This window comes from Medicago truncatula, chromosome 3, assembly GCF_003473485.1.
Source record: "Medicago truncatula cultivar Jemalong A17 chromosome 3, MtrunA17r5.0-ANR, whole genome shotgun sequence".
NCBI classification, from domain to species: Eukaryota; Viridiplantae; Streptophyta; class Magnoliopsida; order Fabales; family Fabaceae; genus Medicago; species Medicago truncatula.
The window spans coordinates 31574581-31718253 of NC_053044.1; the positions used below are offsets into that span (position 1 = coordinate 31574581).

The following is a 143673-nucleotide window of genomic DNA, read 5'->3' on the forward strand; positions in this document are numbered from 1 at the left end:
ATATAAGGACTACTAATTTATGTGTCCCATTTAATGTGAGACTTTCACTTTTTTCAATTCACACAACATTGGTTCTACCCAACATAAAATTTTGTGTTTAATCTTTTAACTCAATTTTCACACATGTTTCAACAATGTGCCACCAAATATTTTCTTGACCCACCACACTTTAGCTAGCTAAATCATTGCAAACGTGAAAGTGAGACCAATAATGACTAGCTAGCTGTAAATATTCTCAATTCTCAATATTCTTATGATGCTAGCGACTGCAAATTGGAAAACCAATAAATAACAATATCATTTTACTTGATCAAGTTTGGTTGATTCCTGCACACTTCAAAGATAAAGTAAGTTTTCTAAAATTGTTGGAAAGATTGTCTAGTTGTTGAACCAAAATTAAGCCTCCTATGTATATTTCTACAGCAGAGTTGCTCAGACGGCTTGAACATTTGCTGAAAGTGTGCTGGAGTTATGGTAACCAACAAACAATCATGTTTTAACAATTTTCAGTCGATATCAATTGGTCTCAGGTAAATTGCTGAAAGTGTACTTGAGTATGCGCTGAATGTGCCGAAAATACTGTGTTGGAAAGATCAGGTAAATATCAATTTCATTTTGCTTCATCATTCATTCAAATATAAAGTAGGTTTTCTGAAATTGTTGGAAAGATTGTCTAGTTGTTGAACCAAAGTATATTTCTACAGCAGAGTTTCAATGAACGCTTGAACATTTGCTGAAAGTGCTGGAGATAAGGTAACCAACAAACAATCATACTTTAACAATTTTCAGTCAATATTTTAATTAATTGTTTACAAAGGTTTATAAATCAACTAGAGAAACCAACTCGAGTTGATAAGGTAGAATCAAACATAGTCTATAAGGAATTTTTTGCAGTGAATATTACTCCTAATTCTCTAAATTCTAGCTGCTGCCTGCTGTCGAGAAAGAAAAATATTGTTAAAAAGTACGTCCTTACAACAGTAACACAATTGAGGTAGAAAATAATCTCATGGTTGTTTTTCTTTTATCACTTCCTCAGATTTTCTATTTGTATATGATTTCCAATTTTGGTCTTCACTCTACTTTTCTACATGGTCCTTTTTTCATGACTTGTTTATCATTTTCAAAGATAAATTGGGTATTCAGAGATTGGCTTAAAGGATCTTAAACTTTAATATTGGATGAACTCCCATTTGAACTTTCTCAAATATTTGTTTGAACAAGCTAAGAAAATTCTTTGATGAAAAGTGTGTCATCAACTATCATTTTTCAAATTAACAGACCCTGAATGAAGAAAATCTTCTTACAATAAAAGAACATGAATGATATGCTATGAGAATGAGATTCATTATCAACCATTGTATTTTTCAACATACACAAACATATGTCTAACTTTGATGTATTGAAATTCATTTAGATGGCGAGTTTTCTAACTGATTTGGCGAAGACCTATGTGGAGAAATTGATAAATGGGGTGATCGCAGAGTCAAGTTATATATGTTGCTTCACGTGCATTGCTAATGATTTTGAAGAAGAAAGATCTAGATTGGAAATAGAAAGCACAACAGTTAAGCAACGTGTTCATGTGGCAACCAGTAGAGGAGAAGTTATTCAAGCTAATGCTCTTTTTTGGGAAAAAGAAGCTGATGAGCTCATTCAAGAAGACACCAAAACAAAACAAAAATGTCTTTTTGGATTTTGTCCTCATATCATATGGCGATATAAAAAGGGAAAGGAACTGACAAATAAGAAGGAGCAAATTAAAAGATTGATTGAAAATGGAAAGGATCTTGTAATTGGACTCCCTGCTCCTCTTCCAGATGTTGAACGTTATTCATCCAGAGACTATATTTCTTTTGAAAGTAGAAAATCCAAATACAAAGAGCTTTTTGATGCTCTGAAAGATGACAACAGTTATATAACCGGGTTGCAAGGGATGGGGGGCACAGGAAAAACTACAATGGCCAAAGAAGTGGGGAAGGAACTTAAGCAATTCAAACAATTTACTTACGTCATCGATACAACAGTGTCATTGTCTCCTGATATCAGAAAGATTCAAGATGATATCGCTGGACCCTTGGGATTGAAATTTGACGACTGTGGTGAATCAGACCGACCCAAAAAACTATGGAGCAGATTAACCAATAGAGGTAAGATTGATCAGAACGAGGAAAAGAAGATTCTTCTAATATTGGATGATGTGTGGGATGTTATCGATTTTGATAAAATAGGGATTCCTGACAATCACAAAGACTGTAGAATTCTTGTAACCACGCGCAATCTCTATGTCTGCAACAGATTAGGATGCAATAAGACAATCCAACTGGAGGTCTTATCTGATGAAGAAGCATGGACCATGTTCCAAAGGCATGCTGGTCTAAAAGAAATGTCACCTGCAAGTTTGCTCGACAAGGGCCGCAAAATTGCAAATGAATGCAAAGGATTACCGGTTGCAATTGTTGTTATCGCCAGTAGTTTGAAGGGCATACAAAATCCGAAAGTGTGGGATGGAGCCTTAAAATCCTTGCAAAAACCCATGCACGGTGTTGATGAGGAAGTTGTTAAAATTTATAAATGCTTGCATGTTAGCTATGATAATATGAAGAATGAGAATGCCATGAGACTATTCCTCTTGTGTTCTGTATTTCGAGAAGATGAAAAAATTTATACCAAAAGGTTAACCAGACTTGGCATCGGAGGAGGCCTTTTTGGGGACGATTTTGACAGCTATGATGATGCTCGAAACCAAGTTGTTATATCCACAAATAAACTCCTAGAATTTTGTTTATTGTTGGAGGCCGGTCGAGATCAAAGCATCCTGAGAATGCATGACTTGGTTCGTGATGCTGCCCAATGGACGAGCAGAGAGTTTCAAAGAGTAAAGTTATATGATAAATATCAAAAAGCAAGGGTTGAAAGGGAGATGAATATTAAATATTTATTATGTGAAGGCAAGCCTAAGGATGTGTTTTCCTTTAAGCTTGATGGTTCCAAGCTTGAGATTCTAATTGTCATTATGCATAAGGATGAAGATTGTCAGAATGTGAAAATCGAAGTCCCGAACTCATTCTTTGAAAATATTACGGGCCTTCGAGTTTTTCATCTAATATATGACCATTATCCTAATATATCTCTATCATTACCTCACTCAGTTCAGTCGATGAAAAATATTCGATCTCTTCTCTTTGAGCGTGTCAATTTGGGTGACATCTCTATTTTGGGAAACCTGCAAAGCCTTGAGACTCTTGATTTGGATGATTGTAAAATTGATGAATTGCCTCATGGAATCGCAAAACTAGAGAAACTGAAATTATTGAACTTGAATAATTGAAGAATTGCAAGGAATAATCCTTTTGAAGTGATTGAAGGATGCTCATCACTTGAAGAGTTGTATTTCACAGGTAGCTTTAATGATTTTTGCAAAGAAATAACTTTCCCTAAACTACGAAGGTTTAATATTGATGAATATTCAAGTTCAGTGGACGAATCATCATCAAAGTGTGTGTCTGTTTTATTCAAAGATAAGTTTTTCCTAACTGAAAGAACACTCAAGTATTGTATGCAAGAAGCAGAGGTTCTTGCACTAAGAAGAATCGAGGGGGAATGGAAAAACATCATACCTGAGATTGTTCCCATGGATCAAGGTATGAATGATATAGTTGAGCTTCGTTTGGGATCCATTTCACAATTACAGTGCCTCATTGACACTAAGCACACTGAATCTCAAGTGTCAAAAGTCTTCTCCAAGTTGGTTGTACTAGAACTTTGGAACCAAGATAATTTGGAAGAATTGTTCAATGGTCCTCTTTCCTTTGACTCTCTGAAAAGTTTAAAGGAGTTGTCCATCAGTGATTGTAAACATTTGAAAAGCTTATTTAAGTGCAACCTAAACCTATTCAATCTAAAGAGTGTGTTATTGAAAGGATGCCCGATGTTGATCTCCCTATTACAACTGTCAACTGCTGTTAGCCTAGTGTTGTTGGAGACGCTGGAAATAATTGACTGTGAGCTTCTTGAAAACATAATAATAGATGAAAGAAAAGGGCAGGAATCGAGAGGTGAAATAGTCGATGATAATGATAACACAAGTCATGGCTCAATGTTTCAGAAATTGAAAGTTCTTAGTATTAAGAAGTGTCCAAGAATCGAATTAATACTTCCGTTTCACTCTCCTCATGATCTTCCAACACTAGAATCCATCACAATTAAAAGTTGTGATAAGCTGCAGTACATATTTGGCAAAGATGTCAAACTTGGTTCCCTCAAAAAAATGATGCTTGATGGCATACCGAATTTGATCCATATTTTCCCAGAATGTAACCGTACCATGGCTTCGCCCATTAAGAAGACATCTTCCAAGCCAGAAGATCAATCAAAGTCAATCAAATGCAATATGTTTTCATGGACTGATATATATTGTTGTGGTAAAAAATATGGTAACACAAGTACTAAAATCCCATTGGTTTCTGAGTCTAAGGATCAACAACAGGACAACTTAATGGTAACCCTCTCACTTTATATTCCATGATATTTTTTATATTTTTTTTTATAGGAAACTGTTGGTACATTTTATTATTTGAAAAAACTATTTTTTTAAGGAAAACAAAACTACTAATATAATAGCAAATTACTAAATACCAAAAAGTGTTCACTTTTTTTTGTGGTGTCCGGGATTCAAACCCCAGACCTTGCATATATTATGCATTGTCCTTACCATTTGAACTAAGCTCACGAGGACCAAAAAAGTGTTCACTAATACAATATAATAATGTACCCATTTTTTCGTATCAATTAATAGTATAACAAGTATAATATTATTTCAAGTATTTAAGAGCATCTCCAATGGGAGGTTCTTACTTAACAAGGATCACTCCCTATTAAAGACCCCCCATTGGAGGAAGAAAAAATGAGTTCTTATTAAGGAACGGGTCACTATATAAAGACTCTTTCTCTCCTAAGCAACTAATGGGTTCCACGTTTAAAATAAATAATAATATATGTATTACTTGGTCCCACTTGCAAAAGAAATAATATTTTAAGAATTGGTCCCACTTGCAATATAAATAATTTTTTTCTTTTAATGATGTAAAGTTAGTGAGACTTATTTAAGTAATTTTTATGGGAGTCCTTGTTAGTGTATTACCATTGGAGTCATCGGGTCTTTAATAGATACTTTTATTAAAAAAATTATAAATAAGTGATGTGTACATGCGGGATCCATTTAAGGAGTCCCTATTAAAGATTACCATTGTAGATGCTCTAATAGCTTTGGTGCATTAAGTTAATTATAGATAAATGTAAGTCGGTCTGTAAATTAAATATCAATGTTAATTTAATTAAATAATGTAGTACTTTCTTTTGGTTACATTCTAATATAATAATTTATAATCCATAGCCATTTGTTGCAGGAATTGAGTGGGAATGTGGACCATTTTCTCTCTTTGGAGAGACTCATAGTAAAGAATAACTCCAAAGTAGAAAGTATCATTTGTATAAATGAAATAAATGAACAGCAAATGAACTTAGCTTTGAAAGACATTGATTTGGATGTTTTGCCTGCGATGACATGCCTTTTTGTGGGTCCAAAAAATTTGTTTTTCCTCCAAAACCTTACCCATTTAAAGATCATGCGATGTGAAAAATTGAAAATTGTTTTCTCCACTTCTATAATAAGGTATCTACCACAGTTGCTTATCTTGAGAATTGAAGAATGCAAAGAATTGAAGCATATAATTGAAGATGATTTGGAGAATAAAAAATCCTCAAATTTTATGTCCACAACAAAGACATGCTTCCCAAAGTTAAAAATGGTTGTTGTAGTAAAGTGCAACAAGTTGAAATATGTCTTTCCAATCTCCGTATGTAAAGAGCTTCCTGAGCTATATTATCTGATCATAAGAGAAGCAGACGAGTTAGAGGAAATATTTGTAAGTGAAGGTGATGATCACAAAGTGGAGATTCCAAATCTGAAAGTTGTAATATTTGAAAATCTACCAAGCCTCAATCATGCCCAGGGAATTCAATTTCAAGATGTAAAACATCGTTTCATACAGAATTGTCAAAAACTCTCTCTGACTTCAGCAATAACCGCAGACTTTAAAAAGGATCTTTCCGGTTTATATATTAACATCTACGGTAACATCTACGGTACACACTTCTTCAAAAAAAACATCTACAGTACACATTCTATCCAATATTTTTTTAAATTATTACATGTTGGCAGGGCCGTCCCTGTGAAATAGGAGGCTCGGCTCTCTTTTTAAAATAGGCCCCTAGTAAAATAAAATATAATTTTTTTTTGTGTAGCTAAATTTCATTAAAAGAAATCAAAATCAGAAGAACTTCTAAACATGAAAGGAATTAAAAAAAATTAAGTGAAAGAGGTGAAATTTATCTAACGGCGTCGTTTGAACTTGTCACTCCTCTGTTGTGGAAAATGGTAAAACGAATGGTTTATGCGAAGAAAAAATGATTGTTGTGATTCTTTCAATGAAATAGCTTTCCAAATTGACTGATTAAGTGATTATACAAATTAAGGGTGATTTGATAGGATCTGATTTATGTACAAAAAGGAGAACTAGAGTCTAGAAAAAATCTCAAATGTGTACTAAAGAAAGAAAATGATATAACATATATATTTTTTAGTTAAATGGGGGGTGGGTATTATATTTAATTTTTCGTTAAAGGCCCGTAACATTTGAAGGCCCGATCTGGTTGAGCACCTTGCACACCCTCAAAGCCTGGCCTACATGTTGGTTGTAAAATATTACATACCATTTGTTTAAAGGATATATAAACAACTGAATCTTCTAAAGTAGCGATATAAGGTATGCTGTGTGCATGCATAAGTATTTCTAAAATGTAAGGGCTCATGTAGTGACCTATCTAATATAAGCTTTAATTTTATGTAAAATTTAATTATTATATAGATAGATAAACAATGGGCTTAAATGCACTTTTCATCGCCTAATTGTTTACAAAAATAGCGATTTTGACCCTTTTTAAAAAAATGGCAAAAGTGATCCATGTTTACCCCTTTTGCAAACCTCAATTCTGACTTTGTCAACCGTAGGTGGCCTGTGTATTTTTTTTTTTATTTTTTTTTATTTTTTTTAATTGGCAATTCCACGCGTTTATTAAATGAAATTAAAAAAAAACAGATTGGAAGAAAAATAGAGAAGGCACGTGCAAGCTCTCATCAATTATTTCTCTTCATCAATTTTTCATGTGTTCTTCCCCAAAACTTTGATCTTCATGTTTATGTGTTCTTCCCCGAAATCCAAATCTAAAAAACAACTTACCATCATCAATTGTTTGGTCCTAAAAAAAATCATTCTCGTTAATATTAGAATATAGTGAGAATAAACTAGAGTTACTTAGTGGTAACTATAGTAGAAAGTTAGTTAGAGAGTTAGTTACTCCAAGTCACTATAAATAAGCTACACCTATGTACTATTTCACCATCTTTTATTCAATTGCATCTTTGTGATGACTCCTAGAGAGAACTACACAATTTACCTTTCCATTGCATTTGATCTAGAACCATGGAATCCTTTGATTCATAACAATTAACACTCAAATATTCAAACTCGTGACTTTCATCACAAATTTATTAACTTGCCAACAACCTTGAGAAAAACTACCATAGTCTCCGAGGTTCATCTACGAACATGAGAACGAAATTTGGAAAAACAACCATCTCCAACCCAAACCCAACATACAAACACATATCTGTTCCCAAAACCTTGAAATACAACCTTCAATTGAAACTCATAAAATTAAATAGATAAAAAACTGGGAAAAAAAAAAAGTGGAATCAATTTGATGGGTTGAAGTTTTGTGTTTGAAACTAGAAGATGATTCATAATGGATCTGCGAAAAAAATTAAATTAGAACAAGGAGAGTGGAATTTTTATGTTTGAATTCATTTGGTTTGATTATCATTGGGTGATGCTTCAGCTTCTGTGGATTGTCGTGGTGCTAATGGTGGTGGTGATGGTGATGAGAAGAAAAAGAAGAAGGTTGTTGGATAGTTCTTCGTGCAAAAGGGGGTAAACATGGGGTTACTTTTGCCATTTTTTTGAAAAGGAGTCAAAATTGTTATTTTTGCAAACTTACGGGTTAAATAGTGCGTTTAAGCCTAAACAATATTGTGCATCTTTAAACATAAAAATGATGATTTTATTATTCTCTATATAATGATGTTAATCTCTATATTATTTCGCTGTAGATCCTGAATTGTGTAAGTATTTCGTGTTTCTGTTTGTACAACAATTAAAAAAAAAGACCAAAGGCAACAATAGTCGTAATGAAAATCCAGAAACCTCAAAAAAAATTGCCGTTGGGGTTGAAGTTAAAGCATCATCAGAACATGGGCTGACTTCTCCAAAGGTCAATACCAATCTATTGATTCAAGCTTACCACACCAGAATTTTAATGGATGTAATTACTAATTAATAGCTTAAGATCATTAATGCTTATGTTCTTGTTACAGGAGTTGATGAATGAACAATCAATGGACCAACAACGTTCACTTGGAGAAACTGATACTTCCGTCAAACCTTCTCAGGTAAATCGTGTAAAAACCAAGATTACAAAAGAATGAGCCACCTATACAATTAATTACACCTATTGGACCCACCACCATTTATATCCGTAAATTACTCTTTAGCACTATCACAATCACTCTTTTATGCAAGTGTCATTGGTTGAGCAACACTTAAGTGTTGTTCTCCTACCCATCGGCAATTAAATGTTGTTAGATCGGTTCAATCACTTTTTAAATCGGTTAAAAAGTATCTGAATGACAGTTAACTACCGTTAGGGGGTAAATGAATAATTTTGGAGCCTGATAGCAATTTTAGAAGCCTAAAGAGCAATTGTCTTTATATCCTTGCACCAAGTCCAACATTTTATGAATTTGTTTTAGGTCCAACCAAGATTTTAAAAAAGCTAAAAGTGAAATACTAAAAGAAAAAGATTTTATTTCAAGTGCTTCTTATAAATATATGGATTGTGGAACTAACTAATTTACATTTTTATGATATGCAATTAGTTGGAGGGTTCTACTACATCAGAAAAAAAATGTAGCAAAAACGTGTTCCACCAATTCACCAACAAAAAATGAGCCACCTATACAAGTAGTTACTCCTTCTTAGTATTCATTTTGACACTTTGTCAATGCAGGAGTTGAATTATACTACAATCTTAAAAATCTTTTAAATTTTAAGCAGGTTAGTGAAATAAGTGTTGAAGAAGGAACTACATCAGCTAATGCCAAGAGAACAACAGCATCATCACAAGTGAGTTTATTTTATTTAACATAGCCTTCATATTAACTTGGTCTTTTTATTATTATTATTATTATTATTATTATTCAATTTTCATGGAATTGGATTTGTAAGAATCAAGCTCGAAGCTAATTTCGATATATCGAGAAGAAAAAAAATTGGAATCTATTTGTTGTCAAAATTCCGATTTAAATCGTAAAATTCAGGATTTTGCGACTTTATTCACTTTCAGTGACTCAAATCCATAGCAAAATTCTCAAATAGGCAAAATTCTAGTAAAATCACATCAAAATCGTAAAATCCATACAAAATCGAAGGATTTTAAAGGGTTTGAAGGATTTTATCCATTTTTGTATAAGTATTTTGTGGACAATTTATAACATATGTTTAACATTATTTTTGTTTTGGTAAAATATATTGATTTTGATTCCTATTTTACAATTTCTTATATCAATTTTACAAAAGTAGTTGAGTAAAATCCTTCGATTTTGATAGCGATTTTACGATTCTCGATTTTACTCTACCATTTTAACTTGAAGTAAAATCCTAATTTTGACAACCTTGAATCCACAGCTTTTGAATTTTGGAAAAGTTTTATTTAAGAAAGTATAATGTTAGACAAGTTTAGACCATTTTATCCTTGATTCATTTACAAAAAATTAATTCATTGAATGCATGCTTTGGGTTTTTGTAAGGGTACAAAAGAAAAAATATCATTAATCCAAAAAAATATTAAGACTTGATGATGATATCATTTGTTTATTTGAATTTGTGTAGGAATGTGGTGACTGCCAAATAGTCATACCTTCTCAGGATGTTGATATTAACATCAATGATGATCAAGGTGATGAAGACTCTTTAGATCAATTATATTTTCTTTAGTTACCTCATCACTCACCCTTTTCATTTTGAACTTTAACTCTCTTCTCTCACACCATTTGTTCAGTTTCTGTAAATGATGATGCTGTCATAAAAGTAAAGGAACAATTATCTAAGGATGTTGAATTTAAAGTTCCAGAATCTATCATTCCTTTGCCTCAAGAATTTCAAACTCCTTCAATGCTATCCGGAGGTATAGATTTTCTCCCTTATCTTAAAAACTTAATTTTGTGCTAAAAATAGGATTAATTATTCTTTCCTTTACTTTCAGGAGACCCTTCTCAAAATGTAGAAGATTTAAGTTCTTCTTTGTTTGTCAAGAGTGAGCTTGAGCAACTAGTCTCCAAGAATCATTTGGATTATGAGAACTTATCTCTATTGACAGGTTTCCTTGTTAAAAATCCTTCTGTTCGTTTAAAAGACAATTCACTGCGTAATAGATTCAAGGGTTGTGCTTACAACTTATTGGCAGAGCTATTGAAATTCCTTGAAACTCATAGTGTCTTGGATGTATTAGGCTCATGCCACTCTGAATTTGTGGATCTACTACTAGATGCGCGCAACTTTGGTTTTGATAAGGATTGGTTGGATAGTGTCGAAAGGCGGGCTATGTTTCCTGATATACAAATATCTCAAGACGCCATGCAAAAATTATTGGATTCCAAGCAACAAATTACCAAGGAAGTTGAAGTGTTGCATTTAAAGATAGAGATTTTAAGTCAACATGTGGAAGATCTTAAGCATCAATTGACATCCTCTAAAGCTGTTTTGAAGAATATAATTCAACAAGAGGCGGTTTTAAGTGCACCTATTGGTTATTAGACTATATTTTCAAGTACTTTTATTTCATCATTGCTGCTTTGTTATGCTTTTCATTGTGGGAACCTTTGTTCTTCAATATTTTTTAATAAGGTTTTGATTGGATGGTGTCAAAAAGTGCGCTTTGTTTCTTGATTTCCAGGTTTTGACTCTACAGGTGAGGAGTCTTCCGCCTAATTCTACCCAAAGCCCCAATCTCTTCCCGTAACCAAGAGACTTCATCCTAATAGTGTTTCCCAAGGTGAATCAATCCTCAAACCCTAGTGTTTGTTCCCAAGAGACAAACTCTAGTTTTGTTGTTGCCTTTCTAAACCCTTGTTTCAGCCCCCTCTATCTCAAGGTTTACTCTGATACAACGCATATATTTATAGTAAAAGAATCCTCAATAAAACTGGAACAAATCTAGGCCCGAAAATACGTTTCTGTTTTATTTTCTGCTGTCAAAATCGGCCACCGAATGCTCCAAATCGGTCGCTGATTTTTGCCGAACCAATAAACAAAAAACCAGAGTGCAAAATCGGCCACCGATTTTCTACTTCCAGAATTCCAATTTCTTCAATTTTGAGGCACTTTCACAACAATCTCCACCTTGACTTTAAATTAATGATGATGCCAAACCATCAACCACCATGCTGCTCTTTCCCTTGCTTCCCACTACACCAAGTAGCTCCACAAGTTTACACCTTAATCCCTTCAGCCATCGGAATGTCTTCCTCCTTCTCAAAGGTCCTTGCAGTCCAACTACACTAGAAATTTTAGGTAGTTCCACAAGCATTCACCTTAACCTCTTCAGCCATCGGAACGTCTTCCGTCTTCTCGAAGAATCCTTGCAGTCCAACTACATTAGGTGTTTTAGGTAGTTTCACAAGCATTCACCATAACCTCTTCAACACATGACATCTTCCGCTTCCTTGAAAGTCTCCTTGCTTCCAATCACCCTTGGCCTTTTTTTAGGGTAATCCCGCAAGTTGCGCTATACATTCTTCAACCTCCGGAATGCCTTTCGTCTTCATGAAGAAATCCCTTGCTCGCCATAGAGCATAGCACCCAAGGTCATCCATAGTCGTACCATTACCGGTGTGTTCAACTCCACCTCAAGCTGAGCGTACTCTACCTCAACTAGCAAATGCGTACATCCCACTATGTCTTCAACCTTGAAACTCCACCTCAACAGGTAGATCATGAGTATTATAGATTTGTCATGACCCACCTCAATTTAGTAACAAGGGTCTTCAAACTAAATCATGACCGTCGGTGGGTTTTCTTTAGACTTGGAATTATATTACAAATGTGAAAGTGAGACCAATAATTGAATTGCTTTATATCAACAATGATGACTAGCTAGCTGTAAAGATTGTCAATAATGGAAACATCACTTTATACTAAAGTGTTGAACAAGATTAAAACAAGATATTGAAATTATTGTTTAGATGTGTCTAGAAAGCGACCTGAATCTTGCAACTCAATGCAGTCGATCAGATCAGTGCAAGCTTGAGGAATTACAATTGTGGAAACTCAGCTCACCTCGACTAATTTCAGTTTCCATAATCCACTCACCCATTAACAAAAAAGATTTATCCTTAGCCAATAAAATTGTGCAATTGAACGATTCGTGGAAAATTATTCATCAACGCATCATATTTTGAGTGATGAAAGGTGGATTTCTCGGATCTCATCATAAGATCCCTCATCATAATACCCCCACAAAAAATTATAAGAAAAATTATTCATCGACACATCATATTGAGAAATTACAAAAACTTGTGTGTTTCATTCCATTGGATATATCTAAAATTGAGGGAATGAAAAAAAATAAATGGTATTAGATGGAACGGATTTCATCATGCTCCATTTTATTTCTGTCATTTCTTTTACAAAATCAATCAATGGAATATGATTTTACCCCGCTCCGCTCCACCATTTTCCATTGATACAAGTCTTAGGTTTTATTATGAGTTTAAAGGGGAAAAGAGAGCTTTGAAAAAAATTATAAGTTGTTTTAAGAAAGAAAAAAATTGTCATAAATTATAAATCACTTTACAATATCAATAAAATATGGGAAATGCTAACTGGTGCCCCCAAGACACTGGTTAAGGATATGAAAAAAGAAATTAAATAGTAGTTAATGCATTGAAATTGTATAATTAATTTATAATAAAGTCAAAAGCAGATTCCTTTTATGGTAATAATTCCCTTTTATGGTATACTTAAACAGTGCTCTGAAGACACCGGTTAGCCCATAAAATATTAAAAGTCATTTTGAGAAAGAAAAGATTTAATTTGCATACACGACAATGTAAGTTCCTAAAATATCTTTGGAAATACGTTTTATGATTTGATTTGTTGAACATCCTACCTTAGATGACTAAATCTATATGTTGATCTTATATTTATATTTTAAAAAGATTAAAAGATAAACATGATATATCATGTTGTAATTGTACAGACCTTCCGGATATGTAAATTTAGGGTGCGTTTGTTTCAAGTTATATTCGTATATTCTTAGGAATAAAAAGATAGAAATATACATGCTTATGTTTGTTACAAGATTAGTAAATTTTATTTTCGGATATAAAACGTTCTTGGGAATAGAAATATATTATCAAAATATAGATTTGTCATGACCCACCACAATTTAGTAACAAGAGTCTTCAAACTAAATCATGACCGTCGGTGGGTTTTCTTTAGACTTGGAATTATATTACAAATGTGAAAGTGAGACCAATAATTGAATTGCTTTATATCAACAATGATGACTAGCTAGCTGTAAAGATTGTCAATAATGGAAACATCACTTTATACTACAGTGTTGAACAAGATACAAACAAAATATTGAAATTCTTGTTCTCATCGTGGGTTATTGTTTAGATGTGTCTAGAAAGCGACCTGAATCTTGCTTGCAACTCAATGCAGTCGATCAGATCAGTCCAAGCTTTCATAGTTGAGGTTTTCAGTTTCCATAATCCACTCACCCATTAACAAAAAAGATTTATCCACCACACTTTAGCTAGCTACCACACTTTTAACTCAAGTTTTCTAAAATTGTTGGAAAGATTGTCTAGTTGTTGAACCAAAATTAAGCCTCCAAAGTATATTTCTACAGCAGAGTTGCTCATACGGCTTGAACATTTGCTGAAAGTGTGCTGGAGTTAAGGTAACCAACAAACAATCATGCTTTAACAATTTTCAGTCGATATTTTAATTAATTGTTTACAGTGACCAAGTTCTAGATTTCATACGATTATTACAAGGGTTTATAAATCAACTTGAGTTTTATGCTTTCTATTATCTTTTAGACAAACTCTAAAACAAAACTCTAACACTTATATTAATATTTAACCATCGTAAACAAAAAAATAATTCAATAAACCAAAGTATTCAAAATTGTCTTTAATGAGAATCTTTTACAAATGAATTGTTTGCACTATCTTTAAAGATTCTTGTGATTCTAGGTACTGCAGACCGGAGAAGGATGAGGAAGATTGTTCATGAGACTTGAGTATGCGTTGAATGTGCCGAAAATACTGTGTTGGAAAGATCAGGTAAATATCAATTTCATTTTGCTTCATCATTCATTCAAATATAAAGTAGGTTTTCTGAAATTGTTGGAAAGATTGTCTAGTTGTTGAACCAAAGTATATTTCTACAGCAGAGTTTCAATGAACGCTTGAACATTTGCTGAAAGTGCTGGAGATAAGGTAACCAACAAACAATCATACTTTAACAATTTTCAGTCTATTTTAATTAATTGTTTACAAAGGTTTATAAATCAACTAGAGAAACCAACTCGAGTTGATAAGGTAGAATCAAACATAGTCTATAAGGAATTTTTTGCAGTGAATATTACTCCTAATTCTCTAAATTCTAGCTGCTGCCTGCTGTCGAGAAAGAAAAATATTGTTAAAAAGTACGTCCTTACAACAGTAACACAATTGAGGTAGAAAATAATCTCATGGTTGTTTTTCTTTTATCACTTCCTCAGATTTTCTATTTGTATATGATTTCCAATTTTGGTCTTCACTCTACTTTTCTACATGGTCCTTTTTTCATGACTTGTTTATCATTTTCAAAGATAAATTGGGTATTCAGAGATTGGCTTAAAGGATCTTAAACTTTAATATTGGATGAACTCCCATTTGAACTTTCTCAAATATTTGTTTGAACAAGCTAAGAAAATTCTTTGATGAAAAGTGTGTCATCAACTATCATTTTTCAAATTAACAGACCCTGAATGAAGAAAATCTTCTTACAATAAAAGAACATGAATGATATGCTATGAGAATGAGATTCATTATCAACCATTGTATTTTTCAACATACACAAACATATGTCTAACTTTGATGTATTGAAATTCATTTAGATGGCGAGTTTTCTAACTGATTTGGCGAAGACCTATGTGGAGAAATTGATAAATGGGGTGATCGCAGAGTCAAGTTATATATGTTGCTTCACGTGCATTGCTAATGATTTTGAAGAAGAAAGATCTAGATTGGAAACAGAAAACACAACTGTCAAGCAACGTGTTGATGTGGCAACCAGTAGAGGAGAAGTTATTCAAGCTAATGCTCTTTTTTGGGAAAAAGAAGCTGATGAGCTCATTCAAGAAGACACCAAAACAAAACAAAAATGTCTTTTTGGATTTTGTCCTCATATCATATGGCGATATAAAAAGGGAAAGGAACTGACAAATAAGAAGGAGCAAATTAAAAGATTGATTGAAAATGGAAAGGATCTTGTAATTGGACTCCCTGCTCCTCTTCCAGATGTTGAACGTTATTCATCCAGAGACTATATTTCTTTTGAAAGTAGAAAATCCAAATACAAAGAGCTTTTTGATGCTCTGAAAGATGACAACAGTTATATAACCGGGTTGCAAGGGATGGGGGGCACAGGAAAAACTACATTGGCCAAAAAAGTGGGGAAGGAACTTAAGCAATGCAAACAATTTACTAACGTCATCGATACAACAGTGTCATTGTCTCCTGATATCAGAAAGATTCAAGATGATATCGCTGGACCCTTGGGATTGAAATTTGACGACTGTAGTGAATCAGACCGACCCAAAAAACTATGGAGCAGATTAACCAATGAAGGTAAGATTGATCAGAACGAGGAAAAGAAGATTCTTCTAATATTTGATGATGTGTGGGATGATATCGATTTTGATAAAATAGGGATTCCTGACAATCACAAAGACTGTAGAATTCTTGTAACCACACGCAGTCTCTCTGTCTGCCACAGATTAGGATGCAATAAGAAAATCCAACTGGAGGTCTTATCTGATGAAGAAGCATGGACCATGTTCCAAACGCATGCTGGTCTAAAAGAAATGTCACCTACAAGTTTGCTCGACAAGGGCCGTAAAATTGCAAATGAATGCAAAGGATTACCAGTTGCAATTGCTGTTATCGCCAGTAGTTTGAAGGGCATACAAAATCCGAAAGTGTGGGATGGGGCCTTAAAATCCTTGCAGAAACCCATGCCCGGTGATGAGGAAGTTGTTAAAATTTATAAATGCTTGGATGTTAGCTATGATAATATGAAGAATGAGAATGCCATGAGACTATTCCTCTTGTGTTCTGTATTTCGAGAAGATGAAAAAATTTCTATCGAAAGGTTAACCAGACTTGGCATCGGAGGAGGCCTTTTTGGGGACGATTTTGACAGCTATGATGATGCTCGAAACCAAGTTGTTATATCCACAACTAAACTCGTAGAATTTTCTTTATTGTTGGAGGCCGATCGAGATCAAAGCATCCTGATAATGCATGACTTGGTTCGTGATGCAGCCCAATGGACGAGCAGAGAGTTTCAAAGAGTAAAGTTATATCATAAATATCAAAAAGCAAGTGTTGAAAAGAAGATGAATATTAAATATTTGTTATGTGAAGGCAAGCCTAAGGATGTGTTTTCATTTAAGCTTGATGGTTCCAAGCTTGAGATTCTAATTGTCATTATGCATAAGGATGAAGATTGTCAGAATGTGAAAATCGAAGTCCCGAACTCATTTTTTGAAAATATTACGGGCCTTCGAGTTTTTCATCTAATATATGACCAGTATCCTACTATACCTCTATCATTACCTCACTCAGTTCAATCGATGAAAAATATTCGATCTCTTCTCTTTGAGCGTGTCAATTTGGGTGACATCTCTATTTTGGGAAACCTGCAAAGCCTTGAGACTCTTGATTTGGATGATTGTAAAATTGATGAATTGCCTCATGGAATTGCAAAACTAGAGAAATTTCGATTGTTGAAATTGGAAAGTTGTGAAATTGCAAGGAATAATCCTTTTGAAGTGATTGAAGGATGCTCATCACTTGAAGAGTTGTATTTCACAGATAGCTTTAATGATTGTTGCAAAGAAATAACTTTCCCTAAACTACGAAGGTTTAATATTGATGAATATTCGAGTTCAGAGGACGAATCATCATCAAAGTGTGTGTCTATTGTATTCGAAGATAAGTTTTTCCTAACTGAAACAACACTCAAGTATTGCATGCAAGAAGCAGAGGTTCTTAGACTAAGAAGAATCGAGGGGGAATGGAAAAACATCATACCTGAGATTGTTCCCATGGATCAAGGTATGAATGATATAGTTGAGCTTCGTTTGGGATCCATTTCACAATTACAGTGCCTCATTGATACTAAGCACACTGAATCTCAAGTGTCAAAAGTCTTCTCCAAGTTGGTTGTACTAAAACTTTGGAACCAACATAATTTGGAAGAATTGTTCAATGGTCCTCTTTCCTTTGACTCTCTGAACTTTTTAGAGAAGTTGTCCATCCAAGATTGTAAACATTTGAAAAGCTTATTTAAGTGCAAACTAAACCTATTCAATCTAAAGAGATTGTCATTGAAAGGATGCCCGATGTTGATCTCCCTATTTCAACTGTCAACTGTTGTTAGCCTAGTGTTGTTGGAGAGATTGAAAATAAAGGATTGTGAGGGTCTTGAAAACATAATAATAGGTGAAAGAAAAGGGAAGGAATCAAGAGGTGAAATTATTAATGATAATGAAAGCACAAGTCAAGGCTCAATATTTCAGAAACTGGAGGTTCTTAGTATTGAGAAATGTCCGGCACTTGAATTTGTACTTCCGTTTCTCTATGCTCATGATTTTCCAGCACTAGAATCCATCACAATTGAAAGTTGTGATAATCTGAAATACATATTTGGCAAAGATGTCCAGCTTGGTTCCCTCAAAACAATGGAGCTTCATGACATACCAAATTTCATCGACATTTTCCCAAAATGTAATCGTACCATGACTTCATCCATTAAGAGGTCATCTTCCATTTCTGGAGATGCTTCCAAGCCACAAGAACAATCAGAGCCAATCAAATGCAATATGTTTTCATGGACTGATATATATTGTTGTGGTAAAATATATGGGCACAGATTAAGGAGTACCACATTGGTTTCTAAGGATCAACCGCAGGACAATTTAATGGTAACCCTCTTACCTTCTATTTCTTCTGTGATGTTATTTTTTGTAATTTTTTTAATACGATACTATTGATCTCTGAAGCATGGGTACATTTAAAACGGGGGTACGCGTACGGTGCTTATGGTACTTCATTTTAGTTCATTATTCTATTGTGATTTTTTTTTTTTGAGGTATTATTCTATTGTGATTGAAAATTGTGACTTTCTCTTATTTATTAATATGATAATATAGTATTATATTTGCATAGGAGTTTTTTGTGGTTGTAAACAGCTAAATTTTCTTACTATTTAAACTTTTTATTGTGATGTTTTTATAATAAATTGAAGAATTTAGCCCTCTCATGTTATATTATATAGCAAAACTCATGATTTTATTGACGTACCCGTTCTTTAGTTTTTTTAAAAATAAACATCTTCTTGTACCAGTACCCGTATCATATTTGTACTCATACCTATGCAACATAGTTATTGATACAATTTATTTTTTGGAAAAAAAAAACTATTTTTAAATTCATTTTATTAGACATCGTATGCTTGAAGATTACTATTAATGTACAGTTTTTATTTGGGTAGAAATAAGAGATATTTAACTTCTATTTTTATTTGGATGACATGATTGCAGAAATCAACATTTCCACCTTTGAAAGAACTTGAACTCAATAACTGCGGGGACGGTAAAATCATCAAGGTATCTCTATTTTGTATATCTTTGTTATTTGTGAATCTAAACTTCATAATTTTAAGTCATCATATATTTTTAAATGATTTTTTTTTTTTTTATAAAAAGTTCCCCCACATAAATTTCTCTATTTTTGTTACTTATTATATTTTGATGTTTAAAAAGTTTATATTTCATTCATCTTATGCTAAACAAAAATTGTGGAGCAACATTGAATAATGTTCAAACCATGCCTGTAATTAGGATTTTAAAAGACAATTTTTGTATAAAAAAAGTCTTGTGGATTTTAAAAGACTTTGAAAAATCAATCCTTTATATGCTTGGTAACATATAGTGATGAAATTCAAAAAGAAATTCAATTTTGATTGCAATGTTTTTTGAAGCATGACAGACATTGTGATGATAGTTTGATACTGTATTTCATTCCATAAATAATTGGCATGGATGAGAAAGTATTATAAAAATGTCAGGAAGTTATTGTGTGGGAGTTTGGCTATCACATTTTATGGTATAACAGACTGTGAAAATGGAAGGGATGAAGCTACATAAAAAACATATTTGATAGAAGGACATGAGAGAAAGGGGAAGGAGATAAGGGAGATGTAAAAACAAAAAAGAAATAAAAAAATGAGAATCCATAGAAATCTCATGATGTTGGTAAAGACTTTTTAAAGCTAAAAAATCCCTAAAATTAAAAGTCCATCAAAATCCATAGAAATCCCATTTTTTTAACAATCCATCGAAATCAGAATTTTTTTTAATACCACAAGACTTTTTGAAAGTTGTAAAAAGTTTTGATTGAATATCACAAGATTTCTAGACTTTGTTTTAAAAGTCTAGAAAATCCTAATCGAATACCACTAAACTTTTTTAATTTAAACAAAAGTCTTGATTGAATACCCCATGACTTTTTCATCATAAAAAAGTCTTTTAAAATCCTTCCAAATCCCAATTGAATACACCCCATAAAAAAATTAAAATTCAAAGGATAATTAAACATGTTTGGTTTCATCATAAACTGTCAATGATAGAAAATAATTATTTTTTCTTCAAAAAACAATCAATTTAATTATTATAATTAAATTTTATTTCATCGACGCTTGTGGTAAATAAGATTTAATTATTATAATTGTCAATGATAGAAAATAATTATTTTTTCTTCAAAAAACAATTAATTTAATTATTATAAGTAAATTTTATTTCATCGACGCTTTTGGTAAATAAGATTTAATTATTATAATTGTCAATGATAGAAAATAATTATTTTTTCTTCAAAAAACAATCAATTTAATATTTGGTGTACTGGTACACTCAAAATGTTGGATGTACCATAGAATTTGCCAAATTTTAAACTTCTATACTTTAATTTAATGAAATGACAAGGAAGAAAATAAAAGCTAACAATAGTTATCTATAAAATTTGAGTTCTATATGAAGTTTTCAGAAGTCAAAGTTATCCATAATTGACACTAAACTAATTAGAATATCAATATTTTTTTAAGAGCATCTCTCTTTGAACCAAACAAAATTGTTTGGCGTAATCAAACAATATATTAATGAACTAGCTACTTGTAAAAACTATGTTAATTATTCAAGATATGTTTTTCTTTTGAGGTGGCCAATGATACCCATTGTTATGAAGCCCTTCGTCCTTGTCTACAACTTATATGAAAATGTGAATGTGGGGGTTGATTCAATGGAGGAAGGGTAGCAGATTGAAAAACAAAAAGGTTGGAGTGTTGAAAATTAAATAACAATATTAATTTAATTAAATACTGTAGTGCTTTCTTTTTGTTACATTATATTGTAATAATTTATTCCAGAGCCTTTTATCATCTCTATTGTACTTATATGACTTTGTTATTCTTATTTTATGCATTGTGTTTATTTCCCATTCATTTATTACAGGAATTGAGTGGGAATGTGGATAATTTTCTCGCTTTGGAGAGACTCATGGTAACGAATAACTCCAAAGTAGAAAGTATCTTTTGTCTGAATGAAATAAATGAACAGCAAATGAACTTAGCTTTGGAAGACATTGATTTGGATGTTCTGCCTATGATGACATGCCTTTTTGTGGGTCCCAACAATTCGTTCTCCCTCCAAAACCTTACAAGAATAAAAATCAAGGGATGTGAAAAGTTGAAAATTGTTTTCACCACTTCTGTAATAAGGTGTCTACCACAGTTGTATTATATGAGAATTGAAGAGTGCAATGAGTTGAAGCATATTATTGAAGATGATTTGGAGAATACAACAAAGACATGCTTCCCAAATCTAAAAAGAATTGTTGTAATAAAGTGCAACAAGTTGAAATATGTCTTTTCAATTTCCATATATAAAGACCTTCCTGCGCTATATCATATGAGAATTGAAGAATGCAATGAGTTGAGGCATATTATTGAAGATGATTTGGAGAATAAAAAATCCTCAAATTTTATGTCCACAACAAAGACATGCTTCCCAAAGCTAAGAATACTTGTTGTGGAAAAGTGCAACAAGTTGAAATATGTGTTTCCAATCTCCATATCTAAAGAGCTTCCTGAGCTAAAGGTTCTGATCATAAGAGAAGCAGATGAGTTAGAGGAAATATTTGTAAGTGAATTTGATGATCACAAAGTGGAGATTCCAAATCTAAAACTTGTAATATTTGAAAATCTACCAAGCCTCTATCATGCTCAGGGAATTCAATTTCAAGTTGTAAAACATCGTTTCATACTGAATTGTCAAAAACTATCTCTGGCTTCAGAGTCAACACCAGACTTCGAAAATGATATTTCTGCTTCAGATTTTGGCTACGGTACAGACTCTATCCAATATATTTTTAAAAACTATTACATGTTGGCCGTAAATAATTACATATCATGCATTAGTATTGTTAAAGGATAAAAACAATTGAATCTTCAAAAGTAGCGATATCACGTATGCATGCATAAGTAGTGACCTATCGAATAGGAGCTTTAATTTTATGTAAAATTTAATTATTATGTAGATAGATAACCAATATTGTGCATGTTTAAACTTAAAAATGATGATATACAATTGAAAGCGGAAGTTTTTATTTTTATTTTATTTTTTGTGGTGTCTAGGGTTTGAACCTTGAACCTTGCATATTTTATACATTATTCTTACCAACTGAGCTAAGCTCAGAAGGATGTTAATCACTATTATGCTTGAGTTACTATATAAGGATGTTAATCTCTATTATACTTTGCCTGTAGATTTTGAATTGTTTGACTATTGGAAGACTCTGTTTCAACAATTACAAAGAGAGACCAAAGGCCACGATAGTGGTAATGAAAATCCTAGTCCACAAACCACGAAAGATTTTGTGGTTGGGATTGAAGTTCAAACAGCATCGGAACACAAGTTGACTTCTCCACAGGTAAATACTAATAAATAGTTTGAGGTTAGGATTGAAGTCCAGAAATCCTGTGCTTACCACTTCTGAATCCAATCACCATGACAATATATTTGAATCAAGGATGCTATTCTTTTGTGCAGATAAAAATGAAAGAAACACCACAGACGGAGAATGAACTTATTGAAAATGCTCCTGATTTAGAAATACCAACAAACTTAAAAGTGATTTCTAGTCCATGTTTGAATTGAGTTAGATATTTAATTGATGCAATTAATAGCTGAAGATCATTAATGCCTATGTTCTTGTTACAGGAGTTGATGAATGAACGATCAATGGACCAACAACGTTCACTTGGAGAAACTGATACTGCCGTCAAACCTTCTCAGGTAAATCATGTAATATCGTACCACCGCATTGTGCATATAAAGCTAAACAAAAGGCATTTCCCTCATTTTGCTAGTATTCTTTTGAACACTTTGTCAATGCAGGAATTGAATTATACTACAATCTTAAACATCCATTTAATTTTAAGCAGGGTATCGAAATAAGTGCTGAAGAAGGAACCACGTCAGCTAATGCCAAGACAATAACAACATCATTAGGTCCATTATCTACTTCTAAGCATAAAACATCTTCACAGGTGAGTTTATTATATATAACAAAGCCTTCAAATTAACATAGTCTTCTGTTTGTAGGTATTGCTGTCATATTTTTCTTTTTGTTATTATTTAATTGCAATGGAATTGGATTTGTAAGAATCAAGCTTTAAACTAATTTTGATATATAAAGAGGAAAAAAAATTGGAATCTACAGCTTTTAAATTTTGGAAAAGTTATGTTGCTGTCATATTTTGGAAAACTAATTTTGATATATCAAAATGATTTGTCCACTTGAGAAACATGAGGGAAAACTAACAGACGCAATCCATTCCATTCCCTACTCTCTCGTTCCGAACCTTTCGTCCTTTTTAGTTTGGCTACAGATATTAAGAAAGTACAAAATTAGACAGGTTTAGTCCATTGTGTCTTGCTTTCCTAATAGAACCAAAGTTTTGGGACAAAAATAAAAAGCTGAAAGAACCAAAGATCAAGAACCGGCGGAGTAATATGTATTGAGGCTAATCCTAAAAAACATATCAAGACTTCATGATGATATCATTTGTATGTTTGAACTTGAATTTTTGTAGGAATATGGTGGCGGCGAAATGGCCATATCTTCTCCAATTTCCATAACAAGGCCTCTTACCACTCAAGAAGTTCATGTTAATAACTTGCAGGAAACTAGTAACACTAATGATGATCAAGGTGAAGAGTCTTAGGATCAATTTTATTTTCTTAAGTTATCTCATCACCCTTTTCATTTTGAAGTTTAAATCTCTTCTCTCACACCTTTTGTTCAGTTTCTCTAAATGAGGATGCTGTCGTAAAAGTAACCTCAATTGTTGAGGAACAATTTTCTAAGGATGTTGAATTTGAAGTTCTAGAATCGAAGCCTGCCCTTATCATTCCTTCGCCTCAAGCATTTCAATCTCCTTCGATGCTATCCGGAGGTATAGATTTTCTCCCTTCATTTTATTTTTAAGAACATTATTTGGTACTCGGAGAGGACTAATTATCATTTTCTATACTTTCAGGGGACCCTTCTCAACTAGATGAAGAATTAGTAAGTTCATCATCAGGTCCATTGTTTCATTAATAATTGCCATTCGATAGGTTTCCTATGAAACAAGATTTAAACTAATTCTTATATAAAGATTTTTTTTTTAAGTCTATTGCTTCCGAATCTTACATTCAAACTTAAGGGAATTGTTGCTCAATATTTGTAGATGCTTAACACTGAAATTCTTGTTTTCTATTTTTAATTTTATCTGTAGTGGAATCAGACTCTTGCAAAATATAATATATGGTGTAAAATATAGTGAGGTTGATCCATTATAAGATATGATATATCATTTAGTGATTTAAATCTGTGTAGGAAGATCTTGAACCCCGGGGTTTGCATATTTTACGCATTGTCCGTACCAACTGAGCTAAGCTTACGAGGACATTCTATTTATTCAAGTTAACCACATATGAATACAATCATCAATGCAATGTATTTGAATCAAACATTTATTTTTGATGCAGGAAGAAATGGAACAAACACTAGAGACAAAGCATGAATTTGTTGAAAATGTTCCTCAACAAGAGATGCCATCAGTAGCAATAATACCAACAAATTCAAAAGTAATTTGAAGGCCATGTGAAAATCACTTGGATATTCCTCTCCAAATATATACATATTCAATATTAGTCTAGTAATGAAATAATTCATATGTTCTTACTACAGGAGTTGATGAATGAACAAGAAATGGAGCAAAAACGTCTACGTGGAGAAATTGATGCTACCGTCAAACCTTCTCAAGAAAATAATGTAATATAGTACCACCTCATTGTGCATATAAATCTAAAAAAGAAACGTTAAAAATATGTTGCAACTAATTTACATTTTCATGTTATGCAATCAGTTGGAAGCATCAACTTTGTCGACCATTTTCTTGTATTCTTTTTCACACTTTGTCAGTACAGAAATTGAATTATACTACAATATTGACAGGTTAGCGAAATAAGTGTTGAAGAAGGAACTACATCAGCTAATGCCAAGACAAAAACATCTTCACAGGTCTTCTTCTTACAAGTATTATTGTTCATTTTTTATATATTTCATTGCGTTGGGAGCCTACTGCTTTTGACATTTTGATTCTTTTGTTTTATATTTTTTTCTATAATGAAGTAAGCCTATTTCAGACGAAAATATCTATAGCGTGGCTGATCCTATAAATATTAAGAATTCATAATGATATCATTCTTTTATTTGAATTTTGTAGGAAGAAGGTGACAACCAAAGAGCAATAGCTTATACTCCAATTGACATAACAAAGCCTGTAACCACTCAAGATGTTGATGTTGAAATCTGGCAGGAAACTAGTAACACTAATGATGATCAAGGTGAAGAATCTTTGGATCGCTTTTATTTTCTTAAGTTACCTCATCGCCCTTTTTATTTTGAAGTTTAGCTCTCTTGTTTCCCATCTTTTGTCAGTTTCTCTAAATGATGATAATGTCATGAAAGCAAGCTCAAATACTGAGGATCAGTTTTCAAAGGATGATAACATATTAGTTTCCAAATCAAGACCCTCTTCTATTGCATCTCAGTTTCCTTCAAAGCCTTCTGAAGGTATTTTATTTCTTTGTTTTATTTTTAATTAATTTACTTGTGCTTAAATATGCATAATTATTCTTTCCTATACTTTCAGGGGACCCTTCTCAAATAGATGAAGATTTAAGTTCTTCTTTTGTTGTCACCGGGGAGCTTGAGAATCTAGTCTCCAATAATCATTTGGCTATTGAGAAATTGTCTTTGTTGACTGACTTCCTTGTTAAGCATCCTTCAGTTCTTCTAAGGGACACTTCATTGAGTAGCAGATACAAGGGTTATGCCTACAACAGCCTAGCAGAGCTATTGAAATTCCTTCAAACTCATAGTGTGTTGGATGTGTTAGGTTCAAGCAACTCTGAATTTGTTGAGTTATTACAAGATGTGCGTAGATTTCCGTTTGATAAGGAGTGGTTGGATGATGTTGAAATGCGCGCTTTGTTTCCTGATTTACAATTCTCTCAAAATGCATTGCAAAAACTATTGGATTCCGAGCAGCGTGTCACGAAAGAAGTTGAAGAGATGCGTTTAAAGATAAACATTTTTAATCAACATCTTGAAGATCTTAAGCATCAATTGACATCCTCTGAAGCTGATTTGGAGACTATCATTCAACAGAAAGCAAAAATTTTAGAAACTAAGGCTGCTTTAAGTGCCCCTCTCGGCTATTAAACTATCGTTTGTTCTTGGATTGGAGCTTTTTATCATTAAATATTGTTTATTTCTTTGCTATTTTCTGCTTTTCTCATTTGAAATGAGCTACTATGCGTATTTTTAAATTGTTATCGATTATTATTGTTGTATCAAACAAAGGAAACACCAAATTAAGAATATTGGAATCGCATAATGTTGAAGTGGAGCTATGATTCTTAATTACAACAACCATTAATATACTTACAACAAGCTACCATAACTTTTGTTTACATTGCGTTGTTGCTATAAGATATATCTGTTTCTAAATTGTCACAACTACTCTGTAATTAAATCACCTCTGTTCGAACCCTGAGAATGTAGGGCTTGAAACGTAACAAGGGAGAGCTTTATCGTTAATATGTAGTCATATTCGATTAAAGGATTGCAATACTCACTTTATATACCCAAAAAAATAACCTCCAGTTTTATCCATCATCTTTTATTTTATGAAATTATCTACCATCTTTCTCTTATAGTGATCCCATGTCAAATTAATAAAATCTAGTCTGTATGGACCTTCATGACCGTCCGTGGCTATAATCTAAGATGTGGGTCTTTGGCCTCTGCTCCCAGAATATGTGATTTGGTTGTCAGATCTCTAACAACAAACCTAAATGTCGACTCATCGTATGCACACTCCATCAACCGAAATGCTGAAAATGTCCCCTGATCTTAAAAGAGGCACACATGTTGAAATATAACATTTGAACAATCGTACTCCTCCATCTACAGGCTCACATCCATTGCAACATGTCTCCTCAATGTTATTACCACCCAATATGGATGTATTAGTGGTATTTTTCTGCATTTTATCGCAAGAAACTTTGCAGCGTAGCCTAGTAATATGTTAGTGTGTAGCCTCTAAAGATTGGATAGATTGTTCAGATTTTTCATCTCAGAACTTTTGAAAGGGCTAAGAATAAAGTTGTCTGTTGTATGTGATTAGCTTGGAGCTATTCTTGGAAAAGGGGAAAAGAAAGCATTGTATACAGCAATTGATGCACTTGGTACACCAGAAAATTTGGAGAGGCTTTATTTAGAGGTTCAAGCACCAAATACCAATCCATCATGCAATTGTATCTACATGAACATGATCATCCAGTAACTCATAGGGACCTCAAGTGTGATATAACATACTTGTCAATGGACATCTTGGACAAGCAAAAATTGGTGACTTGGGATTTCCATACATAAACAATTTTTAACTTTTAATGTTCAAGGTATGCTACCAGCAACACTTTTCTGATTTGAAGATGCAAAAGCATTGGAGTTTATTGGAAAATGCCTAGTGAATTATATGTTTTATTCTAATATATTTCCACTTTGTTAAAAATAACCAAGTTGACTTTGAAATTTCACAAGAATCTCTGAATCTCTCTCTTTGAGGTTTCACAATTTTACTGTTTTGAGCCGCCAGGAATCAATCAATTGGTTGGTAGGTTAGATTCCAAATTCATATGAAAAGCAAAGTGTGAAGAAGCATAAACCAGTTATTATAGTATTAGTGAATTACTTTGTGAATCAACGTCCCTATAATATGACATACTATCTAACTGATGGTATCTAACCTTCTTATCCAACTTTCGTCAAATCAATTAGATTTCCTCAAAGTGAATCCGATAAGTTATTTGCAAAACATCAGGAGAGCTGTCGGAAGGACATCGAACGTGCTTTTGGAGTGCTTCAAGCTCGATTTAAAATCATCCGTGAACCAGCTCGCTTGTGGGACATAGCCGATTTGGGTATCATCATGAGGTCATGCATCATATTACATAATATGATTGTTGAGGATGAACGAGATACATAGGTTCAACGTTGGACCGATTTTGAGCAACCTGAGGGAAGTGGATCTAGTACACCGCAACCATACTCGACCGAGGTGTTACCATCTTTTGCAAATCATGTGCGTGCTAGATCCGAGTTGCGTGATTCAAATGTTCATCACGAATTGCAAGCAGATCTAGTGAAGCACATATGGACAAAGTTTGGAATGTATAGTGATTGAAGATGATTTGTATTGTACTAAATAAATTCCTTGTGTGTTGTATGTTTAGTTTATTATCTTGCATTTTAAGTTATTTGTGTGTCACGTGTTTAGTTTGTTGTCTTGCATTTTAAGTTATTTGTGTGTCTCATTTTAAGTTAAGAAAATAAAAATAAATTATTTTATAAAATTTTGTTTTTCCAAAAAAACTAAAAAATAAATAGTTAATTGTATTATTTTAATTTAATTATAATCGATAATTTTAGGGCTAAACTACACTTTTCGCCCCCTATGTTTCAAAATGTTGCAATTTTGGCCCCCTATTAAAAAAAATGGCAATTTTGGCCCCTTTCATCCAAAAATTGCTGAGAAGACGCCACGTGTCCCAAAAAAAGGGCCATAATCGCAACTTTTTGTAAAGATAAGAGGTCAAAAAGCATATTTCCCTTATGTTAGGAGGTCAAAAGAGCATATTTCCCTAAACATATGGGGCAAAAGGTGTAGTTTAGCCTAATTTTAGGTAATTATAAAAACAAAAATATAAAATTAAATAAAAATAAGAAATAAAAGGTGGTGGGGTAGAGTGTTGACTGAAAAAACCATTGGAGAGGCAAAAAAATTGAATGAGTGTTGAATTATGAGAGAGAAAATTATGTAGAGTGTTAGAAATTGAAAAAGTGGGTGTTGAAGGGTATTGAAATTTTTTTACCATTGAGAATGGTCTTACTTAAAACCAAATCGTGACCATTGGTTGGTTTAGTTCTTGTGTAATCAATCAATAACTGAAGCTTTAAATCAACGACAAGACTTGACTAGCTAGCTAGCTGTGAGCCTGTGAAGTCTCTGAATAATTTAATTGAACATTTACTTTATACGTTGGACCATAAGTTTGTTATCAGAACTACAATATCAAATTATTCACTTAATGCTGATTGCAGAAACAGCTCTGCTAATTTAATGCTAGCTACTGTCCAGTTGTTGAGAACAGAGAATTGATACAATTGCAGCACATCTTCCGCCTATGGTAATTTCTCTTTTATCTTCTCCTTCTTACATGCAAACATAATAATAACTACCACTTTATTATTGCATATTTGCATTTATGAAAAGTTATAACAATCTCAGTATGTTTTCTAAAATTATTGGAAAGACTGTCTAGTTGTTGAACCATAATTATATTTCTACAACAGAGTTGTTGCAGTAAACACTACCTCGCTACTGCATATTGGAGAATGATCTTCAACATTTGCTGAAACTGCTGGAACTAAGGTAATCATACTTTTAACAATTTTAATTAATTTCTTAAGTTTTATAAATCAACTTGAGTTTTATGCTTTTGTATTATTTTTTAGAGAACACCAACTTGAATGGATAAGGATTGAATCAATCAAACATAGTCTATCTGTAATAAATTTTCTGTTCAAGCCATGTTATCTTTTCTTTTCAAACTAAGAGCTTAAAACCTGAAGCCTGCTTCCAAGTCAAAATCCTCAAAAATGTCCTCTAATTTCAAGCATTGAAAAAAGGGGAAATAACAGTGGATTGATACATACTGACGTAAGTTACAAAAACTTCAATATTTTAGAAAGCTACTACATTGATTAAATAAAAGTTCGATATCCACTATGAAACACTAACAGGAGAGGAGAGCCTTACCATTTTGTAAATGATATGAAAGGATTATTTAATAAGTTGCAACAATGCAAGGTCCTATCTTTTAACTACGCACACAATATGCCAAAACTATTTTGTAAAAGTTATTGACTCTGCAGCTTTTGTTTGCTGCGGAACATGAATTACTCCTAATTCTCTTGATTGAATCTTTAATATTGGATGGACTCCCTGTTTCAAATTACTTTGATGAAAAATGTGTCATCAAGTATCATTTTTCAAATGAACAGACTTCGAACGAAGAAAATCTTACTACACAAAAAAATTCTTTGATGAAAAGTGTGTCATCTACTATCATTTATCAACCATTTTATTTCTCAATACACAATACAACACACACACACAAACATATATATGCCTAACTTTGATCTATTGAAATTTATTTAGATGGCGAGTTTTCTGACTGATTTGGCGAAGCCTTATGTAGATAAATTGATAAATGGGGCGATTGAAGAGTCAAGTTATATATGTTGCTTCACGTGCATTGCTAAGGATTTTGAAGAAGAAAGAGCTAGACTAGAAGTAGAAAGGACGAAGATGTTTAAGTTACTGCTCTTTCTTGGGAAGAAGAAGCCGATAAGCTTATTCAAGAAGACACAAGAACAAAACAAAAATTACCACCACTTCACTTTCTAGAAGTTGTTTTAGGAAATTCTGACGATGCCAACATGGTACTAGGGTTTATGAGATCCAAAGGCGCTGCCTTTTACTACCCCCACCGGACCATGGGTTCCGGTGGTCTTGCCGACTCCTGTTTTCTTCATCTTTTTGCTTTGCTGAAAGCCTTGGAGAGAGCAAATGGATTCGTTGTCAATATTGATGATCCGGAATCTGTGCTTAACTTGATCGCTATGCTGAGAGACTTCCAATTTGATGGTGCTTGGATTGATGCTTTGGAAAAAGTTGTGAAAGAGTCCATTGGTGTGTCAAACACTAAACTAGCAAGTTTGGAAAAGGCCAAGGGTCAATCGGCCATGAGGCTTGGACAAGCAACACTGATTCGTGATTATCATCAAAAACAAATGGAGTTAGAGCAAGGCAAAATTCTCTCACTTGACTTGGAGCGTGAAAGGATCTTGAAGTTTAGGCAGGAACTTAACAATGTTCGTATGATTTAGGTTGGGAATTTGTTTTTTAGCACCTTTTTCAAGATCCTGCCTAAACTTCAAGATCCTTTCACGCTCCAAGTCAAGTGAGAGAATTTTGCCTTGCTCTAACTCCATTTGTTTTTTATGATAATCACGAATCAGTGTTGCTTGTCCAAGCCTCATGGCCGATTGACCCTTGGTCTTTCCTAACTTGCTAGTTTAGCGTTTGACACACCAATGGACTCTTTCACAACTTTTTCTAAAGCATCAATCCAAGCACCACCAAATTGGAAGTCTCTCAGCATAGCGATCAAGTTAAGCACGGATTCCGGATCATCAATATTGACAACGAATCCGTTTGCTCTCTCCAAGGTTTTCAGCAAAGCAAGAAGATGAAGAAAACAGGAGTCGGCAAGACCACCGGAACCCATGGTCCGATGGGGGTAGTAAAAGGCAGCGCCTTTGGATCTCATAAACCCTAGTACCATGTTGGCATCGTCAAAATTTCCTAAAACAGCTTCTAGAAAGTGAAGTGGTGGAAGATTGGTTGCACCAATCTCGACCACCGTCGCCACGGTGGAGTGGAGAAAACGGAGGACCTCCGTTACGGCGGCGAGCTGGAGGAGTAACCTGAACCCAAACATCAAATTTAAATGATTCACATTTCCACATTTGGAAAAACTTGAACTCAATAACTGCGGGGACGGTAAAATCATCAAGGTATCCCTATTTTGTATATCTTTGTTATTCGTGAATCTAAACTTGATGATTTTAAGTCAGCATATATTTTTAAATGAATAATGTTCAAGCCTGCAAAAAACATTAAAATTCAAAGGATGATTAAACATGCGGATTTTTTAAACAAGTAATTTTATGTTGGGACAAAAAAGAAAACATAATAATTTTATGTGAACTAAAAACATTTAATTTTTTTAAACAAATACATTTTTTTAGAGTGTGTCTACTAATATGCACCTCTTAAAATTGGTTCAAGGGTGGTTTACTATATTTAGTAAACAATGAGATTTATATTAATAAAATATGAAGAACAGAAAAAATATTTTATTATAATTTACTAAAATAAAGAAGGGTCCACCTTTGGATGGTCCATATTAAATATTAGAAAAAATAGCGAGTTCATCTATCTGAGAACTCTTATTTATAGAGAAGATGAACTAAGTGGTTGCCACTTAAGTGAAAGAATAAAAATGAGAAATATATAAATAAAAATAAAGAGATACAAAGACCATGCAGACATTAAACATATTCCTGGTACAACCAAGCTGAAAATAAATCATGGAAATACAAACCAAATAGATCAACCTTAATCAATCCTAACAAAACAATCACTCATTACGAACGCAACTCAGTGAACTCGCGTACGGGTATGAAATCAGGTTACAAAAAAAATGACGAGTAAGCGTCTGTAGGATCAAACAAGGTTCATAATTGACGAATGGATTGGCCGCAAACGTGGTATCAAGATTCATGTACCAACAACCATTGAACAAAGCAATAGGCATAAAAGCTCTTTTGAGCATAACAGTCTGATCACAATCAAAAAGACTAAGATGGATAAGAAGTCAGTACTAGAGAGTAGCCCGCCCGTCTTCAGTCTTGCAGATCTCAACAAACGTGGAATATCAGAGAATCAAGCAAGCACAGAAACACCAAATCAACCGATTTCAAAGACGTGTTTGATCTCAGATCGAGGGATGAGTTCAATATGTTAGTAACCAAACAACCCTTTTGAGTTAAGACAACCAGACCCTTTCGGGTTTGAGAATCCAAGCCACCGCAAAAAAGGCCATATCTATTGCCACCACCCACTCTCATAACAGAAACACACGGCAAACACACAAAACAAAAATGAACAACAACACAGACCAAAACAAACAACAACACAAAGCAAAAATAAAAAAACGGTGAAACAAGTTGAACTTAGGTTTGCAATTTTTGTAATAAAGTGCAACAAGTTGAAATATGTATTTCCAATCTCCATATGTAAAGAGCTTCCTGAGCTAAATGTTCTGATGATAAGAGAATCAGATGAGCTAGAGGAAATATTTGTAATTGAAGGTGATGATCAGAAAGTGAAGATTCCAAATCTAGAATGTGTAGTATTTGAAAATCTACCAATCCTCAGTCATGCCCAGAGAATTCAATTTCAAGCTGTAAAAAATCGTTTCATACGGAATTGTCAAAAACTCTCTCTGGAATCAACAAAAATACATGCCTTGTCTGCTTCATATTTTCGCAACGGTACACACTCTATCCAATATTTTTAAAAACTATTACATGTTTGCTGTAAATTATTACATACGATTTGTTTAAAGGAGCGGTAAGAGGTATGCATGCATAAGTATTTCTAAAATGTAAGGGCTCATGTAGTGACCTATCTAATAGAAGCTTTGATTTTATGTAAAATTTAATTATTAGGTAGATTGATAAACAATTTTGTGCATCTTTAAACTTGAAAATGGTGATATACAATTGAAAGTGGAAGTTTTTATTTTATTATTATGCTTGAGTTACTATATAATGATGTTAATCTCTATATTATTTTGCTGTAGATCCTGAATTGTGTAGGTATTTCAAGACTCTGTTTCGACAACAACTACAAAAAGAGACCAAAGGCAACAATAGTGGTAATGAAAATCCAGAAACCTCTAAAAAAATTGCCGTTGGGGTTGAAGTTAAAGCATCATCAGAACATGAGCTGACTTCTCCAAAGGTCAATACCGATCTATTGATTCAAGCTTACCGCACCAGAATTTAATCAACGTGACAATGTATTTGATTCAACCATGCTATTTTTTGTGCAGAAAAAAATGAAACGGACACCAGAGACAGAGCATGAACTTGTGGAAAATGTTCCCGATTTAGAAATACCAACAAATTCAAAAGTGATTTCCAGGCCATGTCAAACTGCGTTAGAATTTTAATGGATGTAATTAATAGCTGAAGATCATTATTGCTTCTGTTCTTGTTACAGGAGTTGATGAATGAACAATCGATGGAACAGCAACGTCTACTTGGAGAACCTGATACTACCATCAAACTCTGTTGTCAATAGCGGCCTAACGCGGCGCGGTCGCGTTGCGCGTTAGGCAAAAGCGGCTGAAAACCGGGTTTTGCGGCCGCTTTTCGTGGAGCGGGAGCGGGTCTAGCGCGGCACGTTTCCGGGTCGAAGCGAAATTACAGAATTACCCCTCACTTAAGTGACATTAGAAAGGTTAATTTTGTAATTTTCAAAGCCCTATTTCTTCACTTCATTCCATCGTACAGAGAACAGCCGCTTCTTTTCCTCTTCTCCCAATTCAATCGTACAACACTATTAGGTTTTCACTTCATCTCTTCACTTCATTCCATCATCTCTTCACTTCATCTCTCAGCTGCTCAGATCTTTCACCTCATCCATCATTCCATATCTCAGCTGCTCATAATTATTGAATTCGAAGTTTTATTTCATGTTTAGTACTTTTGTTACTTTAAGCTTTAGAGGCTTAAAGTGTTTGCTACCTTGAATTTTATTAGTATTTCTTGCAAGTATGTTCTTATGTTTTGCCTAAGACATGTTTTATTTCAAATTATGAATTGAGTAATATTTAAGTTGTTTTAGTATTTCTTTTTCAACATTATAGTATTTTAGTATTAAATATATTAGTGTCCGCGTCATGTAATAGCGCCCGCGTCGCGCCCGCATACCGCACCGCGTCAATTTTTGGTGTGGCCGCGCCGCGTTTCCGCTTTGACAACAGAGCCGTCAAACCTTCTCAGGTAAATCATGTAATGTCGTAACACCGCGTTGTGCATATAAAGCTAAAAATGAAATACCGAAAGAAACATATTTTATTTCAAGTGAATCTTACAAATATGCACAACTAACTAATTTACCTTTCTATTGTATACAATTAGTTGGAGGTGTCTACCATTTCAGAACCAAAGAATGTAGCAGAAACGTGTTCCACCAATTCACCAACAAAGAATTAGCCACCTATACAAGTAGTTACTCCTTGCTAGTATTCTTTTTGACACTTTGTCTATGCAGGAATTGACTTATACTACAATCTTAAACATCTTTTTAATTTTAAGCAGGTTAGCGAAATAAGTGTTGAAGAAGGAACTACTTTATGGATGATGATTTGTCCATTCTCTCCTTCCGAATCTTTCGTCCTTTTCGGTTTGACAACAGATATTAAGAAAGTACAAAATTAGACAGGTTTAGTCCATTTTATTCGTAATCCATTCAATGCATGCTTTCGGTTTTTTGTAAGTGTGCAAAAGAAAAAACATCTTTCATTATATTTGGTTTCCTAAAAGAACCAAAATTTTGGGACAAAAATAAAAACTAAAAGAACCAAAGATCAAGTACGGACGGAGTAATATGTATTGAGGCTAATCCAAAAAATCATATTAAGACTTCATGATGATATCATTTGTATGTTTGAATTTTTGTAGTAATATAGTGACGGCGAAATGGCCATATCTTCTCCTCCAATTTCCATGACAAGGCATTTTGCCACTCCAGACGTTCATGTTAATAACTTGCAGGAAACTAGTAACACTAATGATGATCAAGGTGAAGACTCTTTGGATCAATTTTATTTTCTTAAGTTATCTCATCACCCTTTTCATTTTGAAGTTTAAATCTCTTCTCTCACACCTTTTGTTCAGTTTCTCTAAATGACGATGCCGTCATAAAAGTAACCTCAATTGTTGAGGAACGATATTCTAAGGATGTCGAATTTGAAGTTCTAGAATCGAAGCCCGCCCTTATCATTCCTTCGCCTCAAGCATTTCAATCTCCTTCGATGCTATCCGGAGGTATAGATTTTCTCCCTTCATTTTATTTTTTAGAACATTACTTGGTACTCAGAGAGGACTAATTATCCTTTTCTATACTTTCAGGGGACCCTTCTCAACTAGATGAAGAATTAGTAAGTTCATCATGAGGTCCATTTTTTCATTAATAATTGCCATTCGATAGGTTTCCTATGAAACAAGATTTAAACTAATTTTTTTATAAAGATTTTTTTTTTTTAAGTCTATTGCTTCCGAATCTTATATCCAAAGTTATGGAGAATCGTTGCTCAATATTTGTAGATGCTTAACACTGAAATTCTTGTTTTCTATTTTTAATTTTATTCGTAGTGGAATCAGACTCTTGCAAAATATAATATATGGTGTAAAATATAGTGAGGTTGATCCATTATAAGATATGATATATCATTTAGTGATTTAAATCTGTGTAGGAAGATCTTGATGACCAAATGGACATGACTTCTTTTTCCATTGCTACTACAGAGACCAATGATGAAGGTGAAAATGCTTTGAATCTATTTTTATATTCTTATCTTACTTCGATATTCATCGCCCTTTTGATTTTGAACTTTATCCTCTCTCACAATTTGTATAGTTTCTCGAAATGATGATGCTTTCAAGAAAGTAAGCTCAAATATTGAGGAACAATTTCCTAAGATTGATGATATAATAGTTTCCAAATCTAAACCCTCTCCTTGAATCACGTCTTTTGTTGCATCTTTTGTTGCATCTGAGTTTCCTCTGGTGTCTTCTAAAGGTATTTTATTGCTTGCATTTAATTTTTAACTAACTTTGGTGTGCTCAAGTAGGCTTAAATATTCTTTCCTATACTTTCAGGGGACCCTTCTCAAAAAGTAGAAGATTTCAGTTCTTCTTTGCATGTCAAGAGGGAGCTTGAGCAACTAGTCTCCAAGAAGCATTTCGATTATGATAACTTGTCTTTGTTGACTGATTTCTTTGTTAAGCATCCTTTGGTTCTTTTAAACGACACTTCATTGAGTAACAGATACAAGGGTTATACCTACAATTGTCTAGCGGAGCTATTGAAATTCCTCCAAACTCATAGTGTGTTGGATGTGTTAGGTTCAAGCCACTCTGAATTTGTTGAGTTACTACAAGATGCACGCAGATTTCCATTTCATAAGGAATGGTTGGATGATATCGAAAAGCGCGCTTTGTTGCCTGGTTTACAAGTCTCTCAAGATGCATTGCAAAAATTGTTGGACTCAAAACACATTTTGACTCAACATGTGGCGGATCTTAAGCATCAATTGGCTTCCTCTGAAGCTGTTTTGCAGAACATCACTCAACAGGAGGCACAAATTTTACAAACTCGGGCTGCTTTAAGTGATCCTATTGGCTACTAAACTATTTTTTTCCATACATTCGTTCAAGATGTTCCCTGCTTCTCTTTATCCTTGAATATTATTTATTGCTTGGGTTGTTTTTCTGTTTTTCATTTCAAATGAATTAAACAAATCTTATTGATTGTTGTATCATTGTATTATTGATATCTTCCTTATTTCGAATAAGAAAACACGTTGAACACATTTTGCTATGCTATACACCACTCATCAATCAATATGCATCAAATGCATCCTAAGATTTGGATAAATATTGGAAAATATCAAATAGAATTTCATATTCAGAAGATTATCCAAACTAGTATATACGACAAACAAAATGTGACTAAGAGAAAAGTTGGGATCAAACAACAAAAAAAATACTGGGATACAGTTTCAATATGCAGAGATGATGAACGAATTTAGTTTTGTAGATTCAATAGCATGGTTGTTATAAGTTACAGACGGCACCTGCAGTTGCAGCTGCAATATAAAGGTTTTTAAAGTCCTCCTAATTATATTACAACCACAATGTAGACATATTAGTGGTATTTTTCAGAATTTTATCGCAAGAAGAAAGTTCTAAACGTAACATGGTAATATGTTAATGTTTAGTGTAGCCTCTAAAGGTCAGATAGACTGTTCAGATTTTTCATCTCAGAACTTTTGAAAGGGCTAAGAATAAAGTTGTGTTGTAAGTGATTAGGTTCGAGCCATTCTTGTACAAGGGGAAATGAAAAACAGTGTATAAACAATGTCTAGTAATTATATTCCATCATTGCTACTTTGTTATGCTTTCCATTGTGGGAACATTTGTACTTCAATATTGTTCATTTCTTGGGTGTAACGTTTCGTCGTTTCTCATCCGAAGTGAACTAAAGAGTCTCATTATGTTTGTGTATTTAAAACTATTAGTGATTGTTGCATGTTACATTGATGAAGTTATTTTACTGAATCTTTCATACAATATTGATTGTGTTTGGGTGTATTTAAATAATGCACCCAAACCCCAATATATATATATATATATATATATATATATATATATATATATATATATATAGGACATATACTATGAGAATGTCATTTTTATATAATTGTATCGTGTCATTAGTATTCCTTTTTTGAACACTACTAAAATAGAATTTTGATTTTCTTTTTTATTTTGTAACAAAAAAATTGAATTTTGAATTCCTCATGGATCAAGCTTCGTAGAACATTTGCTCAGAAGAAAAAAAAAGTTTCTTAGAACATATCCTTTTTTTTAATTTATCTTCCTATAAAGTCTAGATAAATGCATGCATGCACATTATATGAACCTCGTTGATCAATTAACATTTTTGAAACGAATGGAAATTAAGCATCACTCCCTCATGTGCATCTATAGCTAGCACCATTTGACATTGATGTCTTCGAACATTTGGTGCAACTCTCATAATACCATCCAAACTGGTTAGGATTGAATTTAGTTGTTTTTCAAATAGTGATGCAATATGTATCCTAACACAAATTATGCACATGAAATAAAGAATAATGCAATATGTATTTTTAATTTGTGCGTCAAAAAAACACAAAGCATGTTTGTGCATAAAAAAAGCAGACCTTGACTAAGTTTATAAATCAGCAATTGGCCTAACCTAAGACAGATTGGAAAAATCGTTGTACGTTGAGAATAAGCCGAACTCTGACTTAAGTTCTGACTGATGCTTTGACTCTGAGCTTGAGAAGTGTGAAGGTCATGAGTCATGACAACAATTTAAGAAACATGGTCAAAAAACAATCAAATCAGATTGTGAAATAATAAGTTAGCATGAGCTAAAATTCAATCATCATGACTGAAGGTGAGAAAAACACAAGAAGGGGGGTTGAATTGTGTTTTCTTTTTCTCTAAAAAATACTGTTATCTTGATTTTGGGGTGTCAAGTCATTAATTAGGCTTGAACCTTTCAATCATTGATAATCTCTATTTTTTTTCTTGGGAAGGGTAAAATTGAGAAAACCCTTAGAAACTCTAAGTTCGGGGGTCGTTTTCGTTACGGGAAGGTGTTAGGCACCCGCAATGACTATAGTACTCTATCGGAACCGTTTTCCTAATTTTATGTCTACGCTTTATTTTTAATGCTATTTATTAAAAAAGGAAGTTGTTTATGTTAAGAATGGGGGGAGGAGTGTTTGGATTTTTATTTTATTGAACTTGGAGAGGTTTTGACCTCTTGCCTACATACCCTTTTAAGGGATCAAAATTTCATGTAGTTCTCTTTCAAAAAATGTTTTTGTGTGTTTCAATTGATTTTAAGTTTTTTGGAAATGGGTTTTGAAGAAAGGAAAGAAGCCGTGAAGGCATGAGAAAAAATGGTGAGTGGTTGGTTCAATTATTAAGAAAAGAGTCTATGTTGGAATTAAAGTTCATTTTGAGTTTCTCTTAAGAAAATAAAGGGAAAATTCAATGGAGTTTTGACTCCAAGGTTTATTAGGAAAAAAAATTTCAAGTGATGGAATTTGCTTATTTTTAAAAAAGAAGAATATTTTTCTAAGTATCGCGTTCCCTAAGCATACATCTAAAGCGGTAAATCATCATACAACGTGTGTGCGTGTCGGTGCTTGTATCGGTGTACATCATTAGAGTCCATTGTCCATTACATAGGCCCTAGTTTACATTCTATGGTCTTGCAAGAATTTAAAAGAAAAATTGAAACTACCTAAATTTACATGCCAACTTTAACATAGAAATGAATAGTAAAAGACCTAAACTATAAGAAATGGAGATGAAATGATAGAATGCTTATGAGGTGAATGAAACAAGAAATAAAAATGGTTAGTAGAATAGGGCATAAAATGATAGAACAAGTTAGCAAAGAAATACGAGATAAACGGTAAAAACAACAACAATAACCAAAATGTAAAAAGTACACATTACTTGCAACACAAGAAATTAACAAATCACATTAAAAATAGTACAAACAAACACATGATCAGAGACATATTCACCACAAAATTGCATATCAATCATTCATATCGTGCCAAGACCTCATGAACAAATTATGGCAAGAAAATTCACAAGTTTAGTCAAAAAATGAACAAATCAACAAGAAAACATTACATATATTTTTTATCATTTTTTAACATGTAAAAACATCACAAAAATGTTAAAAATGCATCAAGAAACACATAGAAATTTTTTTAGGAATTTTTGCAAGAAAATTAGAACAAACAGGGGTTCAAATAGCAAGACAGCAAGGTGCAAATAGCAAGAATACTAACAAGAAAAAAAGGAATCTGCGCAGAAGGAGGCCCAAGCCCAAAACCTAAGGCCTGGATGCACAGGGAGCGTTGGATTGATCCAGGGAGGGAAACCCTAGATCCAACGCTCAGGATTGCAGGGGATTGGACCGGTCTTGAACCGGTCCGGTCTAGTGGTCTATATAAGCAAGCCTACACCGGTTCAATCACTTTGCTATGTTCTTTCTCTCTCTTCTCTCATCCTAGTGAGAGATGCTCTCGCCTCTCTCTTCTCTTCCTCCGCCGGTTTCTGGAATGAGCGGCCGGAGAAGATGAAGATCTGGCCGGAACCTTCATAGGTCCGCCGGAATCTTCATCTTCTCCGGCGAGATCTCCAGTTTTCCGGCAACCTCTAATCTCACCAGAACTTCGAAAATTTTACAACAAACTCTTCGTTTCTTCATCCTAAACATGATTCTAACACTGGTTTTCACAAATAAAGCTTGAATCAACGTAGATCTAAAGATTTTGCTACGGTTTTGAAAGTATTTTTAGGTTTTTCAGTTTTTTGAAAGAAACTCTTTGAAACTTTGAAGATCTACATTGATTCGTTCTTGTTATTGTTCTTGAGAAAGGAAAATGAAGATTCAAGTGTTACCTGTGATTTAATCGGAGATTTCGAACGAAAATCTTCGGAAAACTTCGATCTGATTCTGTTTCGTTGATTTCGTTCTTGAATCCGAAAATAAATCGGTGTTCTGGCTGGTTCGATTCTTTCTTCTTCTTCACCGGTTCAAATTCTTCTTCTTTTCCTCTTCCTCTTCACTGATTCTCTGTGATCGGTGCTTGAGTTTGCCAATGGCGAATTCGCGCCTTGAATTGCAGAGAATCCGGTTCAATGATGATGATTGTTTGAAGAATCACTGAGAACTGAACGAATTTAGTTGAAATTGTTGATGAATTGTGATTCTGGAATTCTAGGGTTCATGAATGTTCTTCATGTTCTTGATAGTTTCTGAGTTTTTGATCTAACTGAATGGAGAGAGAAACTGTGATTCTGTTTGTTGAGGTGGCGTGAATTGTGTGGATCCTCTGGTTTGTGCAGTGAATGCACCTTTTATAGGCTGTCAAGTGTGCTTGAGACCCAATGGGAGAGGGACACCTGTTTTTTGGACTTAGGGACCTCTCTGCAAAAAAGAAAAATTGAAGGATTGGACTGTAATAAAAAAAATGGACTAAAATGCAATTTTTAAACTGTTTGGGACTGAAATGCAATTTTAGAAACTGTTCAGGGACTAAAATGCAATTAAAAATAAAATTGGACTAAAATTGGTAATTTGGAAAAAACGTAAATTGAAACCAAAAATAAAATCAACAAAAGGACTAAAATGAACCAATTACAAAAATGAGGTATTTCAAAATACCTCTCTGTCGAAATTTTGACAGGAAAAGACCAAAATGCCCCTAGGGACTAAAATGACTCAACCTGACTCAGATGCAATTTTGAAATGATTTTAAACAAAGACTCAACAGTGATTTGTAAAACAAGTTGAAAAGACTCGTAGGAAAACACAAGAAAAGTAATGCAATGATTCAGAGAATTTTCAAATAACTTGTAATGCAAGAAAGACACTTTGGATAGTTTTATGCAAGAAAATCATGATTGAACACACTTTGAGACAGAGACAGTAAAATATGCAGATGAAAAGAGAGTCAAGATTCAGAGTAAAACAACAGTAAATTGACAAATATCAGTGTTAGAAAAGAAATTTGAATGAGTATTTTTAGGTCCAAAATCAGGGTATAACAATTACTTCTTCTGATAATACTTCAGAAGCTGTTTTGGAATGCTTCTGATGTAATAACCAGAATCAGATATGCAGCGGAAAAGATCAAAGCAGAGAAAAGAAAAACGAGACACAAGTAGTTATCCTGGTTCCTTCCACAAATCGGAAGTAGTCCAGTCCCCCTTGCACTTCCAAGGAGATTTCACTATAATCACAAAGATTACAAATGCTCAATACTCTCTAAGTATGAGACTTCTCAAAAATGCTCAAGCACGCACGCAAGAGTCTTCTAATGCTCAAGCACACAGGCAAGAGACTTCTGTTCAAACAAAAATACAGAGAAAATGTTTGACCTTGAACACTTGATATACAATCAGTAGTGTTCACAAATACAATGCAATAAAAACTCTAGACTTGTGAATTTCTAAGATGTATCAAATCAGTGCAGAAATTCAATGTGCTTTGTAGAATCAAATTGACAGGGTTTTGGCGCTTTTTAACTTGTATATCTCTATCTACAATCTTCAAGTCTTCACTCCCTTATATAGAGGTGTGAAAGAGACGTTGAGATGATTAGCACGTCTAAAGAGTCGTTGAGTTCCTTTGATCATCCACCAGTAATCATTTGTCTGATTTGGGTGTAGTCCTTTGAAGAATTAGCTTCAAATTCATTCCCATCTTGAAGGAACAATTCTGCAGGCATAGCTGTTGTCTTGTCTTGTAGCGTAGACAAAAACAGAGTAGTGGAGGTAGTGGTTGTACACTTGTACTTTGTCAACTCTATTAACGCAGGACAAGTACTCAGTGTTCTTCAAATGACCGTTGATACCTCCCTTTCAATTCTTCGTTCTTCTTAGACGAGGTTGAAACGAGAAACAGCTACTTTGAATCTTCAGTTTAAATTCACTGATTAATTGTACCTTCTGGTGATGATTTCGCTTCTGATGAAAACCTTGCTTCTGATGACGTCATTACTTCAGAAGCACTCCAGCTTCATAAGCACTTTAGCTTCAGACGCAGTTTTCTTCAGATGCTTCAGATTACTTTGCTCTCCATTGTTCTTCCAAGACCTATTGAAATTGATTGACTTGCCTATGGTCCTGTACACTTGAACAATTATTAGCAATAACCAATTGACAATTTTTAATATCTTGTTATCATCAAAATTTATTATGGTTTATTGTGAAACACATTTTGTTCCAACAATGACCTCTACTATACTCCACACTACAAAAGAAGATTTTTCTACACTCATGCAGCATAACAATTTCTGGTACATAATCCACTAAAAATTGTAAAAAAAAACAAAAACAAAAAGACCCTTAAAATGCAGAATTGTGAAAAAAGGAAGAAAACCACCTATGATGAAGCAAAAACTAAAACAGTGTTGAAAAATGAACCCCTCAAGCCATAAAAATCAGTCAACTAAAGTCATGCATGGTCTCAGAACCATGAAAAAAGGAAGAAAATGACCTCTTACGAAGAAGAAAGAGAAACAGTGTTCACAGTTGAACTTAGATACCGTTAGGGCAAGATTTTTTACGGTCTAAAAGTTACTTCAAAATAAATTTAAAATAAAGGCTTTTAAGAAAGAAGCTAAAGTTGTTTGGTTTCTTTGTTTTTTTAGTTTCAAAGCTATTTTTAAGTTAAATGTTGGTTGGGAAAATATTATACAAACTTTGATATTTTTTTTTTTATGTTGTCCGGATTCGAACCTCGGACTTGGCATATATTTATGCATTGTTCCTATCATCTAAGCTAAACTCACGAGGACAAAACTTTGAATTTCTTATGAATTAACATAATAAAGAAAAAATGTTTAACATATTTTCTGAAGGCTAAAAATGTTAAAAACGAAAAGATATTTTTTTTTTACAAATACTATCTTTACTCAATAATGTTTATTTTTTTTAACATGAATGCAAATTTGTATCATCGTATAAATAACTTGTTAGATATTTGAATAGGAGAAACAATTTAAGGAGCCTGAAATAATAACATAAATAATATCAAAATAGCTGATTTTTTCTATTTCAATTATACTTTATAAAAAATTTCGTTATAAGAATACCATATTTTTGGTGTCTTTTAAAAAGATAAGAATTTATATTATATTTGTTACATTGTTGGTGTCATCGAAACATATATGTTTAGTTTTTTTTTAATAAGAAAAAAATATGCAGAGTTTGTTACAATATAAAGGTACAATATATATATATATATATATATATATATATATATATATATATATATATATATATATATATATATATATATATATATAAGTATAATTTTTTTAGGCATCTATACATTTTTTGAAGAAAAGACATCTACAATTTTACTTTTGATTAGAATCAAAATTTTATAAAAATAATCATACGCATTATGCAACGCCAAAAAAATTATACGCAGTAGCGTGACAATAAAACTAACACACATAAAGTATTACTCTTTTTTTTTTGGTAGATAGACGAAATGGCAAAGCCATTATAAACTCACACACACAAGTAGAGGTGCCGGGGTTCGAACCCCGGTCATGGCATCCGGCCTAACAATTTCGGCATTTTTGCCAGTTGAGCTAGGACTTCTGGATACATAAAGTATTACTCTAAATGCTAATGTGTGTGTCTGTATATATTTGCGAGGTTGAAGAAAGAAAATAAAAATATTTAGTATCATTAAATGACAGCGTGAATAAAAATATTTGTGAGGTTGTGATGATTAAACGATATTGAAATTAAATACATAAGTGATAAAAAGATAATAAAATTCCTTTAAAAAAAGTAATAGAATTAAATGGGACCTCCTTAAAAAAATTAAATGGAACGGTTCAAAAAAAATAATAATAAAGTAGAAGAAAAAAACATATTGAAATATAATATTAAAAAATAAAAGAAAAGTTTCCCAACGTGAATTGAAGAAAGATTCTTGTGAAATAAATTGTCGAGAAGTAGTTTTTTGAAGTAATATTCAACAACTTTTGGCCAAAGCTTATTCTATTCAATTTTATGCATTAAAAAAGTACATTTTTTAGTAAGTACTTAATTGGTATTGTATTTGGCCTAACTTCTCCTTAAAAATGTAGAGAAGTTGAAAAAAAAAATCGGGTCAAACGGTATCTTAATCTCCCACAACGGCAGTGTAAAAGCAATTGAATTTGGGAGAAAAAATTCAAAAATAATTAAAAATAAAAAAATTGGAAAATAGTTAAAAGTTAAAAGTTTTTAAAAATATAAAAATAGATAAAAAAATCAGTGAGGTAGCACTCAACCAAGCAACACTAAAAAAAATTATATGCATTAGCTTAACAAAAAAAACAGACATAAAATATTACTATAAACGTTAATGTATGTGTGTATATATATTCCCGAGGTTGAAGAAAGAAAATAAAAATATTTGGTATCATTAAATGACAGCGTGAATAAAAATATTTGTGAGGTTGTGATGAATATATGATATTAAAATTAAATATATAAGTTATAAAAAGATAATAAAATTCCTTTGAAAAAAAGATAATAAAACTAAATGGAACCTCCTTTAAAAATTAAATGGAACAGTTCAAAAAAATAAAATAAAATAAAGTTAAATGAAAGGAAAAAAACATATTGAAATATAATATTCAAAAATAAAAGAAAAGGTTCCAGCGTGAGTTGAAAAGAGATGATTGTGAAATAAATTGTCGAGAAGTGGTTTTTTAAAGTAACATTCAACAACTTTTGGCCAAAGTCATTCCATTCAATTTTATGCATTCAAAAAAATTATTTTAGTAAGTACTTAATTGATAATGTGTTTGGCCTAACTTTTCCTTAAAAATGTAGAGAAGTTGGAAAAAAGCCGGGTCAAACGATACCTTAATCTTCCACAACGACAATGTAGAAGCAACTGAATTTAGGAGAAAAAAATTGAAAAATAGTTAAAAACAGAAAAAAAAATGAAAAATAGTTAAAAATTATTAAAAATTATAAAATTATAAAATAATTAAAAAAAATTGGTAAGGGGCAAAATGGAGAATGCACCCTAAAACATGTGAGGTGGCAACAACCAAATTTCACCAAATAGTAAATTACAAAAATGCTCCTCTTAAAGGCAAAATGGTAAAATCATAGAGATTAATATTTAATATATAGTAAGTAGATAGTAAGTAGATTAAAAAATGTAATAATGATCTCAAATGATATGACAATTTTACTAAACTAGTCTTAATTACTGTTGGTATAGTATACACTCAATTCATTAGAGAGTGTAAATTACATTTATTTTGAAACAATTTTTTTTTTCTTCTACGGCTACTTAAACTAGAAATTTAGACAAACAAGAGGGTACAACAACATTTACTTCAAACCAAATCGTGACCATGGGTTGGTTTCAGTTATTGTTTTATTAAATAAGTGTGACCCTATCTATGCATAAGTGAAGCTTTAAATCAATGAAAAGACTTGACTAGCTAGGTAGCTGTGAAGTTTCTGAATAATTTAATTGAACATTTAATTTATACGGACCCTATCCATCCCTTCTTCTTTTCTTTTCTGAATACCAATGCCTTATTCACTTAATGTTGGGTACTGCAGATTGCAGAAACAGCTGTTAATTTGATTTGCAGATTGGAAAACCAGGTAAATAACAATATATTTTGCTTGATCATTCATTCATGTACAAAGATAAAGTAGGTTTTCTAAAATTGTTGGAAAGATCGTCTACTTGTTGAACAAAAATTAAGCTTCCAAAGTATATTTCTACAGCAGAGTTGTTGCAGTCAACACTACTAGCTACTGAATATTAGAGAAAGATCAAGAGAATAGTTCATACGGCTTGAACATTTGCTGAAACAAGGTAACAATCAATGATATGCTCATACAAATTATATTTAGTACATGCTTTATTTTATGATCCATGTAATCACAACACTGTAGCTTTTTCTTATTCTATTTAATGTTTTAAGTAGTTACTTCAAATATAGAATTACCAAAGTTACAAAAGGGGAAATAACATTGGATTGATTTTTTTTTTTGGTTACATAACACATTGGATTGATAATCACATTATTATAATAATAATAATTATTATTATTATTAGAGAAATGTTAACTAGTGTTATTAAAGTGTCCTTAGGGCACTTGTTAAGAAGTCTACAGAAAAAATGTTGTATTGGAAATAGTTTAAAAAATAATTTTTTTTACAAATTTTTTTATTTTGTTTTGAAGGAATTATTATTAGGCTAAAGTGCACTTTTCGCCCCCTATGTTTCATAATGTTGCGATTTTGGCCCCCTATTAAAAAAAGTAGCAATTTTGGCCCCTTTCATCCCAAAATTGCTCGGAAGATGCCACGTGTCCCAGAAAAGGGGTCATAATCGCAACTTTTTGTAAAGATAAGGGGTCAAAAAACATATTTCCCTTATGTTAGGGGGTCAAAAGAGCATATTTCCCTAAACATAGAGGATCATTTTTGCCATTTTTTTTAATAGGGGGCCAAAATCGCAACATTTTGAAACTTAAGGGACTTTAGCCTTATTATTATTATTGGTAGAAATTACAAACTAGTTTAAAGATCTAATCAGCGGTCATGTCAACGTCGATTAATTGTTGACAAACATTTATTTAACGGAATAACTTAATTTTTTTTTTTTTAAGAATCTGACTATAACTTCTTTTTTGCTTAGAGATTTGTTTAAAAAAAGTTCAAATAATTTAAGGATTTGCACATTAACTAAACTTTTTTTTTTTTTCAAATATCAAATATATATCAAAATATAGCCTTAGCTTTTCAAACTCTCATCTTTAAAACCCTCTTAAATTCAACTTGCAAATCACACCGTATAACTCAATATTTCATTTTGGCTTAAATGTCTCCCTGCATTTTTATCACTTTTTAGGATTGGTCCCTACATTTTTATTTCATCATCTTGTAATTATTCCATCATCTTGTAATTTGTTAATTATATAAAACAAAAAAAAAGCCACCATCCAAGTATTTTCTCAACAATTTTGTGTGCAGAACTTGAATATCAAGGACCATTGCCTTATTTCACTTGATGATGGCTACTGCATATAGCAGAAACAGGTGTTGTAGTGTCTGCTGCAGAACTTGAATTGGAAAACAACAATCATTCATATATAGTTGTTGATCAATCATACCATATGAAGTTTTTTAGAACTATTACCTTGAAATGGAGAATTAGTTGGTGAAACGCAGAATTGATATCATGCTCTTTTATCCTCTCCTTCTTACATGCAAACATAATAACTACCACTTTATTATTGCATATTTACATTTATGAAAAGTAATATTTAACCAAAATTATATTTCTACAGCAGAGTTGTTGCAGTCAACACCACCTTATTATGATCTTGATGATGCTAGCTACTGCATATTGGAGAATGATCTTGAACATTTGCTGAAACTGCTGGATATAAGGTAATCATACTTTTAACAATTTTAATTAATTTCTTAAGTTTTATAAATCAACTTGAGTTTTATGCTTTTGTATTATTTTTTAGAGAACACCAACTTGAATGGATAAGGATTGAATCAATCAAACATAGTCTATCTGTAATAAATTTTCTGTTCAAGCCATGTTATCTTTTCTTTTCAAACTAAGAGCTTAAAACCTGAAGCCTGCTTCCAAGTCAAAATCCTCAAAAATGTCCTCTAATTTCAAGCATTGAAAAAAGGGGAAATAACAGTGGATTGATACATACTGACTTAAGTTACAAAAACTTCAATATTTTAGAAAGCTACTACATTGATTAAATAAAAGTTCGATATCCACTATGAAACACTAACAGGAGAGGAGAGCCTTACCATTTTGTAAATGATATGAAAGGATTATTTAATAAGTTGCAACTAAGCAAGGTCCTATACTTATTAGTTACAGGATCCTATCTTTTAACTACGCGCACAATATGCCAAAACTATAGTATGCCAAACTCCAACAATTTTGTAAAAGTTATTGACTCTGCAGCTTTTGTTTGCTGCAGAACATGAATTGCAATAACTATTACTCCTAATTCTCTTGATTGAATCTTTAGTATTGGATGGACTCCCTGTTTCAAATTACTTTGATGAAAAATGTGTCATCAAGTATCATTTTTCAAATGAACAGACTTCGAACAAAGAAAATCTTACTGCACAAAAAAATTCTTTGATGAAAAGTGTGTCATCTACTATCATTTATCAACCATTTTATTTCTCAATACACAATACAACACACACACAACCATATATATGCCTAACTTTGATCTATTGAAATTTATTTAGATGGCAAGTTTTTTGACTGATTTGGCGAAGCCTTATGTGGATAAATTGATAAATGGGGTGATCGCAGAGTCAAGTTATATATGTTGCTTCACGTACATTGCTAAGGATTTTGAAGAAGAAAGAGTTAGTTTGGAAATAGAAAAGACAACTGTCAAGCAACGTGTTGATGTGGCAACCAGTAGAGGAGAAGATGTTCAAGCTAATGCTCTTTCTTGGGAAGAAGAAGCCGATAAGCTTATTCAAGAAGACACAAGAACAAAACAAAAATGTTTTTTTGGATTTTGTTCTCATTGCGTATGGAGATATAGAAGGGGAAAGGAATTGACAAATAAGAAGGAGCAAATTAAAAGATTAATTGAAACTGGAAAGGAACTTTCAATTGGACTCCCTGCTCGTCTTCCAGGTGTTGAACGTTATTCATCCCAACACTATATTCCTTTTAAAAGTAGGGAATCCAAATACAAAGAGCTTTTGGATGCATTGAAAGATGACAACAATTATGTAATCGGGTTGAAAGGAATGGGGGGCACAGGAAAAACTACATTGGCCAAAGAAGTTGGTAAGGAACTTAAGCAGTCCAAACAATTTACTCAAATAATTGACACGACAGTGTCATTTTCTCCTGATATCAAAAACATTCAAGATGATATTGCTGGACCCTTGGGATTGAAATTTGATGACTGTAATGAATCAGACAGACCCAAAAAACTATGGAGCAGGTTAACCAATGGTGAAAAGATTCTTCTAATATTGGATGATGTGTGGGGAGACATCGATTTTAATGAAATAGGGATTCCATACAGTGACAATCACAAAGGCTGTAGAATTCTTGTAACCACGCGCAATCTCTTGGTGTGTAACAGATTAGGATGCAGTAAGACAATGCAACTCGATCTGTTATCTGAAGAAGACGCATGGATCATGTTCAAAAGGCATGCTGGTCTTAGCGAAATTTCAACTAAAAATCTGCTTGAAAAAGGGCGTAAAATTGCAAATGAATGCAAAAGGTTACCGATTGCAATTGCTGCTATCGCCAGCAGTTTGAAGGGCATACAACGTCCGGAAGAGTGGGAATGGGCCTTAAAATCCTTGCAGAAAAATATGCAAATGCACAATGTTGATGATGAACTGGTTAAAATTTATAAATGCTTAAAATTTAGCTATGATAATATGAAGAATGAGAAGGCCAAGAGACTATTCCTCTTGTGTTCTGTATTTCGAGAAGATGAAAAAATTCCTACCGAAAGGTTAACCAGACTTAGCATCGGAGGAGGCCTTTTTGGGGAGGATTATGTCAGCTACGAAGATGCTCGAAGCCAAGTTGTTATATCCAAAAATAAACTCCTAGATTCTTGTTTATTGTTGGAGGCCAAAAAAAGTAGAGTGCAAATGCATGACATGGTTCGTGATGCAGCCCAATGGATAGCGAGCAAAGAGATTCAAACAATGAAGTTGTATGATAAAAATCAAAAGGCAATGGTTGAAAGGGAGAAAAATATTAAATATTTGTTATGTGAAGGCAAGCTTGAGGATGTGTTTTCATGTATGCTTGATGGTTCCAAGCTTGAGATTCTAATTGTCACTGGGCATAAGAAGGAAGGCTTCCACTGCCACGATTTGAAAATCGATGTCCCGAATTCATTTTTTGAAAATAGTACGGGCCTTCGAGTTTTTTATCTAATCTATGATAAGTATTCTAGTCTATCTCTATCATTACCTCATTCAATTCAGTCGTTGAAGAATATTCGATCTCTTCTCTTTGCAAATGTCATTTTGGGTGACATCTCTATTTTGGGAAACCTTCAAAGTCTAGAGACACTTGATTTGGATGGTTGTAAAATTGATGAATTGCCTCATGGAATCACAAAACTAGAGAAACTGAAATTATTGAACTTGACATCTTGTAGAATTGCAAGGAATAATCCTTTTGAAGTGATTGAAGGATGCTCGTCACTTGAAGAGTTGTATTTCATAGGTAGTTTTAATGATTTTTGCCGAGAAATAACTTTCCCGAAATTGCAAAGGTTTGATATTGGTGAATTTTCAAACTTAGTGGATAAATCATCATTGAAGGGGGTGTCTGATCTTGTAATCTCAGATAATGTTTTCCTATCTGAAACAACACTCAAGTATTGTATGCAAGAAGCAGAGGTTCTTGAACTAGGAAGAATCGAGGGGGGGTGGAGAAACATCGTACCTGAGATTGTTCCTCTGGATCATGGTATGAATGATCTAATCGAGCTTGGTTTGAGATCCATTTCACAATTACAGTGCCTCATTGACACTAATTCTCCAGTTTCAAAAGTCTTCTCCAAGTTGGTTGTACTAAAGCTCAAAGGAATGGATAATTTAGAAGAATTGTTCAATGGTCCTGTTTCCTTTGACTCTCTGAACAGTTTAGAGAAGCTGTCCATCAATGAATGTAAACATTTAAAAAGCTTATTTAAGTGCAACCTAAACCTCTGCAATCTAAAGAGTCTTTCATTGGAAGAATGCCCGATGTTGATATCCCTATTTCAACTGTCAACTGTTGTTAGCCTAGTGTTGTTGGAGAAACTGGAAATAATTGATTGTGAGCGCCTTGAAAACATAATAATAGTTGAAAAAAACGGGGACGAATTGAGAGGTGAAATAATTGATGCTAATGGCAATACAAGTCATGGCTCAATGTTTCCGAAACTAAAAGTTCTTATTGTTGAGAGCTGTCCGAGAATTGAATTAATACTTCCGTTTCTCTCTACTCATGATCTTCCAGCACTAAAATCCATCAAAATAGAAGATTGTGACAAGTTGAAATACATATTTGGTCAAGATGTCAAACTTGGTTCGCTCAAAAAATTGGAGCTTGATGGCATTCCGAATTTGATCGACATTTTCCCAGAATGTAATCCTACAATGTCTTTGTCCATTAAGAAGCCATCTTCCATTTCTGAGTCACAAGAACAATCAGAGCCAATCAAATGCAATATGTTTTCATGGACTGATATCTATTGTTGTGGTAAAAAATATGGGCACAACAAATTGAGGAGTACCACAATTACGAAAATCCCATTGGTTTCTCAGGATCAACTGCTGGATAACTTAATGGTAACCCTCTTACCTTCTTCTGTGATGTTATTTTGTGTACTTTTTTAAGCCAGTCTGTCGGACTTGTATTGTAGGAATCATTTGTTTTTATTTTCTTGAATTCTATATTTGCTCACTGAGATTATATAATTGCAGGAATCAAATTCATATCCTCTTAACATATGGGAAAGTGCTCAATGTCTTTCAAGACAATCACATATCTTGTGCAATATTAAAAAGATTACACTCTGGAAAATTTCAAAGATGAAATCAGTATTTATCCTGTCTATTGCTCCAACAATGTTGTTGGAGTCATTGACAATCTATAAGTGTAATGAATTGAAGCACATTATAATAGACATGGGAGATCATGACAACACTGGTGGCAATAACTGGGGCACTGTCTTCCCAAAATTAAGATTGTTCGAAGTTGAACATTGTGAGAAATTGGAATACATAATTGGACACTTCACTGATGATCATCAAAACCACACTGAGATTCCTCTTCATCTTCCAGCATTGGAGACCTTCGTTCTTCACAATCTGCCAAGTTTAGTCAGCATGTGTCCCAAACAATATCACACGACATTTCCACAATTGGAAAGACTTGTAGTTGAAGAATGCCCGCAGTTTATTGGTGATTTCATAACTCATCATTCAATAACAAGATCGGTGGACGGTACAATCATCAAGGTATTCATCTTTATCTCTATATATCTTTGTTGTTTGAAAATCTAAACTTGATGATTTTAAGTCAACATATGCTTTTAAATGAATAATGTTCAAATCATGCCTGCAAAAACATTAAAAAAAAAAAATTCAAAGGATGATTAAACATGCGGTTTTTTTAAAGAAGTAATTTTATGTTGGGACAAAAAACAAAACATAATAATTTTATGTGAACTAAAAACATTTAATTTTTTTAAACAAGTACATTTTTTGTGTCTAATATGCACCTCTTGAAATTGGTTCAAGGGTGGTTTACTATATGAAGAACAGAAAAATATTAATAAAATATGAAGAACAGAAAAATATTTTATTATAATTTACTAAAATAAAGAGGGGTCCACCTTTGGATGGTCCATATTAAAATATTAGAAAAAATAGTGAGTTCATCTCATCTCTCTCAGAACTCTTATTTATAGAGAAGATGAACTAAGCGGTTGCCACTTGCCACTTAAGTGAAAGAATAAAAAAGAGAAATATATAAATAAAAATAAAGAGATACAAGGACTATGCAGACATTAAACATATTCCAGGTACAACCTAGCTGAAAATAAATCATGAAAATATAAACCAGATAGATCAACCTTAATCAATCCTAACAAAACAATCACTCATTACGAACGCAACTCAGTGAACTCGCGTACGGGCACAAAATCAGGTTACAAAAAAAAAAATGACGAGTAAGCGTCTGTAGGATCAAACAAGGTTCATAATTGGCGAATGGATTGGCCGCCAACATGGTATCAAGATTCATGTACCAACAACCATTGAACAAAGCAATAGCATAAAAACTCTTTTGAGCATAACAGTCCGATCACAATCACAAAGACTAAGATGGATAAGAAGTTAGTACTAGAGAGTAGCCCGCCCGTCTTCAGTCTTGCAGATCTTAACAAAAGTGGAATATCAGAGAATCAAGCAAGCACAGAAACACCAAATCAACCGATTTCAAAGACGTGTTTGAACTCAGATTGAGGGATGAGTTCAATACGTTAGTAACCAAACAACCCTTTTGAGTTAAGACAACCAGACCCTTTCGGGTTTGAGAATCCGACCCACCACATAAAAGGCCATATCTATTGCCACCATCCACTCTCATAACAGAAACACACGGCAAACACACAAAACAAAAATGAACGACAACCTAGACCAAAACAAACAACAACACAGAGCAAAAATAAAAAAAACGGTGAAACCCGAGCCTAAACATATTCGGAAGGCAAGATCAAGATCTACCGTGAAGCTAGCAAACCAACCCTTGTAGCACCTGAACATAGCAAGAAGAACCACCAAAGCAAACCAACCCCAAACCCACTTAAGTGAAAGAAAATAAAATAGAAACGTATTTTCGGGCCTCGATTTGTTCCAGTTTTATTGAGGATTCTTTTACTATAAATATAGACATTGTATCAGTGTAAACCTTGAGATAGAGGGGGCTGAAATAGGTTTAGAAAGACAACAACAAAACTAGGGTTTGTATAGAGTTTGTCTCTTTGGAACAAACACTGGGATTTGAGGGTTGATTCACTTTGGGAAACACCATTAGGATTGAGTCTATTGGTTACGGGAAGAGATTGGGACTTTGGATAGAATTAGGCGGGAGACGTATTCTTATAACTCAGTGAAACGGAAGGCTGCTCTCTCCCTAGACTAGGTCAATTTGGACTGAACTGGATCTTGGACCGAACTAGGTCAACAAATTCTCCTGTGTTCTCTCTTCTTTTCTCTGTCGCTGTTTTCTACTTTTGGCTTGTGTTTATAATTGTTCCATACACTTTGTTTTGGTTGTTTGATTGTCCTTGCTCCACACATCAAGTTTGTTATTGGTGTGATTTTTGTTCGAATTCACAACACCCACCATCACGACACCGAACCTCGAGTCTCCAAAACACTTAAACCACTTCCAAACGACAACTAACAGATCGAAGACGGAAGAAACATGCTGGAGCGCCAGAATGAGGAGAAGGGAATAGAGGAACAAAGAAGGAAATAGAGGGACAGAGAAGGAAACCCGTCGCACCAAAACTGTGATGTGGAGGTTTTGAGCTATTATCATTAGATCGTGTGTTGTGAGTCGCCACACACTTCACATTTACTCTTCGTCTGCTAGTAATTTGTCGAATTGAGGTCTTGATATAACACGTGTTGTAATTTTAAATATCCATGTTCCCACTGTTTGGGTTTGTTGGAGGAACTTGTCGTTGCCCGAACATAGTCATTTCTTGTTAGCCTTATAGTGTGTTTGGACGAGGTAATTGGAAAATTTTAAAGAATTTAGAATTCTAGGCAATTTAAATGATTCAATTAAATTACTTTCATTTCTCAATACTTTTGTTTGGATGGAGTAATAAGAAAAATTATTGTCATCAATTTTGGGCAACTTTTATAAGTTTTAATTTTTTGGGCCAAATTTAAAAATTGAAATTAAGGGTCAATTTGTAAATTTCAAAAATTTTGAGAGGTCAAGTTATAATTTTGAAAAAATTGAGGGGTCAATTTGAAATTTTTTGAAAATTTATTGGGGACCAAAATGCAAAATTTGAACAAATATAACAATGAAGAATTTTGAAATTCTTAACTTTTAGGTGTCTATTGAAATTCTCTAAATTTAACTTGAACAAGTACTTCATAAATTTCCATCATTTTAAAAAAAAAAAATTAAATTGTTTTCCAAACAATAAAATTCACCTCAAAGTATTTGAATTCCCTCATTCAAACACACTCTTAGAGTCTGTTTGTTTTGGCTTTTCAACAACAAGAAGCACTTCTACAAACCTCAAAAAGTGGAAATTGAGTTTTCAATGTTGTTTGGTTTGGCTTTTTAGAATTGCTTCTATCCTCCAACAGCAATTATCCTTAAAGCTAAAATTCCTAACTTTTGGCTTTCCTATAATCAATTCTACATTAAATTTTATATTTTGATTATTACAACCTATTATTTTCTTTTATTGCCCTTTATCAGTTCTCCTTCTTTTTGCTTTGTAATTAATTTGATGAACCAAATTTAATCAGAAGACTTAACGAACCAAATTAGCCCCCGAAAAATATTTATGGTCATGAGTTGCCAAATTTTTGAATTTTCCTTTACGGTATCTCCATTCAGATTTACTGTATTTTTTCTTTTAACTTTCTTTTACGCTATAAGACTGTTAATTATTTAAGGTTTTTTTCTTTTGGGGTAGCCAATGCTACCCATAGCCCTTCCTCTTTGTCTACAACTTATACAAAAATGTGAATGTAGGGGTTGATTTAATAGAGGAACATATGAAGTAAGGATGTGAGTTTTTTCTTTTTTAACGAATGGTAGAACGATGGCAGATTGAAAAACAAAAGGGTTGGGGTGTTGAAAATTAAATAACAATATTAATTTAATTAAACAAAAAGTTAAATAAATTTAATCCAAATAAAAAGTTAAATAAATTTTAATGGGAGGTTTTTAATAATGTAATAATGTTACATTATAATGTAACAATATTAATTTAACTGAAAACACTCTTAGGTTTGCTTCCAATTTTTTCTGTTTCCAGCAAAAGGTCAAACAAGTATTTTCTACAAGAGATAAAAATTCCTTTCTTTGAGTGAACTACCTTAATTCCAATAAACACTTGAGTTTGAGTTGTTCACGGTTCTTCATTTCAATAATGATAACTTATCTTTGAGTTCCTTGTCTTTCAAATAAATCATCTCCTGTAACAATAATAGCATTATAGTTTTCCTCAATTCATTACAGTTAAATAGTGTTCAAGTTAAGAATAGAAGTTTCTTTTTACTAATTCCTAAACTTCATTACAATTATGTTTCTCTTGATATCGGTTGAGCATATCAAATATCAAATATCTCCACAGCCTATTATCATCTCTATTGTACTTACAGAACTTTGTTATTCTTATTTTATGCATGTGTTTATTTCCCATTCATTTATTGCAGGAATTGAGTGGGAATGTCGAACATTTTTGTGCTTTGGAAAGTCTCGAGGTAGATCACTCCAATGTAGAAAGTATCTTTCGTGTCGATGAAATAAATGAACGGCAAATGAACTTAGCTTTGGAAGACATTGATTTGGATGTTCTGCCTATGATGACATGCCTTTTTGTGGGTCCCAACAATTCGTTCTCCCTCCAAAACCTTACAAGAATAAAAATCAAGGGATGTGAAAAGTTGAAAATTGTTTTCACCACTTCTGTAATAAGGTGTCTACCACAGTTGTATTATATGAGAATTGAAGAGTGCAATGAGTTGAAGCATATCATTGAAGATGATTTGGAGAATAAAAATTCCTCAAATTTTATGTCTACAACAAAGACATTCTTCCCAAAGCTAGAAAAAGTTGTTGTAGAAAAGTGCAACAAGTTGAAATATGTGTTTCCAATCTCCATATGTAAAGAGCTTCCTGAGCTAAATGTTCTGATGATAAGAGAAGCAGATGAGCTGGAGGAAATATTTGTAAGTGAAGGTGATGATCACAAAGTGGAGATTCCAAATCTAGAATGTGTAGTATTTGAAAATCTACCAAGCCTCAGTCATGCCCAGAGAATTCAATTTCAAGCTGTAAAAAATCGTTTCATACGGAATTGTCAAAAACTCTCTCTGGAATCAACAAAAATACATGACTTGTCTGCTTCATATTTTCGCATCGGTACACACTCTATCCAATATTTTTAAAAACTATTACATGTTTGCTGTAAATTATTACATACGATTTGTTTAAAGGAGCGGTAAGAGGTATGCATGCATAAGTATTTCTAAAATGTAGTGACCTATCTAATAGAAGCTTTAATTTTATGTAAAATTTAATTATTAGGTAGATAGATAAACAATTTTGTGCATCTTGAAACTTGAAAATGGTGATATACAATTGAAAGTGGAAGTTTTTATTTTATTATTATGCTTGAGTTACTATATAATGATGTTAATCTCTATATTATTTTGCTGTAGATCCTGAATTGTGTAGGTATTTCAAGACTCGGTTTCGACAACAATTTCAAAAAGAGACCAAAGGCAACAATAGTGGTAATGAAAATCCAGAAACCTCTAAAAAAATTGCTGTTGGGGTTGAAGTTAAAGCATCATCAGAACATGAGCTGACTTCTCCAAAGGTCAATACCGATCTATTGATTCAAGCTTACCGCACCAGAATTTAATCAACTTGACAATGTATTTGATTCAAACATGCTATTTTTTGTGCAGAAAAAAACAAAACAAACACCAGAGACAGAGCATGAACTTGTGGAAAATGTTCCTGATTTAGAAATACCAACAAATTCAAAAGTGATTTCCAGGCCATGTCAAACTGCGTTAGAATTTTAATGGATGTAATTAATAGCTGAAGATCATTATTGCTTCTGTTCTTGTTACAGGAGTTGATGAATGAACAATCAATGGAGCAGCAACGTCTACTTGGAGAACCTGATACTACCGTCAAACCTTCTCAGGTAAATCATGTAATGTCGTACCACCGCGTTGTGCATATAAAGCTAAAAATGAAATACCGAAAGAAATATATTTTATTTCAAGTGAATCTTACAAATATGTACAACTAACTAATTTACATTTCTATTGTATGCAATTAGTTGGAGGTGTCTACCATTTCAGAAACAAAGAATGTAGCAGAAACGTGTTCCACCAATTCACCAACAAAGAATGAGTCACCTATACAAGTAGTTACTCCTTGCTAGTATTCTTTTTGACACTTTGTCTATGCAGGAATTGACTTATACTACAATCTTAAACATCTTTTTAATTTTAAGCAGGTTAGCGAAATAAGTGTTCAAGAAGGAACTACTTCATCTAATGCCAAGAGAAGAACGACATCATCACAGGTGAGTTTATTTTATTTAACAAAGCCTTCATATTAACTTGGTCTTTTTATTACAATTCAATGACCATGGAATTGGATTTGTAAGAATCAAGCCTTAAACTAATTTCGATATATTGAGAAGAAAAAAATCGGAATCTACAGCTTTTGAATTTTGAAAAAGTTGGATTTATGGATGATGATTTGTCCATTCTCTCCTTCCGAATCTTTCGTCCTTTTCGGTTTGACAACAGATATTAAGAAAGTACAAAATTAGACAGGTTTAGTCCATTTTATTCGTAATTCATTCAATGCATGCTTTCGGTTTTTTGTAAGTGTGCAAAAGAAAAAACATCTTTCATTATATTTGGTTTCCTAAAAGAACCAAAATTTTGGGACAAAAATAAAAACTAAAAGAACCAAAGATCAAGAACGGACGGAGTAATATGTATTGAGGCTAATCCAAAAAAACATATTAAGACTTCATGATGATATCATTTGTATGTTTGAATTTTTGTAGGAATATAGTGACGGCGAAATGGCCATATCTTCTCCTCCAATTTCCATGACAAGGCATTTTTCCACTCAAGACATTCATGTTAATAACTTGCAGGAAACTAGTAACACTGATGATGATCAAGGTGAAGACTCTTTGGATCAATTTTATTTTCTTAAGTTATCTCATCACCCTTTTCATTTTGAAGTTTAAATCTCTTCTCTCACACCTTTTGTTCAGTTTCTCTAAATGATGATGCTGTTATAAAAGTAACCTCAATTGTTGAGGAACCATTTTCTAAGGATGTTGAATTTAAAGTTCCAGAATCTAAGCTATCCCTTATCATTACTTCGCCTCAACAATTTCGGACTCCTTCAATGCTTTCCAAAGGTATATATTTTCTCCCTTCGTTTTATTTTTAAGAACATTATTTGGTACTCAGAGAGGACTAATTATCCTTTTTCTATACTTTCAGGGGACCCTTCTCAACCAGATGAAGAATTAGTAAGTTCATCATCAGGTCCATTTTTTCATTAATAATTGCCATTCGATAGGTTTCCTATGAAACAAGATTTAAACTAATTTTTATATAAAAAATAAAAAATAAAAAAAATTCAGTCTATTGCTTCCGAATCTTATATCCAAAGTTAAGGAGAATCGTTGCTCAATATTTGTAGAGGCTTAACACTGAAATTCTTGTTTTCTATTTTTAATTTTATCTGTAGTGGAATCAGACTCTTGCAAAATATAATATATGGTGTAAAATAGTGAGGTTGATCCATTATAAGATATGATATATCATTTAGTGATTTAAATCTGTGTAGGAAGATCTTGATGACCAAATGGACATGACTTCTTTTTCCATTGCTACTACAGAGACCAATGATGAAGGTGAAAATGCTTTGAATCTATTTTTATATTCTTATGTTACTTCGATATTCATCGCCCTTTTGATTTTGAACTTTATCCTCTCTCACAATTTGTTTAGTTTCTTTTCTCGGAATGATGATGCTTTCAAGAAAGTAAGCTCAAATATTGAGGAACAATTTCCTAAGATTGATGATATAATAGTAGTTTCCAAATCTAAACCCTCTCCTTGGATCACGTCTTCTGTTGCATCTCAGAAACCTCCGGTGCCTTCTAAAGGTATTTTATTGCTTGCATTTTATTTTTAACTAACTTTGGTGTGCTCAAATAGGCTTAAATATTCTTTCCTATACTTTCAGGGGACCCTTCTCAAAAAGTAGAAGATTTCAGTTCTTCTTTGCTTGTCAAGCATTTTGATTATGAAAACTTGTCTTTGTTGACTGATTTCTTTGTTAAGCATCCTTCGGTTCTTTTAAACGACACTTCATTGAGTAACAGATACAAGGGTTATGCCTACAACTGCCTAGCTGAGCTATTGAAATTCCTCCAAACTCATAGTGTGTTGGATGTGTTAGGTTCAAGCCACTCTGAATTTGTTGAGTTATTACAAGATGTGCGCAAATTTGGTTTTGATAAGGAATGGTTGGATGATATTGAAAAACGCGCTTTGTTGCCTGGTTTACAAGTCTCTCAAGATGCATTGCAAAAATTGTTGGACTCAAAACACATTTTGACACAACATGTGGAGGATCTTAAGCATCAATTGGCTTCCTGTGAAGCTGTTTTGCAGAACATCACTCAACAGGAGGCACAAATTTTACATACTCGGGCTGCTTTAAGTGATCCTATTGGCTATTAGACTATTTTATTCCTTGCATTCGCTCAAGTTGTTCCCTGCTTTGAATATTATGTATTGCTTGAGTAGTTTTCGGTTTCTCATCTCAAATGATTGAAACAATCTTACTGAATTTGTGTATTTTGAAAATTATTATTGATTGTTGTATGATCATCGTATGTTATACATGTTGGTCATGAAGTATTGATATATTACTTATTTCAAATAAGAAAACATGTTGAACAAATATTGTTATATGGAACACATTTCAAATGTATCCTAAGATTCAATAAACAAATCTTGACTAAGAGAAAAGTCGAGATACACGACAATATGCAGAGATGATGAACGAATTTAGTTTTTTGTAGATTTAATAGCAAGGTTGTTAATTATAGTCGGCACCTACAGCGGCAGCTGCAATATAAAGGATTTTGAAGTCTCCTCAATGGTATTACCACCCAATATGGATGTATTAGTGGTATTTTTCTGCATTTTATCGCAAGAAGAAACATCGCAGCGTAATATGTTAGTGTGTAGCCTCTAAAGATCGGATAGACTGTTCAGATTTTTCATCTCAAAACTTTTGAAAGGGCTAAGAATAAAGTTGTGTGTTGTATGTGATTAGGTTGGAGCTATTCTTGGAAAAGGGGAAAAGAAAACATTGTATAAAGCAATTGATGCACTTGGTACACATCTCCTAAGTACCCTCAAGCACCAAATATCAATCCATCATGCAATTGTATCTACATGAACATGATCATCCAGTAATTCATAGGGACCTCAAGTGTGATAACATACTTGTCAATGGACATCTTGGACAAACAAAAATTGGTGACTTGGGTCTAACAGCGATTCTTCGTGTTTCGCAACCAACGCACAGTGTTATAAGTACTTATTTTTTTCTAGACAAATGTTAGCAGCAGCGAGAATTTGTTTGTATTAGGAATTGAAGACTTGATCTTCTTCATAATACTCCTTTTGTGTGCACCAGCTCGTACCACTGGACTTCTTCTACTGTGGGAGAATCACCAGAACTGTATGATGAAGAATACAATGAACTTGTTGATGTGTACTCATTTGGCATGTGTGCTTTGGAAATTATTACATATTATTGTCCTTATAGTGAGTGTGCTAACACGGCGTAGATATACAAGAAAATTCAGATATTTTGTAAAGTCGGGATTCATACATAAACAATTTTGGTTCTAATCTGTTTCCACTTTGTAAAAATTAACCAAGTTGACTTTGAAATTTCACAAGAATCTCTGAATCTCTCTCTTTGAGGTTTCACAATTTTACTGTTTTGAGCCGCCAGGAATCAATCAATTGGTTGGTAGGTTAGATTCCAAATTCATATGAAAAGCAAAGTGTTAAGAAGCATAAACCAGTTATTATAGTATTAGTGGGGCTGCCATTATTGTTCTTATCAACCACAAGCAGCCACCTCTTTGTGGGCTAGTAGCTTCTTGGCCCCCACACTTGTATTTTCCTCCACCATTTTAAATGTGGTGAGAACCAATCAATATTTACTCTGTTCATAGTTACCATCAAATTAATATTTCAAAAACAATTTACAATTTACTCATTTAGATTATAAAATTGTTTGAATCTAGTTATAAGACATGTTAATTTATAGAACGTATATTTACTGAAATTCTTTTTGTCACGTATCTAAAAAGAATTTACTTCACATGTTGTGGATATGCTTATTTACTTTATAATTAAAATTTTAAAATACGTTGTATCATGAGTAATTTCAAAGAGTAACGTGTGTATCATAAACTCTTGCTCAATAGTTGAGATATTTTTAGTTATGTGCAAGAGTGAATTTTCTATAACATAGAATATCACATCTAAAATCTAAAATAAACAAAGCACGCAACATCTAAAACATGTGGCAATTCTTGGTTGGAACATAATAATATCCAAATCCTCATATGTCCCTATAGAATCTTAGAATCCCACTAGATGAATCTTAAATTCTGGCATCTTCTTAACAAAAAGGCAAATTTTGATTTTGAGATCTTTGCTCTTGCCAAACAAAGCATAATGATGCATGCATAATTAGAATTAGAATAAACAAACGAAATGTGGAACATTAGACAACAAATTTTTTAATTAATAATAATAAATAATACTTACCAAAACTAGACATGAAACTACATAACACATTAGATATTAGATATATATTAGATATAGTCCTCTTTAATAATTTCAACACCCCTCCATCACTCTCTAATTTTCATGTACCTATTATATTATATGTCCCCCTATTTTTTGACATAATATAAAACAACAAAATAATTAATTACAAAATAACTTAGGACAAAAATATCTTCATAGTGTTGGAGAAAGATAATCTTATCTTACTTACTCTAGTGCTCTACACTCTTGGTCACAAGGGTAATTTAGGAATTCCATCAAGTACAAACAGAACACGACAAAAACCTCAATATTAACGACAAAGACCAATATACCCTTAGGGTTTAACTTGGCCATGTCAAGAACTCGTCCAAGTCAAACTCACCAAACTCTTCTTTTTCTTTCTCGAACGGAACAAAGTTAACATCCGTTAAATTTAACGGCGCGTCAATATCAAAGCCAAACGCATCCACAGCTCCGTAACGTAAACCGTCAAACGGCGTTTCGCCGTCGCAGAAAGGTAGAACGGATGTCGGAGAAGCAAAACCGTCGCCGGAGAAAATCTCAGGCGAACCTTTAACGCTTTTCTTGTCGGAGGCATCGTTTGGAAAGTTGACGGCGGCGACTTTTGGACCATAGATCTTCGCAGCGGCGGCGTCGTAAACAGCGGCGGCTTCCTTCTCTGTGTTGAAAGTTCCGAGCCAGAGACGTTTTCTTTGAAACGGGTCACGGATCTCTGATATCCACCGACCCGAAGGTCTTTTGCGAACACCACGGAATATGCTCCGGCGGTTAGAACCGCCGGAGTTTTTTGTGGGTCGTTTTCTGGGTTTATTTAAATGGGTCGGGTTAATGGAGCAAGATGAAGAAGAAGGTGAAGTTGCTTGAGAATCAGTGAGAGAAGGAAATTGCATGGTGATGTTAGTGATTTCCTTCTTCACTCTTCGTGGGGTTTCATCGTCGCCGGAGGATTCTGAATCGGTTGCGTTGTGGTCGGTGAAAATGACCCGGAGAAGCTTTTTGTTGTTGGGTTTGGTTTTTGTGGTGGTTTTGCATGATGGGTCGGGTTCAAAATTCGAGCTTGAAGGGTTTTGAAGCTTTAAGGTTGATTGTACGGTCATCGGAGAAAACTAAGAAGAAAAACAACGATGTTTTTGTTTTTGTTTTTGGTTAGTTTAAGGAAAGTGAAGAAAGAGAGTGAGGAAATTAAAAGGGTGGATTAGAGAGAGTGAGAGCGGGAGAGAGAGATTTTGGCGGGAAAATAAGAGAGAGAGGAGGTGAAGATAAGGAGAGAGTGAAGAGAGAGAGAGAGGGAAATAAAAAGAAGAAAAAAGAGATAGAATTGAAGGGTATTTAAGAAGTGTCCTAATTGGAGGAAGAAAGAAATATTTATCTCGTGATAGGGTCAGAGTTTTGGTGAAGATATTGAAGGTAGGGTTAAGGAGAGTAGAGAGAAAATGTAGTGTGAGTGAGTGAGTGAGTGAGTAGTGGAACTTGGAAGGGAGGGTCATGACTAATGACTCACCTTATGGATGTGTCATGTGAGTGTGTATGTCATTGTCGGTAAGTAGAAATAAAAAATCTAGACAGCTTGCACCTACCCCTCATGACACGTTGCTCTTCTAATTCAAAATATTTCATTTATGTTCTTACAAATTTTGGTGTAAATTAGATGAATGTATTCAAAACTCGAGCTTTTTTATGTCATTGTTAAACTTCCACGTATGATCTTAAATAAATGTGTACCATAGTCCTCAAATCACAGTCATCAAATTGAAAATTTTGATCTTAGTTAGGGAGCACAAATTAGAAGGAAGATTAGAACAAACAACAATCGTTGTTCCTATAGACAGAAATTGCGCGATTGACGTGACTTTTTTTTATAGTTTAGTTTATTTATTTGGTCGAATTATTATTGTAGTTTCTAACTTTTTTAATTAGTTTTTCTTTGAAAGAAAAAAGCTTTTTATTTAGTCAAAATTTATACTCTAACTAAATCGGTCGAATAAGTAAATGACTCGTGGCCATACCGTTGGGCATGTACTACAATTGTTTTTTAGAGTTTGTCTATTAGGACACAGCTAAATTAATTAGTACCTAAAATTAACTGAATCAAACTCGAAATATCATCATTAATGCAACAAAGGACAGAAGAGGGTGAAGTTTTTAATTTCACTATTTTGTATCAAATTAATAAGGAGTACTATAATGTTCTTTCTGTGTGACACAGAAATTGCAAACATTAATTATAGAGACGAAATTTGAGACTACACGTCACGTGGTTTTTTTAACCTTAATGTGTTTTGGGTACAAAGTACATACGGTAGAAATTTTAGTTGTGATTTTTATTGTACTCAATTTAGGTGTTTGTAATCGAAGCAAATATCATTTTTTAATTTAGTTGTGTATCTTATTATTGACCCCGAAATGTCTTCCTATATTAATTCAAACATGTTTGAATCACTACTCACTATAGTGCTCAAATGATATGAGCTTACCAAGGAACTTTACATTTGGGGGTAGGGTAATGTTAATTGTTATAAACTTAAAGATGATAATGAACTTGATGAGAGTTATTTATTTCTTTATGATAATCATATATTAAATGTGGAGAGGATTGACTCAATGGTAAAGTAAGATATGATTTTAGTCTCAAGTTGGTTCGAAAATGCTCAAAATATATATTCCCTATCTGATAAATAAGTTATAAATATTTTATTCATTTGATCGAGATGATGATTTAATATTTATCATGATCAAGGTTCGAACCTCATTATACTCGATAGAACTTAATATTCTATATGACAAATTATAAATATTTTGTTCAGTTGGTCAAGACAATTATCTCGTATTTGATATGATCAAGTTGAAACCTTTTTGCTCCGTGAACTTAATTTTTTTCTATAGTTTTTATTTTTAAAGACCTCTAGGCCTTGTATTAGAACGAGGCAAAAAGCAATATGGCTAAGGATGAATTGAACAAAGGAAATTATATGTTAAATAACACCCTCTTGAAGGGGAAATTGCTTAAAAAGTTGTAGTTGGGTTAGGTTATGGCTTGAGAATGAAGCAAAGGCAAATAAAGATGCTGGCAAGTCAAACACGTGTTATGATATAGCTACATTGGGAGAGAAAAGAAGTTGCAAATAATAATTGTTGTAAAAAAACAAACAAAAGAATTTGAAAATGAGTGACTCTCCTTCCTTGCTTGGTAACCAAGGGACACATTTTTGGTAAATTTGTCATAGGGGCTGGTCTATTCTCATGAGGATATTAATTATTGACTTCAATTCTATCTACTACTCCTAGTAGTACTTATTAGTTGTTACGGGACTTAAATTTACTTTATCTTTTTCTTGTTCCCTAAGATTTTTTCAATTAATTATAGGACTTCAATTAAAATGTACAGCAATTTCTCGTTCGAAATAAAACACTTCATCTGTCTCGTGATAATTATCATGTTTGTTGAGAAATTTTTCAGCAGGGTTATGTTAACTTATGCGTTAAGAAATCTAAAAATAGCAACTTTGTATTAAAAAATATAATATTTTAATGGTCAAATGTATCTAAAGGTCCTTTAAGTTTTTCATTTTTCTCAAAATAGTCCTTTAAGTTTTAAAAGTCTCAAAGTGATCCTTTTAATTTTTGAATCGTTTCAGAATCATACTTTCCGTCATTTAAGGAGCAATTTAGAAGGCTTTATAATTATGGTCATGAGTTGGTTAGATCAAATCCTCATAGCAGAGTGCAGATCAAAGTTCAACCATCTGAACAAAGTGAAGAAGGTAATGGAGAAGAGTTCATTCATAGACCATTGTTGCCTAGCTTTCAGAGGGAAGGAATGATTCTGAAACGATTCAAAAACTAAAAGAACCACTTTGGCAAAAACAAAAAACTTAAAGACCTTTAGATGCATTTGACCTATTTTAATTTTGAAGAAGTTGAATGCACGACTTTTGATACATACATTTCCATAATTAGTTGCTTAATTTTGTCAAAAAAATATAATTAGTTGTCTAATGCCCTTGAGAGCATAAGTTAGCATTTGCCAAAAAAACATGTGTGTCAGTTAAAAGTGGTTAGTATAAAAGTTAAAACTTTATCCCCTTGAGCTTAACTCAGTTGGTAGGGATATTGCATTTTATATGCAGGGGTCGGGGTACGAACCCCGGACACTCCACTTGTAACACCCCGTTTTTCCAACTTAAAAATTTCATAAATATTTATCAGAGTAAACAACATTTAACGGAATGCTACACTTCTAAAATATAATAAATGGGATAATTAACTAATCATCCTTCTAAAAATCATCAACATAATATTTCAAACTTTGCAGCGGATTAAATTCATTAACATAGATAAGTATTTGGCACGAAGGCCTCTTCATAAATGTCTCATAAAAATCCATTCTAAAACATAGTCATAAATCTTCAAAAACAATACGTAAGGAATAGAAAAGCAATAACAAAGTTTCCATCCCGTTACGTATCAGAGCACCTAAGACACACGAGCCACCACTCCTACTAATCTTTAATACCTGCAAGTTACTCATACGAAGAGCAACATTTTCAAGCAGAAGGGGTGAGATTTCACAAAACAATAATATTAAACATATAATTCAACAATTATATTTAATCAACATAAAATCATCTTAACATTCATTATAGATAATAATATATCATTTAACACTTCAATCATGGTTTGTATAAACAATTACAACTTCACAAATTATCAACATAAACGTCCTTGACTCGACAAATGCGACTCTAACTCAACTATGCAACTTAGACCTCTTATATGCATGTGGTACCAATACGGAGCATCAAGCCTCAATCGCTATTTGAGTATTAATATACTCCAGAGCATCAAGCCCCTATCGCTATTTGAGTATTAATATACTCCAGAGCATCAAACCCCCAACAAAGAATGCTAATGCATGGACTCGACTTCTTAAACATCTTAAATCGACAACTCTTGTATAATCCAATAATTTGGAACCTCATCATCTTAATCAACTTAGACCGACTCATGCAGCTTAGTTAAATAACAAACAGCAACATAGACAGCACATAAACATCTCAAGATATAACAATGTCAAATAATAATCAATCATCAACTTAAACATTTTATATAATTCACATAATGCATATACAAATATATCACATTACTAACAACATCAAATCATGAACAAAAACACGTAACATCATAAAATAATTTTCAATATAACTATCATGCCTGTAAACATTAATTTTAATATATTCTTTCGGCCAAAATAGCAGCAAATATTCGGTGCTCATACATATGCATATAATCCTTTAGAAGTATACTCAGTTTATAACCTATTTGAAATTAGCCACGACACGTAAATAATTACTAGTGTAGCAACTCTATCCAAAACAAATACTAGTGTAGCAACAATTCATAAATAAAACACTAAATAAATAAATGCATGATTAATGTATTAGCATCATTAGCCTGTTAAGCAATATATTTCTTTCTACAGGTATTAGCATCAGACTACGTTAGTTAAAATTAATGTTTTGTGAAACTAGAAATCACAACACAAATAACCAATTAGAGATCAGAAAAGCACCGCTTTCGGTGAACTTTTGAATCGTATTCAAAATTATTAGATAGCCGAAATTAATTTATCAAAACTAGGATTCAATAATATTCCTATGCAGCATCTCTCCCGAATTTCAAATATAATTTCTCAAATCCTCAAATCTAACACAACTACAAGGTTAAACCATTTTTCATCAATTAATCTCAAATTTCTCACCTTAACCCTAATTCTCAAATTCTCTAAAACCAATCCTACACTTGTTAAATTTAATCATCAGAATTACAGACTTAATAGAATTGAATGCTAGTCTCACCCTTACTTTTCTTAATTCTACTTAAGCCCACTAAACTTCTTTAATTTCTAATTCAGCCCCCCAAATCTACTTATTCAATTATTTAATCATATTTTAATAAATAATAAAATAAAACCACTTAATAAAATATCAAAATACCACATAATCAAATAAATAATATAAATCACACAAATCATATAAATATATTCTAAACTCATTAAAATAATCAAATAATTAAAGAGGGCGTTACACCACTTCCTCACAATTAAATTGTGTGAGTTCTAACCACTAAACTACTTGTAAAAAAAAAAAAATTAAAACTTCTTAATGATTTAGTGGTCACACACTTAAACAGGCGGTGTATAAACTGAAATTTTTACTAATTGTATTTATCTAATTAATAATATGTGCATCATTCGTAAGTTGTTATTTTTCAAATTACTTTTATGATACAGATAGTTAATCAATGGTTAATTTGGTATTGTTGTTAATTCTTTTTTTCATTTATAATAATTTCTTTTTAATTTGTTTGAAAATATGGAGTATTGTTTTAACATAGTAAAATATTTTAAAGCATGTATTTTTCAACATAATACTGATTTTTCTGTTTGATTTTAAAAACTCTAGCGGCATAACGGCAAAGAGAAGAGATTACAATAGGCTCACACAAAAATCTAATTGTTAATGTATCAAGTCTGAGTTAAAAGGCACACATCAAATAAAAAATTAGATATTGAAAAATATATAAGTTGGAAAAAATCATGTACCCTATATAAATTTTAGTTGAGATATAAATATATAATGTTCAACTCACTTATAAAGTTGTTCAAATGACGATACAATGATCTTTCAAGTTCCTCTTATGACCTAGCATGTACCTATCCCAGTCTTATATGCAAGAACAACGAAACTTTTCAACCAAAAATACATTTTCACCGAAATTTAACAACAAATCCTTTGTTTTGACCAACCTCCACCATTCAAAATGTCAATGTTATGCTACATAGACCGTCCAAATTTGAATAGAAGCACAAAAACTTCAATTTGAATGGTTTAAAATAAAAACGACCTTTATATTAAAAACCGTCAAACATGGTTGTTGTGTGGCTTAAATTCAAGACTAAAGTAACATAGTAACATGTTTTATTTTGAATATTTTTTATTCGTTTTATTTGTAACCAGTTTTTTTTTAATATATTTATCTATGGTGTGTTGGTTTCCAACACCAACGCGTATTGAACACCAACACCTATTTGTAACCAGTTTTTTTTCATTTGCAGAGTCATAACCTTTGATATTTCTTTTTTTTAAAGAGAGTCATAACCCCTTATCACTTGATACGCAAATTATTATTCTTCAAAAAAAAAGATACGCAAATTATTTACCACGTCAGCCAATTCATTATTGATTTTTAAATATTTTTTTTTTTTTGGTAGATAGACGAAATTGCAAAGCCATTATAAACTCACACACACAAGTGGAGGTACCGGGGTTCGAACCCCGGTCATGACATCCGGCCTAACAATTTCGGCATTTTGCCAGTTAATAGACGAAATATATTTTTTTATTTCTATGATAAAGAGGACATCTTTTGTGCATTGTGATTTTTTGTTTGTTTGTATTCCAATTAAAAGTAGCAACTGTTAGCCGGTGCTTTCCAGCAGGCTGCCATGTTCGGTTGCAAGTTGCAACATAGTCAGTCAACTCAATTCTTGAACGGTGTCAAAACGATGTTTCCTTTCTCTGCACTAAATGATTTTTTGGAATAAAAAACACTAGATTTTTTTTCACGCCTTCTCCCCTAAGGACAGAAAATCACAATGGCACGTAAGAAATGTTAAGCACATTCCCAACACTCAACTCCATCCTCAATAATAAAGTCTTAATCATTTAAGATTTGGTATTTAATAGATACTTTCATTAAAAAGAAATTTTTATATATTTTTTTAAGAAATTTGTGTGAGATGCTGGGTTGGAGAAACTTATTGTTTATTAGATGTTACTATTAAAAAATTATGAATGAGTGATGTGTACACGTGAAACCAAATTCCAAAAAATTAAAGTAATTAAAGTACTATTAAAAAATTCTTCATCGTGGATGCTCTATTGTTTAACTCACTTCGAAAATAGCTTCTATATACAATGGTAAGACTCGTATATTGTTTATCTCTTGGGTTTCAAGTTTCAACCAATTAAAGTAATAAATAGTGTTAGTAAGAGAGTGATCCTACACTCTTCCTCCACATCCATTACCCTTTCATTGTTTTGTATTTTGTGAAGCACGCACAAGAAACGCCCAATGTGACTCAAAAGAGTGAGTTTTCACTTTCGTGAAAGGACCATAATTGGTCCACAAATATCATCATTAAACCAGTGGCTACACAGTCTTTGTGGTCCACAACACAACATTATCCAAAACTTTTAATTCTTTCATTGTTATCCGAAGCACGGTCCATGCAATAAAATGGCTCCTTATAAATTTGTATACTGGTATACAAATCAACCAAAAACAAGACTAGGACATAGAAGCTTAAGTTATAGACAACAGAGTGGGGAGAACTGATGATTGTACCAGTTGAAGCCGGTACCAGTCATCGCGTGGAGCAACTAGAGAAAAGTGGTTTGAGGTAGATTTTTAGGTTGGTAAGCAGCAAAAATGGTGTTGTGCATGTCAACCAGTAGATAACATATAAATAAACAATTCAATCTCAGGAACGACGAAACATCCACAGGCAATAATCACCATGTTCGTAACTACAATTTTCATTTATCATCGCTGCTTGGGAATAGAATGTCAACAAGCAGAAAATTTGCACCAGATGTCTTAAGAATTTTCACAAAATGATAATCAATTCCCATTGCCATGGTTGAGTTCCATGTAGACAATAAATAACAAAGCAATCATTCAAAATATCTTTTGTTTTACATAAAACATAAATGCACGGTTGCATTTAACAGCTGAGGAGGAATTGGTCAACCCATGGCATACTTCTGTGTCCAGCTGCGTGCGGTGGCTTCATACTTGGTCCTGTCAGTCTTGTACATATGTGCAATTTCAGGCACAAGAGGGTCATCGGGATTTGGATCCGTCAACAATGAGCAGATTGACAAAAGCACCTAAAATAGTGAATGTTAGGTTTATTTTTTGCAAGATTTAGAACAACATGACACATAAGAACAACAACATTACAAATACAGGTCACTAAACACGGAAAAAGACAATACATACAGTTCTTAAATTAAATTCCTATCAATCATATGATCAACTTATCAAAGTGACACAAACTATATCTCAAGTCAACGGAGAATAGATATCTATATTCAGCTACTTTTAGATTCAAAATATTAACTAATCTGAATTTTACTCTTGTGAACTAATATTCCAAAAAGATACAGTTCTTCGGTGCTTTTAAAAGCTGGAGTGTAAACAAATCATGAATTATTTTCTTGTGCTAGATTTTCAAATCTATGAATGCTACTGAGAGTACTGAGCTTTCCCAAAAAAATGACACCAACACAAGTAACACATCAAACATGTTAAACACGCCAAGAGACAAGTGTAATCTGTATCAATAGAACTACTAAGAGTGCAAAATACATGCATAGACAAATTTGACATGTGAAAATAAATTCAACATGCTCCATTTTCCAAACAATTAACAAAGCTTGTCACTCTAAATCCTTATACAAAACAAATCATTAATTATCAAGAACAACAAGTAAAATCAAACCTTGGAAATGGTCAGTGCGGGGCTCCATTGTTCCTTAAGAATGTCGAGACAAATACTTCCATTGCTGTTGATGTTTGGGTGGAATACCTTAGTCCTAAATGCAACCTGCAGCATTGCAAGACAATAACTCGGTCATTTCTCAAATATTAAACAAGATACAAAGTAGAAGATGTTTAAACTTGATAACTATACTGTACTTGGCTGCATAAATTTAATAAATCACCTCATCAGCAAGAAAAGGAAAATCTTCCTAACATAAAACAATGTTCAGATGGGTTGATGTCAATACTAACAACATCCCCGAATTTCATTGGTTTGAGAATGTTTTATACATGTCTTTGAAATCAAGAAACAAAATGTAATCAAGATGGTATTTTTTTTAAATTATTAAAAAAAAAGTTGTCTCAAGAGACAATTGTGAGCGTGTGGATGAACACACGCAGGCAATCGAAACTGGGACCAAAAGATCGGTGGAAAACAAAAAAGGAAGACGTACACAGAACAAAACAGCCAACCAATAATCATTATTTTTTTCAATTAACAAATGGCTAGTAAGCAACAGTTTGCAATACACTCAGGCTCTCAGCCACTTCAGCATTGAGGTAAGGTAGACCTTGCAAGTTGCAACACAAATAGCCTGAGGTTTCTTGAGGCAGGTTTATGTTGGGTAACCCCACTAGCTTATTTGCTTGAGATAATTAAAGAGCGAGGGGATAGTATAAATAAGAGATTGTAGGAGACAAGTGCAAAACTATTATTAAGTCCTTACTTGGTACGACCTTGGAGAACACACAGGATCGATTTTATGGAAAATGATCAATATAAAAGCAGTTTCAAGCACAAACAGTACAAGCCCAAAATGGGAGAAGCAAACTTGTTATGAAGGCGGAGCTTGATCAATAATTTTGAGGGGAGCAAATATAATATTCATTTAATGTTCAATAAAAGATTTGCATCTTGGCGTAGTGGTATGAACGAGCTTCCGTTTACCTAACGTCTGCGGTTCTTGACCTCCTCGTAACAGTTTTTTTTTTCAAAAAAACGAAAAACAAAATGGTCACTGTTGGGATCGATTGCCTGCAAAACATTCACCCCTCAAAACAGACCCGCCACCACGCGGCTAGATAGATTTGATGTTCGCGGGAAGACTTGCAATATTATATGCACGCACAAACACGCGCCAAAAAGAATAAAACTTTTAAAAGATCTGCTTCTGTTTAGAAGCAATTTGAACAAAAACCAAACAAATCTCAATAAATTTTAAACATAAAAGCACAGATCATCATACATAAAAGCAACTAATGTAAATAAAAAGCTAGGGTTTCAATACCTTTGGTGGCTTGAATGGATAATCCGGAGGAAAATGAATTGAAACCAAAAACACACCACCAGCATAGGGGCTATCAGCAGGTCCCATGATTGTTGCTTGCCAATGAAACATGTCCTCAGCCACAGGACCTAAAACACAAAACATCATCATCAACAACAACAACAAAATATTATTATTAAAATAAAAACATCAAAACAACTAGCTTCATAAACCATAACATATCTAACAAATAATTTGGAATCCTAAAATTTCATGTATATAATCCTAAATCCAAATCACCTCAAAAACCCTTCAAATAACAGATCCATAACAAATCATTGATAAAAACAATAAAACAACAAAAGGGTATCCAAATTTTCAAAAATAAATCATTAAAATCTTATTATTATGCATCAAACTATAAAAGCTAAAAATCAAAACTTTATGTGTTAAATATATTCTATATGATAAAAGAAAAAAAGGGTTTGTTTGTTTTTTTCACCTGCGCTGCATGATGTTGGTGGATCCTTCTGCAAATCCTTGAGCTCCTTGAGGATCCGTTTCGATGCCATGCTCAAATCAAAGGAGAGAGAGAGAGAGAGATTAGGGTTGAAATTGAAAAGGGTTTGATTGAAATTGAAGAAGAAGAAAAACGAAAGTAGGGATAATAAGGAGAGAGAATGAGAGAAAAAGGGAAAGGCAAGGTTGCGTTGTTTTGTAGTTCTAGAATCTTCTCTGTTTGTCGTAATGGAATGTGTTTGGGAACGCGTTTTTTGACTCTAAATTACGCGTTTTTGAATGGCTTAAAAGCGAATTTGTTCTTGCATTGCCAAACACGATTTAAAATACTTTTGCGTAAGGTAAGGTCACCGTCTTATGTTAAGCAAAGGTGGAAAATACACCGAATTTGGACAACATAACGCTCTATTATATCTTGACCGTTTAATCTAAGGTTTTTTGGGTTCGGTTTTGAGATCAAAAATTTGGTTGATATTTTAGAAAATAAATCGAATCAAATCAAACAAATATGGTTTTCGTCTGTTAGGTGGATTTGTTTTTCTGCGAGGCAACATATAACTTAAAAAAATATGTCAACAATATTGATTATATTACCCTTTGAGAGAGAGACCATGGAAAATATATGGTCGAGTTGGAAGACGCTCGAGAATCTATTTGGATTTTTTTTAATGAATTGAAAATAATTACATTGTACTTATAAAGTTAATTTGAAAGAGAAAAAAGGATTTGGTTTATAGGGTTGAGTTACTGATTTAATAATCTTGATTAAGTGAGTTTGTGGTTTGATTTTGTTTGATTGCCAAAATAAAATCCGTGAATCGAGCCGAATCATATGGTTAAGTGCTAAATTTGCCCAAAGTTGATTGCTTGCTTACCATATGGATGATGAATTGAAAGGAAATTGAAGGATATGTTCTTGTGTTCTTCAATTTGAGAAATCACCCGATGTGGAAGTCCATAATTAACATCTTCTAGATATTTTTGTATGTCAACCAATATATCATCTTCAAGTTTCCGATCAAGCACCACGGCCTAACTAGAAAAACAACATATAGCTATTAGCCAAAAGCTAGAGAGGGCTTCTAATTTTATTCAAGTCCCTAATCCGACCTTAATGGAAAACAACATATATCCATTCAAGTCACTGATCAATTTGGGAATAAAAGATTAGTTTAGGGTTTATAATTTTATTCTTCAATTCTTTTTTTTAATTTTAGTATTAATTTGTTATTTAATTTGATGATTATATTTAAATTTTAATGAAGTGGATATGACGTGTTAAAAGATGTGTCACATACACAATGTCACATAGGATTCACGTCATTAATGAGCTTGTCACATCATCGAAAGAAGAGGGGGACCAAATTTTTTTGTTGACTTTCTAATTAGGGAATGAGAAAGTTGGTTTTGAAAAAACAGATATCAAAAGTTAACAATTTTAAAAATAGGGAGAATCAAAATTGTATTTAAACCTTAATGTTAAAAATATTGTAAGTATAGAATTGCATTAATGCTACATCGTTAATATTGTTTTACCATATGCATATTTTCCAAATTTTGTTGTTTGATACTCCTACAGGAAAGTATAGTAAATTTTTCAAATATTGTAAGTATAGTAAATTGAGAATGGATGCCCTCAGTTATTTTTTATGTCTCTCAGACTCTCAATTGTTATCAATTTCACCATTGTTATCAATCTCACCATTAAATGAAAAAAATGTGAGATTGGCTTTTTAACATAAAAAATAAGAGTAAAAAAAAAATTAACAATGAGATTGATAACAACTGCGAGACACAAGAGAAAAATAATTGAGATGCTATATTTTTTCGTATAGATCATTCATGTTAAAAATATTTATATGTCACAAGAACAATTCAATTAAAATATCTTTAAAAATATAAAGAGCAAATTTATTACTTTAAAATTATTTAGTTCATGTTTTGTATTTTGATGGCTCGCCACGATTTCAATAATTGCAACGTCATTCAAGACATACGCTTCCCAGCAGTTAGAGGAAGCATTCATTCATGCATTTAGACATTGATAGTCGTTCGATCAAGATGAGACGGTCCAGATTAAAGATTGACATTTTAAATTATAAAATAAAAATAAAAATCTATATTTTTTTAATGGCAAAATAAATATATATAAAGATAGAAAGAAAATCAAGATGATAAAAAAATTCTAACAAACCAGAGGCGCCCTAGGAATCCACCTACACACTACAAGGAAAACACCCCAGCAACCGAAAAACACACAAACAAAACCACACCCCAACAAACACCTGCAAGCTGAAACACCATCAACTAAATATGCACTACAACTAAAAACAGATAGGAGACATCCATAACATAAAGCCAAAAAAAATATATATATCCCACAACCGGACCCAACCCACGGAGGAGAAGGGTCGAGCATACTGCCCCAAGAGCGGAGATACATAAAAACCAAGAAAACAAGCGCCAAACCCCCACTCAAAGGCACCCAACCACACCCAGACATGCCTTATCGGTCACAACAAAAAGTTGATTCCGCCACCCACCCATAATGGGGAAAAGGGATGACTTCTGAAAAATCAATGCAAAAAAAAAAACAAGATTCTATCATCCAATATAATGTTATAGAACATCAGATCATTGCAAGCAAACCATATGGACCACACAACTGCATATCAGATCAACAAGAACTCATGCCTAAACTTAGCTCTCCCAGGGACTACAAAAATAACACTTAAATATGCTCCCTAACTCCCTTACAAAGACCTACTTCCACTCTAACCACCTCAAAATTCGTATTTTTTAGATTATTTGATCTTGATCAGACGTCTATCGATGAACTAAATGTGTGAGTGTGTGATTTCTACAACGGCAGCAAATCCAATTTTATAATTCTGTATTTTTCACACAAGCGGAATAAATGTAGGTCCTTGGTTGTTGTTTTTTCTGTGTAACAAAGCATTAGGAATAATTTTCTCATAATTTTTAAATTTTAAGAGATCAAATTGAAAATTTAAATTATAAATTAAATATTAGAAAATGCATGTTGTTTTGGTTCATCACATGATGTTATATTTGATAAGTCTGTGACATAGATCAAGCTCAATCATCGGCCATTGTCGTCATCCTAGTATGCTAGTTACTCCCTTGCACCACCATATTATTAACTTTAATCCAGTCAAATCATCATGGGTGTGTATGATTAAAAAAACAAGTACTTAACATAATTCCTTCAAAAAAAAAAGTACTTAGCATAATAGTGCATAAAAAACATAACAGCATATGACAAGCTTAAACTATATTTGAGAGAAATGATATTTTTTATGTTGAAAATTATGTTTATTTATTATTTTATTTTTTTTATAGTTTATAGGCTTAATAGCAGTTTTCGCCCCTTAACTTTCACGAAGTTGCGATTTTGACCCCCTAAAAAAAACTACAAAATCGCCCCCTAAATTTTACAACTGTAGCAGTTTTGGTCCCCCAAGGCCAATTTTTGGTAAAAAAAAAATTAAAAATAACACGTGACACCTCAATTAGGATGCCACGTCAGTGTAGACCGAGTCAAAATTGGCATTGGAGGCCAAAACTACCACAAATACAAAACTTAAGGGGCAATTTTGTAGTTTTTTTTTAAGAGATCAAAGTTACAACTTTGTAAAAGTTAGAAGGCTAAAACTGCTATTAAACCTGATTTATACTTCATAAAAAGAAAAAAAGTTGTCGCGTGGTTTGATGATGCAAAAATTTATGTTTTTGTACGGTACCTTGCTACATGTGTTATCTAGTCCCGTATTCAATTTCTAAATCAAATATGGTATAAAAAATTTGTTCAGTCTTACCATATGTTTGACAAACTCCATTTTTAGTATATTGTGTTTTTATTCATTCAGTTAATTACAACTAGTATTTTAAGGAAAAATTGATCTATAGAATTAGATAAATAGGGAAAAATGCTTCCATGTAGTAACACTTTTAGAGTTAGAGGGTGAATTATTAATGGATGAATTGTCAAGGCACCAAATTGTAACAAGCAATAAGGGTTAAGTTATCGTCTCTACAAAGATTTTCGTTCAACTAAGCAATTAATGAAATTTATTAGATTGAAAGCAGTAAAGAGATTATGGGTTTCACATGTTTTAATTGTTTTCGTAATAAGAATAGGTGTTTGATTGCATGAAATTAAAAGAAGTTAATTTTGATGTTTAACAATGATTATGATTCTTTGAATTCCTTCTATCTTTTTTGTTGGATTTAGACCTAAGAAACCATAATAAATTAAAGGCTCCTATTCATATGTAATTACTCCTGTATATTATAGGTGGCCAATCTCTTAACCTGGGATCAATTCAATAGTCGAGGTTTGTCTGACCTGGGCTTGAAAAGCATTATAAACCACGAAACATAGAAAACGTAAATCATGAATGAATAAAAAAATTCATTACTTTAATCCAATAAATAAACAAAGGTTTGTCTTGGAACCCTAGTCAATAAAGGCTTAGTTATACATTGTAACAAAATTCATTACGGAAGAAAAAGAAAAGCATGCCATGGAAAACAAGAAGAGGGAGATACCATGCCTTGAAGCTCTAGATTCTTGACCCTTGCCTTATACCGCCAACTTTTTGTACGAAAACAGGTGTGTGCAAAAGTCTCTATTTATAGGCATCATTACTTATAGGTCAAGAGATGAAAACCTTGCTTTTTCCTCTGATCTAGCTTGGGAAACAAACTGAAAGTGCAATTTGCCAATAGAAAAGAGCATGGGAGCATTCGTCCAGCGCATGGAACATCCCTTGGGGCTATGAAAAGCGTAGGGGCGCATGGCACAACCTCCAGGGGGGCGAATTTTGCAGTTTTTCGTCATTTTTCATTCTTGATGTGTCTTGGAACTTTTGATGAATTTTCCCCAACTTGTTATGTCTTAAAAAAAAAAAATCTTGGAACTATTGATCTTTATTCTTCATCTCCCTTGATCCTTCATGTGGTGTCTTGTTTTGCCGAATTACACGATTTATAAAGAAAAAGTTCAAAACACTTATGAAGTTGCATGATTCAGAAAAAATTTGAATTACAGCGACTCGAATGAAAAAAAATAAAAAATATTCCTCGAACCATGGACAACTCCTCTCAAGGACCTCTTATTTGTCAACAATGCAAAGAAAATAACTAAAAATGTAATCTTTAACATCATATGATGCTCCACCTTCAATTACCTCTAGACTTTTGATCCATTTTGTGATGTTAAATATAATGGTTATTAAAAGGGTTAATTATGTAAATGATTGCTACAAATATTCATAATTTTATTTAGTCTATACAAAATAAACCACTCTTTTTAGCCCCTATAACATTTTTCTTTAACTTTTTACGGACCAAAAATGCTTACAAATTTATTTATTTATTGATCAGGTAGCCTAGTGGTTAGAATTCACCTTATAAGGTGAATAAGTGGGATGTCCAGGGTTCAAACCTCGACCCGTGCATATAATAATGTCTTGTCCTACCAACTGAGCTATACTCGCGGGACGCTTACAATTTTTTTATATGAACTTAAAATGATGATGGAAAATTCTACAGGGACCAAAAATGTCGAGGAAAATCTTACAGAGATTAAAGAATGTGATTTTATTTAAGAGGGACTAAAAGAGAATTTCTAAATATTTATAGGGGTCATTTATTTAATTAATAATCCTTGTTTAAAATCTGAGTTTGAAATAAATTTCTAGGGAGACAAAGAAAGATAGAGAGAGATTAAAATTAATTTTTATACGTGAGTATTTTATATTGAAATAAATTTCATGTAAAATAAAATTGCTAATTTTTTTTCGAATGATAGTTCATTTCTTTTACTTTTCCATCAAATAAAAATTAGGGTTAATAGGGCTTTACCCTCCTGTAATATAGGGCACTTTTGGTTTTCCCCCCTGTAAATTTTTTTTTAGATTCCGTTGTAAAATAAAGATTCTTCAAGATTGCCCCCTGAGCCCTGTGACTCAGCAGAATATATGATGTGACATTTTTTTTTTATTTTTCAATTTTTTTTTGGATGTCAAGTGTAAAAAATAATTTACATGTCATTTATAATTTAAAAAAATAAAAAAATCTTTTTTTTAAAAAAAAAAACGAAAAATATTTTAAAAATCAGAAGAAAAAAAATACAAATTCTTTTTCAAAAATTTAAAAAATTGAAATTTTTATTTTTAAAATGAAGTTCCAGATTTTTTTAAAAATACTTCCTAATTCCAGATTCTATTTAAAAATTGAAAAAAAATTCAGATATTTTTAAAAAAATTGAAAAATTCAGATTTTTAAGAAAAATTAAGTTCCGGATTTTTTTTTAAATCAGAAAAAACATTCAGATTTTTTTGATTTAATTTTTAAAATAAAAATTTATATATTTTATATTTCAAAATCTTTATTCCAGAAATTTTATAAATTCTTTTTTGAAATTAAATAATTAGAAAAAAAAATCAAATATTTTTTACAAATTCAAAAAAATTAGATAATACTTTTTTTTTTCGAATTTTATAATTTTAATTTTATTCGGATTTTTTTTAAAATTTAGTATAATTTTTTTGGAAAATTTGGAAATATATTAAGTTCGAGAATGGAAACTGTATACCATATGGATTTTCCTGTCATTGATGGGAAATATATTAAGTTAGCATTTAGAAAAGAATTCAAAAAATTTATTCCTGAATTTTTACGAATTTCTTTTTTATTTAAAAAAATAATTTTTTTTTCTTTCTGAAATTAGGAAGTATTTTAAAAAAAAAATCTGGAACTTCATTTTAAAAATAAAAATAAAAATTTGTATTTTTTTTTTCTGATTTTTAAAAATATTTTTGGTTTTAAAAAAATAGATTTTTTTTTAATTATAAATGACATGTAAATTCTTTTTTACACTTGGAATCCAAAAAAAAATTGAAAAATAAAAAAAAATATCACATCATAGATTCTGCTGAGTCACAGGACTCAGGGGGCAATCTTGAAGAATCTTTATTTTACAAGGACGGAATCTAAAAAAAAAAAATTACAGGGGGAAAACCAAAAGTGCCCTATATTACAGGGGGGTAAAGCTCTATTAACCCTAAAAATTATATGTTTCTTAGTTGTCACCTCTTCTCTTAATTTATTTATTTTTGACAAGATCTCTTCTCTTAATTTATCACAGGTATTTTTGAGTTATTTTTTTGTTGAATTTCTTCATTATATAAATGCTTATTATGTGACGCTGCCTCTTTTAAGTTAATTTTAGTTATATGACAAGTAATTTTCTATTTAGATAAACATGAAGCATTATTGCAATTAGATTTTACACCATCAATATTAAAAATATATACATGTATGATTAAAGGGAAATAATATTTGTGGAGGTTTAAAATCTGGACATCCTTTGCATCTTTTGACTTAGTGCATATTGTAAGTGTTTAGAATATATGGCTGCAACATTCATGAACATATATTAAATTCGACCATATATACATATTCAAAATGGTGAAGACAAAAGAAATTAATCTAGATTGAAATACTTTGAAGATATACATGTCTCTAGTGGCTTGTACACTTTACTACATTCATAGAGGAGCTTTTTCCCTATCAAAAATAAACTTGTCTGTCAACAAAGGATACGGTGAAACACTTCTCTATAAAACTTGCTTGTAGTAATTGATATCGTCAATTAAGTGAAGGTCTGAAGCAAATGATACATATCGACAATTAGGAGAAAAATTAGTATATTTGTTAAAAATATTATCATTTTTAACAATTTTCAATAACAAATATTCAAATGTGAAATATGACAATAGCATTGATAAACATATAATTCATTTCTATATATAAAAACATCACGTACATGTATAAATTATATGTCGTGCAAAACATGATCAATTCCTTAAATTAAACATCAAGACATGACAAAAATGTGAATATTGTCAATTGTTTTGAAATCATGTTATGACTATTTGCAACCAAAAAGCTCATAGTAAATGAATGTCCTTGTTATGGATGTGGATATGAAAAAGTACACACCACAAGCATGAAACATAAAATTACTGTACATACAAACAAGTTTGTTATCACACCTTTGATACATAACTAATAAAATTCACGTAAACTAATAAATTTTATCATGTTATTCCATATCTAAAATTCCACCCCCCTAAATCATCTTTATTGAAGCCTCTTAGTTTAATCAAAATTAAATATGAAAATTTCGGATTATTTAACGGCCAAAATTGATGCATGCAAAATGACATGATATATATAAGCAATTTATAATTGTACCTGTAAGAAAACATCTTGATATCACAATCGGGTTTTCTTCCATAATCCACATCCATTCGTTTGATTTGTTCACAAGATGAAAGAAAAGGGACGTTGACCATATGCAAACTACCAATTTGCACACCAATGTTTCCACTAACATACACGTCAAACACCATCTCATATGCCTTGATGTCTGATTTTAAATCATCTGTAGCATATACGTTAACATTTTCATCATTTGTTGTCATTGTCATATCCAAATTTGTGTCATTTTTAGGCACCTGAGAGAATCCTTTAACTTTAGTCCTACCTAATAAGACATCATTACTGATTACCTCTACAAAAAGAGGACCATACAAAAGTTTTAACTCTTCATTCTTGTTTGAGAATCTTAAACCCAGATTTATTATTGCATCCATTTTTTGTGAGCTAGAATCCACTTGTAACTTTGTCATGTTGAATGTCCTCACATTGACTTTGGGCATCCCTGCTTTGAGGAAAGCCAAATAGGATATCCCCAAAAAGAGAAAAACTATGACAAATATAAAAATAGCAAGACATGACCATGCACAACATGCTAAAAAACATGGATTGTGGTGTCCCTTGTCAAAATCATCAATGGAGGTGTCAATATTGTTGTCGAGGCCAGAGGAATGGCTTTGGTGGTTGTGGCCAGAAGGCACTTCGAAGGCTACACGACGACCTGATTTGCGACAACTGTTGGTGGATGAATTCTTCACCAACACAGGTTTGCTCTCTGGTTCTGCCATTTCCAACCTTTCACCACCCTCAAGAGCAGGGAATCCACATTGTCCAATGTTAGTTTTGCATAATAATTTACGTAAACATTGGTTATTTGTGTGATTGGTGTTATAACCGCTTTAAGCAAATACTTTCCACCACCAGTGTACAATATATCTATCTATAGTTAATCAAGGTTGGTAATAAACATATAAAAAAGTTCTTATTAGCACGTGTGATTTTCTCATTATCATTTCAATTCAAATGATATTCAATATTATACAAATGAGATAAAAAGTTTGAAGAAAAAAGTATTAACCTTTTCCACAATGAGGTATAAAATATACAAGAAAATGTTTAATTATTAATGTAAATAATTTTTTTGGTTAGGATTAATTTAAATAATTTGACCTAAAAATAATTTTATTTTTTTTATGAAATACATTATGTTTTAAATATTTTTTTTTGAAGAAATGTTTTGTAAATATTTATGTAACAAGAATATCTCATATGGTCACACAGTTAAATTTAAATAAAAATATATATATTTTGATATTATTTACATTAAATATTGTGTAACAAAAAAAATTATATTAAATCTTGCACTTACTTATAATATTCATAAATTAGATTGTGTTTATTATATTAATCAATATAAATTTTAATGTTATTTCAGCTCCATAAACATAAGATGCTTTTAAATAATGTCTTTAAAAGTATAACATTTACGAATTAATGTTGGTAAATACCTGATCTATGCAGGGGCGGATCTAGACATTGCATATTAGTGTGGCAAAATTTTTAAAGAAACTATAATACAATTATACTAAAAATAATATATAACATTTTTTTGAAGGCCTAATTCCTGGATCCGTTTCCAACAATTTATAATCAACAACTTTAACACCCTCATTGGTCGAGTTGGGAGCAATATCCGTAGTCGAAGAACTAGCTTTGTCTCTAGACAACACATGGAAGAATTTCTTCATCCTATAATTTATAAACACCACTGTACAATAATCAATTATCATAAACAAACAATTTTTAACTTGTATTATTAATAAAACAAAACAAACAAAGCCATAAAACTCGGCACCGACAGTAGCAAAATAAACAACGAAAATGATTAATTGTTAAACTTGAACATACAGGTTGAAATCATAGTTCACATCACCCTAAAGTTGCTTAAATTCATTAATTGCAGAATTTAAAACCCCAATTCAAACCCTAAAAAAACACCAAATCCCCAATTCACAATTCTAAAACCCTAAAAAAGCAATTGTAGAATGAATGAGAAAGTAGAGAATCAATTGATTATTTCACTTACCTTGGCTTAGACTTAGAGTGAAGAGAGAAAATTATGTTGCTGACTTATGAGAGTGGAAGGAGATGTTTGTTTGTTTGTTGTAAGAAGATATTTGATTCATTGATTGTGAATTGTGATTTTTGAGAAGAGGAGAAGAGGAGAGTAGAATGAATGAGAAGAGGAGGAGAAGAAGAGAAGAAATGTGTTTGTCTGTATGTTTTTCAATTTTCAATTTCCTTCTCCCGTGCCACTGTGCCAGGCCTTATATTTATAAATTATGCATATAAAAAAAAAAAGAAAAAAAAGAGAGATCAGAATCTGGTGTGGCAGCTGCCACACCATGTTTCACACTAACTCCGCCCATGGATCTATGTTATTATTCATTAAAAATTTAGATTTTTATATGATAATGATAAAATTTTTTGTCAAGCACACATGAAAGATGATAAGTTTTTAAAGATTGGGGCCTTCATTAATAATGTTGATGATACAGTCACAAAAGTTTTTTTTTTTTCATAATTAAGAGTTACCTGATGTCTAATAAATGATAGTAAATATTTATTACAAAACATTAAGTTTCAATCTCTAGATGAATAAATTGACACAATTTTCTAAACAAAATTTTTATTTTAGATTTCTTAACATATGCCCTAAGGACACAAGTTAGCATTTTCCAAAATATATCTATTTTAGCATTCCATGAAGTGATTTTTATTTTGGGTACAATGAATTGATTTTTTTTACTTGCTTAAAAAAGAAGAAGAAATGATTTATGTGAAGGGAGTCTTAAAATCGAGGATGTGTTTATAGTAAACTAGCAGAAAGATGGGCATGATTTGCGATAACGCATGTTTTTTTTTTTGCATAATATTGATTAAAATTTTAAAATATTAATGGAGATTATTGATATATTGATTAATAAACAAAATATTGTCAAAGCATATAAACAAAATTGTTTTAAAAAAGCCACACTATCATAGTTTGTATAAGCAATTATAAACTAACAAAGTCAAATACTCCATAAAATTAATCGACTTTGATTAGTTATAACATGAAAGAAAAAGAAAAAAACTTCCATGTTAATTATGAATTCCGACACAAAGGGGGTTGAGAGAAACTAAACAATGCGGGAGAAGAACGGTGAGAACCCTACTTATTCATATTTAATATAGGAGATATTCTTGCATAAACTCTCATCCAACACATCATTCTTACACCCAACCAATAAAAAAATGTTAACCAGTGCCCCGGGGCACCGGTTAAGGAAGTAAATATAGTAATACAGTGCTAACAAATATTTTTCTAAAATATTTTGAGTCCTAATCTTTTTTTAGAGCATTTAAAGTTCAATCTTTAACAATATTTTTTGCTCACTTATGTTACAATTTTTTTAGAGATTTAAAGTCCAATCTTTAACACTATTTTTTGCGCACGTTTGTTATTAATATTTTTTAGAGGATTTAAAGTCCAATCTTACATTATTTTTTGCCTACGTTTGTTACTGATCATTTTTTTAGATAGATTAAAGTCCAATCCAATCTTAACATTTTTTTTTTCTTCAAGTTTGTTACTAATATTTTTTAGAGGATTTAAAGTTCAATTTTAACATTATGTTTTACTCACATTTGTTACATTAGTTTTAATATTTAAATCAAATTTATCTTTATCTATTTGCTATATGTGTTATTTGTATTTAAAATTAAGAGTATTTTTAAAAAGAAAAGTCTAACCCAAAAAGCTGAAAGGGTTAGTTTTTTTTATAAATAAATATACAGAAGTATTGAGATTTATGGCGGGTTGTTTTGGCGCGAAAATTCATCCATATTAGGGTTTACTCATTCTCAGTGGCTTTTCTCTTTCCCACCAAATTTCAAGGTTGCTTTCGCGAGAACCCTTCTTCTCTCTTCTAAGGTAACTCAACGGATTCTCCAATTTCTTCTTCCTTCTCCAATTGTTTTAGGGTTTTAGAATTGGGAATTGGAAAATTGCTTTGTAAATCTGTGATATTAATTATGATAATTAAGCCAAATTTGAACATTTACTCGTGCTTTGTGATGTGAATGTCGATTAGATGAATTATGCTTGGTTTGGTAAAAGTTTGGTTATAGAGAAAGGATTAAAAAAATTGAAAATTTGTTTTTTTTTTTTTGTCATCTTTATGCAACCAGATCGAAATTTGCTCAAGTAAAAAACCCAGGGATTTCAGTTATGATCATGTAGAATCGCACAATTTCGTATCGCTTTTCCGACTTCAGGCCGATTTCATGTGATTTTGCTCAATTCTTGACTATATGCACGATCAGGATCTTTAGGGGTGAATGCAATCCTAAAATCATACGATTTTATGATCTGGATCACAATTCTGTTGACAATGGTTACAGCCTAATGAAACCTGATGCCTGCTTGTACTAGTCCTAAATGGGTAGGCATCCTGGTTTGACAGTTCTACAATTTGGTAATAGTCTTAACAGGTTTGAGTACATGGCTGAATTTGAAACTTGCTATTTGAAGTGTCCCACTTTTTTTGTGTGTGAATTGTCCCACTTGAAACTTGCGTTGTAAATAAATTGCAAGAACATATTAGCCTTAGTGATTGTGACTTACAAGGATTCATGTGAAGTTTATTTCATCTTGTTCTTATCCTTTTGTTTGATAGCAAAATCTTTCTCTTAATTATTTAGTAGATTTTGGGTTTTAGTTTTAACTTTGTCAAATTGTCTGGTTCATGGGAAGCAGCAAGGCCGAGACATCTGAGGAGAAATATTCGTCTTGTCGTCAATCTTCATAAAAATGATCCCACAACAAGATTCCGAGTTTGATTCCAATTGTCTCAAACCATATTACGGTTAGTTACATCCAGTTCTCATTTTCTGTCTCTTTTGGTTTGTGTGTGTATAAAATTAGCTTAATTTGATTTGATTTGTATTGTGTTTTAACCAGACGTTTTCTCTTATTTTCTTCTTACCAGGAAAGCTGTTTCCTTATGCTGATATATTTAAATGGATGTCTTATGGCCACGGTAGGATTTATCAAACTCTTGCTTATGACGAATATGTTAAATGAGTCTGCATACTGATTTGTGTGGGTATAAAATAATTGTAGATGGGAAACATCCTGGTTGTGATCAGTCCTACTTTGGAAGAAGGGAATTTTCCTTCACTTTGAATGGTGACTTTTATCTGCGCTTCCAATCTTACAACAATGCCCTTGAGCTCGAAAAAGCCATCAAAGAAAAATGCCCTTTAAAGATTGACATTGGACCTGTCTACACAGTCGATGTAACATTTCTCTCCCTCCCTATAATTCAGTATTATTGTGCTTCAGTTTCGTTATAATTTGTCCGTGTTTACTGATCAGTATTAGTAGTTGTCACTAGAAGCAATAAGAAAGTTGTTAATAGTCATATGAGAAAAAAATTTCTTTAGTCTTTTATCCAATTCCATTTTTCGCCTAATCAATTTTTATTTGGTTCAGCCTGCAAAAAGGCATGCCTATGCACAAAGTGATAATAATGTCTTCACTCCAGTTGAGAGGGAGTTGATTTTTGATATTGTAAGTTTTTCTGACTTGACTCTCCTACTGAAAGTTTTTAGATACTTTGGTCTTCTTGACATTTGTTACCCTCTTTTTTTTCTTTCTTTCTTTCATGGCTGGCTCTAGGATATGACAGATTATGATGATGTCAGATACTGCTGCAAGGGGGCTGATGTTTGCTTGGATTGCTGGCCATTGATGACCATAGCCATCAAAGTGATTGATACTTCCTTAAGAGGTAGCAATTTGCGTCTTATATGACGTGGACAGATGGTGCAGTGCTTGTCATTTATATTGTTCATTGAATAGAAGACTTAATTTTTAAAACACGGGATGCAATCATTTCTTTTACGGAGAAATGCTAGGAACACTCTTTTTCTAACACTCTTTTATTGGGTGAAACTCATGTGGGTCTCATCACTTTATGCGGGGTAGTGCATAAAGTTGCAGCAGTCAAAGAACTCCATAGGTTGGTAGTGCAATGCATTCTTGACTGGTCATGTAGATCTTGTGGTCAAATCTGGTTTGATACATTTACAGTTGACACAAGGATGAAATGTTTGTGGCATTATTTAATTAAGATGCCGTTTGCCCCCTTTGTATTTTTCTAGAAACTACAACCTCTATTTTGTTTCTGCTGAGTAATGCACTTGAATTTCAGTCTCGGTTGTATATAAGTTGGATGAAAAAGTTTAGATGTTCTAATTTATCTCTGATATTTCACACTACTGTAGTATATTGCTTCCATTACATGATGGAACCAAATATCACGTTACTTTGGATTGGGACCGGAGAAATGCTAGGAACACTCTTTTATTGGGTGAAACTCATGTGGGTCTCATCACTTTATGCGGGGTCCATTTCCAAAGTGTGAGACCCACGTGAGTTTCACCCAATAAGAGAGTGGGTGTTAGAAAGAGACAGTTCATAGCACTCCTCTCCTTTATATCAGTGAAAGAATTTGAAGTAAACACAGTCACCTAGTGGAAATACTCTTAAATAACATAAGTTCACCACATATCAGTATGATCTTCTCAATTCGTAGCATATCAGAGAATGATGTCTTTATTGCGTGTGGTCATTCCTTGGCAGGTTTACTCTGCCAAAGCAGAATGCTACATGATTCCTATTTGAATATTTATGTTAGGAGAATTGTTGTAGGCTGAGCTGTAGTGTGTACATTTCGGCATATGACTTGCCTGAATCACTGTTGTTGCTAGGAATTATGGTTTCAGCAATGCCATTATATCTGTTAGAGTAGACTTAATGCATGTGTTGGTTTTCACTTCATGATATTTACTTTTATTTGATGTTAATTACTCCTAGCATATGCCATATGGTATTGAACATTTGTTTTCATACCAGTTCTGATCTTTCATCATGCTTAATATTTTTGCCGAGGATTGAGAATTTTACTCTCTTCATTCCTTGTGATCTTCAGGATCAGATGCTAACTGAAATTAAGATGGTTAAAATACCTTGGAAGGATGTAGAGTAATGTCTAACTTGCCCTAAAACCTTCTATAATAACTCGTTAGATTGAGCCTATCTGGTCATTGAATTCATTGCACAATATGAATGAGTGTTGTTTGACAATGGCAATTGTAATCTTCTCCACCCAATGTCACCGATATCTTGATAATGAATTTTGTTTTGGAACTACTGTTTCAGATGACTTTGGCTTCAAGCACATACTCTGGGTCTATAGTGGACGAAGAGGTGTTCACTGTTGGGTGTGTGATGGGAAGGCAAGAAGGTGAGACACTAGACAGTCAAAAGTTTTAACTTTCACTTCATCATGTAGTTCACACAGTTAATTCAATTATATTATCTTTACCATTGCAGGTTGACTAATGAGCAAAGAGCTTCTGTTGCTGACTATTTTCGTGTTTACAAGGTAGTATACTAAGTAACAACTAGTGGGTTTGGCAAGGACCAGGATTTGGTGCAGTCGATGGTTGATATAGTCAGTGCAGTCAAAACAATATCAACCGTCGGGTCTATTTATCATACACTATCAAAGCTTGATTTCTTTGTCCAAAAAAAAAAAGTAGAAGTCAGAGCGAGATAGAAGCTTGAGTGAACACAATCTGAATCTGTTTGCCCATACTTGTATTAATGTTTGTTGATTTCATGTTCTGTTCAGGGCAATGAAAATAGTCATAAGAAGGTTTCTTTGATGGGTGCTGCTCTTCATCCTTTCTTGGCGTAAGTCTTGAGATGAATTCTTAATTTTATGATGCTTATTTCATATCCTAATCAGTGTTTTCTTTTTCCAGGACATCATACACCAACGTTCTCAAAGACTATTTCGAGAAAGTACTGCTTACACGTCAAAACTTACTCGCTACTGAGGAGAGATATGAGAAGATCCTAAGCATGATTCCTGATGAATGTACATTAGATTATTTCCGTTGTCTTGATATTGTCCTTGTTATTTCATTTTACTGCTATTATCTTATGCTATGCATGCTTTACCTTTCCAGCTATTGCTTCTGAACTTAGGGGAAAATGGCAAGACAGTAGGCGTTCCTCTAGTGCAAAAGAAGATATTAATATTGTACGATGGGAACAGTGCAAGCAGTTGTTGCAATCTGGAAAACATAAGGTATAAAATATTGTTTTTGGAAAAGTTTAGAATACCAAATAACAATGGCATTTTTTCTCTGCAATATTTGTACAAATAGTTGAAAAAAATTGATTAAGCGTAGAAGTCAAGAGCAATAAATTGGTTCTTAGTTTATCTCCAAGGGTCTAGGGTTAGTTACTTATCTTAGAGTATATCTCAAGATTAATTTCCATATTACTTCCGAGCCTCTCAGTCCATTTTCATATGGAGATAGAATAACTCTTTCAGTGAGGAAAAAAAGATTTTCCATATTACTTGGTTATTATCATGATTTGTTTATTGATATAAGATGAGGAGTCTTGTATTTCTATAAATAGGGCTAGTGTTTAGTTTTTTTTTATCAAGTTTATTATCAATCATATTACACCATAATCATATTCATTCTTATTCTTCTGTCTTTTATCTAAAACCTCAACTTAACAATCTGGAAATTCTTGCTGACTTACAAATCAGTCACCTGCTTATGTTGTATAGAATGGTTGCATACTGGGTGATTCGTTGCAGGAAATCATACAAGATTTTCTGAAACAATCATTATTTGAGTTGCTATTTATTGTTAATGTCTTCCTAATCCTTTTTGTAGTCACAAGGGTTGCGTAGATGTGTTGAAGAGATTGTGTTCTGCTATACTTACCCCAGGCTAGATATGGAGGTCTGTCTATCAACTGCCCCCATTTTTCTCATACCCTCTCTATGATCTTTCATGCTATTAAGCTATTTTCATTTATGTACATTTATAATTCCCCCACAATGTCTCCATATACCAAAGACCAATAATACCTTCGATTAATTTTCAGCTTTGCAGCCTAGATTTTTGCGTTTAACCAAGACTATTTATGTTTCAGGTTTCAAAACATATGAATCATTTGCTTAAAGCTCCATTTTGTGTACATCCAAAAACAGGTTAGTATCAGATATGACCATGTACAACTTTTATATTGACTCAAGCTGTTGTATTTTTAGTGTTTTTCCTTATTTTTTATGGCGAGACTTCACTGGTGGCATCATAAGCTATTATCTTTGACTAATGATTTCTCATATAGAAAATTGAAATAAGAAATCTACCTTCTCTTAAAAAATTGTCAGATAGGTTCATTAGAGTTGATTGTCTAGCATTATTACTTGGTTTGTTTTAAGTGCATAATTACTTGGTAATTCTTCTTTGTTCAGGTCGTGTCTGTGTCCCTATTGACCCAAATCGATGCGACGAGTTCGATCCTACTACAGTACCCACTGTTTTCCAGGTAAACTTACTATGCAACAATAATTTTTTTTTGATCTGCAATGGGTGAGAGAGGGTAGCTTCCCTCAGGCTCAAATATTTGCTTAGTTTAAGTAGGGATGTTTTCATTTATTACCAGGAGTAGGAGGCACTTACACAAAGACACTTGCCCCCCTTCTATATAGTATTGTGTTGGATAAGAAAAGGCCACCTTTGGGCATATACCTATATTGGGTATAAATTCCTGTTTGGCCTGGCTGTATCCCAATATCTTCTATTAGGATACTGTTTTCTGATAATTTCTAGACATTTTATGTTTATGCGAATCTTGATATTGTGATTTGTAACATTGCAGCTTTTAGAAGAGCTTAATAATGAAGGCTTGAGAGCCGATGTTAATGGTGGTATGTAATTTTATACTTGAACAATCCCGTTTTATATTTGTCGTTAAAAGTGATTTTAATAAATTGTTTGGTAGCAGAGAGGAGTGGAACTTCCCTTGGAAACTCCGTTACGCTTTTCAGATCATCGTTCTTAGAACCTTTACAAAAAGGCAGCAAGGTATGAAACATTTCAAAATTGTTTCTATAGTAAATTCTGATCAAACAGATTTTATTTTATTTTATGTGAGAATGCTAAAAACCGCGATTCCTTTGTTTTTCATTTAAACATGCACAAATCCCCCCCCCCCCCCCCCCCCCATTTTTAGGGGTCAAGATCCTCTCCATTGGAACAAATGGAAAAATTTATAAATGGAGAGGATCTTGACCCCATTTTTAGTGTCCATTAACCTAATTATGTTGATGCTGCTATTGTTAATAATTTGATAATACTAACATAAATGAGATTCAGTAGTATCTATCCATCATAACTATTGTTGGTAATGAATACTGCAGGAGGAGATAGAAAGATCCTATAATTTAAAGTTGCAGCAGTCAAAGAACTCCATAGGTTGGTAGTGCAATGCATTATTGACTGGTCATGTAGATCTTGTGGTGAAATCTGGTTTGATACATTTACAGTTGAAACAAGGATGAAATGTTTGTGGCATTATTTAATTAAGATGCCGTTTGCCCCCTTTGTATTTTTCTAGAAACTACAACCTCTATTTTGTTTCTGCTGAGTAATGCACTTGAATTTCAGTCTCGGTTGTATATAAGTTGGATGAAAAAGTTTAGATGTTCTAATTTATCTGTGATATTTCACACTACTGTAGTATATTGCTTCCATTACATGATGGAACCAAATATCACGTTATTTTGGATTGGGACCGGAAAAAAAATACTCATAAAGCAAATAATTCCTACTGATCTAATTAATTATTGGCACACATTTCAGAAGTAACATCAACACAAAAGATAAAGCTAAAAACAAGATAATAGATAAAAGAGTAGCCTATCAAGAGTTTCTTTTGGTATGAATTAAATGTTTTTCTTGTATTTCTTAGAATTGATTTATATAAATCCACAATTTGAGTAGGCGCTTGAACACCATGAGGAAAAAATGTTTATAAAGCAATAGCTCAACATATGAATTTTGTCTCGTTAACAAAGAAATTGAGTTTATACTCATAGTAATGAAATTAATGGATCACGTATAACATGATTATATGCATCTTTTTTTTGAGGGAATGATTATATGCATCTTGGCGACCTTGGTTTTTCAAATATTATCTTAGATATACTTTTTCTCCAAAGATAAAGAGAAGGAAAAATCAAAAGGTGTGCAGCAGATAGGGATGGAGCTTCTTCTTTTTCCAACATTTGAGAAGACATGTGATACCCCAAGGCAACATTAACTTTATTTTGGATAGGTGCCATAAATTAGGTGTATGTTGGGTTTTATTTTTTGATGAGTCGATTGATTGATTTTGCAAGTGAAGAATTAATTTTGACATGTTTATTTGTTTTTAGGTATAATTCATTTTACTGGAAGTTATATTTTTTTTACATTGGTTCGAGTAAAACTGGATTCAGAAGTTGGATCCCTTAGGCAAGGTCTCATTTCAAGTCTTGAAAAATTGTTCTAGTCCCGTTCATCGTTGATAGACGTCACGGAATTCCATTTTTACTCCTAAATAAAGCGTTTGAGACTTATGAACCGATTGGTTCAGAAGATAACTATATTTTCTCGACAGAATTAGTCATTGAATAATCCGATGATACAACACCAATAAGATGGTTAAAAAAACTTAAATTTCTAAGTGTGTTGCTTCTCAAGAGTGAGATATACCGGATTCTTTTTTGTTTTAATAGAAAATGGGATATTTGAACCCAAAAAAAAGTAAAAAACTGTATAATTTGGATTTCACAAATCACTATGAAAAATAATGATTTTTGTGAAATCATAATTTGTTTAAAACTATGTGTTTTTCAAATTATGAACCCCTTGATGGCATGAATCAAAACCAAAGTGATTATTAATATAATCTTTTAGCTGATGAAATCCACAAGTATTTTCATATTGCTGATAAAATCATGCATGCCTATAGAGTGACAAGTATATGACCTCTTTCAACAAATTTATTTTCCACAAGGACCTATCATGCTTCTACTAAGCCAACCTCACTGGCCAGAGGATTACTATAAAGAAGCAAACATTGAATAAGTGGTTGTTCACCACTCATCTAGAATTATGTAATTTCACATCATCTTTACTGGAAGCAACAAGTAAACAACTCAAATATTAATTGACATGTTATATCTTCACCATTAACATGACAAGGTATGATAAGATGAATGCAGTAAACATATCCAGTAAGTACAATACAATACAACTCACCAAATGTACTTGAATCAAAATATCATCAATTGAATTATGATGTTAATTAATACATAAGAATTTAAAGAAAGCAACTTAACTATTAGAAGAAAATAACTAAAGGAACTCCATCTGTGATAAATATTGAACAATTAGACAGAAAAGTTTTGAAATGAATACAGTTTGAGAAACCTTGATGACTAAGCATGTACTCTTATGTACCATTTAATGTCACTTCCTTGTTAATAAAAAAACCACAGTTAATCAATTTATGGAGTTTGAACATTTGAGTCCTTAGATTTATTCTCTTCAGAAGATGGACGGTTCTCTGAGTCAGATTGCCGGATCTCTTCGATCATTTTCACCACTTCATCCATGTTAGGTCTCATATCAGGCATCTTTGCTACACAAGCCATGGCAATTTGCAACATTTGCACCATTTCCTCTTCAATGTTTTGGTACCTCATTAGCTCTACATCAAAAACCTCGGCTGTCCACTCCTCCCGAACGACGGACTGAACCCACCTGGGGAGATCAACCATATCGTCGCGTCCAGGAGATTGGAGAGGTGCTTTCCCTGTAAGCATCTCGAGAAGGAGGACACCAAAGCTGTAGACATCTGATTTATGTGAGTGCTTACGGGTTTCAATCACCTCAGGAGCGCGATAACCTGCAGCTCTAGAAGGGTTTGCAGGAACATTCATAAGTGAGGCTAGGCCGAAATCAGAAATGCAGCCGTCGTTATCTTGGTTGAGGAGGACATTTGAGGACTTGATATTTCCATGTGTGAATTTGGGACCGCCGACAGAATGGATGTGGGCCATTCCTCTTGCAGTTCCGAGAGATATTTTTACTCTCGAGTCCCAATCTAATGGAGTTCTTCCACCTGTTCGATTGCCTGTAATCAATTAAATAGAGGGAAAATGAAGATCTTTAGTTTCTAGGGTAGATACACTAATAAGGGAAGCTATACAAATGAGTATAATATGAAATAATCCAGATGGACTTCAAACCAATGTTTAAAAAACCGAACTGGACATCGAACCAGCAAGGCCTCCGGTCATGGTTCAATTGATTTAAACTGCTTGAACCGGGACAAAACCGCAGTTGAACCACTTAAATAACCAAACCGTAGACAGCGCCGTTCATAGTTGAGTCGTCCGGTGAGGTTTTTAAAACATTGCTTCAAACATCTCAGAGATCTTACAGGAAATAAAGTAAGCTTTTACACAAGGAAAACAAGTTTTTGCATAAAAAAACAAGTTTAGTTTTAAAATATATAACTGAAACTATTCAGAGTTAGAGGAAAAGAAAGGCATACATACCATGCAAGAGTGTAGAAAGGTTGCCAGCAGGAACATAGTCATAAACCAAAAGCTTTTCATCTTTTGAATAATAATAAGCACGAAGCGGCAAAACGTTTGCATGTTGTCCAACCCTTCCCATAATCTCCATCTGCTGATCAAACTCCTTTTTTCCAACCACAACTTCTTTCAACCTTTTCACCACAACTGTCATGGCCTCCTCCAATATAGCCTTATACGAGGTACCATAGCTACCTTTCCCCAGAACTTCTGCTGAAGCTCTAAGCAAGTCTTCAAGATCAAAATTATAAGAACTTCCTTCAAAGAAAACCAACTTGTTCTTCTCAGGTTCTTGCACTCCACTCCCAAACTCTTCTTTCGGCTTCTCACCCCTACCACCACCGCCGCCGCCGCCACTAGGACCCTTCCTTTTAACTTCTCTTGAACCACCGTCATCTTCTTTCTTCAAACAGCAAAGAACAATAACAAGAACTATGAAAAATAGCAATACAGCTCCTCCAACCGCAATGGCTATGATAGCTACCTTACTCAATTTACTTTTGGAGCTTTGTTTTCCAGGTGCGGATGATGGAGTAGGAGTCAGGGCAGGAGGAGGTGGAATCGTAGAGCACGGCTTTAGAGGCGGTCCACATAAATGATAGTTTCCTTCAAACGACGAATTAGGATAAACTTGAAGGGCTGAAGGGATAGGTCCACTCAAATTGTTGTAGCTTAAATTCAAATGACCGAGCTTAGTAACATTGAGATTAGGTATACTTCCAGATAGGGAGTTGTTCTGGAGATTCAAACTATTTAGTTCTGTCAAATTTTGTAATGTCTTTGGAATTCTGCCGGCGAAAGAATTATAAGACAAATCAAGTACAATTAGTTGAGGTGACAACGAGGTAGGAATATCACCGGAAAAGTTATTATGTTGGAGGTAGAGATACTGAAGAGACGGAAGAGAAGCAATGTCAGCAGGTAGATTTCCACCAAGTAGGTTGGAGCGAAGGCTAATAATTTTCACAGCATCAAGCTTTCCGAGTGTATTTGATGGGATGGAGCCAATTAGTCCAACTCCAGGGAGCCGGACATTAACAACTCGAGTTCCATCTTGATTGCAAGTGATACCAACCCAAGATGTACAGATTGAGGTGGATGGATTCCACATCAAGTTTTTACGGTGCGGCACAACATTGATAAAATCAAGAAGGGCTTGCTTATCGGAATTAAGATCGGCAATAGCAAGAGGGAAAATAATTGCTATGACTAAAAGGAAAGAAGCTGCTGAAGCAGAATAGAACTTCATGGACATAAATTTAGAGTGAACTTTGTTGGTCTTCATATTTTCCTGTTTTAGCAACATGAACATAAATCAAAGTTAGGATCCGTCAGAATGAAGAAATAAAGATTAAAAATGATAATTCATTTCCAAGGTTTTACCCTATTAAACTTAAAACCAACAAGCCTCAGGTCTAAACAATTAAATCAAATCTACTAAAATGCCATAAGCATATTGTAAAGATTTAAACATACTTCACTTTAGCATCATTAATAGAGTTACAAGGTACAACAAAAGCTCAGTGAGTTGAAGCATGCCATTTATAGGAGTCACAAACAATCCTTGTTAACAGCATGTAAGGAGAAAAGCTAAATTAAAGTACTAAGTTTTAATGAAGTTGAAATGTTTTTCTTGCATAATTTTTAACTGTTTGAATCACTAGAGATGGAAACATCTCAAATGACAACTATACCAAAGAGGATTATTCAATAAAGTTAAAATCTACTTTAAGCATGTCTATACCTAAATCATAGCTGCAATACAATTACAAAGAGTACTCAAAGGTGAAAATGATGATTGTTGAAAGCTTAAGCAACAAAGGAAAGGAACAGTACTTGGTTAAAAGAGATAGTACTAGACAACTAGTAAAAAGGGTTAAGCTAGAAAAAGAATCAATTTTTTCAACTCCTCAAAGAAAGAAGCTATGATTCATGAACAACAAAAAAAATCAAAAGATTTTGACAGAAGAGGAAAGTGAGAGGAAAGTCAATAAAAGGATAACATTTCACCATAAATTTAAGATTAAAAAACTTTTCGTAACTTCATATACAGTTTGTTAAATTGAACTAACATTTCTGCAGTTTATTCATAGAAACAGATAATTTTCTAACCAACCATCAACCAACATGAAATTCTACATTGAACTAATAAATAACCAAAATTGTCTTCAATTTTACACCACCATTTAATGAATTAGGAAGGAAATTACAAAATGAAAAACAGTTCAACAACTAATTAAGGAAAAAAAATAAAAATCTTTCACCACAAGTAATTACAGATCCTAAAAAATTTCACAACCCAATTTCTCCAAACACAACAATTTAGCATCAGAAGAAAAAACCCAAAAATGCTTTGAAGCAAATTTTAGTCCTCATTGTTGAAAAAAACTTTTTTTAACAAAATTCAAACAACCCAGATCTGCATGTGGAATTAAAGTGTACAACAGAGAGAGAAAAACAGAGAAAGAGATAGAAAGAGTAACCTGAAAAAATTGTGAGAACTCAAAATCAAGTCTTTGCATTAAGAATTCAAAGCTGAAAAACAAGGTAAAGAACTAAAGATAGCATTTTTTGAAGCAGAAAAAATGAAGTTTTTTTTTGTTCTGCTACAAAATTCTCATAAAATAGTTAAAACATTCATAAACTGAAACTGGGTTTCATTGAAAAGAAGCATTGCATTAATAAAAACCAATAAAGCAATAAACTTTGCATTAAATTCAGGAGCATTTCAAGTTACACAGAGAAAATAGTGCTAACAGCTATAACAAGTGAAGAAAGAGAAACAAAAAAAAAAAAAAAAATAGCTAGATTCAATAAAGTGAGTTCATTTTTTGGTTAAAAATAAAAATAAAAAAATAAAAAATTGAGGGATGGAATGAAAAGAAGAAAAGGGCAATGCAGAATGGACACTGACCTGAGTGACCTCAATTCAACTTCCTTCTCTTTCTTGACCTTCCATGGACTTCACATAGAAAGAGAAAGGTTGAGACTTTTTTTTCATAGTTCTATATTTATTTATTTGTTTATATGTTGATTTATTAATTTATTGCTTTGTTTTGGTAACTGAGAGATTGACACTTGTGACTATGTTGGATGGTAGTGTGATGAAGATGGGATGTGAGAGAAGTCAGAGGACAGAGTATGTAAGTGATGATCTATGATGACTTTACTTGTAAAGACTTTATCAATGAACAAGTTCTTTATGGATACAAATGTAATTTTTTTTGGTTAGGTAGTTTTGTGGCTACAAATTTACTTTTAAAGTGAATAAGTGGGGTGTTCGGGATTCGAACCCCAACCCCTGCATATAATAATGCATTGTTCCTGCCAACTGAGTTATGTTCACGGGGACGGATACAAATGTAATTAAGTAGGTACTCCTTCCATCTCAAATTAAACGAGTCATTTGATTATTTTCGACGAATACTACTAGCAATACTTTATTTTAAACGATCTCTTTGACATTCACTATTCTCTCCGTTCCTTTATAACTGTCGCTTTTACATAAATTTTTTGTTTCTAATTAACTGTCACTTTCAAAGTTCAATGTAACATTAAATGTTGTTTTTCCTATAATGCCCTTAGTAATTTATTGCAGAGAGAAATATATGAAATATGATATTAAATAATTAAGGATATTATAGGCAAAACATAAGTTATTGTATCAAAAGCAGTGAAATAACTTGGTTTGTGTAAAAAGTCAAAATGTGACAATTAAAAAGGAACGGATGAAGTATTTTATTGAGTTAAATTAATGTGAGTCTTGCACTTTGAAAATGAAATATACGTAAAGTGACGAGACATACATTAAACATACAGAAATTGGTGAGACATACATTAATTTCATCCGATAAAATAATAGTAAGTGTTAGAGAGTGTTGCTAGTATTCCTATATTTCACGCATATTAAGAAAATGTATAATGAAAAAAAAATAAAAAAAAATTGTTTTAAGTGTCCTTGTTTAGTATTGACGCATTCACCATTATCATAAATTTAAAATGCAAAATTTAAAAGGGATAAAGTAGTATTAATTACTCCCTCCGTCCCAAATTGTATGTCACTTTAGAAAAAATATTTGTCCCAAATTGTATGTCACTTTAGGATACCAATGAAACATTAATGTTATTTTTCCTATTATATCTTTAACTATTTATTACTCTTTCTTTTTTCAATTCTTTCATTTATCTTTCACATATCATTTATTAAGGATAATTTTGTAAAACAACTCATAATATCTCTTTCCCACACAATATTAATTACATTTCTTAATATGTCTGAAATGCCCAAAACGTCATACAATTTAGTACGGAGTGAGTAGAATGTATAATTGAAAAAAGTTAATTAATGTTGCATTGAAAAGTGAAACCGATCAATTGTTTTGAGGCATTTTTTTTGCAAATTGATCACTTATTATGAGATGAAAGGAATAAAAATGAGAACCTTATTTAAGATATATTCAACACCTTAAAACCTTAAACATTGATTTTTCTTTTCAACATAAAACTTATCATTTATTTTTTGATTTCTTGACAAATGTCCTATCCTAAGGAATTGTTCTTAGCACTTAACATGACAATTCTTTAAAACTTTTACAAAAATGTTCTTTTTATAAAAAAAAAAAAAAAACTTTCTCTTTTATAATTTTTAGCAAGTGTACTTGTTAATCTGATCCATAACAAATGCCAACCCTTATCTTGAAAAGTGCAATATTTAAATTTTGAAAGAGATGACTACATATTTTTCAATGCATAATTATTCTATTTGATTGCTTAACAAATATTTTTATGACACATTTTAACAATTTTTACAAAGAAATTCTAACAATTGTCCGAAGGACACCTTTAATTACATCTTCCTCTAAGAAAACAAAATGCCAAAGAGTGCCCATATTGATCATTGTTAAGAAAATAAATTTAGATTTTTTTCTCTTGAAAATTGATGTACTACATCTCTCCCTTTTTATAAGAAGACTAATTAAATAAAATCACATGGATTAAGAAGAAGTTGTTGAATGATAAATTTGTCTAAAATGTGTATCAATATTTTTAAATTATCTTATGTATATGAATACATTTAATGTAATTTTTTTATATTTTAAGATAAATTGGTAGTATTTATATCAAGTATATTTACAAAAGAGTAATAAATGCATATAAAAATTAGTATATTTAGAGACAAAAAAATTTGTAAATAATTTTATACTCTCTCCGTCCCTATATATAAGCCTCCTTTGCTTTTTTGATATTTCTTAAAAAAAGTTGTTAGTGCAATTAATGTGTTGTGTTTGTGTGTTCATATTATCAAAACGTCATTTGTTTGTATGTGTATTAAATGTGACTTTTCATTTTTCAAGACAAATTAGTAGTATTAATTATGAGTATATTTAGAAAAATTATAATAAATGCATCTACTAATTTGAAAAGAATGGTTTATATTTAGGGACAAAATTTTAGTCAATGAGTGCTTATATATATGGACGGAGGGAGTAATTAAGAACTACTCTCTCCATTCCTTTTCTTTTGATGTTTTAGAACTTCAACTATATTCCAAAACTTTTGATGTTTTAGTGAATTTATTATTGTTTTCTCAAGTTTACCCTTGTTGGAAAATACAATAAACTATTAAAGTAGCTGTGACATTTGGTTTATCACATGTGAATTTAATGATAAAAATGGCATTTAAGTAAAAAACACACAAATGTTTATATACTTTAATAATTACTTCTTAAAACTTGTGTCAAGAGCCAAAACATCAAAAAAAAAGTTAAGGAATGGATGGAGTAATGTAGTATTCATTTAAGTCAACCTTGTGAAAGTTCTTTTTTTTTTTTTTTATTTTCAATGCAAAATTTTGATTTTATGCTTTCTCAACTAGTGTCATTATGACACGCGGATGGAGGTCCACACTACTCTCTTTGTCCTGTATTAAGTGATATAGTTAACATTATCACACATATCAATGCACAACTTTGATCTTAAATAACTTTACTATTCTATTAGAAAAAAATTTAAAAAATGTTATATTTTGAAAATATTCATTGAGACAAATCCAACGACATCTTATATGATTATTTATCTTTGTATATTAATAAAAAATACAGTCAAAATATGTTAGGTCAATAGTGAACATTTTCAAATAGGTCATCTATTGTAGGACGGAGGGAGTACCATTTAGAGAAATATAGACTCATATAATCAAATAATAGAATTTATCTTTTCGTCCATGTATGTAAGCACCCTTTGCATTTTTCACATTCTTAATGTATATATTTTATGTATTAATATTACCAAATTGTCCTTTATTTGTATGTATATTAAATTTGACTTTTAATATTTTAAGACAAGTTAGTAGTATTAATTATGGGTATGTTTAGAAAAAACAAATATTTGACTGTTTCATTTAAATTGCATCATTCCACACGGGTTGAGATCCTCTCCATTTATTAAAATAAATGGAGTGTGCAATTAGGAAAGATATAGACACAAAAAATAGGTGGTGAGTCCTATCATTAAATGAGTCTCACCATCATTAATTTTTTTTTTTTGTGTCTATATCTCTCTAAATGGAAGAAATGGACAAGAGATTAAATGGAGAGGATCTTAACTCATTCCACACGCTAAATTGAATCATTATAATTTATTATCTTAAACAATAAGAAATTAAATAATCAAATGTATTTAATCTGAATTTTGTATTAAATCCATTTGATTTTTTAATTAATTTTTTATTCTATTTTAATTGTATTCCATATTATGGAGGGAGTATATGCCATGACCATGAAAAATATTCAAAATAGAGTTGATGTATGAAATTGCAAAAATAAAATAAAATAATAATAATAAGCTTGTCTTAAAAATTGATACTAGTTAGACTCATTTAATTTTAGGACTACTACTTACTTCTTTTATTTCTTGATAAAATCAATTTCCGGAATCTAGAGGAATTATTTTCTTCACAATAAAAAAATACTTTGCTTTTACTGACTAACTTACTTTATTCATCTCTCTTCCTTTTCACATTTAATTTTTAACGGTACCTGTAACCTGTGAGTGCATTTATTAGAATCCTAAGAAGAAATATATTTCTTCAATCACATTCACATGCACCAACACGTTAAATTAAAATCACTAATATGCACCATTTGCTACACGTCCAAATTTATTAGTAAAATTTGATTAAGAATATCTACTAAAAAGAGTTCGATAAAATATATTCCCTCTAATTATTTTTAGATAGAAATTGTTATGAAATGCGTTTGAACTTGAACCTTATATATATTATACATTATTTCTATTAACTGAGTTAAACTCACGATGATAAATGTTCATTTATCAAAACTCAATCACTTAATTACTAGCGTTTTACAGTAGTGATTAAGTGAAGCACTAGCTGAATATTCATGATGTTGTTGATGATGAAAGAGGACGACAAGCAAATCCACATCCAACCACTCTCTCCAACCACTTCTACCTTTTGCGATCTGGATCTCTATTTTATTTTTAGTATATATTACAACTAAGTTAGATAATAGAAATACACAACTGGGGCTATAAAAAACCTCAACTATGTCATAGACTATTTAAATTCAAATAGAAGACAAACAATGCAAGAATCAGTTTACAATTTAATTTAATATATGATGCAAATGTAAGATAAATCTTATATTATGCTTGAATTAGTTTTTTTTTTAAGAGATCAAAATGCGATATATGACTAAACAACAGACTATCTTTCCGGCACAAGATGTATCAGAGAAGAAAGCTAAAATATACAACAAACGATCAATAAAAAGAAGCACAAATTAACCAATACCCACACATAAAAAAGGTTTTTGACACCCGTTATGAAAACTATAATGAAAAACAATAAATTTAGCTTTAAACCACCAAAAGGAAAGAAGCTTAACATTTTTCAAAAGTTGAACAAGAATTAAAATAACCCAACTAATTGTAATTTTTCATAGAAAAGAAAAAACTATTTTGGAACAAAATAAAGTCGTACGTATAAAAATGAAGTTGAATGGTAAATCAGGAAAGTGAGGAGCAGACAGAAATTCTATCTAATTAAGTATATTTGAATGGCAAGCAACATTAATGATGATAGAATATGCCCTACTTCAACCATAAATTTGTGGTAATTTTGTTTCAAATTTTTAATGAAGCAAACTATAGGAACCACTAGTTAGGTCACTAAACAAGAAATTTATTGAATGTGAAACTTCAAGTTCAACTCCATATATCATGATGTTTCAACTTTTAGCCAAAAAGTACATTATTTCAATTGTAGTGCCTAGCATGTGTTGATATGGTTCAGTCACTAGTTTTGTGACCCAATATGCTTCATTACAATGATAAGAGAATGGAATTTAAGAGTAATATATATATATATATATATATATATATATATATATATATGCATGTGGGGAAATTTTGAAACTTTTGCTAATATTTATAGAGCCCTATATATCTCATAGCTGTGCCTATAAATTTTAAACGTAACAATATAATATAGAAGGGACCACATATTTAGTTATACCAAACTTTATTATCAACTAATAGAAAAGCAATTTATGTATCAAAATTCTTCATAAATGGCATATTTTAGAATTTACGTCCAAGTCTTCAAGTGTTAACCGTCAATTTTCCATTTCTAATGTATTTCTTTTCAGCTTTGATTTTCTTTTCTACTTGGGTATCTTACCAATTTACCATTTCATAAAGACCGTAGATTTTTGTTAATTTACTTTCAAAACGAAACTCTACTTTGAGTAAAAAACATTTGTATTGAATGACATTCATTGTATAGCGTTTAATCATACCATATTTTTTAGATCGGGTCTAGGTAACTTAGCTTAATTCTCTTGAAAGATATACACATTCTATTATGTTAAATCTCTCACCCATCTCACTCGAATTCAGAGGTTGAGCATTGAAGTGTTTGCATGTGCAAGGCCCTTGACGAGGAGTTCAAACCTTGGTTGTCGCGCTCCATCAACTCCGAATATTGATCTTAGTCTAAATCGGATCACCATATAACTTAAAAAACGAGAATCCATTCAATTCACTTTTAATACTACAAAAACTTAAAATCTTTACCAAATAGGGATTTCATGGTGGAAGTGTTTTAGGTTGGCAAGATGGGTGTATATATGTATACTCTTAAGTGGAAAATCTCTCACTCCATTTCTTGTGAAAAACAAACTCCTTAGAAGAATACATGTGCACTTCATCTTAAAAAAATTGAAAAACTTTCCCAATCACAATCATACTTGATTGAAAATGATTTGTATTAATTTTTTAATCAAAAAAGTATCTGCTCATGTCAGCTTAACAGAGAAGTAGAATTTTGGTTACACTCAAAATTTAGATGATACTACTAAAAGTAATAAATATTTTAAAACATAGTACTATTCGTTAATTGATTAGTTTATAGAATGTATAGGATGCAGAGTAGTAGTGTAGTATATTATGCTGACAATTCGTCAAAAAAGGTGCATGGTTGTGATTATTAATTAATTAGTACACATATGCTAGTTGGCTAAATAAGGAATCCCAATATTAGTATATTTTTTTATGTGGTGTTTTGACCAAGTAAAATGAAATGTGGAGTCAGAAAAACTTGGAGTTTAATAAACCTGACATCACATGGATGAGATTCCAAATTTCCAATTCATCATTAAGGAATTAATTGTGCAGATGCAGGTCAATTCAATCATTTATTAGAATACCCTATAAAATTAATTGGATACCTAGGGTGATGGACATGGATTGTTTTAACAGATTTCGGCTGTTCGATCTAAATCAAAAGACGAGTTAGTTTAACAATGTGAAATCGATTGTATAATCTTAACTATGTGAGACTATCTGGTCTTAAATCAACGGTGAAGATAAAAAAATTGCATGAAATTATGTTACAATTTCGACGTTTACCAGATGAGTTGTAATTTATGTGCACATACTTTATGGAAGTAGAAGAAAATATTCTATGTAACAGAAAATAACAGTGGTACAAGTAATCAGTACAATGTACATAGAAACCAGTTGTTCAGTGGATCATGTGAAACTAATTAAACCTCCACACCTCTACAACATTGGCTGAAGAACCTCTTTGTTTTTTTCTCCTATTCTATCTTGGGTTATTCAAAAAGTTTGTTATCCCTTTGTTTGTCATATTGTATACCTTTATCTACAAGCAAATGTTTCTGAAATCATCCAATAATTCATTCACTAATCACCAGCTATAGAGGTAAAAAAATAAACAAACTACTATAGTACTAGTACTAGTAAGTAAACAACTACTTTGAAATAAACAACAAAAACATTAATTAATTAAAGATAATATTAATAATTCAACACCACACATTAAGATATTGACAACAATTTAATAAGGGATCAAACCGGATCTGAAAGGGGTCCCTAGTACCATAGGAACAATTAAATGTTGCTGTGCATGGTGACCAATTGCCTCCAAAACAGATGAACAACACTTGAATCTACTAAAACCCCAGCTCATATGATATATTTAACGAATTATAAAAGGAAATACTATCTTGAAAATTGTTTATTCTACTTTTTAAAATTGAAAGTGTTCTTTTTAAAATAAAAATTGTTTTTTCTTTCTAATTTTAGTTCCTTAACTACTGTTCCGGTATCGGTTAGCAAGACCCTATATTTAATTGTCCAAACAAGGTATCCATTTCGATTTCATGCTTTCTTAGAGTTAGAACGAAGGAACCAACAAGCATAGAGACATTTCTTGTTCCTTTGTTCATTATTATAGTCTAATGGAAATTACAATAAGTCTTGCATAAAATTTAAAAGCTACTGGTTTATTTCAGAGTTGAAGAGGGACACACCTTCGATGTATCATGATTGTATGCTTGCAGTAAAAACTAAGTGTAGTCCTACAGTCTAAAGATCTGTGATCGACCAATCTTAGTCTAACGATTATATATCTTTTAACTGAAGGACTGCACATAATTTTAACTGTATTCAATCTTTCAAAATATATATATATATATATATATCCCATTACTACTATCAATTTTTTTAGTTTTCATAGTTTAGTTAGCAAGTTACTTATATTTTGGGTTTGTTTGGGGAGGAAGGAGAGGGTGAAGTTCTTATTTGGTTTTTTCAGCCGTTGTTGGGGGACCAGACCTTGAAAGTGCTCACAAGCCATAAGCAACACGACCTATAAATGGTAATGGATTTTGCAGACTCTTCCAAATTTTATTGGTCCTTATTCTGTTCCTGTTGTGTTGAGTTAATTACGTGCAAGAAACTTCACGTGAGACCCAGCATAATGTATTCATGGACCTCAAGGATACATTCAAAATAGTCCTTTTCCGTCTAAATATAAATAAAATTTCAGGAATATTAATTTAAAAATATTTTGAGAGTGGTAACATTAAATATGATAAGCCTTTTAAAAAAAACATTAAATATGATAAAGTTAACTAAAACTTCCTTAAAAGAAAGCTGAAACTTCGGTCACCAAATAAGATATTTGTGTCAAATGCAATTGGCATAAATAGTTGGATTTTCCCGCTCAAGTTGGTTATAACTTGAAAACAAATCTGAAATTCCAAAATTTGTAAGTAATACATAAATACTCAATGAGAATGATGGTTTTCTTCGACCTTAAAATCACACGTTTAACATCACATCCCTATGTTTCTGTTTCCATACTATAAGTAGTCAAATAGAGATTAGTGACTTCCAACTTTGAGCAATATTTTAAGTAAATTCCATGGTACCTTACAGTTTTGTTAAGGACAAGTAGTCTGTAGGCAAAATTTATCCCTTCTTTGATTCCTCAAAGAGTCAAGGTATCTTCAAACGTCTCGTGTTTCTTAGTGATCAAGAGAGCTGTGTGAAATGTTCCGGAGTAGTCTTAACGTCATTCTTTACACATTGTGTAGTAATATTAGTTGCAAACAAGAGATATTGGCAGCATATAAAACCAAAATACAACTATGTTATTCTAGTTGACTTGAATCTTTTTTTTTTTTTTTTTAAAAAAAAACTCGGTATTCAATCCAAGAATCAACTAGGGAACCAATCCCACCGCCCACTTGCGAAAGAAGTTGACTTGAATCTATCAACAAGATTTCCTTCAAAATCTGGAGATAACATTACCATTGAACTTAAATGTAGACTTGTTTCAGTTCATTATTGGTTTTTATAAGTTTTCCTACCTTATGTGAAATAATCAAACACACAGGTATTCGGTATTAATCTAACACAATAAATTTAATCGTTTAGTTAAATAATTCCATTACATAACAGGATGAAAAGTATGCAAGAGTCGGAAACATTACATCATCATTGATGACCCACAATTACTCCAGAAATGTAACCATTAAAACTATATATTCTGCACCGTAAGTACACAGACAAATAAGAAAAACCCTCGTCATCACTTGTAAAATTCAAAGTCAGTATCGGGCTTCTTCACGTTGGTCCTATAACCTTTCTCAAAGTCCTTTGGTAGTATGACATATCTATTCTTACGAACAGCATGCATTCCTGCTTCTTGACAAATAGCAGATATCTGCAGCACCAACAATTATGAAATAAATCATTAATGCAGACAAATTTCTAAAAGGTTTGGTTCCTGTCTTTCATCATCTCACAGCAATCTTTTAAATGGCCTTGACAAAAAAAGTTGCAACTTAAATTTAAGCGCATAAAGTTACGTCCAAGCAATCTAATATTTCCTTATTTTAGCAGCACTGACATTATTTTCATTCAACATCGAACATCTTAAGCTTACAAGAACAAGTCCACATATTACTCCAAAAAAAAAAAAAAAAGTCCACCTAATTCTACTCACAATTACAATAATTTATCTGAAAATTGTGAGTTTCTAAAACATTTTAAGCTCAGAAGAACAAGTCCTCCACCGCATAACACCAATTTTCAGTTCATGAGAATCAATCAAAACTAGCAACTCTTTTTCATTACTGTGACAGATTCTAAAGAAGCTACCAACTACTTCCCCAGTAAGTTATTAATATAGTCTTGTTATAAACCTCGCAAGATGATGGAAGTGCAAAACAATATATTTTGATAGTTAAATATATTCAAATTCATCACTCAAATTCATGGCTTACATAAAAACAAAAAATCATGAACATTATTAGACATGAACAAACCTCGGCAGCACTAATTTTGTCAGGGCGGGAAACATAATCTTCCAGGTCCACTTCATCACTCAAATTCATTTTTGCTGTGCAAACCTGTACATGTGAACCATCAAATAATAGGCTAGAGAACAGCTGAAACTAAACTATTAATTAGTTCAAAATAAAGCTACTAAAAGTTTGCAAAAAAACTGAAATTCTCACTAATGAAATATAAAATGACCTATCATTAGGGGTGTTAAGAAAAACCATAAAACCAAACTGGAGAACTGAATTGAACCACTTCTAGCCCGGACCGGTATGTAATATTGAGAACCTAAACTATGTTTACCAAAACAGTTTGTTTACTGAGCCATTTAGTAGAAACTGGAACCAAACTGTAAGATAACCGAACCATCAGAAATTCTTAAAACCAAAACTCAAATCAGCCAAACGTAATTAAATTAAACAAATCCTAACATTAGAGAACCAAAAAATCACTGATCAAAGAGCCCTAAAACCCAAATTAGAACTGAAGCACCGTCATCACTTGCTGTCTCAAATGCAGTGTCATCGCCAATTTCACCGTTATGAATGGAATCTCTGCCGTGAAAATCATTCCCAACGCTGTGAAGCACAATCTTCGTCTCTTCGTTTTCTGTTCGAGTGTTACAGTTACGCTCCGTTACATTTGATTTTTTCACAAACAAGGTCTGATGCATAAATTTGATATTCTTTTTTCATAATTTATGGGTTTTATCTGCTTTTTGCTTTGACACTTGCATCAATCCTCTCTTTTTTAATTTTCAATTCTATACTGTTTTTACATCTTCGGGAAAATATTTTGTTTCTATGTTGGTTCATTTCGGTTCAGAATACTGAACCGGTTCGCTGAACTGTTATGGAAGTTCCGCTCAGAACAAATTAACAGTTCAGTTCAGTTTTTTTTAACTGTTCTATCAGTTTGGTTTGGTTCAGTTCAGTTTTCTCTCCAAACCAAACCATGAACAGGCCTACCTATTATTGACTATAAACATGGAATAGTGACTCAAAACTATAGCATACAGAATTGTGACATATAAAAATACAAAAAGTCTTGCCTGAAATACAAGCCTCTTTTGGCGTCTATCAGGCAAAGGGAACTCAATTTTGCGATCAAGTCTTCCAGGACGCAAGAGGGCAGGATCCAAAGTGTCTGCACGATTTGTTGCCATTATGACTTTAACATTCACGGTCTGGTCAAAACCGTCCATCTAATAAAAAAAAAAAGAAATCAGAACATCAGAGAATATTTAAAACAAGAGCGGAAGTGTAGTCAAATCAAAGAGTACAGGGGATTAAATCAACGTGGATCAGCACAGCTTAATACAACGTAACTCACAACACCTGAGAGAATCATAGAGGTATTTTTCATAGATACCTAATACACTGCCCTTTTTTTATACCTGATTCAAAAGTTCCATGAGGATACGCTGTACTTCTCTATCAGCTCCTGTTTGGGCATCAAATCTAGCAGTAGCTATCGCATCAACCTCATCGATAAATATAATTGCAGGGGCGTTTTCTTTTGCAAGACGAAACACATCACGAACCATCCGGGGACCCTGAAAGATAAAATGAAAGAAAAGATTACAAAATGGTGCAATAAACTTTTGCTACAAAATTTTACTCTTCTTTCATGAAGATAATGAGTTTTGAAACTCTGAGGAGGCTTCAGGAAGAGTAGTGGCTATAATCACAGACACAATAAAGCATACATACCAATGAAATTCGGTTGAAAAAGTCAAGATTTTTCAAGTTCAAAGTCCTAGAAATAGGGGGCGATAAATAAGATAAATGCAGATAAGTATAATTTCACTTTTTAGGATGTAGATAATCAGACAGTTGCATCTATTATCATAATGTGGATGGAAAACTGAAGAATTTTATGACCAACTCTGTTATTCTTTTAAAAAAGATTAGAATTGTAGATGGAAGATTTTTGCCTATAGCAGGGTCTGTTAATATACTCCATCCAATCTTCTTGATTTAAATTATCCAATGTTATTCTTTTAAAAAAGATTAGAATTGTAGATGGAAGATTTTTGCCTATAGCAGGGTCTGTTAATATACTCCATCCAATCTTCTTGATTTAAATTATCCAATGTTATTCTTTTAAAAAAGATTAGAATTGTAGATGGAAGATTTTTGCCTATAGCAGGGTCTGTTAATATACTCCAATCTTCTTGATTTAAATTATCCAATGTGTCGGCCAAGAACAAGATCAATCAACTCTACAAGTCCTGAACTTCATACGTTTTATGTAAGAAAGATCTTTCCAATTCTGTTTCTCATAGTGATATTCCTTATATGTTAGGAAAAGAGATAGGGCATGTAACCTTCACCAGTTTCAAAAAATGTCATAAAAAATCTGTAACACGTCATTGTGACAAGTAACCAAAAAGTTTTCCATCACTCAAATATCTATACAGTCTGTTAACAGAAACACCACAGAAACTCTAGGCAATTTCAATTGGAATAAGGGCAATGATGGAGGAGACGGAAGATTTTCAAATGAAAATTAGTTAACTTTCCATGAAATAGGAAGACAAATGCAAAACTAAAGAAAGTGTACAAATATACAAAAACTGTTAGTCAAAGGTTGGAATTCATTATCCAGAGACATTTGGCCAAACAGGAAAACTGAAAGCTTAGTCAGCAAGCTGTCTAATATGCAAATATATTATCACGCTAGCTTGTGGAGTTTTGACAGAGTCAAAAGATGTTCCAAATTCTAAGTACTAGAGAGTAGGGCTTGAATAGTATAAATATCAACACTGGAAAAAACTAATAAAGTATATTTTCCTATTTTTTAGAAATGTAGATAATCAGATAACTTCGTTCAATTTATTTTGTATTGCTTCTATAAGGGAGACACTTCGAATTTTGATTTTCTCTAACAGTTCATAATACAGACTTTATTTCAAGTAATCCCAATAAAGTATATGTGATGGTAAACCTTTATGGAGCAAAATACAAATACAAAGAGCACAATAGTATTGAAAGTTAGGAATCTTAAACGGAGAATCTTCAAAACAAAACAAAGACAGCTAAGTTACAACTTTGTTACCGTCACTTCAATTACAAATGACATAAATTCATACCTCTCCAAGATACTTCTGCACAAACTCAGATCCAACAACCCTGATGAAAGCAGCAGTGGTATGATTAGCAACAGCTTTCGCAAGCATTGTTTTGCCAGTTCCAGGGGGACCATATAGTAAAACACCTCGAGGTGGATCAATACCGATTTGTTTGTATAGCTCGTGATGCGTGAGAGGTAACTCTACAGCCTCACGAATTTCCTGCTTTTGGATATCACATCCTCCAATATCCTAAAAAAGATCAAAACCATATCAAGGGAGAATAGTCAGGCCACATAAAAATATAGTTTAAGATGACAACAGTACATACAAAACAATGTAAGCTCTCATCTTCCTCATACCGACCAATACTTTCAGTTTCAACGTAACTCCACCACAATCCCCAAGAATTAATAATTTAGCATACAATTTGAGCCACATTTGCAACCTCGGGCCTCAGAATCAGGATCACAAGCTACAAATAAATAACTAACAGAAACTCCCCCAAGCTCATCGACAAGTATTGCTCTCCACTTATAAAGTACAGGCATATCTTTCTAGCTAATATTGCAACTACAGACAAAAGACACTTGAATTCAACCAAACAAACTCAACATTTTTCAATGCCACACACTTTTAAGGGTAACTGTCTCACATTTCTCTCTCGCATATATACATATTCAGTGTGTGTTTGTGTCCACTCCAATCTTAACAAAAAAATGAGACACTACCGTGAATGTAATGATAGTTTAATGGTTTAAACTTTAAAGTATGATTTTAGTCCTTGCAATCGTTGTAGCACAGACACTAAGTGGGTTCGGCTACATGGAGTCTCTACATCATGTGTGACCCAATAAATCCACCATATGGCCCAATAAGCTGACGTCAAGACTAAAAGCAATAGCTATTGAATTTGCAGACCTAACTCAAACAAAAAAATGCTATACTTGAACTAAAATACCTATTTAAATCTAGTTTAATATTCAGAGAAATCCCAACAACTAAACATAGGGCATATTTAGATAAACAACTTATCTGCAGCTTATAGCACAAGCGCTTATCATGATAAGTGCTTATATTTAAGCTATTTCGATAGCAAAAGATAAATGAAAAAGTTAAATTATTTTTGTATAAGCTAGAAACTGTTTTCTTCGAGAACTTAGGAAAATAAGTTGAAAATAGCTTTGAACAATGTCATAAGCTGTTTTCCTAAGTTCTCTTAAACTGTCTCACAAAACTTATGAGTTATGACAGTATATAAGCCCAAATAGCCAATCAAAACAGGCCCTAAACCTAATAATCAAATCCCAATTGAAAATTAGAAAAATATAAAACCCTAGTTTTCGCCGAAACTAACCTAACAATCAATCAATTACATTTGTAATTGAAGAATTCATAAAAGAAAAACCCTAATTTAGCAATTCAATAAAAAAATCAACCCAATAAAAAACAAATTACGAAAATCATAAACATACTAACATTATAAGTAACATCAGGCTTCTCAGACTGACTAAGAAGCGAGATACTGGAATCAGCTTCCGGTGGAAGAACATCAACAAGCGCATTCGAATGACGATGAAGTGCAACCGAAGCCGAAGGTTTCAAAAGCTCCCGATTAATCGTACTCAAAATCCTAACATAGTAATTCGACCCAGTCGTAGATCCAACAATCCCGTTATTGGTATCAACCATCTCCATAAACTGACCGATCACAAGCGGAACAGATTGGATCCGTTTGACTTCTTCCTGAGCACGAAGAAGCTCGCGTTTGAGATTCTTTTGTTCATCTTTGACATACTCTTCTTGTATGTCGATGAATTCGAGTTGGCGTTGGAGGGATTTGAGGAGGGTGTAGAGGTCGTCGGAGGTGGAGGAGGAATCGGTGTCGGCGGGGGAGGAGGATGAAAGAGAGGGTGGTGGTTCGGTGAGAGGTTTTGGATCGAGAACCATCGCTGAGGAACCCATGGTTGAAGACGGTGATTAGAGAATTTGGGAATTAGGGTTTCGGTGTTGTGGGATTTGGAATTTGGGATTGCTTTTAGGTGAAGTATATGGAATGAAGTGAGGTGTTACTTTTGTTAGTTCTTTTTCACATATATTTAGATATTTTGATTTCTTTTTTCACAAGACATTATAATTTTTTTTTTAATTTAAAAAATTTAATTGAAAAATATTTTTTATCAAATATTTATAAGATATTTTATAAAAGTGAGACAATGAAAATATTGATAATTCAATTCAAGTTTGGGAATAAATAGAGTTGTTGTTTGATGAACTAAAATGTTTTCTTGAGAGGCTATATTTACTGAAAAGGGACTCAATGAGAAAAGCTTGTAATGTTTTGCATTTTGTTTTATGGAGATTGTCTAGCTTGTCTTCTAATGCATACTCTTTTTTTCTTTTCTTTTTTTTTTTTTTAATCTTTTTAGGCACACATTGTGCTTTAAAGATGATTTTTTTTTTTTTTTTATTGTTTTTGGCCTCTTGAAAAAAATAGTCAACATTCAACACAAATTGTTTTGAATTCTTTTAATGGTATTTTTTTTTTTTATATCCTAATATAGACATGAAAATATATTACCATCATTTACACAAAAACTTTACACCTTTTTTTTTTGTTAGAAAACATATTGTGTTTTTTTTTTTTTTTTTGTAAATCAGGTGTCCTACGCGTGCAATTGGATGGCAAACTAATCGCTTGAGTTTTATATGACTTAAATGGACAACAATCTCTCCCTAAGAGTTTTAGGGTTGCTCTATGTTCAAAGCTAAATTCGAAATGCATTTTGCGTTTTGATCACAATTATAATAATAATAATAATTATTATTATTATTATTATTATTATTCAAAATAATAATAAAATTTTTTCATGTGTTTGGTTAATGATTATTATATGTTTTTTCCTACGTTATTTGTTAACATATTTTTGTTGGATCATATGTTTTTTCATGTGCTTTTGTATTTAAACTTGTTCATGTTTTAATTTTAAATAATAGACAATTTGATATGTTAAATATAATAGGTTAAACCAAGTTGCTTGAGCTCCGGTGGTAAAGAGCTCCTTCCAATGACGTATCCGGAGAATACCGGGTTAGATTGCCAGGAGGAACAATGTTTGGCCAGTGCACATGCCTCTATGCATGAGGCGGATTAGTCGCACACTATTATTAGCTTCTTTTTTTTCTCTCTCTTTTCTTATAAATTAGTAATATTTTCTCAAAAAACAAGTACTTAAATATGAGAGGAAGGTTGTAATAAATTAGATATTTCGTGTTTTAATATTTAAGTTTGCATTTTATTAAGTTTTACTAAACTAATAAATAAATATAAATATGTATATATATTATCGAGCCAGCTCATGAACCAACCGAGTCGAACTATATACAGCTCAAGTTCAGATCATTTATTTAACGAATTTAATTTTCAGCTCAAATTCAGCTCATTTGGTTCATGAACCAAATTCAACGAGTTAATTGTCGAATCAAGTTCCGAATTATTGTCGAGTTGATTCGGTTCATTGCCAAACACACATAGAGAGATACCAAATAGAGGAATCAAATCAGCAAGAAACAGAAATTGCAATAAACAAAACTCATAGCTCATCCAAAACATAAGGTCACCATGTCTATGATATGCCCCGATCAGTTCCCAAATTAGGGGTCAAGCCTTTTGCAAAGGAGCATGCATATCACGTGAGTGAGTAGAAAGAAACTTTTGGATTTGCTCTTGCCTTGGTAGTGGTTTTTTCTCCCCTGTTTTTGTGTATGCAAGTTTGGAGTTTTTATTCCAGCTTGTACGGGTTATTTATACTCTTGCAGTGAGTAGCTCCATATTATCTTGTGCTCTAAATTTGTTAGGTACCGATTCTAACCTCTGGTTGACTTTTTTAATCTTGTAAGTTTCTTTCATATTTCATCCTAGTATTTACATGCTTCAGCTCCTTACTACAATTTAAAACATATGAACTTAACACAAAAGATTGAAGTTCCAACTTCCAAGTTGATATGATGTCTTTTTCTTTAGTTTAAGTTGAGTTTTTGACTTATTTTCAATAGGTTACCAATGCTTCTAGTGCCCCTAACTAGACAAATTCTTAATGATCCAAAGAATATAGTCTCTTTTATGTGTTATGCCTTTGGAGAAGTTAAAGGTTAGAGTGGTGGAAAAACCATATTATAGTGGTCCTAGTACCGTATAAGAATGGTCATAGTACCCTAATGGAGTGATATCGATACCATATTAGAGTGATCTTAGCACCATATTTAAAAGTGTGTTTCTAGAATAGATCTTATAGTGTAATAGGACTCTGACAGTTGTAGTTGTGTTGTTTTATGATGGTTGATAGTCTGCTTGCGCAATTTTCGACAGTGCCATAAAACGTCTTAAAAAAAGTGATCTAGTCGGCGACTCAATCTAATAAACTCGTATGTAACAAAAATTATTTTTAACTAATTTTGACTTTTGTTCCAACCATTGTCCATGCACCAATGAACATAGAAAAAGAAGAAGATTAGAATCTGCTTCTATCTTGGATAGATTTTTTGCTTATCTATTGTGTTGTGTGTTCCTAACTTCCTTGCTATTGTTAAGGTAATTAATGTGTTTATTTTGTGTGTTAATATAATCAAATTGTCCTTTGTTTATGTGTGTATTAAATTTAACTTTTTATATTTCAATATAAGTTAGTAGTATTAATCATGTGTATATTTAGGAGAAAAAAAAAATACATGTAGTGATATATTTAAAAATGAGTTTATATTTAGAGACAAATTTTTTGTCAAATGAGTGGTTGTATACAGGGACAAAGGGAGTAAAATTAACATTACTTTATTAGCTTGATAGTTTGTAAGACTTGGTTAGTTTCACATGTTTGCAAGACTTTTTTTTTTTTTTTTTTTTGTGGTGATCGGGGTTCGAACCCCGGACCTTGCATATTTTATGCATTGTTCATACCAACTGAGTTAAGCTCACGAGGACCAAAACTTGTTTGTTTGTCGATACAATTGAACTTTTCGTTTATTTTGCTTTAAATATTGTGAGATGCATATAAAAATATTGTCAAACTTTTATTATTAAAAAAAATATTTAATTTAGGTCAAAATATAATTTGTAAAAAAAAAAAAAAAAAAAAAAGACTTACACCGACGGATAATGTGATCCTATACCCATAGAAACACTGGTGGGTAAAGCTAGAAAATAGGTGTCGATGGCCATTTGTATAGCTTAAAAATTTGGTCCAACGGCTGAAAACTATGGTAGGTATAGGCTATTGGGATGGAATTTTCTCGTTGATATATCAAGTAAAAGTTGACGAAGGTAATGTTTATATATTGGTATAAGTTTTATGATCTATACCAACGGTTTTTGCTCTTTTATCAATGAATTTTTGTCGTCGGTAGAAGTCAAATTCCATGTATAAACCCCTAACTTATCTTATCATCTTGCTTCTAATTTTGTTTGAATACACACTAATGGTACATGACACTGCCAAAAGCCGGTTTTGCTTCTGTCTGATGCGCTTAAGACGCAAGGCTCATAAAAAACATCTTCTAACTTGTTTTTACAACCAAACCTATTTGAAAAAGCCGAACAACCTAGTTCTAAACTTACTTATATAGAGAGACCCCTTGCAAACACTTTCTTCATTCCGAAACTGGACGGTGCATGGTGAAGGCAAGGAGCAAGGCTATCATCAAGGATGAGGAAGCTAGGGTTTCTCCCAATTTTCTTCCTTCAAAGTATGTTTTGTAATTCTTTCTTGTTTATAATTTCCATTGTCGTGAGCAACTAAACTCCCTCTTACTAGAGCTCTAAGATGATCCGTTGTTTATTTGTTGGCATATATTCATTAATGAAATTTCTTTATTCGGTCATGATTTAAGTTTCTTGGATCCGATTTTGGAGATCATATAATACCCCAAGTTACACGGCTTAAATATCTTGGATCCTTCGTACAAAATGATGGAGAAATAGAAGCAGATGTAAGCCATCGTATTCAAGCTGGGTGGTTGAAATGGAGAAGAGTCTCAGTTGTTTTGTGCGATAAGAAAGTACCACTTAAGTTGAAAGGAAAGTTCTATCGGACAGCAGTCAGACCGGCGTTGTTGTACGGTACGGAGTGTTGGGCGGTTAAAAGTCAACATGAGAATTAAGTAAGTGTAGCAAAGATGAGGATGTTGCGTTGGATGAGTGGTAAGACTAGCCTGGATAGGATTAGGAATGACATCATTAGAGAGAGAGTGGGGGTAGCACCTATAGTAGAAAAGTTGGTAGAAAATAGACTTAGATGGTTTGGGCATGTAGAGAGAAAACCCGTAGATGCCGTGGTAAGAAGAGTATATCAAATGGAGGAGAGTCAAGTTAAAAGAGGTAGATGAAGACCTAGGAAAACTATTAGAGAAACGATTAGAAATGATTTAGAGGTCAATGAGTTGGATCCAAATTTGGTGTATAATAGAACACTATGACGTCATTTGATCCATGTAGCCGATCCCACTTAGTGAGATAAGGCTTGATTGCTGTTGTTGGTATGCGACTGACCTTTAGTAATTAAATAGATTTTTAACCTCACTTGTTGAAGTTAGACCACCGTAGGCCAAGTATTCTATTTCCTAACCATTGTAAAATGCTAACAAAGACACCTCACATATCCAATACTTGTTCTTTTCTTTTCTTTTCCTTGTTTCCCTTAGAAGACGTTTCTGTGTTTGAGAAAATATAACATAGTTATGAACTTTAAAATAAAACTTGAGCCTATCGAGAGAAAAAAAAACATAAAACTTGCCAAATAAAAACTTAAAATAAAAACAATTTCTATTATATAAAAAGTTATATAATAAAAAATATATAAAAGTTAGGGAAATTCACTTCGCTGCAAGCCTTGGCACTTGCTGCTTCAACACAGCGTTTAACGACATTGAGGTCGACAGGGAAAGGGAGAAGGTGGCGGCATAACTTGAGGAGGAGGAGGACCACGGAGCCGGGGTGAGTAAAGAACATAGTAGTTGAATCCAATAGTAGTAGTTCCAAAGATATCATCAACCATTTTCATGAACCGAATAATAACAAACGGAATATATTCAATTCTCTCAATTTCTTCCCGAAGATGACGAATCTCTCTTAGATGCTCCTCCAGTTCATCTATTAGGTGCTCTAGTTTGATGTTGCTCAACTCTATTTCCCGCCTGAAGACTACCATTGACGCACGAAGGGATTCATATTCTAAGGTCATGGAGGATTCCATGGTTTTAGATAAATATAGAAGAGAAAAGTGTAAAAAATTTGACGATTAGGGTTTCGGTGTTGAACTGGGAATGATTTCTGTATAAAATAAAGGTGAGTTGTTAATTTATACGAACTTACTTAACAATTTTGTTTTTTATTTTTTATTTTACATGAACTTAGTGAACAAGTTATAAAAGATTTAGTTTAGCTCATATACTCTACGATCGTAGTGGCTATTTAAAAGATTTAGTTTAGCTTTTACAATAAAAATAATTTAATTCGTATGGGAGTGTTTGTTTCAAGGTTAAGAATGACATTTCCGGGAATACATGACTAGGGAATGATTATACCCATGTTTGTTATGAGGTTGAGAAAAAAATATTCCTAGATATAAAGGTTCATGGGAATGGAGTAACTTCTCATAACTTCCATTATGCCATGAATTTATTCCCATATAAAGATATGAGAATGTGCATTCCCATGATATTATGCATAGATTTTTAAAAAAAAATTGTAACTTCCAATTTTTCCACGAATGTCAAGTTATTTGACAAACACTTTTTTTAACAAATACCCAAGAATCAAATTTTCATATTTTCATTCCCGGGTATGTTATTCCTGGGAATAATTTGTATTTCCCAAAAACAAACGCCCCCTAAAGAAAATAAACGGTTTGTGCTGACTTTTTTCCTTTTCAATTTTACCCTTCCGTTAAAGTATTTTATTTACTATTTTATACTTTTTATACCAATATTTAAATTAATAATTAAAAAATAGATAAATCTCATTATAATACTTCACTACAATAAGAACAATATTATCTTAAAAATATATAAAGAAAATAGAGATTTTGGGTTGGATTTTTTATTGTTCCAATTATACCCTTAAACAAATTTTCATATAATGATGTTATATAGTTGATGTCATTGAAAATGATAAAAATTTATATTATATTTGCAATATTGCTTTTGTAATTAAAATATATAAGCATGATTTGTTACGCAACTGAAAATATATAGTAAAACGATAAGCATGTACAATAAAGGGTAAATTACACTCCCATTCCTTCTTGTGTTAAAATATATAGTAAATTACAATGTCCTTCTTTAAAAAATGATTGAATTACACTTCCCTCTCCTCTTATGTTAAAATATACACTTTCCTCTCTCGAGAAGTAAAATTTATACTACCCTCCCCAATAAGATGCTTGAATTACAACCGCTACCCTTAATATTTAAATATGCACCACACTTTAATCTATTTTAACACAAATAATTTTTTTTTATGATCCATTTTAGAAAAATAAATTCATTTCTTTATAATTTAAATGTCAATGATAATTAAATTTAAATATTTTGCTATTGATTTTATAATTTAGTATATAAAATTAACTTTTAAAGGACCATATTTTATTGTCTTTAGTAATTTTTCACATGTTTTAATTTTATTTTGTGTTGTTTAATATTTTATAATATTGTTGAAAACAATATGTTAATGAAATTGCGAATAAAAAATAGAAAAAAATATGTATTCAAATTTTGGTTATATTAAAATAGATATGTAATACTATATTTTTTCGAAGTGTGTTAAATTATTCTTTTTTTGCTGGAAATATAAAAAAAATTATTGATGGAGTATAGTGTAGATTTTAACATAAGAGGGGAGAAGAATATAATTCATGCTTCTCTTAGAGGAGGGGATTGAAATGTTTTATAATATGTTTTGAACAAGAGGGGAGAAAAATGTATATTTTAACATAAGAAAGGAGTGAAGTGTAATTCAAGCATCTTTGAGAGGAGGATGATGTAATTTACTCTAAAATATACTCTCCATAAACAATGCGTGCGATAAAAAAAAAAATTTGGCTAACCACCATAAACAATATCCGAGAATGTGATAAATTATACTTTCTGAGTTTCATAAAATAGAAGAATTAAAAGTGCAGTTACGCCATATTTTTTTATTTTTTTTTATCATTAGTCACTTATAATCGTTTGATAATTTTAATATTTGACTTTTTGCATACGGTTTTGCTAAGTATTTGAAGTCTAAAACTTGCTAGCTATGTGCTATGATCAAGGCTCTTGATATGTATATTTCTTAACCTCTCTGTGTTGCGCCCCTTAACGTGGGTACCACGTTCTCGGATATTAGGTCTTTTGTCCTTTTTTGCATAACCTCCATAAACAATGTCAAATCAATAACAAACATAGTTTCATTATTTGGGAAATAAAGTATAGTCGTTGATATGGAGTGATCATAATGACGACCTCTGTTACAACAATCCGTCAAGATGCAAAGTGTGCATGTGTGTTAGAGAATACCTATAAACACTTTAACACTTAAGTTATTATGAGAGCAAAGAGTGAGAGATATTGGAAGGATAAACATTGTGTAACTTATGACGATGGTGAAGGTATTTTCTATAGGTATAGGCGCGGAGGTGTTGGAGAGTTCATGAGCGCTCGTTATTATCAACGCTCCATCGATGAAGGTTTCTGGTGCCCTTAGGAGATGTTGGACCGTTACTGAATTATAGGATACACGACTTTGTTCTATGGGTCAATCTCACTGATACGTATAAAAGTATATATTTATTCGCAGTAGTATATTAAACATTACAAAATCAAAGGACTTTGGAATAAGCAGAACCACAACAAACATTGCATAACTTCCACAAACATTGTCATGAACCATAATCTATATAAAATCTGCATATATTTTACAACATAAATTACAAAATCACATCATCAAACTAACAAAGAAAACCCCACCCAAACAAAACCAAGCATAAAGCAACTAGTATGCAAACTTTCACAGGTGCATTTAAGAAATAGAGAACCTTCTTCTCCTGGGCTTAGTCAAATCCACAGGCCCATCTTCTAAATGGGCCGTATCCTTAGCCCCATTTTTGAACAACTTTCCCAGTTTTTTCGACACAGATGAAAAAAACGTCGTCTTCTTACTCGAACTCAACGACGTCGTTCCAGGCGTAACGTTCTTCTGCTGCTGCATATCCGTAATGTACATCTTCATCTTCGTCAATTCTGATCGTAACTCCTCATTCTCTCTCACCAACGATACATCCGTCGCTAACCGATTCCTCTCCGTCGCAGCTCCGTCGCATTCACCGTCGTCTGATCCACTCCTCAACTTCAACTGATCGTAGTATAGCGCGTGTAAAACAATCTGTACCGGTAACCGTTTGTTCTGTGACGCGTGCACACGCGCTTCGTAGGATAGCTTCAATGGATCCATTACGCTGCATACTTTCTCTCTTTCGATTTCATCTAGCTTTGGATGAACCTGAAAAAAAAATATACAAACTCGTTAAACGGTGTCGTTTTTCATCAACTAAATTCAAATTCAAATTTGTTAATGTGTTTTTGTTTTTACCTTGAGATAGATATCAACGGCGCGGTAAAGATCATCGTCGATTTTACGCGCGTGTTTAGGAATAAGAACAGCGATTCCGTTGAATTTTGAGATGCTGAGTTCACCGTACGCGGCGATTTCAGCGAGGTACATGTCGACGGTTTTCGCCACACGCAGCATAGGGACGGAGAATGATTGTTTGAGTTCTCCCGGTGTGAAAACCGCTGTGTTTTTTTCTTTTTCAACGAAGACTGAGATGATTCTGCGAACGCTTTCTAGATCAAAGAGTTTCTCGCCGTCGTAGGAGAATGACATCACGAGGAGGTCGTCGACGGTAACGTGTTCGAGGATTGCCGAGATTCGTTTCTCGAGTTCGGTTTTGCAGACGGTGGAGGCGCGGAGGTGGATGGCGCAACGGAGGAGGCAGCAAAGGAAGTTGATTGGAAAAGCTGCTTTCTCCGAAGGGAAGAGATTGATAATTAACTCTAGAAGGCTTCGTTGTTTTGATCTGATGTCTGAATCATTGTAATCTGATGACCCGATTCCATCACCGGAGTGGTTTCGAACTAGCTCCTGGAGTGATCGCTCTGAGTATGTAATCAGCGCGGCTGCAATGGTTGGAGGCTTAGCGCCGCGCTGTTTCATACAAGCGATCACTCTACTGAAGAAATCAATATCAAGAACAGCTAGTTCCTCAGTCCACCAATTAGCCGGTGAGCGGCTAGGGAAATTCGCCTCGCTGCAGGCCTTGGCGCTTGCAGCTTCAACACAGCGTTTCACGATGTTTAGGTCATCGGCATAGGGAAGAAGGTGGTGGCAAGACTTGAGGACTGCAACGGAGCCGGTGAGAGTGAAAAAGGCGACCTTAGAGAGAAATTCGTCGGTCCGGCCAGCAAGGTTGTTGTCACAATACTGATCAGTCATTTGGAGAAACTCTGCTGCACATCGTAAAACTGCGACATTATGGACTGTTATCTCGAAGTTGACGCCATAACAGAATTTAGCTGCTTTTTCAAAGATTCCAGAACCTCCTGGTATGTCAGAGAGATCTATTCTGGTGAGATGAGTCTCATCTGATTCCATTATTAGTTTTCTGATGTAGTTGCTCTTTGCCACCAACATGAACTGCAATCATATTCAAAACTTTAATACATTTTTACAATAATCATATGAACTAAAACAACTAAACAAGCTATCAAACACAAACACGATTCTAATACCGACACATGTAATCACACTTATTGATGTTGGACACTAACACATGTCGAACACTAGACAAACCTTCGATCACAAGCGGTGCAAGTAAACAAATTAATCTATGAACAATATAATTCACATGGGTCTTTTATTCTGATACCTTGTGGAGGCAGAAACGAGCTTCTCCAACTTCAACTATAACATCAGTTGGAACTTCTTGAGAGAAAACCCTGCAATAATAATCAACTTAATTGTAGAGTAAGCATGTGTATAATGATGCATGCATGAATTTGAAAATGGAATAATAGAGTTGAGTTTAGTGTGTTGTGTACCATTGGCCAGTTCTCTCCATGGCAAGAGAGAGTCTATTAGGATTAGCCGCCATGAACTTGTATGATTGGTTTTGGTATGTGGACTGGAATTGAATATATGAGAAGTTAAGCAAAGAGAATGAAATTTATGAGTGAGTTAGCTGGACAATGAATTGCATGGTGGTGGGTGGGTTAATATATAAGGACATTTTGGATACTGTAGATTCACATTGTTTTTTTTTTTTTTGGTACAAGTAGATTCACATTGTTATTATTATGATATGATGGATTGAACATTGAACTTTGTGTTTGTGGTCCAAGTTTTTTGATGTTAACTGGTCTGTTATCTATCTTTCTTGTAAAGTGGGTAGTTTTACTACTTTTAAGGTAATGTTTCAAGTCATTTTCCCTTCGGGTGCATGTCTTTTTTAATCTGCTGGTAATAGTGCAGACAAGATTAGTCTATACGGGCTCTACTTGATTTCAGTTTCATCCGGCAGAATGATGTGGGTTATTTTCTTCTTCTTTTGAGTGAGACATTATCTTCATAATTGATTAGTATCCAAGCATTTACAGAATTCTCCCTTAAAAGCACGCTCCATTGACATTGAGCATCACATACTATTTGGACAAACCGTAATATTCGTGGGAGATACAAAACAAATACATGTATGATTATGCCTGTTATGGGGGAGGTATTTTTTCGTTAATTATGAATGTGACAAACATATCCATTATTTGAAGATTGAAGATATATCACTAGAAATAGTTCATGTGTGTCCCAAATTACTTGCCTTCATGTGTGAATGGCGGAATAAATTGCTTGAGTATAATCATCACATAATGTAAACAACAAAATACGATATGATTGATTGATCAGAATTTGGAGAGAGTTCTGTCACCCAAAAAAGGTAGATGTACCGACCGACATTCATATTAATTCAAAATTGCAATCACTTCAAATTAATTAAATGAATATATATATTTTTACTAAATGTTTTTTTTACTCAAATTAAATGATTAAATATACCTAATATCCAATCATTTCATTTGTCATCACATTAATCTAATTTTCATGTTATGGTATCGGTCACCATCTTTACTTATATGGGTCTAAGACCATGTGACATATATCTGACAATTCTCCTTATCAAATATCTGATTAAATGAGCAAGTTAAATGCTAAGGACATGGCTTAATGGGGTAGATCGAGATTCGACGTGAAGCATATGAAATTCATTTGATTGGATGAGAGACAGACTCCACCGCTATAAAGGTCGAAATTTCACTGACATTGATCAATTCAACTGTGACATTTAAGCTAATTCAACGGTTTTCTCTTTATCTTTCACATATTTTTTTAAAAAAAAATTGTATTATCGTATGTCATATTTAAATTGAACAATGTCATATGACATTATGTCACACACGCGCAATTTCACGAGGGACATAGTGTGAGTGGCTAAGAGGCATTCAACAGCGAGTTGGGCACACCTCACTATCACAAGCTTAACTAGGTCGATGTTTCTTCACCTCATACCACACATTCTAAACTGTGGGTTCTACCACAACGTAGCAAGATGAATATCTTGAATCAGCCATGAGCCAATTATATCTTTACACGTTCAAAGAATAGATATCCTATCCATAGATAAAAGTGGCTTTCGGTGGCCCCACATTTGCTTCTTCCCCATTTTAATTTTGACTAAAATCCAAGTTCATCCTCATAGTTTGCTTGCGTCTCATAGTTTGACTAAAAAATAATATTTAAATTAATAACCATAATTTATCCCCATATGAAAATATAAAATATGAATCCGGTATTTGTCGAACTTGAACTTAAAAAAAAAAAGTAGTAATTAGTATTAAAGTAATTTTGCAACAACAACAAACTTAGGATCAAAGTAATTTTTAGAAATCAAGTGTAAAACACAAGACCGCAAACAAAAGATAAAGACATAATAGAAACAGACACACCAAGAAATATTTACACTGTTCGACCCAACTATGACCTATTCCGGGGGAGAGGCTAATCTCTCCAATCCAAAGAAATACAAAATCGTTACAAGAAATTAACTTCAACAAGCTCACAATGAACGAACCCTAATTTCTACCATTTTCCTAACCTCTTCCAAAGATTAGGTTTAAATGTTCAATTGGTCCCTTAACATGATTTCAAGTATCAGATTGGTCCCAAAAGTAATAAAAAGTTCGTTTAAGTCCCTTAACTTTATTTCAAGTATCGGTTTGGTCCCTTCTGTTAATTTAATTGAAAAAACGTTAAATTTTGGTCCCTTAACTTATTTAATCAGTATTATTTTGGTCCCTTATCTTATTTAATAGTATTAGTTTGATCCCTAAACTTAAATTTTTTTGAATTAAATTAACAGAAATGATCAAACTGATACTTTAAATAAAGTTAAGGGACTTAATCAGACCTTTTATTATTTATGGGACCAATCCGATACTTGAAATCAAGTTAAGGGACCAATTGAGCATTTAAGCCCAAAGAATAAAAGGCTCAATGAATTCACTCATCCAAATTGTTTACAATTGTTTTCCAACTAAAGAGAACCCCTCAAGAGAACCATCACCAAAGATCCTCAACCCTAAAGTTATCTCATTTGATTTCCTAAGTTTCTATCGTGAAGCTCTACTAAAAACATGATGAATGAAATCTTATATAGTGCTCAGATTCTGAGAAAATCGTGCCCTGACTTGTCAATTCGCACACAATACAAGTGAACATTCTCCACTAAACCATGCCCTCGTTTCTACAAACTATGGCCCAATTTTTGTTGAAAAGCTCCTAATTCTGAACCTAAACTCGTGTCCTGATTTTACAAATTGTGCCACGATTTTTGCCGGATTTCAATCATCAATTTTGAGACAATTATCAATAGTATTATTTGTTCTTGGGAAATGCTAACTAATGTCTCTAAGACACTAATCAAAGAAACAAATATATTTGAGCTAGTCAAATAACTTCTTTACATAGTTTTCCTTTCGTGAACAAAATGGATTAAAATCCCAAAAACAACAAACTAAAAATCATGAGTGAAACTAGTTAAGGCGATATTCACACTAACTGAATGAAGATAAATCATTCTAAGCGATGCTTGTTTTAAATCAGGAGTCTTCTTGAAGGTGTAGTAAATTTATTGAAACATAGCTTTTTATACCTTTTAGAAGTTCACCGAGCTTCTTCACTGTGTTTGGTTAAGGTGAAATAGGAAAGAAAGAAAGAACATGCAGAGAAATAGGAGAGAAGTTCAAAACTTCTCCTGTTTGGTTGCAAAGAGAAAGAGGGAAGAGAGATAAAAACATGTGGGACCCATGGCTGTTATTAGTCTCTTCAAAATAGAGAAGAAAGAGAATAGGAGTCCACTTTTTTATTTTAATCCCACTTATACCCTTATGAAATTGCAAGCTTGCAACATGAAAACACAAATATTGGCCGGTTATAAAGCGTTCATTTCCTAGTAGTACAGGACAAATCAAATAGTAAGTAAAGTTTTTAAGTTTTCTTCATAATCGATTAACTCACATAAAAAAACTATAATTAGTTTAACTTAATTCAATTAAACTAATTAATTTAATCCTAGTAGTACAGTACAAATAGTAAGTAAAGTTTTTAAATTTTCTTCATAATCAATTAAATTACATAAAAAAACCTATAATTAGTTTAACTTAATTCAATTAAACTAATTTATTTAATTTAGCACAAAAACTAATTAATTTAATTAATATAAAGCTTAATTAAATAATGTAATTAACGAAAATAAAATTGAATCAAAAGATTAAATAATTTTAATGGATATTTTTTATTGTAGGGGCATCTTAGTACTTTTATAAATAATCAACACTTCTCTCTCTTCTATTTCTCTCATATCTCTCTTATACCAAACAACACATCAAATCTACTCTATTTCTTACATATTTCTCTCTTCTCACTCTCTCTCTCACCTATTTCTCTCTTCACAATTTCTCTTCTTAGCCAAACACACCCTAAAAGTTGCTTATTGTGTAAATAAGAGTTCATACACTTCTGTAACTAGTTTTAGGTGCTGACAGAGTTTATAAGTTTTCATACTAGTGTGAAGTAGAGAATTCCCTCAAAGGGTTCTTCGTTGAACCAATTGTTGATCTTATAAGGAATTTTTCAAATCTCTTGTGACAAATATTCCCTTTCTGATCCATTCGGCCTTTTAAGTTTTCAATTTCTTTCTTGGTTCTTGAAAAAAATTGAATTCGATCATGGAAATATAATTTCTTCTTAAACATTCATCTTAGGATTATATCAATAACGGGACAAATTCATCTTAGGTTCACATCACTAACGGACAACGGCAAAAAAGGAAATAAACCAAACTTAGCTATGTAATGTACTAAGAAATTTTTAATCTTTTTTTTTTTTTTTGAAATGCATAAGACTAAAAATATAGTTTCTGCAAAAGCAAAATAAAAAAAAAAAATTAATAAAATTTATATTGCGACTAAACTTATAAGAGTGTGATTTAATAAGAATTAAGAACATAGCAAAATGTGATACATAATGATTCTAAGTAACAAATATCTAGACTCTTGCAATGAAGAATTTAGCAAAATGTGATACATAATGAAATTGATATCCAGCTCTTGCATCGACAAAGAACATAGTAAAATGCGATACAAAATGAATCTTAGCAACGGAAATTTAGGCTCTTACATCGATAAAGAACATAGCCAAAAAAAAGAATTAAAAGAAAACCATATTTAAGAAAGTAAGAATTAAAAGTATATTTAACCAATTTATTTTTCTGTATAAAAGGAAACAATATCTAGTTTACTCCAAACGACTAATTAGATTTCATTGGTTTGAATGTAACATGTAATCAATCTGCTTATTAGAAAAAAGTATAGCAATCAATCTAATTCAAACTGGATCACAATTTGTTTCTAACTTTAGATATAAATGTCTTTATGATTGAAAACCAATCCAAATTGATATATGAAGACACCTAAACTGAAGAGTATACATTGTTTTGTGTGTGGAAGACAAAGTAATATTAAATGTTTGTTCATGGACTAGTGTCCAAAACTAGGTAGAAACAGATTGATCCCTAGCCACAATGGTCCTGCCCTTGTTCCCATTTCCAAGTTGGGGAGATAGTTTTGTGGCCTAAATTGCTGGAGACAGACTTGACCTAATTTCATTCCATATGCTTCCAAACACAATACGCCATTTTTCTAGTCAAGCTGGCATCATTTGAATTGACACTACTAATACAGCCTTGCTTTGCTTGCTCTTTAATACTAGTAAAAATGATAGTGATAGTTGCAGAAACTTCATAACCTATGTGTTGAATAAATTGTTTGGGAAAATTATCAGTGTGTTATGTGGTTGTGGTCTAGCTAGCATTGGAGTGAGCCCACAAGAAGTGGCAAATGAATTGAACTTTCCAATTTGATATCTAAAAGTGATCTTAAAAATAAACTTTTACATGTTTTGCCAACTTTATTTGATTAGAATAATGAAATTGAGTTGAATATAAATTGATTCATGTTTAGACATGTTTAAGTAAAATTGAGCTTGAACTAAATTTAAAGTTAAAATCATGTTTGAAGGCGAGCCTAAAATTCTACATTTAAGTGAGAATCAATTCTAGATTCAAAATATATGCTTATAGAATCACAATTACCTATTCTAAAAGTGAAACCAACCATATATTAATTAAATTAAAACTTGAATTACAATTAGTAGATTAGACTAAACTCTTATAACATAGAATCAAAGTTTAAATTATGATCCGGAGAAGTGTGTATATTTAGCGCCCGATAGTGCCTGGACTATAGGACTACGTTCGGTATAAGGACCCCTTGTGAAACTAACTAAAAAATTATTACAAAATTAATTAATTTGATATTAAATACTCACTTAATGAGTATGTTTGGATCGTGGGTTTTAAAAGATTTTGGAATTGAAAGATTTTGGAGGATTGAATCTATATTTTGGTATATATTCGAAATTTAAATTTTTTGAAAAAATAACATGATAGATATGTTGGGCCATGGAAGATTATGGGAGGCCGAGAGATCGTCACATTGAACTTTGAGCAATCAAATAACTGCACATCTTCACCCTAAGACTTAAAACATCAGACATATGAGTCTTCTCACTTATTTTGTGCTCAACATATACTTTTCCATCTAATATATGAATTCTAACTTACACTTATAACACATCAACAATCTCTCTGAAGTGTGAGTGACACTGGATATATGAGTCTTCTCACTTATATGATGATCAATATCTACTTCCACATTCAATGTGAGACTTCTAACTCATCACTTCATGCACTAACAATTTCTCTCTCAAGTGTGAGTCTGTGCATTCATTTGAGTATGTTTCCCCTCTAGCACAATATTTTTTTCATTCGCATACATTTACATCGCTTGCACTTAACATCAATAGGACATGCCGCCTAACCACCATCGTCAAGAAGATTTTCAATACAAGGAACCAAACACCTTTAGTGTAACCATTTGTTGTGATAGTGATATTGGATCACGAGGAGACTTCGATCTCTGGAGGATGATCACATTAGACATTGAGAAACCAAAAAAGTGCATTGTATAACACATCTTCACCTAAAGCTTTAAAATCGATTTATAGGTTAACTCATTTGTATATGCTCAACTTCTAAGTTTTCATTCAATGCGGGAGTTCTAGTTCACATCTAACACACAAACAAATTATCATAAACATTTTAATCAGACTTAGTATATTTTTAGAAATATTTTTCTTTAGATTTCTTAATTAAAAAACGGAAACTAGTTCTCGCCTCCCTTAAAACACAAACTTGAATCTTTTGTAGTAAGCAAATTTACATTGTCACACATCAGTGATTGTTCGATCAAGATCAAACGTTCTAAATTTAAACTCTGTATTTTGAGTTATAAAATAAAAATAAAATCTATACCTTTTGGGATTGTGCGGTCGAGATTGGACAACCACAAACTTCACCACCGAGGGACAACATTCACCGTAGACAATCCAATTTTATTTTATTTTTTTTAACAAAAACAAACTTAACTTTTATCATTAATTAAAAAATGTTCAATATAAGAAGGAAAAATCTCAAAAACTTGGTGACTAGCTCATGAGCTGGACGCCTTAGTTAGAGAATGAGCAACCATGCATGTTTGCTTGTCGACAATCCAATTTTCTGAAAAGACATAGTGGTTTGTGATTCGGAGCACTTGTATTAAGGAAACACATGAAAAATGATATGATAACATCAACACCTTGAAATCGCTCATGCCCACAAGTTTCCAGGAAAAATTACAAGACAAATAGTATATGGCAAGCAATAATTCGATTATTTGTCCAAAGTTTGATCAATTGTTTTCATCTTTTGCCGATTGATCAATTTTCATTCTTGTCATTGTTGTTGCAGAGAATTGTTTCTTCAACATCTAGCTGGTGGTTTGTATATGGTGTTATATTCTACATAATTAATCAATGGAATGCATAGTTTTTATCTTCAAGAATAGTCTACCTTCTATAATTTGAAGCAACTATTTTTTTATAATATGTAATAAGAGTCTTTTTTCTTGAGGAATAGATTATAAGAGAGTTGAATAAAATATAATAAGATATATAGATTTTCAAACTTTTATAAGTTGTGCAGATTTTCTTGTTAAGAGTGGTGCTTTTTCTACCTCGGAATATGATGTTTACAACTCCCCTCCGACAGGATTATCTGATCTCTTAGCTTTAGATTTGGCGGGAACTTAGTTCCGTAGACTTTAGTCTTTTTTTTTTTTTTTTTTTTTTTTTGTGTGTTTTTGTTCTCTTTTTTTCTTCCTTTGTTTCTCTTTGCTTTTGTAACAAAAAAAAAGGTATATGAAATGTATTATCCTATTCTATGTTTAATGTGCACCGGTAAAAACTAATAGTACACATTGTTCTATTATATTAATCATGAAGTTTCTCTTTTGAAGCATGTGTTGTAGTGTCATTCCTTCTTCTTCGATTGAGGATGTTTTGGTTTAAAAAATTCGACGAATGAAGAAATTCCTTCATTTTTAAGAGATGTATTTTTCGGGGATCGACTAGAATTTTCCAATTCCCAATTCTTTTAACTCTTTTTATGTTTTTCTTTAATTTCTTTTGTCTTGGGTACAACACAACTCTGACTTGTTTTATTTTTCCCCCCTCTTTTATTAATAAATTTTTGAGTGTGGTTGTATGAGATTTGTGGTTCGTGTCAATCTTGTTGAGATGTCTATTGCCACTTAAGATATATTATATTTAATTATAAAATTATCCTTATAATAAAATTATTTTTGATTTGTTGAATAATTTGAAATTTAGATGAATATTAGTTTTTAGTTTAAATATTTTTATTTTAATAGATTTTAGGGTTAAATAAGTTTTCGTCCCTATAAAAATAACATATTATGATTTTAGTCCATATAAAATAAAGCAAGGTGTTTTATTCTCACAAAATTTTTTGTTTTGTTTTTGGTCCCTAACGAAAATAATTTTGACGTGTTCTTGACATTTGTTTAACATAATATGAACATACAAAAGTTGAACATAATAAACAGACATAACATGAACACATTTTGAAAATAAAAGAGTCATAATCTTGACATTCATAATAACATAAATTGGCCATTAGGGACCAAAAACAAAATAAAAAATTGTGAGGGCAAAAAGATTCTGTTTAATTTTTTAAGACTAAAATCAAAATTTGCTATATTTTTAGGGACGAAAAACTTATTTAACCATAGATTTTAACATTTTAGATTATATAAATGATAATATTACATGTGACTTGCAAGCCATTTTTCACCCTGGTAGAGGAAGGTGGTCTTGGTCTTGATGCAATCAGACACATAGTTAATGGGTTAATTATGATTTTATACTTAATTTTAATTGTTTTCTTAGTCCTACAAAAAATTTATATATAATTTTAGTCTTTACTAAAACTAAATTTATTTAATTTTCCTTAAACTCTTAAATTGTTGAATGATTTTTTGGAGACACATTTAGAACATTATAAAAGGTTTATTTACTAATTTTTTTTTTTTTAAGATTTTAAATATGAACTTTTTTAAATGACAAAAGTTCAAGATAAAAGTAACAAAAATCTAGATGTAGAAATTAAATTTTGAATTGTTCAAATATTCAAGAGTTTAAGCATAGTTAAACAAATTTGAATTTAAAAGGGACTAAAATTAAGTGCAGGGACTAAAAAAACTATTAAAATTAAGTAAGAATTATATTTAAAATATCCAAATTTTATAAGGACCAAAAACATATTTAATCCATAAATAATTAATGCTGCAATGTTGAAGGCTTTGTTGTGAGTTCTTAACTTCCGATGCTTTGTTCACCACCAAAAATGAAAAACTTCCGATGCATCTTTGATCTCAATAAACTCTTTTTTGTGGCAAGTGAGGTTTACTTCTTGCAATTATATTTGTATCTTGCAATTTCAATAAAAATTCTTTCTTTTATTTCTTGTTTTCATATTAATTTAGTAGCATGTTCATCATTATGATGTTTAAGTAGATTTTTCTTTGTTTTGGAATTATGGAAAGTAGTATAAGGATGAAGTTTTCATAATTCCAATCTTTTTTATTGTTGTGGGATTTCAAAACCTAATATACATTTATTGTTTTTTTTTTTTTTATTTTTATTTTATGAAAAATCTGGGCAACATTTTATGTTGAAAGATAAGGATGTTGATGAAATTACAAGGTTAGACAAAGGTTTTGAAACATGAGAATAATCTAAATTTTTTTCGGGTAAAATGGATAATAGGATTTAATAGGTCTTAGTAGCATAGCAACCATGAAAATAAGAGGCTACGTTGGTAAGACTCATCTTTGTTTCTTGAAAGAGGACAAGGGTTACTTTTAGAGTTACCTCATTCTTAGGACTTGATCTCCCATTATATTAAAAAAAATATTGGAATTTGAGTTGTTCATTGTTGTGATGAACTCCAACAATTCCAAGATATTTTTTTTGTATTAAATTGCATATTTTAAACAAAATCAAACATCAAAATTCGCAAATATTTGAAAACATTCTAGCAAAAGACTAAGGAAAAATTACATTCAAATTTTATAATCCGAAACATATATGCATTTTAACTTTTCAGATTCTATATGTTAAACCAGTAAAACACAGGATATTCGGTGGTTTACAATGTAATAGGGATGGCAAAAAGGACAAACCCGTCCCGCCTCGCCCCGCCCCGTCAATAACCCGTCTAAAAAGGGACGGAGCGGGGCGGGCCAACAGGAGAAATATGGTTGAAAATCTCACCCCGCCTCGATTTATGGCATGCCGACGGGTTGGCGGGTTGACCCGTCAATCTTTTTAAAAAAAATTATTAATTAAAATCTTCACATAAACAATGTAAAAATATATAAATTTAAAACCAATTTAAAGAAATCTAAATATATAACTAATGAATCCACTAAAAATATAAAAATAATTATTCAAACATAAATTACATCTTCTAAAATTCTATAATAAATCAATAAGACAATGAAAATAAAAACTCCATGAGTTATAAATTAACTAATTGTTAAAAATACAAGGCTAAAATCATAAAACAAAAGTGATAAAATTAATTGATTTTTTCCCCCCAATATATGGACTTGAAAATTGGAAAATTGATTGTGACTTATAAATAAATAAAAAGTGAAAAAAAGAGTTTCTTTTTAACATATCAACCGAACGGGCCAACCCGCCCCGCTTTTTAGCGGGTTAGGCGGAGCGGACACCCTACTTGTGACGGGTTCAAAACCTCAACCCGCCCCGTCAAAAATGACGGGTTAAACGGGTCAACCTGACGGGTCCAACCCATTTTGCCATCCCTACAATATAGGCTAAAGTGCACTTTTCCCCCCTAACTTTCAAAACGTTGCGATTTTGGCCCCCCATGTATGAAAACCACAATTTTGGCCCCCTATGTTTTAGCCCCATTGCAGTTTCAGTCCTTTTGGGCAATTTTGAATTGGTCAAAGCTGATATGTCAGGCCATGTGTGTATATACTAATTTACTTTTATTTTAAATGCCATGTATTAAATTACAAGAATTAAAAAAAATAAATAAAAAACAAAAGAGACTTAGAATTTTGAGTGAATGGAGCTATGCGAAGTTCGGATTGATGAGGAAGCAAAGAAGAAGTGGAGAAGGAGAATCGGTAGCAAGCATTAGGGGAACAACTATGATTAATCCAAGAGAAAGCATGTTCAAAAACCGCAATCCCGAGTGCGCATCCTTCGTTATCATGCACCTCCACGGCGTTGGTTAGCACTGCACAGAGAGCAACTGTGGCTTCCTCCAGAATTGCTGCACCGTCGTAGCTGCAACCGTTCTGCTTTTCTATTGCGGCGGCCATGATAACTGCGCCGAGGCGGACAGTTTCTGCCACGTCGTCATTTTGAGATGTGAGTAAATGACGGTTGGTGAGTAAGTGATTGAGGCGAGTGGAGCCATGGGAGTGACGGTGGAGGAGACGGAGGGCGGTGCGGAGGAGGGAGGAGGTGGAGGAGGAAGGGAGGTGGTGTTCGGCGGAGGAGAGAGGGATTGAGGAATGGGAGGTGGAGCAGTAATTATTGGGATTGGGAATGGGAGGTGGAGCAGTTTCTGCCAAGTCTCTTTTGTTTTTTATTTTTTATTTTTTTTAATTCTTGTAATTTAATACATGGCATTTAAAATAAAAGTAAATTAGTATATACACACATGGCCTGACATATCAGCTTTGACCAATTCAAAATTGCCCAAAAGGACTGAAACTGCAATGGGGCTAAAACATAGGGGGCCAAAATTGTGGTTTTCATACATGGGGGGCCAAAATCGCAACGTTTTAAAAGTTAGGGGGGGAAAAGTGCACTTTAGCCTACAATATAATGACGATAACCTCTTATATTTTTAATTTATGTTGCATTGAATTATGTTGATGTTGAAGTATAGTGCGATTTAATGACAAATTTTTTGGTCTTCTAAGTTTTGGTTCCTTTCAAATTCTAGAAACCAAAACTTCTCAAAACACACTTCAGATTCTAGAATCCAAACAAAACAAAATGAAAAATTTGAAGGGCGCGAGAAGATTATGTGGGCAATAAAAAGTTCTCGGACAAAATGTTTCCTTGTATATATTATAATAATGCAAGTCCAGTCCAATTTTGATAAGGGTGTTTTCTCGCATTTTTTGGGTGCTTAGGATGTTTTCTCTTTAGAGAAATGATATTTGTACAACCAATTTGTGATTGTACAATTTTCTCTCTCATACTCACATGATGGTCTTATCCTCTCTCTTCCTTTTTCTCTCTCCATTGTTTTTGACCAATAAGAAGAAAGAAAAATAAAGTTGTCACTAAAGTTGTCATGAAATGGATGAACAAATATCATTGCTCTTCTCTTTAATACAATCTGTTAACTATTTTTTGGGTAAGTACAATCTGTTAATTTTGTTCAAAAGAAAATATAACTAGAATATCAAATTGGTTAACTATTTTTTGGGTAAGTACACAACCGTGCATGTGATCACAAAATTGGACAGGAGTATGAAATTAACATTATTCATATACTAATTTAAAAGCCTTTTTCTTTTTGAAATTCAAACGTTGACATATCCGTTTAATTGTGACATGTCACCCATTGAGGACCGGGTGCATTTTTTTTCCTTTCAAGTAGCATCATTCAATATTTCTCATTAGATTAAACACATGCAAGTAGCATTACTCACACACTCAATCGTTTGGATTAACCTGCTATGAGCAGACTTAGGTTATTCTGAATATTCAAGTTGATTATGTGATAGACATAGATAAGATATAATTTATCTTTGACGAGGTATACTGATCTGGAATTTATGATTAATAATTTCTATTGGATCCATGTCACGTAAAAATATGGGAAATTATCAATTATTAAAACTCAGTCTTCTACATTGTAAAAAAACGTATAAAAAGTGACACTCTTTATTTTATTACAAATTGTTTTTTGAAGGGATATTACAAATTGTTGTATGTATATATTAATTAGGTCTAATATGATAATCTACTATGCTATTAGAGTCTATTTGAAGTCATAAGCTTATAAATAGTGCTAGTCATGAAGAACATATAGATAAAAAAAAAATAACCTCATGATTAAAAAGATATAATATGAAATTAGTTTATAAAGTGCGACACTCGTTTTGTTAAAATAAAAAGTTGTTATATTTATCACTTTACAAATTTACATATCAATTTTGTAAATATGTATTAGATAGACTAATATAAAAAATTATTACTCCAACCCTTAGACTTTTTCGAATAGATGAAAAAATAACCTACATTTCTTTTAGAAAAAAAATGTTATTTTGTTCAAACAAACTTTACTAACAAGGAAGTCTTTACCTCTAAATTATTCAAATATACATATTGGTAAGTTACTTTATTAACAAGGAAGTCTTTAAAAAAAAAGGAAGTCTTTACCTCTAAAATAATTAATAATAGGTCGTATGGTTTTTTTCTTTGTTATTGTATACGATATTGTAAAGATTCATTATAGTAGTATATTGCATCTTTTATGTATAGTCAAGTTCAAAATAAAGAATTTCATAGTGACTATTTCAACACGGTTAACAATATAATTTTTACATGAGTTATTAAAAAGAAATCACTTATAAGCCGTGATGACAGTCCGTCATTCGCTATTTCTAGAGTCTTTTTTATATGTATTTTGATCACAAATTGAAGTTCACAAGGCAACTTATGCAGCAAAAGAGAAAAAATTGAAGAAATTGAAAAGAGGGCATCGTGTCACGATTACTGAAAAATGTGTCACGATTTGAAGCACATGATGAAGTTCATTCGACATTGGTTAAAACGTGTCACGGTGGCTATTTCGTGACACGATTTTAGGAACTCTAATTTGTAAGTGTTAACTTTTTGTGGATTAATTGGATGGCTATTGGCTAGTAAAAGAATAAAACAAAAGTCATGGTCTTATGAATTAATTGGATGGACCAATGAAAATTGAAGAAGTGCTAAATGGGCCAAGGAGAAAAGCAATCACGTGAGTTGACTTGGAAAGAAAGAAAAGAATTAGGTTTGGAACATTATAAAGGAGCCGCACAACACATCAAAGAAGATATTGACGGCTTGGCAAGAGGCATTAGGTAACAAAAGGGGGCGGCTGATACATATTTCACGTTTTGGAAGGTTTTGGAGGCACGGTTCCCGAGAGCAAGGCTTCAACACATGCACAAAGAAAAAAAGGCATATCAGTTCAAGAAATTCTCAATATCAAAACATTGTAATTTCTTTTATTTATATGCTTAATTCTTTTATCATGTCTAGCTAAATTCTTTTGATTAGGTCTGAGATGAATCTGTGTAACCCTAATTGATTCATGTTGCTGTGAAACTCTATTTATTGTGAATGACAATTTAGTTTTTATTCAATTCAATTGTTCTTAATGCTTTTTATATCCTGATCAAATATAAACATGATTTAGTGAGAACGAATTACTGACCCTAGCTTTCGACTTATACCTAATTGAATTGTTCTAATAAACATGATTAGTCTAGGAATGGATAATCTTTTATTAGTGATACTAGGTTAACGTTCTTAAACCTTCAAAGATTATTAGACCACCTAAGGAATTAGGGGCTGTAGTTTGAGAAGAGGGTTCTATCTCAAGGGTTAGGGGCTGTAGTTTGAGAAGAGGGTTCTATCTCAAGGGATTGATTAGGACTATTTTGTTAACTATCGTGGAACTAGAAAATCATTCATAAAAATAGGTGCAGTATACCAATTAGGGGAACATAGATGATTCGAAAGACCTGATCTCATCTCTCTCTTATTCTTTCCAACTCTATCTTTATATTCTGTTTATTTAATTTTATGCAAACCAAAACTACTGCCTAGGGCAACTAAAAGAAATTTACACATCCTAAATATTTAGCTTATTGCTAAATTGAGATTAACACAGTCCTCGTGGGAACGATATTTTTACTACTTCGATAGTATCTTCGATAGTATTTAGTACACTTGCTAAAATATCTATCAAGCCGGTTATAAAACATTCATACGATTTTTAAAAGGTACTCCATGATAATTTAAAAAAAAAGATACTCCATAATGTCATGCAAAATATTATGTTATTTCCTTTTTTTGGAAAAATTTATGTTATTTCTTTCAAAATTTTAAAAGATACTGACTATCCAGAAGTCCTAGCTCAACTGACAAAATGCCGAAATTGTTAGGCTGGATGCCATGACCGGGGTTCGAACTCCGGTGCCTCCACTTGTGTGTGTGAGTTTTATAATGGCTTTGCCATTTCGTCTATCTACCAAAAAAAAAAAAAAGATACTGACTTATAATCATGTTAGAAATTCCAAGACATTGTCTCATGAGGTTAGTTCAGTTGGTAAGGACAATGCATAATATATGCAAGGTCCGGGGTTCGTACCCGGACACCACAAAAAAAAATATATTCCAAAACATTCATATGATTTTTAAAAGGTACTCCAGATATAAAATAAAACATTTATATAGATTAAATTTTTAGCAGAGGTTCAATTTTTGTTTCATGTGTATGAAAAAAATTGGTTGAAAGAGAAGAACTCATGTTGTGTGTTTTCTGACGGAGATTAATTACCGCTAAACAAGTGAAAATTTCATACCTATATGTTCATGATAACCAAAACTAAAAAAATTATGTTATTTCCCACACTTAACTTATGTCGTACATCTTCACACAAAGTCAAAGTCTCTCACACCATTTGTGATAAACAACTCCTCAATATTTGTTTTATCAAGTTTTTTTAATGTATCTAGTACAAAGTTGCAGCATTGAAAGGGATGGTTTACCTTGTCAACCACACTAACATTTTCTGCTACATTGTTTTGGCGACCCATTAAAAGAGAGACTAATATAAATACCGTTAGTTCTTTCATTTTCACGTACTATTACAATATTTGCTGCAAAGTTAAGAGTGCTAGTGATTTCTACTTTGCAGGGATGCATCTTTCAAATGGTTGTTGCAAGCATGTGGTTATCTTCATCATCTTATGGTTCTGCTGCTGTTTGATACCGGCTGCTGCGCAAGTTATCAATGTCACTGACCCTACTGAAGGTCTGTATGTTTGATCTCTTTTTCTTTTTTAGGTATTTCACGGTGAGTTTGACAGAATCATGATAAACCGTCGTCGTGGATTCTAATATTTCAGATCCAACATAATTCCAAACATACACTAAAATGTTTTAATTTGAATTGGTATGCTCAGTATCAGCATTGAGGAGCATATATGAAAGTTTGAAGGATCCAAATGGACATTTGAGACATTGGAACGATGGAGACCCATGCCTATCTAGCTGGACAGGAGTTGTGTGCTCTAATGAAACAATAGAGGAAAACTTTCTACATGTTACTGAATTGTATGACTTCTATATTTTTTTAGGGGGTATTATATTCCTGTTTTGTTGACATATAGTATTAACATTTACAATTTGATACAATTTTTATGTAAAAAAATAACAAACTTGCCCATCAAAGTATATCTATTATCTTGCGTATATACTTATCGATTACAAAAAAATTGTACCATAGATTAGATTTAAACACACACCAAGATGTCTATTATACAATCCCAACTTATTTTTCTCATTAACTTTTTGGCACAAGGAGGATGTATAGGTGTTCGGATTCTAAAATTCAAAACGCCCCTTATACATGCTTTGAAGTAGGGATCTTCAAATTATAAAATACGAAGTATTTTTTTATTATTATTTTGCATTTTAGAATCCAAATTGGTGAAAAAAGAATTTCTCCACAAAAAATATTGGGGAAACGTCATTTCGTATTATATAATATGAAAATCCAAGAACATTTTTAAGATTTCGGAAAACGTATGAGAAGCTAGTAGGGTGGGGAAAAAAATATCTTCTCTTTAATGCTTATAAAAATTATTCTACCAGATCTTTGACTAGCTATCAATACTTATATTCATCATTCTATATTAAGTTTGTTTGTTTTTGTTAACCATAGGGAACTACTGAAATTGAACTTGTCTGGAGAATTGGCACCAGAAATTGGCAACTTAGCTTATTTGAAAATATTGTAAGGCTGACTTTGAACTCAAGATGTTAAAATGAAATTTTGAGTATAGATTTTACTCATTTGAGTGTTTCCACCAATTTGCAACTATTAATTTCATTTTTCCTTTGATGATGATGATAATAATAATATTTACTTTTTCTATTTATTCTAAAGGGATTTCATGTGGAACAATATAAGTGGGACAATTCCTGTGGAAATTGGCAATATCAAAACTTTGGAACTCTTGTAAGTTGAGCCTTCAATTCTTTATAGTATAACATTTGTTTTATTAACATTGTAAATTCTCACTTTTGTAAACATAGTAATATATACAAGTACATGTCACAAACTTCCTTGTCATAGTGTGAATTTAGAATTGTATCTTCTAAATAAATTGGTTGAATATAAATAACGGTTCAAGTTGGATGATAATTAACAAATTCAAATGGTGTCATAAATAAATTAAAGAGCAATGTTTTTATGACTTCTGATCGAACGTCAGATTACTAAAATTTCATTCTTTTAAGAATCGGAGGACTAACAATAAAAAAAGACTAAACAACATCGTTAAATACTATTTTATTTTATGCAGATTCCTAAGTGGAAATGAATTAACAGGACAAGTGCCAGATGAACTTGGCTTTCTTCCAAATCTACGTATAATGCAAATTGATGAAAACAAATTATCAGGACCTATACCTTCTTCATTTGCAAATTTGAACAAAACAAAGCATTTGTAAGTTTTCCTTTCCTATCTTTGTTATTTTTATTTCTCTATCTTTGTAATTTTTTTAGCAACTCTATCTTAGTTATTATTACCAAAAATTGAAAATAAAATAATTAATGTTTTATTTTTTTCCCTTAATATTGGAACAGTCACATGAACAATAACTCCCTTAGTGGTCAAATTCCACCAGAACTTTCCAAATTACCAAGCCTTATTCACCTGTAAGTTGGTATTTGGATATTTTTTAACATGATTTGCAATCATTAACATTTAAATTTTAATTACATGCTTACATTATATTATTTTGTTCACAAAATGTTTACCTTGATTGCAGCCTTCTTGACAACAATAACTTATCAGGAATTCTTCCACCTGAGCTATCCAAGATGCAAAACTTGTCTATACTGTATGGTTTCTTATTCTGTATATAATGTTTTTGATATAAAGGAAAGTTTATGTAAGAAGAGTATAATGGCATAAGAAGAGTATAATGGCACATTAGGATGGAGAGAACTTTAAGATTAAGTGTAAAATACTTTGGAGTGATGATCTTAATTACATAAATTAAAACAAATATACGTGTAAAATATTGGTAATACAATAGTGTTATCGACAAATCAAATAAATACATATCCCTTAAAAAAAAAAACATCTTTTTTCAGTGAAAAAATAAGAGGAATGATATTTGTACAACCACTTTCTCACAACTTTTTTACAACTTTCTTTCTCATACTCACATTATCCTCTTATTCTCTCTCTTCCTTTTTCTCTCTCCATTG

At 32.4% G+C, this 143673-nt stretch overlaps 11 protein-coding genes, 1 long non-coding RNA gene and 1 pseudogene across 27 annotated transcripts in view; 7 read left to right on the plus strand and 6 right to left on the minus strand.

Moving 5' to 3' along the window:
- The first annotated feature begins 207 nt into the window (after nt 1-207).
- On the plus strand, nt 208-5038 carry LOC112419979 (probable disease resistance protein At4g27220; annotated as a pseudogene).
- Nucleotides 5039-8465: 3427 nt separating this feature from the next.
- LOC11438059 (uncharacterized) lies at nt 8466-11070 on the plus strand. Its single transcript, XM_024778418.2, has 5 exons — nt 8466-8569; nt 9234-9302; nt 10068-10134; nt 10237-10362; nt 10441-11070. Exons 1-5 carry the CDS (start codon nt 8474-8476, stop codon nt 10989-10991), a joined length of 909 nt encoding a protein of 302 aa, XP_024634186.2. The 5' UTR covers nt 8466-8473; the 3' UTR covers nt 10992-11070.
- A 2694-nt stretch (nt 11071-13764) lies between these two features.
- Nucleotides 13765-37493, plus strand: LOC11438060 (uncharacterized). 10 transcript variants are annotated; one of them, XM_024778406.2, is made up of 20 exons: nt 13772-14142; nt 14441-14530; nt 14638-14686; nt 15349-18441; nt 19060-19125; nt 21025-21916; nt 22338-22501; nt 22621-22701; nt 22792-22866; nt 23016-23120; nt 23667-23784; nt 23880-24029; nt 24114-24142; nt 24455-24493; nt 24607-24705; nt 24809-24892; nt 25076-25141; nt 25347-25467; nt 25562-25696; nt 25776-26578. In XM_024778406.2, exons 4-20 carry the CDS (start codon nt 15349-15351, stop codon nt 26345-26347), a joined length of 5889 nt encoding a protein of 1962 aa, XP_024634174.1. In that variant the 5' UTR covers nt 13772-14142; nt 14441-14530; nt 14638-14686; the 3' UTR covers nt 26348-26578. The 10 variants fall into 10 exon arrangements, 8 of the variants coding, with proteins under 8 accessions (XP_024634180.1, XP_024634172.1, XP_024634178.1 ...); XM_039831345.1 differs by having other exon boundaries at nt 14641-14686; XM_024778404.2 differs by lacking the exon at nt 14638-14686 and having other exon boundaries at nt 13771-14142; nt 14450-14530.
- Nucleotides 31616-34735, plus strand: LOC11446538 (uncharacterized). Its single transcript, XM_039831348.1, has 4 exons — nt 31616-33373; nt 33685-33845; nt 33937-34017; nt 34107-34735. Exons 1-4 carry the CDS (start codon nt 33145-33147, stop codon nt 34185-34187), a joined length of 552 nt encoding a protein of 183 aa, XP_039687282.1. The 5' UTR covers nt 31616-33144; the 3' UTR covers nt 34188-34735.
- A 9415-nt stretch (nt 37494-46908) lies between the features above and the next one.
- On the plus strand, nt 46909-61656 carry LOC11438061 (uncharacterized). Its single transcript, XM_039832052.1, has 16 exons — nt 46909-47114; nt 48598-48697; nt 49541-52627; nt 52763-53299; nt 57260-57968; nt 58268-58428; nt 58520-58600; nt 58690-58764; nt 58903-58989; nt 59083-59151; nt 59647-59767; nt 59863-60012; nt 60098-60126; nt 60447-60513; nt 60616-60768; nt 60849-61656. The coding sequence occupies exons 3-16, from the start codon at nt 49541-49543 to the stop codon at nt 61346-61348; spliced, it is 5826 nt and encodes a 1941-aa protein (XP_039687986.1). The 5' UTR covers nt 46909-47114; nt 48598-48697; the 3' UTR covers nt 61349-61656.
- A 2154-nt stretch (nt 61657-63810) lies between these two features.
- On the minus strand, nt 63811-64587 carry LOC11438062 (pathogenesis-related genes transcriptional activator PTI6). The gene has a single exon (XM_003600492.3). The coding sequence runs from the start codon at nt 64585-64587 to the stop codon at nt 63811-63813; it is 777 nt and encodes a 258-aa protein (XP_003600540.1).
- Nucleotides 64588-72007: 7420 nt separating this feature from the next.
- On the minus strand, nt 72008-75154 carry LOC11437634 (ubiquitin-conjugating enzyme E2-17 kDa). 2 transcript variants are annotated; one of them, XM_003600493.3, is made up of 4 exons: nt 74867-75154; nt 74386-74513; nt 73056-73160; nt 72008-72441 (listed from the first exon to the last, which is right to left on the minus strand). In XM_003600493.3, exons 1-4 carry the CDS (start codon nt 74934-74936, stop codon nt 72298-72300), a joined length of 447 nt encoding a protein of 148 aa, XP_003600541.1. In that variant the 5' UTR covers nt 74937-75154; the 3' UTR covers nt 72008-72297. The 2 variants fall into 2 exon arrangements, with proteins under 2 accessions (XP_003600541.1, XP_039687283.1); XM_039831349.1 differs by lacking the exon at nt 72008-72441 and adding an exon at nt 72568-72980 and having other exon boundaries at nt 73020-73160.
- A 9443-nt stretch (nt 75155-84597) lies between these two features.
- On the minus strand, nt 84598-85330 carry LOC120579312 (uncharacterized). The gene is made up of 2 exons (XR_005645113.1): nt 85220-85330; nt 84598-84882 (listed from the first exon to the last, which is right to left on the minus strand). It is a non-coding gene; the product is annotated as an uncharacterized lncRNA (long non-coding RNA).
- Nucleotides 85331-86955: 1625 nt separating this feature from the next.
- LOC11439115 (DNA primase small subunit) lies at nt 86956-93830 on the plus strand. 4 transcript variants are annotated; one of them, XM_024777952.2, is made up of 18 exons: nt 86987-87109; nt 87367-87653; nt 87935-88043; nt 88167-88217; nt 88301-88476; nt 88673-88750; nt 88859-88970; nt 90404-90488; nt 90578-90629; nt 90879-90940; nt 91012-91127; nt 91219-91340; nt 91945-92013; nt 92207-92264; nt 92532-92605; nt 92939-92987; nt 93065-93144; nt 93480-93830. In XM_024777952.2, exons 3-18 carry the CDS (start codon nt 87989-87991, stop codon nt 93540-93542), a joined length of 1302 nt encoding a protein of 433 aa, XP_024633720.1. In that variant the 5' UTR covers nt 86987-87109; nt 87367-87653; nt 87935-87988; the 3' UTR covers nt 93543-93830. The 4 variants fall into 4 exon arrangements, with proteins under 4 accessions (XP_003600546.1, XP_024633720.1, XP_024633719.1 ...); XM_024777951.2 differs by having other exon boundaries at nt 87367-87620; XM_039831350.1 differs by having other exon boundaries at nt 86994-87109; nt 87454-87653.
- Nucleotides 93831-95344: 1514 nt separating this feature from the next.
- On the minus strand, nt 95345-99857 carry LOC11440175 (probable inactive receptor kinase At5g58300). 3 transcript variants are annotated; one of them, XM_039831351.1, is made up of 4 exons: nt 99622-99857; nt 99191-99242; nt 96669-97998; nt 95345-96241 (listed from the first exon to the last, which is right to left on the minus strand). In XM_039831351.1, exons 2-4 carry the CDS (start codon nt 99227-99229, stop codon nt 95613-95615), a joined length of 1998 nt encoding a protein of 665 aa, XP_039687285.1. In that variant the 5' UTR covers nt 99230-99242; nt 99622-99857; the 3' UTR covers nt 95345-95612. The 3 variants fall into 3 exon arrangements, with proteins under 3 accessions (XP_039687285.1, XP_013460490.1, XP_024635526.1); XM_013605036.3 differs by lacking the exon at nt 99191-99242 and having other exon boundaries at nt 99622-99856; XM_024779758.2 differs by lacking the exons at nt 99191-99242; nt 99622-99857 and adding an exon at nt 98452-98635.
- A 9079-nt stretch (nt 99858-108936) lies between these two features.
- LOC11438063 (26S proteasome regulatory subunit 6B homolog) lies at nt 108937-115023 on the minus strand. Its single transcript, XM_003600500.4, has 6 exons — nt 114436-115023; nt 112978-113208; nt 111280-111438; nt 110935-111087; nt 109868-109951; nt 108937-109263 (listed from the first exon to the last, which is right to left on the minus strand). The coding sequence occupies exons 1-6, from the start codon at nt 114919-114921 to the stop codon at nt 109129-109131; spliced, it is 1248 nt and encodes a 415-aa protein (XP_003600548.1). The 5' UTR covers nt 114922-115023; the 3' UTR covers nt 108937-109128.
- A 7773-nt stretch (nt 115024-122796) lies between these two features.
- LOC11441121 (root phototropism protein 2) lies at nt 122797-125271 on the minus strand. The gene is made up of 4 exons (XM_003600502.4): nt 125086-125271; nt 124914-124983; nt 123578-124681; nt 122797-123487 (listed from the first exon to the last, which is right to left on the minus strand). The coding sequence occupies exons 1-4, from the start codon at nt 125136-125138 to the stop codon at nt 123008-123010; spliced, it is 1707 nt and encodes a 568-aa protein (XP_003600550.1). The 5' UTR covers nt 125139-125271; the 3' UTR covers nt 122797-123007.
- Nucleotides 125272-141007: 15736 nt separating this feature from the next.
- Nucleotides 141008-143673, plus strand: part of LOC11410297 (probable LRR receptor-like serine/threonine-protein kinase At1g06840) — a 7805-nt gene continuing 5139 nt past the window's right edge. The window contains exons 1-7 of the mRNA XM_039831352.1: nt 141008-141204; nt 141356-141506; nt 142117-142188; nt 142342-142413; nt 142760-142903; nt 143044-143115; nt 143229-143300. Coding sequence (XP_039687286.1) covers nt 141090-141204; nt 141356-141506; nt 142117-142188; nt 142342-142413; nt 142760-142903; nt 143044-143115; nt 143229-143300 — 698 coding nt within the window. The 5' untranslated portion in view covers nt 141008-141089. The remainder of the gene's footprint in view (nt 141205-141355; nt 141507-142116; nt 142189-142341; nt 142414-142759; nt 142904-143043; nt 143116-143228; nt 143301-143673) is intronic.

Bases quoted from the DNA above. Each gene is read 5' to 3' on its own strand.
- LOC11438059 (XM_024778418.2), top strand. From the start codon at position 8,474: ATGCTTATGTTCTTGTTACAGGAGTTGATGAATGAACAATCAATGGAC. The intron at 9,303-10,067 runs GTGAGTTTATTT...GAATTTGTGTAG, and splicing joins GAACAACAGCATCATCACAA to GAATGTGGTGACTGCCAAAT. The intron at 10,363-10,440 runs GTATAGATTTTC...CTTTACTTTCAG, and splicing joins TCCTTCAATGCTATCCGGAG to GAGACCCTTCTCAAAATGTA.
- LOC11438060 (XM_024778404.2), top strand. From the start codon at position 14,477: ATGAGACTTGAGTATGCGTTGAATGTGCCGAAAATACTGTGTTGGAAA. The intron at 19,126-21,024 runs GTATCTCTATTT...CATTTATTACAG, and splicing joins GGGACGGTAAAATCATCAAG to GAATTGAGTGGGAATGTGGA. The intron at 21,917-22,337 runs GTACAGACTCTA...CTTTGCCTGTAG, and splicing joins TGCTTCAGATTTTGGCTACG to ATTTTGAATTGTTTGACTAT.
- LOC11446538 (XM_039831348.1), top strand. From the start codon at position 33,145: ATGATAAGAGAATCAGATGAGCTAGAGGAAATATTTGTAATTGAAGGT. The intron at 33,374-33,684 runs GTACACACTCTA...ATTTTGCTGTAG, and splicing joins TGCTTCATATTTTCGCAACG to ATCCTGAATTGTGTAGGTAT. The intron at 34,018-34,106 runs GTGATTTCCAGG...TTCTTGTTACAG, and splicing joins AAATACCAACAAATTCAAAA to GAGTTGATGAATGAACAATC.
- LOC11438061 (XM_039832052.1), top strand. From the start codon at position 49,541: ATGGCAAGTTTTTTGACTGATTTGGCGAAGCCTTATGTGGATAAATTG. The intron at 58,765-58,902 runs GTAAATCATGTA...GTATGCAATTAG, and splicing joins CTACCGTCAAACCTTCTCAG to TTGGAGGTGTCTACCATTTC. The intron at 59,152-59,646 runs GTGAGTTTATTT...GAATTTTTGTAG, and splicing joins GAAGAACGACATCATCACAG to GAATATAGTGACGGCGAAAT.
- LOC11438062 (XM_003600492.3), bottom strand. From the start codon at position 64,587: ATGACCGTACAATCAACCTTAAAGCTTCAAAACCCTTCAAGCTCGAAT.
- LOC11437634 (XM_003600493.3), bottom strand. From the start codon at position 74,936: ATGGCATCGAAACGGATCCTCAAGGAGCTCAAGGATTTGCAGAAGGAT. The intron at 73,161-74,385 runs GTATTGAAACCC...GCAATGCTGCAG, and splicing joins ATCCATTCAAGCCACCAAAG to GTTGCATTTAGGACTAAGGT. The intron at 72,442-73,055 runs GTTTGATTTTAC...TCACTATTTTAG, and splicing joins CCGCACTGACCATTTCCAAG to GTGCTTTTGTCAATCTGCTC.
- LOC11439115 (XM_003600498.4), top strand. From the start codon at position 87,989: ATGATCCCACAACAAGATTCCGAGTTTGATTCCAATTGTCTCAAACCA. The intron at 91,128-91,218 runs GTACATTAGATT...TTACCTTTCCAG, and splicing joins AAGCATGATTCCTGATGAAT to CTATTGCTTCTGAACTTAGG. The intron at 92,606-92,938 runs GTAAACTTACTA...GTAACATTGCAG, and splicing joins CAGTACCCACTGTTTTCCAG to CTTTTAGAAGAGCTTAATAA.
- LOC11440175 (XM_039831351.1), bottom strand. From the start codon at position 99,229: ATGCAAAGACTTGATTTTGAGTTCTCACAATTTTTTCAG. The intron at 97,999-99,190 runs GTTACTCTTTCT...TTGCTAAAACAG, and splicing joins AGTTCTCACAATTTTTTCAG to GAAAATATGAAGACCAACAA. The intron at 96,242-96,668 runs GTATGTATGCCT...AATTGATTACAG, and splicing joins CCTTTCTACACTCTTGCATG to GCAATCGAACAGGTGGAAGA.
- LOC11438063 (XM_003600500.4), bottom strand. From the start codon at position 114,921: ATGGGTTCCTCAGCGATGGTTCTCGATCCAAAACCTCTCACCGAACCA. The intron at 111,439-112,977 runs GTATGAATTTAT...TTTATCTTTCAG, and splicing joins TGCAGAAGTATCTTGGAGAG to GGTCCCCGGATGGTTCGTGA. The intron at 109,264-109,867 runs GTTTGTTCATGT...TTGGTGCTGCAG, and splicing joins ACAAAATTAGTGCTGCCGAG to ATATCTGCTATTTGTCAAGA.
- LOC11441121 (XM_003600502.4), bottom strand. From the start codon at position 125,138: ATGGCGGCTAATCCTAATAGACTCTCTCTTGCCATGGAGAGAACTGGC. The intron at 124,984-125,085 runs GTACACAACACA...TTATTATTGCAG, and splicing joins ATGGAGAGAACTGGCCAATG to GGTTTTCTCTCAAGAAGTTC. The intron at 123,488-123,577 runs GTAAAAACAAAA...TTTTTTTTTCAG, and splicing joins CCGTTGATATCTATCTCAAG to GTTCATCCAAAGCTAGATGA.